Source organism: Genypterus blacodes, unplaced genomic scaffold (assembly GCF_046128005.1).
Source record: "Genypterus blacodes isolate CSIRO-AG114 ecotype Tasmania unplaced genomic scaffold, CSIRO-AGI_Gbla_v1 ptg000017l_1, whole genome shotgun sequence".
NCBI lineage: Eukaryota > Metazoa > Chordata > Actinopteri > Ophidiiformes > Ophidiidae > Genypterus > Genypterus blacodes.
The window spans coordinates 1,022,176-1,159,183 of record NW_027466831.1 but is presented as its reverse complement, the minus strand read 5'-3'; the positions used below and the strand labels follow the sequence as shown (position 1 = coordinate 1,159,183).

Sequence of the window (137,008 nt, the reverse complement as noted above, 5' to 3'; positions counted from 1 at the left end):
AGAGGTGGACCCTTAGCCCTCCAGCCACCCGAGCTAAAGCTCTCTGAAGGAGCAAAGCCCGACTGCCTGGTCCCTGAAATCTCTTTGCACAGAGCTGGAGGGAAATTATTTGGAGCAGAGCAGAGAGTTATTTGCTCAATTACATCAAGGGAAATGGCGATGAGTCACATTATATTCAGTATACTGTTTTATCTAAACGCTGCAGTCAACAAAGGATTCATTTGTTGATTTGTCCTCATTAGAGTAACACATACCAGTGACATGCACAGATCTGTTCACATTCATAACAACTAAATGCAATATATAACCTTAATTGTATTTACTGTTTTGACCAGGATATGGATTGGATAATGATTGATTGATAATGTTTATGGATTGAATGATGATGAAAATTAACAAAATTGGAGATTTACTGTAAGTGGTTTTACCTCAAAAAAAGGTGCTCAACTTTGTCCACTTTTGTGTAAATAATGTTTAAAACGTTTTGCGCAATCGAGCTGAAACCAGGTTAAAGATATTAATGGACAACATTTTATAACTTAACTTCACTTAAGTATTAATCTTAAACTAACAAGGAACTACAACTATTGTGTAAATGTATGCAGCACTTGTAATAAGAATTCATTTCAGTGTCGTGCTATCAAACCCAAACTGGAGACGAAAGAAAACCCTTTGATATATCCGATGATATCTATAATTCACGAGGGATAATACGAGGCCAGCGCACAAACCTTTCATGGTGAACCGCAGTGGATAAAATGAGACCACACAAAAAAACGTCCCACATCGGGATTTCAACTACAAGCACTATCACTGCCACGACACACTGCCACCACCCTTTGAGAAAATCTCTCTCTACATGCAAGAATCGTTCATTTGTGAGGTTGAAAAGGTGACGCGGCTGGACTCGTTCACCTCTAACACCATGTATCAGGCCGCGTATAAGTCCAACGTATACCTCGCATCTAACGAGAAATCCAAAACCCTAGGAAAAAACTCCACCACATCCAACAGCAGAACTGCGACGGGTTACCACACACACCAGTCGACCACAGCTATTTTCTCATTCCTTTTTCTGTTTATGTTGAAGCTCACATAGCTAAAATTGTGTCAGTCGGAAACATTGCCCATAACAAATTTTTCTATCCTCTTGGCTTGAGTGCGATTAACCCACTGTAGTGTTATTGCGATCACTAATTTGACATGATTCAAATGGTCAGTGAAAACCCCCCAAATAAAACACATTCTGATTTTATTATTTTAGGTGATGTGGAAACATTAATCCACTTTGGACGAGTCAGCAGCGAGAAAATCAGGATTGGTCTGTATCTCGCAGCCTGCAGGATATGACTGATGAAGAAAAACATGCCTCACGCTGCCATGATTCCTCCAGCAGATGATTGCAGACCACATTTCCGTGTTGCACCAGCCTCCCTGTGACAGTTTTAATCCAGTCGCATGCGCTGAAGTCTACAGCTCCACATTTTATTCACCGCAAGCTTCATAAAGCAGCGGGGACCTTTTTGTGATCCAAACCCAGCGAAAATGATGAAAGCAGCCAGGACACACACGCTCGTATATACGTACACGCACCAGCACATAAACACACACGTGCACACACACCACCTGGACACACTTTCACCACATCAGCTCCTTCATGATTATCTTTTCCACTGCGGCAAACCAACACACAGGCGCTATCCCACTAACAGATAAATGGACGCACACACGCACAGATATCTCACACACACAATTGACGTACGCGCGCACACGCTGTATAAACAGAGTATATGACACACACCCGATCAGGGGTTACACCAATGGGCTGTGACTTGGGGAGGAAAGGCTCCATACGTGGGTGCAGGGTATATGAATGGAACAATCGCTGGTGTGCTGGCAGGGGAGACACAGTCACATCTCATTAGCCTGACGGAATACCCAAAAGCTTCTGACAGGGTCCTGGCTGTGATCAGCGTGGCCCAGGGTGATGGGAACATACCTGCGGCTGCCTTGTGTACTCTGTGGGCACGTGGTGGAGACGAGCACACGGAGCAGCCTGGGCCTGGCAAGCGCGGGAGCTAAGGTTGTGGGTGTCCCCACCAACTGCTGCCTCGCCATACAAGCGTCCTCAGCAATAACCTAAACTCACACACACTTTTTCGCCTTTTTCTCTACTTTCTCACCCACCCACACACACACTCACATTACACAGACAGGAGGGGGGGGAACAGCGGGCGACTCTATACACGTCCGTGCCGTGATGAGCTCAGCGTGAAGTTTGAATACAAACCAATTTGAATGTTGAATTGTTATTATTTCAAGTTTATTAGAATGATTTTATGGGTTGAATCCAGGGTTTTTAGTCTTTAATCTTAGGAGACTAGGTTGGTTCTGAATTATTATAGTTTTAAATTCTCATATATATCACTTCAGTACAAGTAAAAGTCTTATTTGATGGGAGTACAATGTGCTTAAGTTTCAAAATAAATGTACTGACAGTGAAGAACTTTGGCAGTTTAGTTGTACTGCTGGGGTCAAAACCTGTTTAGGGATTTGTGTGCTTTGATAGACAAAACAGGAAGAACATGAAGGAAAGACACAAGGAAGTAAAGGATGAATAAGGAACTAAAGACAGACAGGGGAGAAATAAGGACAAGTGGAAGTAAAGAAGAAAACAAAGAAGAAAAGAAAGAAGAGGGCAGATATGATGAATGAAGAAAGGACAGAACTGAGGAACAACTGAAAGAGGGTAAGTAAGTCAGACTGGAAAGGAGGAAATAAAGATGATTTTAATCAACAAATCAATTAGTAGAGTAAAATCGTGGATAATAACTGGTAACACTCAAGTTAAATGCTAGTGTTTGTACCTGAGTAAAGTTCTGGCCTTTTTTTGTGTTCAATTTGGAATATAGCCACAGCATCTGTCTGCTTTAGACCACACACACATTTCTGTAGTGCTGTTGTGCTGAAAAGATCAGAATCCTGCAGTACAAAGACAGATAGATGTGCTAAGAATGAGCCTCCAGTCTGCGCTGCCTCCTCTCCGTCCCCTCCTGCTCTCTCGGAGGGGTCTTTGGTCCAACATGTGTTTTTCATAAGGGTCTTTGCGTCTGGTCTTGCATAAATGTTTAGCAGCGCTCCTTCTGGGAACTGGGACCTGTCTTTACAGTGGAGGCTAATCAGCTGTAAATTCTGTTTTAAAAAGGAAAAGGAAGGCATGGAAGGAGTTAATCTCCAAGGACTGCTGCACTCTCTCTCCTTCCATTTATTCCCTCTCTCTCTCTATCTATCTCTCTCATACACAGACACACGCAAGCAGACAGCACAAACGCTATCTCTCTTTCCACATAGAAACAGGGGATGATGACCAAAAGAAAAGAGAGAAGAAAGCAAGAGGGTTTGACAAATGATCTAATAAACGAGTAGGGAGATTACAGGCTGGGTGCCCGCTGGGAGAGGAAGTGGGGCAGTAAATATTTTTTAAAGGATGTCAATAAATTTTGCAGTGTTGAGTTGAGAGAAGCGTCTGGGGACGGAGCCAAGGCAGATAGGGGGCTCCTGGACTGGGGCGGCTCATCTGGAGGAGCTGGTGGTTAATTACCTTCATTTATCTCAGAGTCACTTCACAGCCAAAAGGTTGTCAGAAAGAAGCAGAAAATGACAACAGGAGTTCCGGGAATAAAGCTTTGAATCATTACTTGATAATATGAACAAACGTATCGCATACGTGGCTGAAAATGGAAAATGGCTGAGTCAGCTCTTTCATAAACGTGCATTTGCGTATCAAGTAGCCACAGAGTGTATGTGTGTGTGTGTGTGTGTGTGTGTGTGTGTGTGTGTGTGTGTGTGTGTGTGTGAAGGCGCCTGCCTCTTGCCCTATAGAACATGAAACAGAGAAACAGCAGTGAGGAGGAATTTCTTTTGTTAAGTTGGAGACGTGACTCCAGCATATTGATATTTTCAATTTTCTGTAGCTCACCTTCCTCACATTACAACAGCAGCCGGTATAAAGATGAGGCCCGACTGTCCGGCTTGTTACAGCTGTAAGTGTCAGTAAAGATGTAGGTATATTTATTGTAATGTAGGTCTAATGAAGGTCTATTAAATCATCTATATTCAATTGCAGGTTTATACTTCCGCTTCCAGTCAGAACACTAGTGAAACTGTGGCGGATGGACAGAATAAAGGTGGAGAACTTGGCATCATGGTCCCGTTACTTTCATGGATCAGATCATGTAGTTCTGCTTACAAACATCAGCGTCAGTGTTGGACTAGACTAGAGAATGTTACTGGCTTTGGGAATAACCTCTTGGAAGAACCATGTAGAGAAAGAGAGAGAGAGAGAGAGAGAGAGAGAGAGAGAGAGAGAGAGAGAGAGAGAGAGAGAGAGAATGTGTCTCCTTCATTTTACACACAGGTAACAGTCAGTGTCTTTGCTTTACCTGGTGAGGGAGTCATGATGCAGCCTTACCTGTTGGCTGTCAGAGCCGTGTAAAGGTCATCAGCTCCAGTCTCACTTTCCCACACCTTTCAGTCACGTTTGTTACTTAGCAGCTTCATTAAAGCTGATTTAAGGGTTCACCTGTGTGCCCAGTGGCAACTGCTGCCCCCGGGGCGGCGCTTCCGTGTGATTGATGGGTTGATGAGATAATGACGGACAGCCACAGGTCTTACCTGCGGTTGCGTGTTTTAGCCCTCCAACACTGATTTCGCAAATTACGCTGATGAGGCATCTCCTCTAAAAGCCTGTAGAGAAGAAGAACGTGCAATGAAACTGCAATAAAATCACTCCTGTGCTCGACTTACTGTGTGCTGATATTTCTAACTTTTGACGATGGTGCCACAGCTGTCAGGTTTCTTATCTTTGGCTGATCTGCTCGGCTCCATATTGGCATATGGAAGCTGTCCTGACATATACACTATGTAATAGCTGTATTGGCTCAACACTTAATGAAAATTAAAGATCAAAACAATAATTTCAAAAGGTTCTCTGGTGTGTGGAGACATTGTGAAACGTCGTGAAATGTGTCGAAATAAAGCAAAAGGACTAAAGTAATGCATCTGGGTGGAAAATGAAACATCTGGGTGGAAAATTAAACAATGAGTGTTGAACCTACTGGGGCCGATTTATGTTATTAACCACTATGGGAAATTGGGATTTCTCCGACCTCCCAGTAATCAGACATAATAATGAAAACTTGGATTAAAATTCAAACTATGCTCTCTAATTTTTGTGCATTTCACAAAAGATCATCATTTGTGGTTGTACTGTATGAATAGAGCTCTACTTTGTGATAGTTATGATGGATGGTGTGAATGCCCATAGCCATAGATTATACGGACATATGGATATGTTATTTCATTTCTTTTTATCAATTATCTCTCTCTCTCTCTCTCTCCCCCCTCTCTCTCTCTCTCTCTCTCTCACGCTCACGCTCTCGCAAACACACATACACACACACATACACACACACACACACACACACATACACACACACACACACACACACACTGAGGAGCCTGAGGATACGGGTGAGGTGCCAGGTTATTGATACTTTTAACACCTTCCTCCTGACCACTGGACCAGATCGTCAGAGTTTCTGTTTGGTAAGCAGAGAAAACATCCTCCAGTCTCTCCGGGTGTCCACTCCCCAGCTGGTTTTCCGTCCTGTGGGGTAATGTTACACACTAATCCTCTGTCGGTGCGTCGCTGCTGCCAAGGTGGTGACCAAAGCCTCAGCAGCCCAGAGTCTGTCAAACACAGCACAGATAACACAACTAACAACCCACCAGCCTCTCAAATGCCATTAAGTCACATTAGAATTCACAAATGAACAGCTGTTTTAAATAAGTCAACAATCATTTGGATGATGACACTGACCATTGAAACATTGTGCTGGCATGAAGAGAAAGTATAGGATGAATCAGTGTTTACTTTATGAGTAATCATGAAAGGCATGAGTTTTTTTTGTGTTTTTTTTAAGATAATCTGTTAATATAATCATCATTGTGCTTAATTGTAGGTATGTGTTTCTTTAATCATTTCCCAATGACGAATATAGTCAATTGAAAACACTGAGCAATACTCTGAAGAATTGTGCCTTTTGGAGTCCAATTATTGTTCGTGGGACTAAATATTGTTGGTACCATGGTTGAGCCGCTGAAGGTCTGACGGGGCAAATCGGGTGAGAGTGGGTGCTGAACTAGTTCAAAGCCACAGTCAGCCTTAGCAGCCATGGTGACGAATGATGCATGTGCAGGTGTATTGTTGCATTGTTTGTCTTCATGCATACCTCACAGAGCCTTGGATACCTGTGAACCTCCCAAATCAGTGATCAAATCAGAGTTCAAATGAATGCAGCGTATGTGCAAAAACACCTGATATTACAGAATGACTTCACCAAATCTATTACTCTTCCTCGCTTTCATATGTGGCTCAGGCGTGGAAGGTATGAATCAAAACAAATGACTGTTTCTGCCTTGAATAGTTAAATTCTGCGCAAAAAAAGTGCACACTGGGCTCAAGGAATGAAATTGAAATGTATCTGTAATGTTAAATCGATTATTTAAAAAACATGTCCTCCTCTTGTTCTCTCAGAGTCTAAAGGATTCCTAACATTTTATTCCAGTAAGTTATAAGACTATGATGCAGCTGCTAATGACATCAGGGATCATGGGAGATATTCAGACTTTTCATCTATCCGGCCAGGTTATTCAGCAGCACTTGTAAAGTAGAATCTGGCTGCCCTTAAGACAGCGCGGGCTGATAAACACCACACTTAATCTGGATCAATCATTCTTCCATCCCTCATGGACTTATAGGTTTAAGTTTGCCTAACTGTGCTGAAGACCAGGGTTCAACCCCCCCCCCCCAGCCCATGTATGCGGCTGCCCTTGAAGCAGAAGCAGCAGCAACCAAACAGGCATCACTTCCAATCACCATCACCACCTCCCCAGTCCTCAGAGAACAAGCAGCCCAACTCCATGTCTCCAGTTTCACCCCTGAAACTCCGCAAAGCTCCACCACCCATCCCTCCATCCAGACCGACAATCTCCTGCAGGAAAGTTTGTCTTCTCACCCCAACTATGATTGAAATCGGGACATCGGGATGATATCATGTTTTTTCGAGAGACATTATCTTTTTTTGATGGGCAATTGACTTTGGGGTGGGGGTTGATTCGGGGTTGGGGGGGAGAGTATGTGCTTGCCAGTAAGAGCTCCGGGGCCTCCTGCCCCTGTTCTGCTGTGATGCCTGTGTGCTGAGTTTGGCTTGGCTTGAGTCTCTGCACTTGATGGTTTATTCATATTCAGCGGTGCGGGACGCTGTGCCATGAGGTTCCTCTCACACTCAATACGTCTGCGAAGAAGTGACAGAAAAGAGGTCTGAGTTCCAGTTATGCTCCGTGGGCTTTTGAAACGTTTTGCTGTCCTCTTATGATTGGAACGATGATTATTCTCAAAGTTCGCCAAACACCACAGATTTGCACTATTTCTCTTTAGCGCTATAAATGATTCATAGGCAGCAAGAAATGTCACTTCTACTCCATTTTATTGTATTTAATTGTAGTTTGTTTAGTTTGCTTTCTTGTGATGGTTTCACTACTAATGCATGGATACCTCTGCCAAGGAGGGTATGTTTTCATATATGTTGGTTGGTTGGTTTGTCTTTTTGTTTGTTTGCTTGTAAGTGGGATTACTGAAAAAGTTAATTTGGTTAGTTAGTTAGTTAGTTAGTTAGTTAGTTAGCTAGCTAGTTAGCTAGCTAGCTAGTTAGCTAGTTAGTTAGTTAGGGTTAGGGTGAGGGTTAGGGTTAGGGTTGGGGTTAGGGTTAGGGGGATCCAGGATTTCTTATTCACTTTCATTCACATTGCGAGGTGTGTGGGTGTTTTTACACATAAAACGATCCACTAGGTTTGATGTGGATATAGGTATATCCGGATCTGGATCGGATGGACTAGGATATACCCACAGACTTGTTGGTCCTTGGTGGAGGTCCACTGAATATTCTCCTTGTTACACTTCAAGAATACTACAACAATACAACTAAAAATACTAGTACACTACTGAAAAAGGGAGAATGACAGAAAACTTAATGTACGGCTTCATCTATAACCGCTGTTGTTGTATGATGCCTTTATTCTTCTGCAGTCGTCTGTTTAAGCCTAGTTGAGTTTCTATTCTTCTCATCAGCATCAACCCCACTCATTCCTGTGGCTTTGTTCTGCTCCTGAGAGACTGGAAAAAGAATTGTTGACAAATAGAACCCATGTCCCTTTTTTACATCAAAGCCCATTGGACCAACACGGTCTGGGATTTGGAGGAAAAATGTATGCTTTGTATATATTCCAGCCTCCCACGTCGTCATCAACCGTACCCGCAGATGGATACGAGAAACGTATGCACACACGCACAGCACAGAGGTGCTGCTGCTAAAATGTCCCAACGTCCACTTTGTCATTATGTCTGTGGCTCGTGTTCATCAATTAACAAGCCACTGGCTATTCGAAAACAAACAACATCAACTTCCCCCCCCCCCAAAAAAGCCCAGTCAAAACAAGCAGCAGAGCTTGGCTTGTCCACACTGCCCCTCTTAATCAAAGCCAGATGTCTCCTCAAAAACCATTCCTCTCTTTTCCTCGCTGCACCCCTTTCTCCAATCTCTCCCTTCTCCCCCCCACCCACCCTCCATTCCCTTTCCTGTCTGTCTGAGAGCGTGTAGACGGCTGGTCCTCGGCAGTCGGGATTTGGCACCCTCGCAGGCCCTCTTGTCTGTCTTTCTCTCCCTTTTCTTCACTCCCAGCTGTCTGTCTGTCTGTCTGTCTGTCTGTCTGTCTGTCTGTCTGTCTCTCTCTCTCTCTCTCTCTCTCTCTCTCTCTCTCTCTCTCTCTCTCTCTCTCTCTCTCTCTCCCTGTGTGTTTCTTTCTGTCTCGCTCACCTAGAATCAACTTCTGGTCAAGGAGGCATGGACCCACGATGACCTTGCGCAGCGCTCACAATCATTCATGGTGAGAAATTAGACCCACATGGCCGACGCTCAGTGCCTGTCGGAGAATAACTTCCTTCTGAAGAGCTTCCCCATTGGATTGGATGGCCTTTTTTGAAATGCTTGCCACAGCCTGCCTGTCTCCCTAAGAGCTGTAGACTCCTTGGTGTTTACTTTAGCACAGGCCATGTCCCTTCAGTCACAGCTCTTTGAAGAGAGCAATCTTGCGGCTGTCGACACACCATTCTCAGCTTGTTGGAGCCGGAGCCAGGCAGAGACTAAACGCTAATTTACTTTTCCACCTCAGTGCCGAGAGAAAACACCCTTTTGCCGAAGATGCTAAACAATACAGGCAGGCCTTTTCTACTAAGCTGCTCTTTGGCGGAGGAGGAGGAGGAGGAGGAGGTGGGGGAAGTGGATATCTAGAGCTTGTCTGCCTACTGCTGGCTATCTCATTCAGCCTCTTTAATCTGAGAAGCAAATAGCCCCCAGTGTTGTCCTTACGGCTCAGGCACAACCCCGGACAGCTCAATGGGTCCTTGGAGAGCAGCGGCTGAAGCATAACTCGCCGTGTTTGAAGTTGGCTTTGTGATTGGCAGTAATTTACTGGCTCCTAACCCACTTTGTACTTTCGCATTACATTGAACGGTGTAAGAATTTAAAATGTGCTGAAATATAATCTGAACCGTGAAATAGGGACAGTTTAATGAAAGTCCTCTTCCTGCCAAGTGCACACAAGACAGAAGCTTGTTTCCAGTCTCAGTTTCTTGTTTTCTGTCGTGCTGTCAAAGCTGTGGTGACTTTTACTTTCTACTTTTGTGTTTAACCTTGGAATGTGTAGTTATTCACGTGTGTACTGTGTCATGGCGTGTTTGCTTATATCCTCTAATGGTGAGGAACAGAGAGCATCCTGTGGATGAACATGGAGGAAGATGATGTCACACACACCTGAAGGAAGGTTAGATAGATTTGAAGTCTCAGTATAATTGGTTGTGCTGTTGTGGCTGTTCATGACTCAGCAAATTAATTTGATACATAATTGCCTTATTTTACATTTGTGGATCATTCAATATCTGATGCCCACTGGTCACATAAGATGATAAAATAAAGAAATATAAATTAATTAATCAGATAAAACACAAGATGCTTCTGCACTACAACTGTCACATTTTCAATATCCTCATTCTTCTGTGTAAAACCAGAGTTGTTTTGAGTATTTTAATCCTTTCCAACAGCATCACCTGATTTATTGTTTGCATGTATGAATCAACATGTGAAGGTTCTGGTTCTGGTTCATTCTGTTTCCTCAGTCGTGGCTCTGGTCAGACAGGCTGAGGGCGTCGTGCCTGACTTGCTGAGAGTGGAGGGCTCTTCAGTGGCACTGAGGCGATGGAGGAAGGGGCTGCAGATTCTTGAAGGGGACACTTGTGGGAAGGAAAAGGGTCTCATTGCGAGAGATCAGCTTGTGTAAACATTCAGGTTAATGAAGCTCAGTGGGCCTAATCCTCAGCCCTCTTTCTCACTCTCCCTGGCCCGGCCTCATAGCCCTTCACCCCTCCCCGAGACACACACATACACACACACACACACACGCCCACACCCAACAGCCTCTACCCCCTGTCTTCCACCATAATCCCTTGCAGGAGCGGGTACTGTCAATCAAAAAGACCCCAAGGGAGGAAGTTGGGGGATGACGTGTATGTGAATGTATGTAATGGGCTATATGTGTGTTTGTTTGCATACAGTACACTCTTGTGTGTCCATTTGTATTCGCAAAGGCATAACTTCGGGTACGCAAAAATATGCGGATGGGTTTGTGTGTGTGTGTGTGTATGTGTGTGTGTGTGTGTGTGTGTGTGAGTCGTGTGGGGGGTTTCCAGCGAGAGAGCATCACTGCATCAAACCATATGAGTGAAGAAGGTGGAAACTGGGGGTCCAGACCTGGACTTCGGGGTAATCAGCAACACATGAATCGTACGAGGAAGAGGAAGAGGGGATGAAGGAGAGGAGAGAAGAAGGGGAGGAGGGAAAAGCAGTTTTCCATTCTAAGCTCTCCAAACACTGACATCACACAGTGTGGTGAGGCTATCAGACCAAATTCACTGGGCTTGAAGATCTGATTTTATACCCTGAAACAACACTTTATGATCATAATGTATTGGGTCGAGAGAGAAACATAATGTATGTGGTGCTAAGGTGTATTGATTTCTATTCTACAGTTGCTCCTTAATGTGAAAATCACATCTAGGTTACAAGTGAAAGGTTTGGAAAGAGAGCAAACTGAAGAGGGGCAGGGATGTAGTGAGACAACACCCAGCCAGACCCCAACAAAGCAAATTACCCACAGTGAAGAAAAGCATGTGTTTATGAACATTTCTATGTTTGCTCATGTTCCTATTCATTTTACTCTGACGCCACCAGAAAATATCCGGGATTTGTTTTTCAGTTGGAACTTAAAAGTGTCACATTTGGAGATGTAAAATAAAATAAAACAATCCCAGGGAATACAATACGGAGGTTTGCACCACACTGTCCTCATTGGTTGCCATGGTCACGAAGATGGGATTGTTGTAGTTCAAGCAGGTGTGAGTGCGCTGAATCCAAAGTAATTCCCCACATTGAAGCCTGTTTTCTGTCATGGATCTACTGTCGTCGGCGCCCTGAGGAAGAGTAAACAGCTTTAACTAAGTAAGACCTTCTCCACTGGACACCCCTGGGTGCTTACAAACCAGCTGGCTAGTGGCCACTACACCATGAAAGAGACACGTGAGAACAACTCAAGTGTGTGTGTGTGTGTGCGTGTGTGTGTGTGTGTGTGTGTTGGGGTGGAGGCTGGTTCACATGCACCTGCAATGTGTATATGGATGCTACGCTTACTTCCGTCGTCATAACAACAATAGCGTCACAGCCCAAAGGACGGAGCTGCAACTGGCCTCTCAACACATCAGAAGAGCTTTGTGCACAAACCGACAGACCAAAGAATTTACTCCACCTGTCAAATGTAATATTCAACTGATATGTAATGACTAAAATCCCCCAAATTGTGTCCCTGGCAGGTGAAAACCCTTGTATTTCAATTTCTAATGAAGTTTTTCTTCTTTATTTCAAAATCTCAAAATTTGGCAGCACAGGGGTTTTCCAGAGGCCAAAAGATAGAATTTCATAATCTTAATCCTACACTTTACATGTTATTGCTCCAAACCTTTCTACTTAAGTCGATTTTTTTTATTGTAGGAGTATTTCTGCCATGGTGTACATCTTACACCACTGCAGATCAGGCTTTTGGAGACGATACAGTAGGTAGTGCAGAGGGGCTGAGGGGGCACAGGGGTCATCAGTGCCATGACGAATGACTGCAGGATTACTTAACTGACCATATCTGCTCTTTGGTCTCTCTCCTGTTTCTCACACTTCTCCTTTTTCTGTCGTCCTCGCCGTCTCCCTCCCGTCCCCCCCGTTTGTTTCAGAGCACCAAAGGTCCGGCTGATGTTTTATGATGGCATACTTATTGTGATAATGATGATTTATGTCCTAATAGTCGTCTCTCTCTGGTTTATTTCTGCTCCCCTGGTCCCCATAAATCACCGCGAATCGAGCCGAGCTTGGCTCCGTGCCACTCGTGCCACAGTAGACACGTCTCAGGGGACACGCCGTGGCCAAGAGACACAGGGACATAAAAGACAAATCAAATGATACCTGAATATTATTACCGTCCAGTCATTTCCTTTTACATTAAACTCCCTGACAATGACTGATGAGCCTGAGAGTTTTTAGGCGCTGCGCCGTTCTCATAAAAAAAGAACCAATGAAGAAGAAATCTGCAACTTATTTATTGCCTTTGCTGTGACAGAAGTTGGTGGAGAGATTCTTTGGCGGGGGGGGGGGGGATATAAACTTTGTTAACGCCACACAGACCAGTGTGACTGAGCTGTTAGAGGGCTTCTGTCAGAGGGCTGCTCACTAGGGCCAGATGGCAGAGAGAGAGAGAGAGAGAGAGAGAGAGAGGGAGGGAGGTATGACAGAAATGATAGAAAGAGTGAGGGTGGAAAACGACCGGATGAAAAACTGGGTGGTTTGGGGGTTCCCCTGGCATTCTGAATTAAGGAACAGGAACACAAACATGCACATACCCCCAAACCCTCCCTCCTTCCCCAACACACACACACACACACACACACACACACACACACACACACACACACACACGCACACGCACACGCACACACACACACACACACACACACACACACACACACACACAGCACACACAAATGTCGAAGCATTCATTCCACACTCCAAGTCCAGCTGCTGGATCCGATCCAACATTAACACAGTACAGCCGTAGCCACGTGTGGCACCATAGAGTCAAGCCGAGTCCTCCTGCCAACTTTCTTCTTCTGTGGTAAAGCTGGTGTGTGGCACCATAGAATCAAGCCAGCGTGTCACACTGTCCCTGCCAACTCCCTCCCTGCTCCTTGTGGCGGCGAGGCAGCCTGGTGTGGTGACAGGGGCGGCCCGGGATGCAGGAGGGCCTCTCACTTCACTGAATTATCTCATCAGGATCCTTTTATTAGGAACTCAGCGAGCTTATTATTTTTATTATTAACGGCCTGTGTTTTCATCCTCAGGATGCCAGGCTTCAGTGCACACAGCTGTTTCTCCTCAACTGCCGTGTTTTCTTAACTTAAGAGGTGCTTTTGCAAAATGCCGGTCAGATATTTTTCCTCAGCATCATGCCCCCCCACTCCCCCTCCTGTCCATGCCTATCTTCTCAGTGGTCTGAATCTCTTTTTTTCCCTCCTCCTTCGGCAGGATTAGGCCAAGTTTAACAACCATGTCTCCAGGCTGGAATGACAGGCTGGTAAAATTGTGTTGACTACAACCAGCCAGATAATCATTAAAGCATGAAATAATAAATCCATGGTTGCCGGGTTTGCCCAGAGAGAAAAGCATATCAATGTGTGTGAAACATTCAAACTGACAGTGAGACAGGATACCAGGCTTCTCGGCGGTGAATTAGCTCAGGCTTTTGTTGCTGAACTCTTTTCTTCTTCTTCTTCCTTTTTCCTTGCGTTGTGGTGATCAGCATGGGCAAAAAGGTTAAATACATTAATGGTCACCAGCAATAAATTATTTAAAATACATAGAGGAGCTCCTGGATGCTTAAACCCTACTGGGAAAATTTGTGGCAGTATATTTTTGTCTCTCCTTCCTCACAACCACGCTGTCTTTTAGGAGAGGGTCATGAAGTGTGGAGACATCGGGCAGATAGCTAATAACCCTGCAGTAGGAGGCTGATCAATAGCTCAGCTCAGGTTTCTAGCTACATCACAGAGAGAAAGTGTGTTGGCGGCGGCAGCAGCAGCTGTTTAGAGCTGCAGCACTTCACATGAAGTGCTAAGCTCACAAAGAGCGGATCAGCATTCTTCACTGAGGGTTACAGTGTGGCCACTTTGTTTATGTGTAAGTAAGATGACAGTTTGAGTCAAGGGTTACACTTTCTTTGTCTTTTTTGTGGAAGCTTGGTGCAGTTTAAGAGATGTCAGTTGTTTGCGTATTTTTAGCCCAATTACAACAAGGCTCCACAGATCTGCTCCGACTGCTTTCTTTTCATTCTTCAACAGCTCTTGTTGACAGAATAAAGGGCCATCATCACTCTTTTAACATGGTAGACTTTATAGAGCTGCTTTGGTTTGGAGCAACATTTAAGGCCCCCATTGTCAATTTCTTGGCAGCTCCCTTTGAGGCAAACTTGTACCAAAACATGTCATTATCACAGACCTCTGAGAGGCATTTATGATGTTACCACGAATGTCGGGAGTGATTTTGCTAAAAGAGACAGCATAGTGGGTATGAATAAACTTATATTCAAACAAGTAACATTCTATTCAAAACACAAAAACCCATTGTCAATATTTGGTTTCAACAGTTCAGAATGCAGTTTAGCCCAAACTTGGATCTGATGTTTAAGAATATAGACAAAATATTCAGAGAGAACACATGTGACCAAATGTGAAAATGCTTTCTGATGCCGTTTGTTTCACACTGACCCTTTATAGAACATTTTCTATAAAGTTGTTTTCCAACAATATCGGTTTGCAGCGACTAAAACATGACCGAGGTTATGCAGCTTTGGCTGGGCGCCGATTGTAGTTAGGGTTAAATGAAAACTGACACCTCGATATCATCACCTCCCGTTCTTAAACTTTATATTGTAGAAAATGCAGCAGAGAATCTATTTAGTTGTAAATTAGATATCATTTGTAAAGCACAGTATCTGAGGCAAACTTGTAACATTTCCCACAAATTCAATCCGTACAGTGGAGCTGATTCTCTGCCTCTCCATTCAGGAGCAGAAAACATGATTCACGCATCGAGACAGCCAGTCATCCCCACAGCAGTCAGACCATTTTTATGGATCCCAAAAGTCCTATTATCACAATCCTCCAGCCTGAATAAGCGTATATTTATTCTCCCCATAGCCTGGCTGTTTGGCCCGGCCAGCCAGGTTTAATATCAGCTGTTCCACTCGGCCTTTATCACTCCCAAATGTTCCGACTTGTCAAAATCACCGTGTGGTTGTTTTGATGGAGGAAGGATTTCTCTGGCAGCTCCGCCTGGGGAGGGAATGGATCAGGACTTTCTGTAGCCAGAACTAAAAAATCGCAAGGGTAAACCATGGGATGAAAAGCATTTCTAGACCTAGGGGGGATGAAAGAAAGGAAGATAAGAGAAGACAGATTGGAACGGGACAATTCTACTGACAGATTGAACAAATAAGCTATTGGTAACACGGTTTGTCCCATGCATATGAGTGAAGCGTGTGCTATAAGCCGAACAAGATGCAGCTGTCTAAACTCCACTATTTCAAACTCATCATATTCAGCTCTACCTGACCTTCCACTAAACTGCAGCAGCTTTAACTAGTGGCACAGTCACTCACCACAGCTTAATGGTAAAACTGCGACTGGTAAAACCACTCAGCATCCATCAGCTGTGGTCCCACGACGATTATCTTGCCTCCATCCCGGCCACTCATCAATAAAGTGATTATCTTAATAGAAAGGACGATGCCTGTTAAAAGCTTCTTTACTTGTCAGATAATTAAATCAACCAATAGGGAAACTGTTCCTGATCAGATATTTGAATTATTGATAAGTTAGTGGAATCTTGGGAGGGACTATAGGCATTGTTAATAATTGATAAAGTCCATCTGGGGTTGGAGTTTGTGTGTGTGTTGTGCGTGTGTGTGTGTGTGTGTGTGTGTGTGTGTGTGTGTGTGTGTGTGTGCAATATGAATTTAATCAATCCATCATTTATCCACATAAACAGCAATGAATTTTACGACGAGCCGCTGTCTGACTTTAAATTCCCTTTCATCCAGTTTGTACGCTGAGTTAATAAACCCAAGCTTTGTGTCCTTCGCTACCCAGCCTGAGTAATAACAGGGTAATGCAGTAAGTCAAACAATCTTGTTCTAATTAGGTGTGGTTGTGAGCAGCGTTCCAGCGCCTGTCTACCGCTCGCAGACATGGCCGTAAACACGCCGGAGCTCGGCACTCGAAGGATTGGCAGCACGAGCCAGAGAGAGGGAAAAGAGGGAAAATGGGGGAAAGGGAAAGAAGGAAAAGAGAGAAGATGGGTGGAGGCAGAGAGAGGAGAAGGACGACGCAGTCCTTTACGCTGAGTAGGCTCTTGTTTTCTGATCCAAGGCTTCCATATGAGTGTGGACATCATGGATCACAGATGTGGAGGAGGAGGAGGAGGAGGAGGAGGAGTAGGAGTAGGAGGAGGGTCTGAAGGTTGAGCGGTGGCACACACTCGCCTCTCTTCATCACCAGCAGGAAACATCACTCAGCTGGGATGCTGACGGACAACTCACACACTCACTTGTTTCCTCGCAAATGCAAAACTTCCCCACATGCCAAAAAAAATACAGGTAATGCTTGAAATAGATGTTTGAGTTTAGTGCTCATGGGCACAACGGGAGGGAGTTTATCGGTATACAGGAAGGTGTCTGATTTAAATGGAAGTCTTTAGATGGTATAGTGAATAAGAATATTTGATGACATAGTAAGATTATGGGTCTGTCGGTGAGGAAAAGAAGAGAGTTTTGTCCACTTCCCCTCCTCCTTCACTAGTTTGGGACGACATTTAATGTGGCAAACTTCACACACAAACACACAAACAAAGGGGAGGATATAGGTCGGATTGGATCAAGCCAGTGTGACCATCTTGTACTGATAAGTCTTCTCCTGGAGGAAAGCCTGTCATGATCTGCAGGTGGTGTAACAGAAGGACCTGACAGCCAGTTTCTGCAAATGGAGATCAATTATGGCCACCGAACGTCACATCATCTGTGCTGCTTTACTGACTGCGGTGGTTTTTGGTTTCCATGCGGGCTGCCGAACGCCAAAGTGATGTACTGGCCTGTGACTTTGATGTGACAAGATGAGAAATTAGCTTCAACCAGTGGATGGTTTAAAATCACAAAACATTTGTTATTAGGTTACATCATCACATTTAAGTGCTTTTAGGATGTCTGCTTGTGGAAAATAAAGACATCTAAGTTTTCCCACTGAAAACCAATATAGTCAACACAAGAATGAATTATTCAGATTTTCCAAAGAGAAGAAAAACAAAAAGACCATTTTGGGATGTCAGCTGATGAGACCACCTGTTCCATTTGATGGCATAACATTAAAACAGCAGGTCTAAGTGGATAAACAACGGGATCCTATACATTCCCAGAAGGCTGCGGCTTTCCAGATGTTCCAAATATTCATCAAACACGGATGATAGCAACAAAGATGATCGCTGCATGACCCCAGACACACATCCTCACTAGGTACCTGTGCATACATGCAGATGAGGCCACAGCAGACGAGGCAACGTGAGACACGCTCCACTTCCGCTTTAACATTCCCATGACTTCACTGCGATCTCAAATTGTGTTCCATGTGTGCCAAATGTGGACGCAGCCACAAATTCATCACTGCCACACACGTCTGGCTGTGCTATACGCTGCCAGAAAGCTTAGAACTTGTTTTTTGAGGAGCATTTGAAACGATTTTCCACCATGTCTTTTTTAACAAAGACAAACTTTGTGCCTTTGTGGGCTCAACTTTTTTTCCTCTGTAGCTTAAACTTCTAGTGTTGTTTTTTGGGGGTTTTTGTTGTGGATTTTTGATGTGTTGTTGATGGCTGTGTGTGTGTGTGTGTGTGTGTGTGTGTGTCCCTTGCATTTCCCCCTCAGCTTCTTGTGGGAGGAGTTTTCACACACTTTGCACTGACAAGACAATGTGCAACAAGGTGAGGCCACAGTGTAAATCCACCGCCCGGAGCCACCGAGCTGATGGGAGAGGAAATGAACACATTGCTCCTTTTTTCACACCTTTACCTTTACCCCCACCTGCCCCCCTCTCTCTCTATCTCTCTCTCTCTCTCATTCACCTCAGGCATCGAGCCGCTAATCCCCAAAGGTCACCTGTGGCCTCTTGCTCTCCTCTCTCTCGCTCTCTTCCTCTCTCTCTCTGTCTCGTCCCTCATTTCTTTTTCTCTCCCACAATAAAGGGAAAGAGAGAACAAGCCTTGGGGAGTTTCAATCCCGATCACCCTCTGGGCAGGAGACTCACCGAGTCAAACAAGCGTCTCCTCTGTCTCCTCACAGTTTTACTCCCACATTGACTTCTCTGACTCATTCATAATGATGAAGAGGTGGAAGGTAACATTTGTATTTGTGAGAAGTTGAAGTCATCCATCTGCAAGTTAATTCCTATTTCCTGATCTACCTCAAAAGAATCCAAATACATGATCCATGTGCTAAGACAAGCAATATTTCTTTCCAGCACAAAACGATAGACATGATGACAAGAAGTAAAAGTAACGTGACAGAAACACAAGCTGCTGTTACATCTAATATTCCGCAGAAAGAAGGTTTTCATGCATTCCTAAGCTTTTAAGTATATCTACTCACAACACAAATGTGCAACTTCATCTGCTTGCTTCCTGTTCAGCTATCACATTACACTTTCCCTTTCAAATCATTGATCTGCAGCAATCAATTTAATGGCCTTGTGTAAGCTTTGGGTGGGAGGAAAGGTCAAAGGCCAAGGGTAGGTCACCCTCTGCTATTTCATTTAGTCGATCAATGTAAACGCCGACTAAGCAGACTTGTAAACTAACAATGGCAATTTGTCCAGTTTGGGTTCTCTATCAATAATCAATTTTAAAAAGTGTTCCCCATAATGCATATTGATCAATTATCAGTCATTGCTTCAAGAGTATTGTATGTATTATATCATGGATGTAATTATAGTTCTATCTTGTATATGTGCCACATGAGCTTGTTTGCTTGTCTTTGCCTGTGTTAGATATCTGTGTGCCAGACTGTGGCCTCTCTGCCTCAGACTGGGTGTGTCTCTTGTTAAAAAATGTCTTTTCCCCCCTATTGTTGGCAGGCAGTATAATAAAATTAACTTTATGTGGCTCCAATAATAGATTTGAAAATAAATTCAATAAATGACCCTTACTTTTTAATTCTGAGTTGCAAAATTGCCTTTGGGAAAATAGAACCGCAAGATAGCATCAATGAAAGAGCCTTTAGAAATGTTTCCCAAGAAATACACAGCAAACTCCAGGGTGTGTCTCACATGTGTGTGTGTTAGTATTGTTTTTGACACAGCGCTGCCTTATGGGGCCCATTTACTGCCCTTTGACCTCAGTACAGTGACCTAGTAAAGTAATGAAGCCAGTAGCTGCCCCACAGCACCTCAGTGATTTCAGTCTCATTCTGAGGCTCAAATCTGTTTCCGATTGTAAGGCAGCAGGGCTTCTGTAACTCAGGAAGCCATGAAAAGGATTTAAGATTGTTCCCCTTTATACAAACAAGACACCCTAATTCCTTCTGCTCAAATCCCCCGAGCACTTTTTCTCTCTCCTTTCCTCCTTCTCCACCATTTCTCTTTCAGCCCGCATGTGTTTTGTTGTCTTTTGTCTTTGTTTGGTGAAGATGTAATAAAAAGCAGGACGTAGGGAGAGAACTAAGTCCAGATTGCCAAGAGCTGCTTCCTTCTCAGACGAGTCTCCAGTGATGAGGACCAGAGTCTCGCCAAGAGCAGGTGAACACCAGGAGGACTCTGTATTGTCTACTCTGTGTCTCCTAAATTGTCTAGCACCTCAACCTCTTTTCACTTTGCACATCTTTCTTTCTTTCTTTCTTTCTTTCTTTCTTTCTTTCTTTCTTTCTTTCTTTCTTTCTTTCTCCATATCTCCTTACTCTTCATCACCTCATTTCCTTTTGGCTGCCAGATCTCTTGCTTGCTCCTTCCGACATGAAGGTAGACATCCAGCAGACGTGCACACACAGGTTGTGTAATGAGCTCTGCTTCCTTCAGCCTTCCAGCCATGGGAAGGCAGCACAGTATAGGTACAGATGACATCATTGAGTACCTGCACAGGTCAAGACGCAGACACACAAACCAATAAAATGTTTACTTCTATGGTCAAAAGGTCAAATGAAACCTGGTTGGCATCCACAATTCAGTCAAAACAGAACATGAGTTGTGTTTTTGCATTTGGGAAGAAAGTCTGACACTCTCTTCATGTGCTGTTTTTCGTTAAAGCATTCTTGTTTGCTGTTTATGAAGCCAGGGAATCCCCTCCTTTGATTACTGGTTCTGTTGTGTTGCCACAACAGTGATGTCAGGCTTTCAGTTGGTGAAGTTTTAACAATGGCTGTTGTTTTTTTCACAAGCAAATATATGATTGCACTTGGCAGATCTTGAAATTGCATGATGGTACAATGATAAACATGCTGTCAGATAAAGAAATAAAGCCTCATGTCACAAACTGCCACAGGGGGTGGATTTAAGTTATTATTCGATGCATATTTGTGGAAATCTAATCTTTGTGAGGTACATATTTCAAGACATTAAAAAGACAGGAAGCATGCACGAAAGGCAATCCTCCACATCATCCTATATTTATTGCCACGGGGGCACAGGAATCTTCCTTTGCCTTCATTACAACAGTAATTCTTCTGGTGCGTGACTGTCTTGGGGGGCATGCAACATGACAAATAAAGCATCTTATCCTAATGAGATCCTAATCTCTCTATTGTAATTTTACCTGCTGTTTCCAGTAATTAGTTAACTTTATAATGTTTGATTTAGCTACATTGAGATTATCTTTGCCTAAGTATGTTGCAACATACACAACAGAATGAACTTTGAACACTGTAGCAATCAAAACAGATCATACAGTCATCAATACACTGCATATGCCCATTTATTTAATTGTACACCTGCACATTTTTGCATTTATCCGATCATCCAGTCATGTGGCATAATGTATCAGATATAACAGTATAAGATCATGCAGATACAGAAATGGAAGGGAATGCACAACTTGAATAGACGCTATTCTTATTTATTTATGTATTTATTTGGCTCCTGTATACCATGAATTAAATCTTAGTATACTGAATGGAAATGAATAACATGATCCTTCATTACCTCCCAGAGGGACATTATCGGGGTCAGCGAACAAGGAGCTCTCAGTGAGTCAGTGCTTTGCTCAAGGAAATTTCAAAAGGGCAGACGCTTGGCACCATAAATCTGGAACCCCAGACGGTGTCTCTGATCACTGCAACAGGTGGGAAAACATCCCTGAACGAGGACATCACATTTGGATGAAATAAGCAGCGTAAATTGGAATTTGTTGAATTGGAATTTCACACTTTGGCTGTTTTAGTGAGTGTAAATCTAAAACCCATCAGCTTTTCTCATTGAAAGCTGTTGAGGTGTAATGGCCTTCAGGCTCTTGCTTCCTTTCTCCTCTTCCTGACATAAACCATTACCTGAAGGAAAACCACTCAGAGGTGTATCATCACCGTGCAGCCATGTTGATCCCCGAGTCACCACCAACAACTCCTAAAAAATCTGGCAAAAACCATACATTGTCAAAGAAAACAATGGGCCGTGTTGTTGTGAAACTATTTCACACCATTTCTCAAGTCACATGGCGAGAACAGAAACACAATACTTGACACGCCTACTGACACGCCTTGTCTTTGTGAGAGACAGAGAGACGGCGAGAGAGGGGGAGGTTAAAAAATCCCTACGCTTTCATGCACAGATCTTAAAGTTCGATGCATTCTATTGCATCGTGGGAACCTGTAAAGCTATGTGTGAACAGATCTTCCTCACCTCTGGGCCTGTGCGCAGGAAATGGAAGAGTTGAAAATGTGTGTGTGCGTGCATGTGTTTGTAAGGAGCAAAAGGGTTGAGGAATTCTCTCAGGAGATCATCCATCATATGAGAGAAGGAGGTTTCTTTTGCGTGATTTGCATTCATGAGGGAATTATTAATCTCAACAAGTGAGAGCAAGTGTCAATCATCTGAGGTTGCCACTTGAGAAAAGCTGCAGTTCAGTTTACTAAAGAGAGAAATGAGGCTTGTCAGCGACCTGCACTGTTTGTACTGAAAACACTGAGATAATAACATGAAATTATGTTTTTTGTATCAATTAACATACAATTTGATAAAAGATGCAACATTAGGTACGATAAGAAAGGTATGAGAGATAAAATGAGCTACTGTATGTAACAAAACACATTGTGATATTCAATGTGATACAAGATGATACAATAAGATATGATAAGTTGTTACAATGTGATCAGATAAGATCCTGTAAGATACCACATGATACCGTACAATACGATTTGAAACACACTGATACCACAAGGGGAAATTTAAGTTGCACAGCAGCAGGGAATTAATAAATACCAATAATTCAATATTAGCTACTGAGATGAAGTGACCAAGAAATTAAGAAAGTTTTACGAGACAAGAAAAAGTCAGAATTAAAAGCAGCATTTACAAACTGCGCCTTGCATTGTGTGTCACTGATACCAACTCTGACATGTTATTGTGTGAAACTGCTGATGGTGTGTTGACTCACATGCCATGTAATACACAGGGCAGAAATGTAAGCTATTTTCACACCAGCTGTCACAGCTACTGTTTGTTCATGTGCATGGGAAAACATACAAGGTGACACGAATCCCTGCCCCGAGGATGTTCAATTCAACAGCCCCGCGAAGACTCTCCTGTAAATGGTTTAACGATGCGTCACCGGTGAGGAGAGTATCAGAACACACACTTTCTCACGGAGGAGCTTGGTTTACACACTGGATAAACAAGGTTAATTGTGTAAGAGTGTGTTGGGGATGTTAATACTTTGTGAATTCCATGTTGATGATGATGATCGGTGTCATTGAGGCCACTGAGGTCGTGTCCTCTGTTACTATTGGAATTTTGGGATTGCACATATCGGATAGTCATCATTCTATAGTTGAAAGTCAAACATTGCTGGAGTTTTGAAGGGCTGGAGTGCAAGTTTTAGTTGAAATGGACAAAAATCATATTCCACCAATTTGATGAGTAAATAAAAAATAAACGTGTTTTTTGTGGTGTCTTTTCAATATTTTAAATTTAATTTGTATTTAATGTACTTATTTATTCATGGAGGGATTAGCTGAGGCCCAGAGGGACTGACACAAGCAATACTAGTTAGGTTCCTACCTTATTTCACTCTGTACTATTATTATCATTAAATGTCTCTAACCACAGTTGAAATCCAAGTTGTTTCCTGAATCCTGTATGTATAAACCTTTAGTAAAATCTAAGGAGTTCACTACATCGCCATATCTAAACCTCTGTCATCATTTTATACAGAACATCAGAGCGCTGGTGCAGCTTCTGTAGACTGAGGTTTCATCCTGATGTGGAACCAACTCTGTGGCTTACAGCCTGAAACATCTGTTGTAATTTCTGTCAAATTGAACTTTTATTACCTGGTCATTAAAGCTGCAGCAATGGCAAAACCAGATGGGTTCTTGCTGACCTTACAACTGCTTCTTTTTTATGGTGTTGGTGAAAATTGAACCAAAGGAAACCGTGAGCTTTATAAAATTAAGGCAATCATTCCCACATTCCTGAGACATGGAGGGGGGGCACGGAGGGGGGTGAGGAGGGGTGCAGAGCAGCATGTGTGTGTGTGTGTGTGTGTGTGTGTGTGTGTGTGTGTGTGTGTATCAGATGTCATAATGTACATTTAATTTCTAGTATTCAGAAATGTATTTGAATGGAAGGTTCTACATTATCAATTTACTGTACAGTGAACACTGATAAGGTTGGAATGGGTGCTGTTGGTTCTTCTTTCATAAAGCTGGAAATGTTAAATTGCCTTTTTCAATGTAATTTCAGATGTTGAGTATTCTAGTCAATGGAACTACATATTGTTTTATCAGCTATACGTCTGCAATATATTACATTTGGAAAACAACCTTCCCTGCTCCGCACATGCTTGTGTGTTTCTTGGGGGCCTCCTGCCTGTATGGTTAGAGGCCAGGGTCACTTAAATAACACACAGAGCATATAAGCACGGTGGGTGAGCGCAGTCTCATCAGGAGGGAGAGCTGCTCCATCACTGGTCCCAGTGGGGAAGATTGGAAGGATGGTTGGTGTATTTATTAGAGACAGAGAGAGGGAAAGGAGCATGGGTGACATTTTGTGCCTATATATGCTTTTATTTTATTTTATTTTATTTTATTTTATTTTATTTTATTTTATTTTATTTTATTTTATTTTATTTTATTTTATTTTATTTTATTTTATTTTATTTTATTTTATTTTATTTTATTTTATTCATTTACTAGTATTTTTTTTAAGTAGTATAATAGCTCAACTGCAGTATTGAGGGAAATGACAGGTGAAATACAAAGTAAAGCTGACTAGTGTGTTTGGGTTTTGGATAAGCCATGACTTTTACGTGATTTCTGTGCTGGATTTAAAGGAAAGGGTGTCTGACTTTGAAGGGAAGTGTTGAGTGGCGGTGATGCTACAGGGCAGATAGGGTGTGTCCGCCTGGGCAATCAAACGTCTGGATTGCTGGAGAGGGGGGCATCTAAACACAGATGTGGTGGTTAAAGGGACCTTGCTTCCTTTCACATGGCGTTAAGCCCTGCAAAGTATAAGATTACATTCATCTCGCTTCATGTTTATATTCCGTCTCCCTTCCTTTTCCAAGTTCTGGCAATATCCCTCCGCATGGGAATAATAATGCTTACGCGACACTCAAATCAATCTTTCACACAACAACAAAAAACAATACAAACTAGCAACTACTTAAAGGAATTAAAGGAAATGTCACACTCAAATCAAAATAATTGAATGTTGCTTAACCTACTGACTCTTTCTTCTGGCTAATCTTTTCCTTTTTTTTCTGTGGACTAATACATTAGACATGGAATTAGTCTGAAGAGAGCGGGATGGTCGACATTTTATATATTGATGGCTTCGCTTATCTCAACAATAAGGGCAACCTGGAAAATGTTACCCTACTTTAAAAGTCGAAAAGAGTTTGTTGATTGTTAAATAGGGCAGATCTCGTTGATTAGAATCAAGAAAATGACACCTGATTCTCAGAAACTGTTCCACTGTTGATTTGAGTGAGTCCCATGAGGCTTGAGTCAGCGTTCAAATACAACCCATTCTTCCAAATTGTTAAAAAATCACAACTGCATCCTTTACACTGAAATCCAAAACACTTCCGCAACACCAGTGACCGAATTTGTCCCGTACGGGAGGACAGGAGGGCTGTTTGATGACACACTGTGACAGCACGGGTGTCAGCGCCAGCCTGAGACAGACTGCCAGCTGAGGCCATCAGAGGAAGACAAAGACAATGGCAGCTTTTATTTCTTCACCACACATTCCAGTGGAAGAAAGGAGCAGCCTGCTGTTTGAACCAGAGGCAGACTAGTTCATCGTGTCTGGGTCGCGGTACTTCCCAGAGCTATTGTCATTTTCTGCTTAAACTGCTGCAGTGTCATAGTGGAGGATTTTTCCAATGAACCTGCCTGTTCTCTTCTATTGTTTTCCTGAATCAACACCATGTGACCAAATTTCTCTCCCATTATATCATAACTATCGCAGCACGGGCAAGGCAAAGCACTCTGCTGTGTTACACACGTAGTTGGTTTTTGTATTGATCAATAACATTATGACTTGTGACATCCCTGGTTATCATCAGTCATCACGCCATTCAAACCGAGTTCATGAGTTCACAGTTGCAACACATGTGAAACAATGCCCTAATTATTAATAGCAGCTCAGCAGCTTCGTCCTCTGCTGTAATTGAACAATGAAACGCCTTTAAACTATTTATCAAAAACAACTTTGGGCAATGTAGCTGCATATCTGGGTGTTGTGTGCTGTGTGTTGTGTTTTCCTTCGTCTGCCTTCCTGACACCCGCATGTACATACAAACTGCATAATGCTGTGAAATAACTTCCAGCAGGTTTATCCCTCCATTAAATCTTGAAATTAGTTTTTTGTTTCTGGTAAAAAATAATAACTGGTAAATGACGATGCTGAGATGATGTTATACCAATGTCATATGGCCCTCATCCAATAGAGAAGCTACTGTACAGAGTTTAATTGCAGGATATGTATCAACCATCAGATCTGATCTCCTACAAATCACATTCATGTCACTATTTGCATCAATAAATATGTCTTCATTTAATAATATGTATTGTGGATAAGAGAATTAGAGGTGTTTCATTGTTAAATCTCAATTTTACACACCAGCTACTTGCACCCATAAAATGTGACAAATGTAAATGATTCATCGATGTTAGATGTTAATCACATAAACCCATGGCTTTCTCACTTTTATTGATAAGTAATTAAGAGCAGACTGCGGTCTCTATCTGACATTCTTCTTTTTTTGTCTTTTCTATCTTATCTTACAGAGCACGTGTTGTCATCTCCTGTGTGACAGCCATATTTCCCTTGAGCGTGTATTTTCTTTTATTTTGAAAGGTCAGCGGTGCCACGTAGATGTCAAGCAGGAATCAGTGTCTCCCAGGTGTCCCTGTGTATCCATGTCTGTGGTGTGGGAGCTGGTGTCAGGGTGAGCATCCTGTTAGCCCTGCAAAGAAGAACCTGTTTCCTCCTCACCCCGTGACACACACTTACTCAAGTTACAGAACACAGAGACAATGGCACAAGTTCGGCACGTAGGCAGATTGACACGCACAAACACTTGCAGGCAGCACAAGAGTGTTGAGACACCTGCATCGCCTCCCTGTATATAATATTGAGCTGAAACGTTACTATACGGCTGGCAAATATTGACATTCAGCCCTATAGCAGGTGTTTCTCAATTGTTAGAGCTACGCGTCCACGTGACCTGTTTAGATAACCTTTGACATTTGTGAAAAACAGGTGACGTGCCCCAGGCTTTATGTTGAAATGACAATGATGAATATGACTTAGAACCTTCTATACTATACTGTATCTATAGATCACCAACGTTCTGCTTGCTGGATGACCAAACTGAATGAACTGATGTGTGGAAACAAGGATATAAAGTTTTACCGGACTGTAAACGTACAAGGTGTTACATCTGCTGGACAGATATGAGACTCTGTAAAACTGCCCAGATGTTTGAGAGGAGATATGGGGATTCTATGAGGTCTCCATGGGTCATTATAATACTTAGGAATTAAGTTTTGGAGGGATATGTTGGTGATTTCGTATTTTTAATTTCAATAAGCCAAGTTCATTTTGGTTTCTTATTGTATTTTTATTCCCAATTCAATTAAATGGTTTTGTGTCTGGCTGTGACTTTCTGATGTAGTGAAATGAAAATGACACCACAATATTACAAATTATAAGCCAGGGCTGTTAAAGGGGAATGGAATGTACACACACACACACACACACACACACTCACTCACTCACACACGCGCGCACGCACGCACGCAAACACTCAACAGGAACAATAATAAACAGCCCTGATAAAACAATCAGTAGCCTGCAGTTATTTATCACTAAGTATTAAATCCTTCTATCTATCTGTAGTACACACACACCCTCACACCCACACACCCACACACACTGATTCAGCACCTTCAGAGGCACTCGGGGGTTTGTGGCTCGTTTAGTAAACAAACGAGTTTAAGAGCCTCGAACAAACAAAGATTTGAAGGCAGATAGCGAGATGAAGAGGAGGCATCGCGCACACACACACGCACGCACACACGCATGCACTTACACGGTCCAGCTGCGCGCACACCCTCAGCAGGAGGAAGAGGAGGAGGAGGAGGAGGAGGAGGAGGAGGAGGAGGAGGAGGAGGAGGAGGAACCAGAACTCTTCAGTCATTTACTTAACATCACTTCCCTACCACCGGGAAAGCAAACACGCTCTTGAACGCAACAGAGGGACGAGGACGAACTGTCTGTCTACGTCTCGCGCGCGTGTGTGTGCATGTTTATATATGTGTGTGTGAGAGAGAGTGTGCGTGTGGGTGTGTGTGTGTGCGCGTCTGCAGAAATCTGTCCTCTTGTCAGCAGCCCGGAGCTCCGTCTGTGCTCGGCGCCTCCTCAGTGGTCGGTGTAGCCGAGCGACACGCGTGTGTTCCGGGCACTTGTGCGGAGTTACTCCCCGGCATGGAGACACAGAGTTCGCACTCATAACCGGATTTCTCGCCAGTGTCTCCAGTATGAATAATGGTGAGTGTCAAAAGTCTTCGTTATCTTGTGTTTTATACTAATAATGTGGATCGTATGAGCGGTTCATGACCTGCCGGCGCTCCGACCTCCTTCAACTCTTTTCTGGGTTAAAATCGGCCAATAAAACTGCACTGATTTGCAAATGAACGCAGTTTGTTTTGTATTGTCAGTGTTCGGTTGTGTCTCTTTTCAGTGTGTCGTCTTAATGTTTTAGATGACGAATGTAATATATAACGTAAAGTAGACACAACGCATTCTATATTAACATTAATTCCTACATAACTATTGTTAACTCGTGTAAACTAGGTTTTATATTGGAATTAACCAGATTTTTTACTTTGAATTATTTATATTTGAGAAAGCTATCATATTTAATTATAACACTGTAATCCAGACTGGATAAATTACAACAAAACGTTATTCAATATAGAAAAAAATAGCAAAATGCGTTATTGTGTAAATTAAAATAACCTGTACTTAATTGCAGTCGTAATTGTACTGTTTTAATGTAGTTAAAATATGATCTCATCACTATGTCACACGTTTTTGACAACGTTTAGTTCAACTTGCGTGCTTTTCTTTTCCCAAGAGCAACAACAAATCAGTTTTTGCGTGTATGAGTGAGTCCTTCATCTGTGGAGGCAAAGTGTGTGTGAGTGTGTGTATGTGAGTGTGTGAGAGAAAGGCACCTTTGCAATTCCGAGCCTCTCTTATAAGATTGAGCCCCTTTGTTTTTCTTGGTGCTGGCTGGATCCGTCCAGCTCTTTGGTTTGGCTTAAGTACAGAAGATTACATCCAAATCACTGACACCCGTTTACCAGCCAGGGGAGCCTAATTAACCCAATTAGGGGAACCTTGCTAAGCATTTTTCAAAGGCTGGTATTCATATTTTTCAAGGACCCCTTCATGGCTCCAGACTTGAAGCTCACGCACTGTTTTGCCAACCGCTGAAAACACTTTTAAGCATTTTCTGTCATTAAAGCGAAGAGGAAGCAGGTTTGGAAAGTTTAGAAAATAACCTGAATAAATACATTTAAATGGCCCGTCAACAACATATTCTTGTTATTCTTATAATCCGGTGAAGTTGTCATCATGTTGTGTAAAACATCTAGTTTCAAAGTGAAATATATCAATACAAATACATAATTAATAATTATTTTTTCAGTTGAATTTAAATGCACTTTACATTAAATGCACATTAGGATCTGCTCATCCATATTGTTTTTATTAGGGCCTATAATCTTAATGTATCTGCCCCGTCCTTGTTGCAGGCCGTAGAAAGCTGAGTCCCAGTGAAATGTGTTTCCTATATACAAGCTCTCAAAATTGTATTAAATAAACTAGATGTATATCTGTCCATGTCAATGTCAATGGTGTCAGATAAGCCTGCAGGGGAAAAAGCCTCTTTCTTATTGGAGAAAGTCACTGTCTCACATTCTGCTCTGTGACAGGTTGTAAATCTTACTAAATCTCCTCCATACCTGTATTTGAACCACCACAAATAACATCCATGGGTCTGAGGGGGGTTGTGAGGTGAGGCCAGGCTGGGACGACATACCCAAGGTGTGCGCTCGGGGGTATGTTTGATTTAACACTGCGGTTCGTCTCTTAATAACATTAGGCCCCATTTCTGGACTGGGCTCTGCCTGGCTGGCCCCGGGACCGTCGCTCCCTCTCCTCAGCCTGGACGGTTCCTATTACCAGCTCTAATAAATTGTGAATAAGCGGCAGCCCAAAAAGTCCCGGGCTGTGGAGAATTCCCCATCCTGTAGCGCAAGGCACCCCCTCTTAAGAAAACACAAATTAATTCCAAACCCCTCTGTAGCCAAAAGTTTGTGGAATGATAAATATTTTCATAGGAAGCTCTGCTCTTCCTGACTTTATCTGCACCAATTTTATTATATTTCTTCACTGACTCTTGATGTCCCTCAGCCTTGGCCCATCTCTCTCTCTCTCTCTCTCTCTCTCTCTCTCTCTCTCTCTCTCTCTCTCTCTCTCTCTCTCTCTCTCTCTCTCTCTCTCTCTCTCGCTCCCCCTCTGTCTTTCTCTCTCTCTCGCTGGGAGTCAAACAGCAGAGGTGACTTGAACAATAGGCCCGCAGCGCCAAAACGCAAACACCCACCTTTTCTCCCCTGGCTTGAATAAAATACAGTAAAACGTGAAATGCCAGTATAAATCTAGCATCAGCAGTTACTTCAGTATGCAGTAAATAATGAAGCAGCACTCTACAGACGTACTTGACTTACTTATTTGAAGTATAGCTGAAAAAACCCCCTAACATATTTGAGTTTTTCTGAGAAGAGTGGAGTGTGTTCGGTCAAGGAACGACCTGTTCTGAACCGTACACAACTTCAGAAACCACAGTCATTAAAACAGCCTGATAGCTGCAGCTGTCAGAGCAAACCCAAACCCCCAGAGGCACTCAAGGCATTCGACTGAAAAAAGTTCTTTAAAGGTCTCGCAACAGCGGAAGATACTCAAAGCTAAAAATCGCACATTTTGCCGTTTCACCTTCTAAGATCTTATGATTTCATGAAAAATGGTGAATGGGGAGATGTTGTTGTAACTGTTGCTTGGTGTTAATGGCTCCGTCTGCTTAAAGAGTGAGAGGCCTGAGAAGAACCATGGCCCCCGTCCCCACCCTCAAATATCCCCTTTTCCCACCTCCCTTTTAATTCCTCTAAACCCCAGAGAGCACCCGGGGAGGCACAGTAGTGATCTAGCTCTACGGAAGTGTGTGCGTGCGTGCGTGTGTGTGTGCGTGTGTGTGTTAAAACCCAGGCTGTCAGCAGACGACAGCTGGCTATCTCTGCTTTTATCTCGTCTTAAAAAAGAGTGAAGCCACACACATTGCAGCACCCTACAGTGGCCATGATTCGTTTTCGTTCTCAAATAATAATCGTTTGGTTACTTTCCACAGAAAAAAGTTTAAGTCTGGGTTTTTTTAGGTGTCAGAATTTTTCGACAGTATCACGTTTCCTCATTGCCTCAGATGTGTTTCCTTAATATTTCCATCTTTTCCTGCCAATTCAATTTCATAGCATCTCATCTGATTTACCCCACATTCTTATCTTTTCGAAAACTCATTACACACTCCTGACTGTCTGTCTGCTATCTCAGCCTCCCTGTATGCTTAGATACACACACACACACACACACAAACCACACACACGCACAGTTGATCTATAAGTAAAGACCTCAGTCCAATTAGCGTGTGTTTCAGCTACTGGTGAGTTCTGTGAGGCCAGCTGTTTGCAACTACGGCCGCCATTCGCTGTCAACTGCTCAGGAGGCTGCTCAGGAGGCTGATCGCCGGCGAACCTGTTTGTCCTAATTACTAATAAAGGAGCGAGATCCGGTGTGTGTGTACATTTGCGTATGAGAAAGAGAGTTCATTTCAGAAGGCATGCATGGTGCAGTCATGCATGCGTCTGTTTTAAGTGTGTGTGTGTGTATGTGTGTGTGTGTGTGTGTGTGTGTGTGTGTGTGTGTGTGTGTGTATGTGTGTGTGTGTGTGTGTGTGTGTGTGTGTGTGTGTGTGTGTGTGTGCGCGCATAGTCACCCTCCTATCGCTGCACCAGATGTTTTTACCTGGGAGCCAGACCACCATCTGACTGGGGTCAGCCCAGTCCTACAACCCCACACCCGCTCCTCCAGGCTGCTGGGAGGTCTGCCAGCTGTCCCTTTCTTTGACCCACGTCCCGGGGCAGTAGTTCTGTGGGAGGCGAGGGTCCGTGCCTTGGGGTAGGTGGTCTCTCTGCCATACCACGGTTTGGCAAAGTGACTGGGGAAAATAATTAGGCGTGTTATTAAGAGTGTGAGTGCAGAGGCAGTGGCTGTGAAGGAGAGTGAACACACTTCAGAAAGCTATAACAGCTTCTCATTATTAAATAATTTCATTTTCTGCTTGATGTTATATGGATAAGATGGAAAAAAGGCCTTTTTAGGCCAAAAATGTTGGTGAATCATCCAATTAATGAAATGATCGATTGTTTAAGCACAAGAACCAATTATGCAGCTTACAGTGTTTTGCAACAGTTTGAGAAATTAGAAAGGGTGGGAAATAGAGATAGAGCGATAGAGACAGAGGCATTATTGAATAAAGAGGATTTGATTACTGAGGGATGGCGTTGGTGTGTGTGCGTGCGTGCGTGCGGGTGTGTGTGCGTGCGTGCGTGCGTGCGTGTGTGCGTGTGTGTGTGTGTGTGTATGTGGTGGGGTCCATGTGGCATAAAAGCAGTCTTGTTGCTGCGAGTTAGTCAAGTGGAAAGAAAGGCCACCAAGTCTGAAAGGTAAAGTTACAGCGATCAGGCAGCATGAGCAGCTATGAGTCTCTACACATGACTTCTTCTTTAGTCCTTTTGATTCACTTTTATAGACGTCGATCATCACTTGTATTAAACACAACGACAAAACATTGAGTTTAAACCTGCTGAAGGATTCCTTATCGGCTCCTACATCATTCCCGCCCCATGTTAACATGGATCATGCAGTATCTTTATACACATTTGTACTAGATTTTCGTAGTACTTTATCCTTGTGGTTGTTTGTTTTAATTATTTTGTTCTGTTTTGAGTATTGTTGAGATTTACGCAGTTATGTCATTGGCTTCATCAGCTGTACTTGCATAGTTTGTAAACTGGTTACTCAAGTTACTTAACTTTGGTTTGTCTATGTTGTCAACCACCATTAATCACGTAGTGTTAGGAATTATGAGAAGGAGGGGAGATTGCCTCCTGATTATGAGAAACCTGCTTAGCATGCCTATTAAAATCTTTATTTTATAATCTATCCATGGCAGCAAACAGAAGCTGTGATGGAGAAACATCTCACTAATGCCTTAATGCCTTTTTTAAGTCTTTCTTGTGTCAGAAAATGTCCAACTTGCACTTTGGTGGCAACAAAAAACATCACAGATCATATCAACGTTTTTTCACAGAACTAAAGTAAACTTCACAGTACTTCCTCCTTCAAACAGTGAAGGGGTAAACGAGCAAGCGCCTTTTTTAATCAAATGGGCGTCTCCGTCTATGGGTGGATTGAAAGTGATACAGTGAAGGTGTTGATTAATCGCAATAGGGACAGTTGTCAGGTATCAAGCGCAGCACAAACAGGATGTGGCTGGTAGGATTTGTAGATGTAACAAAAACAGCATAAATCAGCTGACTGGCGTTTGATATATGTTATATACTATGTCGTCCTGCATCATGCTTAAATTCATATCGCATGGACACACGGGTCTACATACACTAGACACACACACACACGCACACACATACAATTGGAATGTGTTTCCCTCTTAATGAATTCTCTGGTTGCTGAGGTCGTGGTGGGTTGGGATTATCAGTGCTCAACATCTGTTAGGAGACCACCGGCACGCCTGACACACCATCTATGCACAAGCTCTGTTTATCGTTTAGGAGTTATTTCATCTTTCTTATTCAATACTTTCCACTTTACAAATGAATCCTTGAAGAGTGGAAACGTTCCACATTCATTTCCTGCATTCTTTAAAGGCGCAGTTTAAACATTTAACGGTCTGATTGGTGACTTATCTTGTGATGGTAATTTGCAATAGCGTTGCTCTAATTATAGACATGGGGTTTTATAAGCACACAAACACTCAGTGGCCACTTAAGGTAGAACTGTAGAATCTAAATCACTCAACTCTAACACTAATCCCTACGCCAACAGCCCGAGTGATAATCTGTTTTGTTTGGCATTGTATCAGAGAGGGGATGATCAAAGTCGCTCTGTATGCAAATAGGCATAGCCAAAATATGAAACAAATGCAGTATACTGTATATCTATCATGCAGTATATATAGTAATACCCAAATGGCTATATGCGGTGGCTCTTGTGCTGTATGTCACATTCTGCCATTCTGCCCTATTTAATTGTCCAGCTGTGTCCCAAAGGTGGTCAAAGATCACAGTGTTTGGCAGATGGCACCCGTTTCTACCATGAAGCCGCTCATAGTGACACACACACACAATGCACACACACAGACGCACACACAAGCGCACACACACACGCATGCACGCACACACACACACACACACACACTCATATACTAAGCCCTTGTTCTGAGTCCTTTCTTTGGGAGTTTGAGAACGGTTCTGTGTGCACCCATGAATCAACTCCCATCCTCCCCCCCCTGCCCCCCAGGCCCCAGGCAGCCTGTCCACTTCGAGGGCTCCAGGTGGGGTCCCATATGGCACCATTACAGACCCACAAGTCGCCCCTGTCGAGATCAGCCAATGATTGAGAAGTGAAATGTTTAAATGACAGATTGGATCTTTAGAAGGTCACTGCAGTGTGTACCCAGACTCCTCTTACACATTGTGGCGTGACTCAAACGCTCACACAGCACAGATATTGACACAGATGCGGACATTTGTACAAAGGCACCTGCGTTAAAAACACACCATTTATTTATTCTGAGTAACGTTACGGAGTCAGGAGGAAATGCAGCAGAACGGTTTCTGCCAACTCCCACATTGTACACCAAGCTTTTGTGTGATGTATCAATCACTCAGTAACTCAATCGAAATCTGTTATTATGCAAATGATTCCTACGTTACTTAAATGAACTATGGCCCCACTTTGAGCTTAATGAAATAGAAAAAAGATGCTTTGCAGTTCTGTTTGTTCACGTATTATTATTTCAAAACAGGATTTTTAATGACTTAATTATTTTTTATTCTATGTGAACCATGGAAACATCCTACATCAAACTACCATTTTATTGAAGACTTCTTCAGATTCTCTATTTCGCGTAGCTTCTTTTTCTTTTGACTGTTTGAATTTGTAGAAACACCAGGAATGTGGAAAAAGCCAAATATGACAAAAATGTTTTAAGGCTGAGCCGAGGAGGAAAGCTGCAGTATCTATGACAAGAAGATAAGGTCGAATGGAAACCAATTTTTTTAATATGTAAATAAAAACCTTGTGGGTGTGCATATGACTCATGTAGAAATCATGGCATGTAACCACAAATTCCCTGTTTGAATCTGCCGAGGGAGCCTTGTTGCCTGTCACCCCCGATGTCATCTTTTCCTCACTTCAAATCTACACAAACCCAGTGTATTCCTTTAACTATATCAAATGACATTTTCAACTTAAAACACAATACACCATCCAGTGATGCAATCCATCAGCACAAAGAGGAGAATTTGATATCCGTGAAAGGAGCAGTGGGTTAACGGAACCCTGGGACGCAGGTGAAGCTGGTGGGACTGGCCTTGTGGCCCCGTGGCCTCCTGTGGCCCCTTGTGGCCCCGCTGGGTTTGTTTTAGCTTCAGTTTCAGCCCTCAGCCGTCCACATCTCTGCTGAGCTCTGCTCATCTTCCCTCCGGTGTCCTGCAGTTCCCATGGCCTTGTGCGGCCTCCTCCCGGGCCTCACCCTGAACTAGGAAGTTCCTTTACTATCACACACAGTGTTTGTGTTTGTGTGTGTGTATGTGTGGAGGACTATTGCAGGGAGGCAGCTGAAGTCAAGAGGACTCTGAACAGGCATGCCATTTACTTTTGATCCCTGGGAAGTAGGCATGGCAACGTACTATCTCACTTTCTAGCCTTATTTTTCCGTAGAATCATCATAGCTGGCGTGTGATGAAGGTCAGATGAGACCTTCAGTTGGGTCTAAGGCTTTTTTGTGGTGGAACATTATACAGGAAAGCAACAATGTAGCTGTGATCATGAATGATGATGATATATTGAGTATCAGCATTTACAGCTCTGTATTCAATAAGGACAAACCTTAACAGAAATGACTCCAGTTTTGCCCTTCATCATGTACATTACACACACCTATAACACAACATTACATCACACAAGGATTCTTTCCCTCTGCTATGCTGACTGTCAAAGCTGTTGTTAATGAAAAGGAGGAGATGCCGACAAGATACTGTAAAAGGTTTCAGGTTTTGTGATGAACAGACAGATTGTCATTTCATCTTCCGTTTCTCAGACAGCTTTTTCTCCCCCCCTCACCTTCATCTTTTTGCTGCCGTAAACCCTGCAGGCTTCATTATTCATGACACTCGTCTATCTCTGCCGTTGTGTTGTCAGTGAGGTCAGAGGTCGAGCAGTTCACCGCAGCTTTGCCAGCTTGGAATTGGCCAGAGGGAGAGGGAGAGAGAGAGAGAGATTACCAGAACGAGAGTGACAGAAAGAGAGAGGTAGAGTGAGAGAACGGAGAGATTTCTTTCATCATTTCAATGCTTGAGTAACCCCTGTTCCTCCACAAAGTCTAGGTCTTTGTTTTTTACTCTGATTATGGTTTTACTCTGATCTAATTATGGTGTTTACATGTATTCCCCTAATCTGAGTCTTCTGACAGGGGACATTTTTCACCTGCAGTACAAGTTGCTCCAAACCTCAAATGCTTGTTTATAATAGTTGTCTATCAATCTGCTGTCAACCAGACTTTATTTGTCCATTTTCCCTCTATAGACTAAATTCATGTGAGATGGAGCTTTTTACTTCCAGCCAATGAATCTCCCTCTTCACTCTTCCTCCTTTCAAATTCTTCATCCTCACCATTTGGTGAAATTCCTGAACTGAACATCGTGTAACCTTGAGACAGTGTTACCCATTAGGTTCCTACTAACTGCCATTTACCTCTAATGGACATACATAAATGATATACCTCGTTCATTTCTGTCTCGCTCTTTCTTCATCTCCTGAACTGTGCGCGCATCCTGCCGCAACAGGACCCAAGGCAAGTTGCCGTCTGTCAATCACCTGCATACCTGTGTCCTGATGGTGTATGTTTGCTATTGTTTCCACAGAGGAGCTGACGGTTTGAGAGGAACCTGACTAACAGCAGTGTGACAGGATAAAAAAAGATAAAGCTCTCTCTACAAACGCAGGTAAGAATGGAGAGCAACAAAAAAAAGGAGGCAGTAAAGTGCTGCACATGCAAAGAGGATGCGTGCTAAACCGGAGGGCTTCATGCAATCAGCCTGTCCGTCTGTCAACACACACATTATGATGTGTAGCTCATCGGAGCATCACAGTTAAACTGATCACCATGACTGTGTGTTTTGCGTGTAGCGTTGTGATGATATCTTAATGATGGATGTAACACTCATTTGGTTGCTCAATTATCACTTTGGTACAGAACAGTTATTCAGGGTTGCATGAATGAGTAAACAGCCCTTCACCCTCCTGTTAATTTCAATGTATTTGAGTCTGTAGTGTGTTGATGTTTGGGTATAAAAACAAGTATTTATTCTACTTTACAACAGTAATTCATTGAAATAATCTTTGCTAACTGCTAAGTTATGATGTTTGCACTTTCTCACCTCTGAACTGGTTTTGCCGATCATTTATATTCATGCCTGTTCTTGCTTTACAGGGCTTCGATTTCAAGTCTCGATTTCAAACTCATCTAACCAACTGCTGGTGAGTTCACGGCCGGTGTCACGGTTATAGTCACATGAATAGAAGCTCAACTTAACTGAAATCACAGGTACTGCAACATCTTTTAGTATAAAACCATGTCATATGTAATGTTTTCACAGTTTTGACGTTTAATCTTACGTTACTCTGATTTTTTTTCATTTTGGGAAAACCAAAGTTTCATTGTTTTTGTTGTTTTGTGGAAAATAGTTGTAAAAATCCAAAGCAGCTTCTGATTTGACCAGTTTGTGCGGCTCAGCAGGGATCCCTGTTTTACATTTATTATGGAATTTAAATGGGAACGACAGCTTGTACAAACAGCATCTGTTTAAACAAAACACTGAGCAGACTTATTTTGATATTCCATTAAAATGTGGAACTTTGCTTAAAATGATTCACAGTTAACTTTGCACTGAGCATTTTGAGCAGATTTTAAGATGCTGAAAATGTGGATTTATAGCTCAATCATATTATCCATAAATTATTCAGATTCATAATACTTTTCATTATTTAACTGGGTGGTTTTGAATATTTCAGGAATGATATTGGTCCATGACTGTAAACAGGTCAAAACAAGCTCCAGTTCAACAAGTGTTTTTCAGTTAAACCCATGACGTCACCGTGTCTTGGCGGTTTGCCATTGCACCGTTCAGACTAGGAAACAACACAGTGTTCTCCAATGTTTTACAGAAAGCACAAACCACACATTATTGATTTGTGCAAGGAAAAAGAACTGAAGATTTCTTATCCTTTGTCCGTACAGAGCAGCTGACGGGGAGACGTGCCATGGCTGCGTACGGACAGACTCAGTACAGCCCTGCCCTCCAGCCTGCAGGACCATACACACCCTACACTCACCACACACAGGGCTACAGCATGTCATCATACAGTAAGTACACACACACACACGCACACAAACACACACACACACGTGTACATTAGAGTGTGATGTGACGGCCCTTGTCTTAAACCCTTATAACCCTTTTATGTGAGAACTAATGCTGCATTCAGGCGCTCGTCAGAAGGCGCTCCTGGAAGTGAAAGCATTGGGGTATACAAGGTTTGCAATCCTCAAGTTAAAAATGTGATTAATTACCACATTTCCCATTCTGCCTGAACGCATCATATTGATTTATGCTCTTATCTGTTTTCTCCTGATGTAGCCTTTAATCCACTGAGCCAATATAAACCAGTCTAATATCAACACCATCAAACTCACAAAAGCTTTCAACTTTTCTACTTTACAATTAATGTAACGTTGGACTCCTCATTAGCGAACGGCTAACCAGCGTGCTTGCTATTAGCATGGTGGATATTTTGAACTCAATTAGACTTTAAACCCTCAACTTTCATCCCGCAGCCATAGAAACTACTTCAGGACAATGTTTTTCACGTGACCCTGTCAAACTTGACTCCCTTTGTATCAAAATAAAGTGAAATGTACACTTTACAAACCCCTCGCTGCTCTGTTCCTTCACCATTCTCTGTTAGACATTAAGACAGAGGACGGCCTGAGTCACTCTCCAGGACAGACGGGGTTACTGGGCTACACCAACTTCAGCAGCACTCCACCCAGTCAGGCCCTCTACAGCTACTCCACACACGGTCAGTCCCAAACAACACGCGTGGACACACACCTGGACACACACCGTCTTCATCCAACTTTGAGGCTCTTACATCCTCATACCACCCTCAACTCCTTCACTCTTCTCTTGTCTTCTCTTCTCTTCTCTTCTCTTCTCTTCTCTTCTCTTCTCTTCTCTTCTCTTCTCTTCTCTTCTCTTCTCTTCTCTTCTCTTCTCTTCTCTTCTCTTCTCTTCTCTTCTCTTCTCTCCTCTCCTCTCCTCTCCTCTCCCCCACACCTGTTCTCCATTAGCTGCGGTCTGCACTCCTGGCGTCAAAAGTCTCCCCACCCCTCCTCTTTCCTGGGGGTCAGGCCCCCTTTCTCCACTCAGACCAACAACACAGCGTGCAGGCAATCTCGTCTGTCTTTGAGGGCGGGCGAGAGAGAGAGAGAGCAGTGAGAAAGCGGGAGAACAACAAAGGCAAGGTAGAAGAGAAGTTGAGAGACTGGAAGGAAGAAAGAAAACATAGAAAGAGAGAGAGAGAGAGATAGGCAAAAAACAAACGCTCAAATGAAGATGTGGTATGCTCGTGAGTGTTTGCAGCTTTCTGCCCACGCATGGATCTGTGTGTGTGTGTGTGTGTGTGTGTGTGTGTGTGTGTGCGTGTGTGTGTGTGTATCTCCTCACATTCCTCAGTCGTCCGGCGCCCAAAGCATGAATCGCTCAGTGCGACTTTATAGCTTTTAGAGCGCCATGAAATTGACCTTATGTGTGTGTGGGGCGAGAGGTTAAGGTGTGTTTTACGGAGGGGTGAGGAGGTTTAATATTGAGGGCGGGGTGTGTGTGTATGGGGGGGGGGGGGGGGCAGCCCTCCTCTGGCCCTCCTCTGGCTCAACCCCCAGCTGTATAGATGAGCCAGAGGAGAGTGTGTTTTCCAGATATATGACCTCATAGCAGACGTCATATCTGAGAAATGTTGTTTATGTTTTATCATTACTGCAGAGGGAGAGAATGACTTGAATGTTATTGGTGAAACAGAGTTTGGCTATAAAAACAATATGGTCAAAATCAGGATATTAGCTAGTCTAGTCCTGTATATTCCAAGAGAAATAAAAAAGGAAGACAAGAAAAGAAGAAAGAGAGAATATAGACCTGAGCAGAATAGACGGAGAGAGAAGAAGCTAATGCAAGGAGATGGTCCTCAGACTATGAATAAAGATGGAGAAGTTTCTTTGGACTTACTTTGCCCAGGGGGGAGGTATCAGAGGGAGGAAGAGTTATGACTGTTGCTCACCTTTGGGGCAGAGCAAGAGGACACGAGGACAGAAAGAGCCTGAATCACAGCCATGAATGTTCTACTACATTCCAAACCCTCAGTGATTGTGCTGCTAAACCATAGAGGAGTTTCTACCATCGGGAAAGTTTGGGGCCTGACAGACACTTTTCCCAAACAAAATGCATTTGTTTGAATTTTTCGACGCATCAATCATTAACTGCCAACTTCAAACGCATAATAAACTGCCACAGTAACCAAATGTTTGTCAGATTTCTGAATTTTTTCCATTTCATCCATTGTACTGTACACAAACGTGCAGACACGCACCGCAGAAACGCCACTGAAACACGTTCAAGCCGCTGCATGTACAACTGAAACCAAATGGGGACGATGGGAGACTTGGTGGTGTTTACGTGAGAGACCTCCTGTATTTGAGATGGATTTGCTTTGAAGACGGTTGTGTTGTCCTGGGAGCCTTCACTGCGGTTCCTCCACTGAGTCATTATTCTCCTGTTTGACATTCACTGTGGAATGGATTGAATAGAGTGATAGATGAGTAAGAAGGAGGGAAAAATGGAGACAGAGAGTCACAGAGAGAAGAGACTGTTTGGAGATGAAGCTGTCGTGTGTTTGACAGTTCAGGTCAGGATACGTCGATCACAGGGGATTATGATTAAGTAGCAAAATACTAAAATGACACGACTAATGGACCAATATCTCCATATTTTTTCAACCAGAATAAGGATTTAATTTCAGTGGATCCAATTTTTCTAAATTACTGTTATTTTAAAAGCCGAGTCTTTGAGAAATTGTAACTGCTTTTATCCGTTTTGGTGATCACTGTTATTGATATTCTTTCATTAATCAGTTTGGAGGTTAAACATGAGCCGCCGCGCTCTTTACCGCGCTCCATCTCTCCAACCAGCTCAGTGTGAATCCCTCCATAACATCATGAGATATCCAGATGAAAAGATGTGTAGAGAATCATTAGTTTGAGGTGACACATATAAATTACAACAGCAATAATTGAACAGCCAGATAAACAAGGTGGATGGTCTCTGCCTGGAGGAGAACATTCCTGCATTGGCTTGATTAAACTGAACAGATTCCCACAGCAGCAACAGCAGCAGAAGCCGCAGACTTTCCCACCTGTATTGTTGTCTCAGACATAAATCACTCGCTCACACACTCTCAGCTCCTGCAGCACTCACACGTCACACAGGAAGGAGTTTACTCTTCGCTGAGCTGATATCTGATGTTCCCTTTTTCCCCGTGCAAAGTTGTGTTTGACATATTCATTTCAACTGCCACCTTGGTATTGTTTTCCAGGTGGTGGTATTTCATCTGGGATTTTTCAAGGCACCAATGCAATCTCGAGTTCAACCCCATTCAGCCCGACCCAACAGGTTAGTATCCAGCTTTCACTGCCAAGACCTGGACTGAACACAGCTCATACATTAGGCATGATTTGCATAATATCACCCGTAGTTGATACCGATATAACTTGTATTCCTCCATAATGAGTTCTACTTTTGTGTGCTTGTTTAATGAATGTAGGAATTTTTAATGTTTAAATATGTTTAGAGAGTTTATGTCTTTTTTTTTTAATGTCTATATTTTGTTGCAATGTGTTTTCAGGACTTCTCACCGTACTCCAGCTACAGTCAGCCACAGTACTCTCCATATTATAACCCGCATCACTACAACAACCCCTACCTAACCAATAGCAACATCAGTCCGGCAGCCATTACAGCTCCGTTAGCCTATCAGCACCCAGAACACCCCGTCATGTTGCCCAATCACAGCCCAGAGTCACATACAGGTAAGCCACCGTCAGCCACCGATGATTTGGGTGTAGAAATGGATTCTTCCATTGTTCCAACCATGATCTCTCCCTCTCTCTCCCTCCCTCTCTCTCTCTCTCTCTCTCTCACTCTCTCTCTTTCTCTCCAGGAGAGTACCACCCACCGCCAAGCCCCCCCACCCCAGGCAAAGAAGAGGGGGTCCCCGCACGGAGGGGGTCGGACGGGAAGTTGAGGGGGAGGAAGAGAGTCAGTGACCCTGCTCCACCTCTGGACTCTGATATAGAGGTACATGCAAACACTCATTCACACTCACACACTCATACACACACACACACACACACATACTTTTATGAGGCTAACATTGCGTATGTGTTGTTTCACTGCAGCGTGTGTTTATTTGGGATCTGGATGAAACCATCATCATCTTCCACTCGCTCCTCACGGGAACCTTCTCCTCGCGTTTTGGCAAGGTAACGGGGATGTCACTCCTCCCTTTATTGTTTGCTGAGGTAACGGTACATACGTGCCGCATCCTTTCATGAGTCATAGCGCAGCACACCTGGGCACAAAACCCTCACAACAAACCAACAGTACCCCTCCAATCACCCTTGGGTGCAGTGATAGGGTGCTTATTTGACTAACAGTGGAAGGTTTGGTCCCTGACCTGACCGTTGGGTGTCATCCATGAGCTTTTTTCACACGCTGGCTGTTATGCCTCTCTGCCCTCTTGTTTCTTTTCATAAAGCACCGGGGTTGTTTAGCTACCCCGCCGCCCCGCCGTGTGACTGACAGCCAAGACGACCTTTACACAACGGACAGGCGGCTGATAAGGGAAGGACATCGGGGTGGTTCTTGTTTTTGGCTGAGCTCTGTGTTGTGAATTCTCACGGTCCTCCGGTGGTTTGACACGAGGGTCCGACACATGGGAGTTTGTGAGCTTTAAGGCAGCGCAGTGCCGATTGGTTCAGGGGCCACGCAGGTTGTTGTTTCTTTTTCTTTCTCTTCTGCAGGGCAGGGGTGAAGAGAGGAAGAAAGAGAGAGAGAGGGAGGGAGAGAGAGATAGAGGGAGAGAGTGGATGTGTTGAAATGTGACTGATGTGCCAGAAATTCCTGATTCCTCCCACCACCCAAAACACCCCGCTGCTGGAACCAGGGAGCTCAGGCAGACAGACTCTGACTTCAAAACTCCAAACACGCAGCAGAGGGAATGCAATGAGTGACAGCGGAAAAACAGATTAACAATCCAGAGCGTCAAGATGTCTTACAAGCTAGCAATACTTGTTTTCCCCCCCCCTCATCCTTCACAAACTTGCAAACTGACTGGTCTTGGTGTAGCATCCATTACTCTGATCGCAGCTACAAAACGTTTTTTTTTTCTGGCAGGAATATCTGGCGTAGCTCGCGTTTAAAATCAGCTTCATCTTTGTTTTCCTTTCTTTCGCGTCCCGCTCTCTGTCGGGGCTTCAGCGGCCCTAAGGTTTCCTATTAGGGCCTGTCTATTAAACTCTTATCGTAAACAAATGTTTGGAGCTAAACGTAAAGGCAAGTCTGGCCCCGGCGCTCGGGGGAAGACTAATGGCTGCGTTGAAGGACATTTGTTTTCAGCAGCACGGCGAGCCAGAGGTGAACACGGATCCACATGAGGAGCTGATTCCGCTCTGTAACAGCTCTCCCATTGTCTCATCTGTCATGCAGCACCCTGCTCTGTGTGTGAGGTGTGTGAGTTCTCTTTCCCGGCTTTATCTTTCACACCAAACACCCCCCCGTGGACGAGTCGGGGTGGGAATTGAATGGGGCTCGGGTGTTTTATTTTTCCCTCTTCTTCCCCCCCTTCCTTAAAGTGGGATTCAGAGGGATTATCAGAATTTATTCGGCCTCGGTGCGTCTGTATAGAACCGACTCTTGTCTTGTGATTACAATGTGATTACACGTAATTATTTCAATTATAAGACAAGGGGAACATCGCAGGTTTGGAACGCCTCCTCTTAAGCCTTTAGCATTCCCCTCCTCCTCCTCCGTCTCCCATTCATCTCTCCTTCTCCTTAGCCAGTGTTCCTCCATCCTCCCGCCCTCTTCCTTCCTTCCCTCTGAACTCTTTCTGCCCTCCATCCTCCGTTCCCCCACATTATGCAATTATCATCATTTACCTCACTTGTGTCATCAAGCCCCTTCCTGCCGTTTTGAGCAGGTTTACTGTCAGCGCTAATCTAACATTCACCTTTGGCTGACACCTTCTCTTCTGCTGTCCCGCTGCCAAAGGAGGAAGAGCGTTGCCATCAAACCAACACACAATGCGCACACACACACACACACACACACACCTGCTTTGGCTTTCAGAATAACAATACACCCACATTGTCGGTCTGTGTGCCCAGGAATTATGATTGATGTATTTTTGTGTCTCCCGTTGATGATTTATGCTTTGCTCATTAAGAAACATGAATTTGGTTATCAACTGTGTAATTTGGCACCTGCGTATTTGTTTTGGGTTTTCAGTGAGTAAGAGAAGAGAATACGGTGTGAAAGATAAATGGAAAGTGCAAATTATCAGAGGTATCGCTGCAGTAATCCAGGGAATCCAAGCGAGTCTCAGGTGTCATATTGTTGCCAGGGAGGGATTGGTGTGGATTTAATGTCAGAAGGTGCTTTTAACATTCTTTGATTCAATTTAATGAGCTGCAAACGCAAAAGTCAGCCAAACAGACAAGATAAGGTACAATAAGAGTGATTGGCAGATTAATGACCACACTTGCCTCTCCCTGTGGCCTGTTTGTGTCAATCTGCTGGATGAGTGTGCAGAAGCGAGACAGACAGGCAGACGCATTGACAAGTCGAGACAAAGAACATGAATTATGACATTCAATAATCAGATTAAACTCGTCATTATTTAAATACCAACCCTCTCACGGCAGCTTTCGTACACAGGTTACACTGTAATTAAGGGATGTGGTGCTACTGAAAGTGACAGAGTGCTGTTAAGCTTTAGTATTAACACTGAGAGTGACTGTGAGTGTCAGTGTGTGAAGTGCAACAGACAACTGACCTGTAGATCAAGAGATTAAAACATGAAAATTCATTTTGATGAGGTATAGATAATCTTACTTTTGTGTCTCTCTCTACATGTCAGAGGAGGAGATATAGTGACAGTGAAGTGTGTCCTAAAGCAAGGCATTAATTCTCCTTTGTGTGTGTGTGTGTCTGTGTGTCGTAGGACTCTTCTAAAGCCGTGTCTCTGGGTTTGTGGATGGAGGAGATGATCTTCAACCTGGCCGACTCCAGACTCTTCTTCAACGACCTGGAGGTGAGACTTGGTGGAGAAATGTTGTAAGACAAATTAGAAAAAACTGCAGATTTTAAAATATATTTTCTTGACTTTTATCCCTTTTTTTGAATCCTTATCCTCTTCCTCACATTATGCCACACAGGTTGGTTTGTAGGTTTATTATTATTATTAATATCAGGATTATAAGATTGACTATTATCTTTGTATCTTTAATAGATACAAAGAATATGCTTCACTTCCTCACTTATTACAAACATCTCAGTACGCCCTTTCTCTGATTTTTTAAACATTTTTTGCAAGATTCCGAAGACTTTCTGGAGTTTTCTTTCCAGGAAGGTGGAAAATGGCAGTAAAGAGAACATATCCAGTATTAAACGCTGGCTTACAATTCATCAGAACAAACTTCCTGGCAACAGCGTCACATTTTTCTGACTGTTTTTCTGACTGGCACAAAGCACAGTGGCCCCCATTGTAGAACACCCCCCCCCCCCCACACACACACACACACACACTGCATGTTTCCTGCATTCTTACTACAAAATTTTCCAAACAATTTGTCTTCCTTGGGCGATGATACAGCAGAAATTTCAAAAGGAAGAGGTTGCGAACTGCTGGCGCGTCGTCGGCGCTCTTACCTAACCTGTTGCTAACATGGATGAATACAACCTCTCAGAGACAAGAAAAACCCCTAAGCAGTCACTACAATGCAGTTTTACTACCTGCCAGTGACTGAACAATGCACATGTTTTCCATCCAGCATTCCTCTGTCTTGTTCTTGCCGAAAACGAAAAAGATTAGACAGCGATTGAGAGAGAGAGAGAGAGAGAGAGAGAGAGAGAGAGAGGGAGGGACAGAGTACAAGTACACTTTGTGCTGTAATTATAGGTGTGTGTCTGAGTATCTGGTGGGGGGAATTAGTCAGGAGGGAGGAGGAACAGCGCAGAGGAGGGAAAGGGGCCAACAAAGCCATTTACAAACCAGCTTTTATCCCCCTGTGTTGTTGTCAGGGCTCAGAAAGACTCCAAAGCAGTCGACCGCAGCAGGCTGACAACTCGTGTTAAGTCCCGAGCTACAATTATCTTGTCTTTGCCATCAGCTGCTACGAGTGTTATCATTGCTGTCATTACTGTAATACTACCAGAAGATCCCATAATTGTAATTGGCGGGCATGACCGGCAGATTCATCTCAGTCAGAGTTTCCAGTGGAATTTTTTTCCCTGTATTACAAAACACTAATATAAGCAGATTACAGCGGGGGGCGACATAAAGTTAGATTAATTAAGATCTCAGCGCTCTTGAGTCGGCGGCCGACCGGAGCTGTAGTTACGGCCGTGCAGGGGCGGATGGCACCTGAGTGGGAGGTGAGTTGCAGCCGGTGGGAGTTGAGTTATGTGTGGAAGCAGAGATGGTGATGAGGTAGCGTCTCCGTCTGTCTCAAGACCGGCTGAAAGTTGATAGGAGAGCCTGTCTGTCCCGGGCCGCTGCCGTGACAAGTACAGGAGTTATACCACGATCTAGTGTGTGTGTGTGTGTGTGTGTGTGTGTGTGTGTGTGTGTGTGTGTGTGCGTGTGCGTGTGCGTATGTGTGTGCATGATAGCGTCTTGGGAGTTCATTGGAGACTCATTTGCTGGTGGAAATGCATTCAAACCCTTCACTGAAATAAAACGACTATGGCAAATTTTTAAATCTGAGCATTTCGTAACAACAGCGTACAAAGTGTGTATCTACAACTTAATAGATTGTCAGGCTTTCAGTCGGTGGAAAGAAACAGTGAAAGGAGGACGAGCGGGACTGAGGAAGGAAAGTAGAAGAGACTGAATGAATGAAATGAGAATTTGTGGAAGGGGAGAGTGGAGGAATAAATGAAGGGAGAGAAATGAAAAAGGAAATCAGGATGGAAAGTGTGTGTGTGTTCCATGTCGTGTGTTCCAAGTCGTGTCCAATCAGCAAAGCTAAAATCACAGTATTTCCCTCTTTGATGTGATGGTTTAAAAGTAGAAAGAATGACCCAAAAATGATACACACCAATATGAACATTAGCTCTGTCAGAGGAAGTGATGTCACCGATGCTGTTTGTTTCCGCGTTTGACCCTGCGAGCTGTTTGTTAAAGTGCTGAAGGTGTTCTGACTGCAGCCACATGTGAAGCTGCTGTGGGGTTTGAGTCCCTCGCGGTTTTGTCCCCACTTGCATTAACATCTAGTAGAAAGCAATAACATGCACGTCAAAAGACAAAGGGCCTTTCTTCAAAAAACGTTGGACGCACTCAAAGAAATACGCAGAGACGAGTATGCCACTTTAATTTACTATGTGGTTATATAGCGCTGCCTCACCACGCTGGCTGTGCCGTGCATCCGTGGCGCCTCGCTGTCCCGTGTCCCAACTCTTATTTCCTCCTCCCTAGTCTTCATGCAAGCTTTGTTTTATATCCGTAGCTGCGATCGCTCCCGCAGGCTCCCAGTGAAGACCAGGACCTGCCCGTACACGGCTCAGGCTCTGTAATGGATCTCCGCACGCTGCTTGATATATCCGCTCTCCTTTATTTCCCAGGAATGTGACCAGGTGCATATTGATGACGTGGCGTCGGATGACAACGGACAGGACCTTAGGTAAAGCCCCCACCCGACACACACACACACACACTCACACACACACACACACACACACACACACACACACACACACACACACACACTCTTTTTACTATACTCTGGAAGCTCTGCAGGCCTCGTGAACCAGACTTGCCCTCAAGTTTTAGAGCACAGCAGGATAAAGCGGAAAGATGAGACTGAGGAGAAGTGTGTGTGTGCATGTGTGTATGTGTGTATGCGTGTGTGTGCGTGTGTGTTATGTTCCCAACACACGTAGCCGTCTCATATGTCACAGCATTATGCAACGCCTTCATTTCTAATCAAAATAGGTCTTTGTCATCCTCTGTGTCTCCTTCAGTCCAGACATTTTATTGCATAAAGTTGAAGGTCTTTTTCCGAGCTATTTGACAAAAAGCCAAATCGTACCAAAGCACTTTATTTTATTGCCCTTTACTTTGGCCTTTCTCGCCCACAAAGAGGTTTGTATGAATTTATGCTAGCCACTGTGAATGGATAAATGTATTTCATGGCTTTTTTTTTATACTGACAAAACTACATTCACAGCTTAGAGTCGGCAGCTACAATTTTCAGTTCCAGAGCGTTTCTTCTTCTTCTTCTTCTTCTTCTTCCTCTTCTTCTTCCTGGGATTTTTGTGGTTGCACTGGCTCACATCCCGAACTTTGACGAATGGTTGAAGCATTTCGTGCTCTGAAATGTTTGCCTGAATCCATTCCCCCTTCACAGTTTGAAGTAAATGAAGGAGAAATACATGCGCGCGTCTCCTTTTCTCCTATAAATTGCAGAGTTTCACTTCTGCCTCGCACCTCTGAAGCAACGATGACAGCCGAGCCGCTTTGAAGTTCTACGAACCATTGTGATTTATATCCTCAATCTTTCCTTTTTATTTGGATCCCGCAGCACTTACAACTTTGGGACGGACGGCTTCCAGAGCCCAGCGGGGGCCGGCTCGCTGTGCCTGGGGTCAGGGGTCCACGGGGGAGTGGACTGGATGAGGAAGCTGGCGTTCCGATACCGCAGAGTAAAGGAGATCTACAACACTTACAAGAATAACATTGGCAGTAAGTTCACATTGAACAATACTGGAACACACAAACTCGATGATTACAACACACAGCAGTTAGCTAGTAGCTACTGACAGAGAACTAAAAACAACACACTGGTCCACTAACACAACATTTAGTTCCATGTCTGAACTTCTATACTGTATCGGTCTTGTTTTACAGGAACTACTACTACTACTTCTGTGTTCATTAATAATCATTTAGGACGTACTTCTTTTGTTACTTTGTAGATTGATGTTTCACTCTGAAAAGGAGAACATATACAATGTGACTGTCATGTAAAACTCTGTTAACTTAATGATGACATACACCGTTGCTTATTTGAAGAGGATGTAATTCTTCAAGAACAAGTGAATCCACAATGTTGGCTAGAGTGGAATGTCTCTCTAATCTTGTGTTGTTGAATTTATTGGATCGAGAGACATTTTTCATTCCTCACTCCGAGTGCTTTTATTTGTTCTACTTGCCTGCTGCTTTTCAATAAGTCAAAGTTGGAACGCAGGTCGTTTATTTTTCCATTTCTTTCGTCCTTCTGGTTTCGTTTTTTTTGCTTGTGTCACAACAAACAGTGTATTTGGTATTATCAAAGCTCCGTCAGATCATCAGCCAAAGCTCTGTTAGGCATAAAAACATGATGAGCAGATGATAACAAACACCTGTTCTCCCCTCAATACTCCATAAAAGTGTTGTTCATTTTTGACATATTTGTGACATATATCTGGTTTGTTTGTGCATTAGAGGACGGTGAGTCATAGCTTGTTGTCCGGGCAGCCCAATCTGAGTGCGGCTGCGCTGGCACAGCCTAGGCGCTGCTGATTACAGCTGGCCGCTCTAACTCGGCTTGAAACCATGTGTTTGCGGTTTGGCTGGAGGATGTTGTGTGAGAATCGTCCATCCAGAGACTGCAGACAGTCTTGCTGTCAAAACACAGCTTTGCAACGTCTCAGCGAATGAGTACATTTATGCTTAGAAACAATAAGGGTTGGGGTCATCTCCTTGTTGTTGCAAAGACCATGTCCATCAAACTTGTGCGTCTTCCCGGTGGGCAGGTTTGCTGGGCAGCCCAAAGCGAGACGAGTGGCTCCAGCTGAGGAGAGAGATGGAGGTTCTGACGGATCTGTGGCTGACTCAGGCGCTCAAAGCTCTGGCTCTGATTAACTCAAGGTCAGTTCGCACCATTATCACCTACAGGTCAAATCACAGAAGCTATAACATTTGCTTGTATTTTACATCTACTGCTGTTTTGTCCTTGAGTACTTGATGGTCTTGTTAAGAAAGGTGTGTGTGTTTCTGTTCCGATCCAGGCCAAACTGTGTGAACGTGTTGGTGACCACCACCCAGCTCATCCCGGCCCTGTCCAAGGTGTTACTGTACGGCCTGGGCTCAGCCTTCCCCATAGAGAACATCTACAGCGCCACCAAGACAGGTGAGAGAGAGGGTGAGAGAGAGAGAAAGAGAGAGAGAGAGAGAGAGAGAGAGAGAGAGAGAGAGAGAGAAGCCAAAAATTACAACTGCGAACAATTTATTCCATTAATGATTCTTCTCCAAGTATTCAAAACGACATCCAATCTCTCATTTGACACATGATACGTTTCAGCGGTTCTGTACCACATCTGAGCAAATCTAACCAAAACAATCACAGAAAAAGCTCATGCTTGTGCGTGTGTGTGTGTGTGTGTGTGTGTGTGTGTGTGTGTGTGTGTGTGTGTGTGTGTGAGAGCTGAAAATGAGAAATGCATTTGGCTATTTTCAACTAAAACTAAAATCTCATCCTCAGTTTAAGGAGAAGAATAATGAAACTTATTTGTAAATCATTTGCAACAATCGCATCTCACAAACCACCAGGGAATGATTGGAGTACCAATAGCAGTACACACACGAACCACTGATTCAATTTGATTCAATTTAATGAGTATAACAGGTCTGAAAATGTCAAATCAAACGTTATCCTCCAACAACAGCTAAGTGTGTGGATCTCATATTCTCAGCTTTGAACATCTCACAAGTTCAGTTTAGGTGGCTTTCAAACCTTGACTAGATGTTTGACTAGATGTGCTCCCTTATGTAGAAAACATGTAACTCAAGGTGTCCCCCCTCTTTCATCTCACTCTGGAAGGCAAAGAGAGCTGCTTCGAGCGAGTGTCCCAGCGGTTTGGCCGGCGGGCGGTGTATGTGGTGATAGGAGACGGAGCAGAGGAAGAGACCGTGGCCAAGAAGGTAAAACTCAATCTGTTTTCCTTTGACGATTCCGACCGGTGAAAAATGGACCTCGACTAATCAGTTAAACTCCCCGACACACTCAGTTTTTACGCCGCTTCTGTGTCTGATGCAGGCTGATACAGTCGATTTTAGAGCAATCTCCGCGTGGAAGTGGTGGGGTTTACTGGAAGATGCAGCCTACAGACAGAAATCTGAGGCTTTATGCTGGTTGGCAGTGTTTGTGCATTATGCTTTCCTACGTTATAGGCCGTCATGTTATGTGTGTATTTTGTTGCATATTACAATCATCCTCCAAACCACATCGACTGTTACACATCTGCTCCGCATAAGCAAAGTTAGCCCGAGTATGACTGGCCTCAGATTGTATGTGTTTTATTTGTGTTTTCTTTTTTCAGAAGAACATGCCGTTCTGGAGGGTTTCCTGTCGCGCTGATCTGGAGGCTCTGAGCCATGCACTGGAGCTGGATTACCTCTAGAGGGGGCCGGCCGTGACACGCTGCTCCTCCAAGTCAATTATGAAAACCTCCTGAACTCCTGCGTGGAGCCGGCAGGGTGAAGTTGCTCCTGGAGACCCGTCCAGAGTCAGTATTGCTATTTGAAAAGGTTTTCCACAGGGTATGTGATCCCTAATCAGCACTCAGGGGGACAAATTCACACCAAAGCCAAAGGAACTGAGAGGATTACAAAGTAAAGCTGCGGTTTGACACATAAACACAAAGCCAAAACGTGAGTACTGGACCAAAGTAAAGCAAAATAAAGGGCCAAAGTTCTGTGGGGGAACTCCAGGGAACTCTTTAAGTTCTGTTGATACTTTCTTTAAAAAAATCATGTTTCTTTACAACAAATGACACAAATTCAAACGTACTAAATGAGAGCTGTCCCACTTTGACACACAGCAGAGTGTTGCACTGACTGCAAAATCTTACAGCCCGAGGAATGAACACATCGCCTGTGTGTATGAAAAGCTCAGACTGTTGTTAGATTGTTTGTTATTTTGTTCTGCTGTGTCTTTCTTTGTCACTTGGCGAGATACCAAACGATTACATTTTCCAGCGACCAATACTGTTTCTTAACACAATTTCAGATAAAAAAGCCTAAAGTTATGAAGTTATTTGAAGTAGATCTTCACTACTATTTTAGAATTGCGTTACTCATATTTACGCTAGGTAAATGTCAAATAAAATAGTTAGAGGCTATTGAAATAGTCTGATTGTATTTTACCGTACAAATGTGAGCTATTTATTAAATTGGTTGAGTTCTACAACAGAATTAGGCATATTACAGTTTGGGAGAGCTTAGTATAAATATACAATACAAAGACCAAAAACACGCTCTTGTAAAAAATCTTTTGAAAATGCTGTATCATACGCCGGTGCTTGAATCCTTCCCTTTGATTCTGGGTTGTACATGTTGTTGTGTTTTAATTCTCCTTTTTTCTGTCATGGTTAATTTCCTAATAACCTGTTTTTTTTGTAATATAGATGAACTGGTATGGTTGCGCATGTGCCTATTAAACTGCCTGTCAGCTTAGCTATGATCTGTATATAATGCTTTATTGTTGATTTGTATTGACAGACAGTTCAAATAGATTAATAAAAATAAATTAATTGCATCGTGGGTAAAGGTGAATCTAGTTTCATTTTATTTCATGTATTTTCCACGACTAGAAAAGTCTGTAAAATCTGTAAAAGTACAGAGGCGGACAAAGGGTTTTCAAAAGGAAATGTCTCCCCCTGCAGGATGGAAAGAGCAGTGCACTAGCAGGGATTAATTTTATTCAGTACATTGAAATACATTCAGTTTTTCAACAATTCAGCAGTTCTATAATATTTCTACAAAGCAACAAACTCAATAATAATATTCCTTAACAAATCATTTAATTCAATTATTTGGATGTTTATGATATTTGTATCAAAAGTAGAAAATGGATGTTCAGGTAGCAATGTTGATTTTTTTTTTCTGGCTCAAACATAAATATTAAGAAAAATATAAATATATATAAAAGAAAAATATTTTACACGTCTTTTTGTCTAAAATGATGTTTCAGAGGTGAGACAATACCAACAGGTGACAAAAGCTGAACCAAAGCAGCTGGAAGTAAACGTGACATGTGAGATCTAAGCACGCATGACTGAGACCATCCTGAAGCCTCTGATGGAGGAGTTGATGTGCGTGAGGGTCAAACTGGCCTGCAGCATCCTGGCTCCCACCATCGTGGGGATGAAGGTGATGCGCTGCTCTACTTTGTCTCCAGGCGCAAGCTGGAGCATCCTGCAGGGAAGAGAGAACCAGAAGGTGATCAGTTTACCTGCAACAGTCTTGTCACATCATATTTCCATGTTTGTCCAACCACCATTATGGAATCATGCAACAAGTGATGGATATTTTCAGCCCAGAAACACTCACAAGCTGCTCCGTCACATTTTTTAGCATACACACCCTCACAAACACACACTGCACTGTGAATGAACTGTGACACACCTGTATGGAGGCATTTTACCATTTTGAAAACAGATAAGCAAAGAGTCTACAAGTACTGACAACACGCACATGAAGTATAAAGACAAACACTCTCACCTGAAATGGACTTTGCCCCGGATCAGCCCGGCTCCGGCCACCGTCAGTAACCCACTCACAGGGTGAGAGAACACGTTGGTGAAGGTCACCGATGAGGTCTGCTCCTTGTGAATCTCCACTGAGTCTTCATCTTCGATCTAAAGGAGAAACCGGTGTGAGTGAAAGTTGACTTTACCCTTAAATCCCCCTCAAATACCTATTAAAGGTGATCTGACGCTCTGTTGCTGTACCTGTATGGTGAGCTGTGGACTGAGGATATTGAACTCCTCCGAGGTGAGGAACTGCTCGTGACTGGCCTGATCTTCCAGGACCACCGCCAGGTTGACCAGGTCGTCTCCCACCACATCCTCATACTGGGTTTGGAGGATCTTGTGGTGCAGCACCTTGGCTGGAAAAAGGAAGAGAGAAAGAGAGGGATTCAGTCATAACTCATAACTCATAATTAAATCATTTAGAAGTAAATTGTGAAGGTTAATGCCTGTGATTGAATGAAAAGCTAATGACCTTCTCTTGGTGCCAGTTGAATGATGCCCTGGTTTTCCCAGAAGGTCTCTGAGGGACTGTTGTTGTATTCTTTGGCCTGAGCATTGAGATTAATCTTCATCACTTTGGCCACTGGCTGCCTGTTGATGACTTTCACCGTGAAGCCGATGGGCGGCCCGGCGATGGGAGCTTTATCCAGGGTCAGAAAGACCAAGACCCCCTTGGACGAGCCTGCAGGACGAACGGGAGGGACGGTTAGAGGACAAGATGACACGCAGGCTTAAACAGACGAAGGTCAGATGAAGAGGATAAGCGATCTTACCTCTGCTTGATGTGGAATCATCTGAGGCTGTGGAGCTTCTTGATGATATTGACGGATTCGGACCTGGATTGTAGAAAGAAACAGAAAATTGTGGTGAGCAGATGGAGTCTTTACTTCTCTGTAAAGCTCCAGAATGATGTGAATTTGTTCTCCTTTGTTGGTTCCTACTTCTGATTTTTTTGTAGTCCCCTGTGATGTTCTGGAGTCTGGGGAAGCCGACAGCTTTGGTGCAGATGAGGCAGCCGACTCTCTCCGTGTCTTTGCTGTAGCTGAGCATCTGACCGTCCTTCACTATGACGGAGTGGACGTCGGCGTTCACCTCGGCGTAGACGAAGGGAACGTCGAACTTCAGGTCGATGCGTTGATCCCTGATGGCTTTAACAGATGCTGGGCCGCAGCAGAACACTCCTGAGGAAGAGGAAGGTGGGAGAAAAGACATGGCAAATGTTACATGTCATAGCAAATGCAGATCAGAATCTGTCCTTCTCAGACGTCAGGACTGATCATTGTCACACACCTCTGCTCCTCTCCTGGGGTGTGGGGTCCGAAACCTGCCAGCCGCCCATTCCCGATCCCAGATCCTGTCGATTCATCCAGCACTCCACCCAAACATGGAAGTTCCTGTTGAGGAGAGAAGTAGATTTCATTAAGGAGTGGCATTTATCTTGTATTCCCACACCAAAACAAAGATGAGGTCATAATCCAGAGCTGCATTAATCCCCAAACACATCACATCATCATGAGTATTCCTGTGTACACACATATAATGCGTAAGCACTGACCAGATGGAGTCTTTACTCAGACTCAGCTTCTTCCCTGTTTCGCTGTAGTACTCCTCAATCACCAGGTTGCCGTTGGTGTCGTGAGCGGAGTTGAAGTTTGTGACGACGCGGCAAGGAATGCCAAGGACTCTCAAGACTGAGGGACAGAATCAAAGACACACAGACGTGTAAATGCAATGACCAATACCTGAGACATGGAGACATAAGCTCAACCTGCACAAAGAGGACATGAGTCATCGGGGTCCAGTCACCTGTGCACATGACGGCTGCAAACACCCAGCACTGTCCGTACTTGACTGGGCGGAAGTGAGACTGGGCCCACTGAGTCAGGATGTCCCCGCTGCCCGTCCACTTGGAGGGATGGACGCCGTCTTTGAAGTCTCCTGTCCAGTTTCCCTTCAGCACGCCGCGGTCGTCTTCGCAATTGATCTGCACAGAAAAGAACACGTGACGTTTGATCTGCTTCTCTTCCCTCTCACAGGTAGAAATTGGGCCTCAGCCATGCAGAGAACAAATTAAACTGACAGTCCCCATTAAAATAATTGCAGAGTGTCAGGGTTTATATATTACTATTAGTGTGTGTGTGTGTGTGCGTGTTTTGTTTCTTCACGTTCTAAGAAATGCAACAATCAAATGCAGGTCACTGCCTGTGTTACGAGGCAACACACACCCAGCTAGAAGGTAACTTAAGTTTATTTACTCATGTATCATTGGAAGAATATAAAGTACGATGAAGTAATAATATACTTTTCTTTCTTACTTATCCTGCTTATCTGCCTATATAAGCAGTACATCTTAACACGGTAACACTCACCATGGCAGACACGACCCGGCTGATGTAGACGGGGTTGTTTCTCTTCAGGTAGTCTCCTCTTTTGCTCCTGATGTGCTGTGGGCTGACCTGCAGCAGGTTCAGACACGCCTCCAGAACTCCAGGCTCAAACTTTACACACACACACACACACACACACACGCAGAACAAATATAGAATTTATCCACATCTCCCTTGCAAATCGGTTGTACGCCACCAACATGTACTGTTCTGTATGCACACCTGATCAAAGGACCAAGGTCTTGACACCAGGTTCTTTGCCGTCCCCATGAAGAGCAGCCCTGAGTCATTCAGGACGTATTCTTCTCTCTGGTCTTCAAAAGGAATATACACTGCATCCTCTGCAACACACACACACACACACATCACCTCATTAATAAACAGCACTGCAGATATTTGCTCTGACACAAGCTGGATCTACTATTTCAAAGGGTCGGCTCGTTCATTCCCACTCACCGGGACACCAGGGGTTGCACAGCAGGATGAATGTGCCACAGGCGTAGATCTTCTTGCCACTCTGAGTGAGAACGCGCAGCTTGAACTTGTAGGAGCCCACAGGTGCCGAGGCAGGAGAGCAGATGAATACGGAGGGATTGTTGGAGTTCAGGTCTTCTGGGTTGAAATAGGCTCTCCACTGGCAGGAGGGAGCTTTCTCAGATGTGGTGACCGGGATGGTTACATACAGGCGGCCTGAGAGGGGGAGAGGGGGAGGAGAGATGAAGGTTTAGATGTTTGTACTTCAAAATACGATAAATAGGATGAGAACGTCAACATCTGGGATTCTTCTTCTTCTTCTCTACCTAACAAGATTCTGATCATCACAGAGTCGGTGTCGGTGTTGAGCGGCCGGCCCGTCAGCTGCAGACTGACCCTGAACGCAGCTCCTCGCCGCACCACCAGGACTTTGGAGCTGCTGAAGCCCTCCGTCCTGTGTTTGTCATGGTTGTCCAATAGTTCCACGTTGACATTTTGGATGCGGAAACCTGCAAAAAGGAGAAACAAACTGGTCAGAGGGCACTGGTTTGAATTTTACACCAGAAAGAATAATAATAGAGAGAGAAAGCATAAGAATAAGACAACAGGTGTACATTTCTCACCTTCCATTGGTGTGTGTGTGTCTTTGCAGAGCTGTGTGACTCCACTCTTAAGTGTCTGGATTTATACTGAACGCTGGTCCCGCCTTCCTGGAGCAGCGAGGAAGTAAACTGGTTCGAGAATGGTAGCTAATGGCCTGAGGTGATGTTTACGACATTGAAGAAAACATGCAGCAGAACGTAAGTCGCCGCTCCCCAGAAACCAGTTTAGAATGACACGCTGCCATGCATGTAACAGGGCCTCTGCTGTCATACCTGACGTGAGTAATCAGACTCACCCAGTCCATCCACGTTTATTAGAGTGGATCAAAATGTGCAGTATGTTCTCATCCCTGTAGGACATTGCAACACAAGTGCGTCAGAAATACAATAAAAGGTGATTGTATATCGTCATCGGAAATGATCAATTAATATCTTTCATTGTATTTGATCGCCCATTTTACTTTATGTATGATGTCATTGGATGGATTTATGTCAGTTTCTGTACAGCCTGAAAAATATACAAATAACAAGAAAATTCATAAATTCTTTTGAAATTTTTCATATCATAATAACGATAATTAACAAAATAATAAAAATAAAATAATAAAACGTCACCTGGATTAAAAGGCAGCCTGTAAATGCACAAGATGCAAATTGAAAAAAATATCAGTATTAATCTCGTTCATCAATTCATTGGACAAGAAAGTCTTCAGTTCCAGAATTGATCAGAACATTTAAAATCGAGAATTTAAATTTTATAATTTGCATGCTTAACACACTTTCCAAACTCCTCCAGAATCAAGCCCGAAAGTCAAACACAACTAGTATTCTTAGAATACCTGGTAAGGATTATAGTGCATGTTAGTCACACACCGCACCTCAGCAGCTCCTGCATGTCTGAATTATTCAAAACACTGAGACAAAGTTCAAATGTTTAAATCCAGCGAGAGTCAAGTGTGTGACAAACTCCTCATGGGGCGAAAGAAAAACAAGTTTGTAACAATTAAACTGACATGTTCAGACAGCGAGCACGTTCACTCTGGGAGCACACCCGCTCTGACCTGTCACACAGTTTAACCTCTGCCACGCAGGGGTTTGCGTGGGAGTTAGATGTTACGCACAAACCGTATTGGTAAGACGAGGCCCAGCCCTGTGTGGCATTCAGGTGCTGGGATTGGCCCGGGGTTCTGCCCAACAAAGTCTGTGGTATTAGGAAGTGGGCGTCAGTGGGATACAAAACTGTTTCATTGTGCAGCTCATGTGTGGAGCTGCAGAGCATTGCCAAATGACTGGCATGTAGGGAATACTGGGCGGGGGGAATATTTGGAGCATGAATATGAAGATCCATCCATCCAAGCTGTCATGTCTGAATGTCTGATGTGTGACGTGTCTGCAGATACAGTATGGGAATCACATTGAATAACCTCAGGAGACTATTTTTAGACCAATATAAGGATTTACATGTTTACAGCACATTGAGCTTCATAAATATTAAGACACTGGCGTCCTTTAGGAGCAATACTGTGAGTTACAGTTACAGTTCATTTGTTGATTTACTTGTTGATCGAGCCTTACCCTGTCGACCTTTGCCCTGTCAAACTTCGCCTCACCAGTCCAGCTTCAGGTGTTATGCAGCTGAAGTAACAAGGTCAGAGTTGAGAAAGAGACAATAAAGCTGTTATCATTGATATTCCATCATCACAAGATCCTGTTTTGATAAGGCAAAGTGTCATGAAGCATAACACTCTATACAACACGATCACATCTAAATACAACATAATGAATAGAAACTGTATTCGCTTTAGAGAAATGTCGGATTGGAGACAAATGCAAGAATAACAAGGTTGACTTTAAGTTTCATTCATTTCATTTAATAATTCCAAACTGTACATGTGTGGCACATAGAGTAAATCATATCAAAACACAAATATGAGTGAGGAATGTGCAAAACACATTTTAGGTAGTCATCATTCTAAACAAAGACGCAGTCAAGAGTTTGTTTAGATTGCATCATTGTTGAAACCAATTAGATTTTTTCAAACCCAAATCAATCCATTCAACGTGACTTTGAGCGTCTCAGTGTAACCGAAAGTGCAAACATTAGCAGCAAAAAAAAGAAAAGAAGACAACAAAAGACACGTATATTGCTCTTCAAAGCTGCTTTTGCCTCATTTGATGTCATCTTACTTTGCTAGCTTAAATTCACAATCTTTATGCTTGCAATAATTTAGAGAAGGGACCGTTTAATAACATCTGTAATTTATAAAATTATAAAAAATACTATTAGTTTATTCTTGCTTGGCGTTTCATTTTGGAGCCGCAGCTCTGGGTTTATTAAAAATGAGGAAGTCGGAGACGTCATGCCAGACGTTGCTGTCGTGGTAGAGGTAGTTCATGGACGACTGCAGTGAGGGCTGCAGTGTGTGTGGGTGATACTCAAACAGCCACAGCACCACACCCCACACCAGGGTGGCAAAGAGAGGGAAAGGGCTGTGGTTAGGCTGCGGGATCAAGCCTTTCTCCACCGCCAGTCGAGACAGAGCGAACAGGATCCTGGACAGCAAGTACATGTTGATCTAGAAGAGAGTGGAGATCACATCAAAGAAGAGCTGACGATGCTCATCTCAGATCAGCAGAGCAAACGTGCCATCAGCGGATTCGGGGGCCCCGTCACATCCCATCGTACCTGGCTATTGATGTTGTTGTTATCCCCAAACACCAACCATCCACCAACGCAGGCAGCCAGGAAGGAGTGAGACTGCAGACTCTTCCCCTGGATCCTCTCCTGCACCGCTTGCAGAGCTTTGTACGTGAACACAAAACACGCCAGGTTTCTGGAATGCGTAAAGGTGGCTTTCAGGATGACTCTCAGTTTGTCCCTTAAGCTAAAGAGGAGCAGAGGAGACACTTTGTTCAGACTTGGCAGGTGTGGTGGTGGTGAGTAATCAAATGACAAATCAGTGAAGAATTATTACTACCTGCCACTTCTGAATAGGAACGTCATCACGAGAGCATGAGGGGCTCTGACTTTGGCGCCATACCTGGAAAATACATGCATGAGATGAGGCGACACAAATATGTCATACAACTGCAACTCTATGTCTATATCGATCATTATTTTTATTAATATTTGTTCAGAGTATCTCAGTCAAAGTCAAAAATGAAATGCAAGGAAAAGGTTCCAGCTTATACATGAGCATTTAAACAACATAAGGGTGGGTTGCAATTGCATAAATTCGGTAAAAAAAAATATGTAGAACAAGATAAACCATAAGGACACAACTTAGAAAGGAAAGCAAAGTTGTGATATTCATATTCCTAAGTTAGCTGTGTTAGCATTAGCACTAAGTCGGGGTCAGAGGACGAACCGCTGGATGCAAAACACCTGTATTTGCATCAATCTACGTTAAAAAAAGTTAAAAGTTTACTTCGCTTCGGACTTACACGGCGCCATTCCTGAATCCTTTGAGCACAGCCAGAGCCGCTCTGTACTTCTCCTGCTGCAGCAGGTGGTTGACGGTGTAAAGGAGAGTTTGTAATAAGTCAGATGCTGCCATGTTTACCCCCAGAGCAACCCGGACACAAATACATGCTGCACCAACGAGGACGGGTGTCACAGCCAAACAGCGCCGAACGGAAGCAAGTCAGGTAAAGCGATTAATATCCCGCTGCTAATTTCATTATGCCTATGTTATATTTAATACTCTTTATACTTATTGAATATATTTCTGTTTGAGGTTCAATGTAAAGTAAACGTGTGTTTGTTGAGATTATTAATATAGGGGAGAAAGCACCGATATCAACATCTCGTATTGATTCATTTATGTGGGCGCCATTGATGTATCATTACAAATATAGATATTTTTGCGGAGACAATTTAGAAATCGTAAAGGATAGTGAAATACCTAAATTAAATCTAAAAGCGATTTAAAATGTAACATATGCAAAACACTATAAATAAGTATTGCACTTCACAAGTGACCTGGAGGAGCCCATACTTTTATTGTGTCTCTCAAACAACTCCACTGTTACATGAACCTGTCCTAATAATAAATAATATTCAACTATTAACTTCCATTTATCAAAAACATTAGAGCCCCAAAAGAAAACAAATGCAGTGATTACACCATCAACATGATTTACAATGCAATCACTAAAACTGCAAGTATTACTACTTTGCATATTTCTATACATTGAATTCTCCCACCATCGGGGAGCACAGCATTATTTAAAAATAAAACAGTGAACTGGTTAATCAGCAAATTTCAGAGTGTCAATGCATCATCACTGTAATTAATGATTTAACTATAAAAATGTAATAAAGCCCTGCAACAATCTCCTTCCACAATGACACAGTTTCTGTTTGTGTCTGTGTGTAGAACGACTGCCAGTAAGAGACAAATATGACTTAATCAGAATATTGTCCTATTCTGGAAATAGGTTTGTATGTTGCGTCATGTTGCTGCTGTTAGTGGTACAAATCCATTTCTGTATCCATTACTGTATAGTGTCTGTTCCCTGTGACCTGAGCTGAGAGGTGCTGACCACAGTCGAGCTCCCTTTGGAATGATGAGTGTTTCCAACATCTTTTGTCAGTTATTGGATAAAAGAACTGTTTGTTGTTGAGCAAATGTGATGTTAGAAAGAGTATTCAAACTGTATTCTAAGTGCTATTTGAGTCACGGAATTCCTATCATACTAGTTCAGTTTAGAACCCCTGTGGATTCTTCCCTAAGATTTAACAAACACTTAAAGCAGAAATTTTAATTCTGAATTTTAAAACAAAAATCTGGGATACACAGTGAAAATATATACCATGTGAATTTACAACACATATACACATACTACAGAGCCTGATGATTGACTACAGACAAGCCTTTCAAATCAACCCAAATGTTCTGGCTGATCATGTTAACAGGATACAGAGATCATGAAGTTATAACCATGTATGAATGTGGATTACAGTGTATAAATCTGGGGGGAATTTAACACGTAAAAAGAATCATTGAATAATTTAGTTCCATGGTAAGTTTCTTAGCTTTGTTTGTTGGGGTTGGGGGGGTGTCACTGTACAAATCTGGACAATTCATGCCCTATAAAACTAGGGCCACTTGCTACTAACCAATTTTCAACATTAACACTCAACCTATGCCTGCACCTCATCGGGCTAAAAACAGCCTGGGGGAATCACAAGTACTGAGATATTGAAACATATTTCTACTTTGTCAGTATATTTACATAAGGTGTATTAGTTCCTTAACACAGATCTAAGGTAACGCTTACTTCTAAACATCTACCGCAGAAGTAGCTACCATTCAGTGGGATTAGGTGGGATTCATTTTTCAAGAGAGACATTAATCGTTTCTATTATACAGAATAACCAGAATCTCCCACTTCATCAGTAACATTTCTTACACATTAGGAAAACACTTTAAACACTGAACTTTACTGTGAGGAAGTAGGAGTTGATTTATGCTGATCCCACATTGAGCACAGACTCGTCTGTGAGGAGGTCTGTCAAATCAAAACTATGAATAGAACCGTTCTCACTGGATGTCCCCATTTTCTTATGGGGATGTAAATGAATAATAAACATTTAAACATACCAAATCCCTATCAAAAATGATTAATCAAACCTCTGTTTGGCTATATTGTTGGCAAAAAATTATCTAAAAAACTATTGCACGTAAAAATACAGCCTCTCTTAACAACAATCACAACTGTCTTACTGTTCATGTGCAAACTAGTTTTAACTTATTATAAAGTTAAGAAATCAATGTCAAAGGACTTAAAATTATCACTGCAATTAACATCATATTATCAACATTACTACGAAACTGCCCTGTGAGCTTCTGCACACTTGTCAGTTCAGTTAACTTAAAAATAATAATAATAATAAAATGAAAATACAGCTTTGGGTCACACAGACTCAGAACCGTATGTGCCGTTCAGATATGAAGATTTGCATGAATCATAATGCACAAAAAGGTTATTTGTGTCACACAACTTAAATTTTTTAGTGCATAGGCCAGATGAGGTGGCTCTTAAGAACTTACTGAAGTACTACTGCAAACACACAGGAGGACGTGTAGAAAATATGCACTTGTGCAATGTACAGTGAGTGCACACATGATTCGGAGATAAATGCCTCCACCTCCTGTTTTGAAGTCGAACTGTGCTGTGTGTGTGTGTGTGTGTGTGTGTGTGTGTGTGTGTGTGTGTGTGTGTGTGTGTGTGTGTGTGTGTGTGTGGCCGGATGGAGGAGGGTGGGGCTGATCATACGGTTGAGAGGTGAAACTTGGGGTGACTAAGATTCATTTGTGGGTGAAATAAACACCTGCATATAATTTATCCGTCCATTCACCAGTTAATTAAGCTCTGGGATGTAAGGAACATCTGACGCAAAGTACTCTCGTCTGGAGGTCAAAAGACAGACAAGTGGTAGCTGCAAACATGGATATGGCTCCTCCAAACCCACTGTGCCCGTTTCCCCTCCTGTCACTTGTGCCCATGTGGTGTTACTCCTGTCCAAAGCCCTCCGTCTCTTCTATGGCAAACATGAGCTTCTCCTTCAGCTGCTCATAGCTCTTATAAGGAGGGAGGTCCAGACGATTAAAGCTACATTGGACAAATGAGGCAGAAAATAACATTGTTCATGAGTAATAATCACACACAGGTGTGTTGCATTCCTTAAAACAAATCAAGCATTAACCCATTATACTAGACATTTGATTACAAACTCATTTGGATGCAATGACGAAATCAGAATAAAATGACGAAATCGGAATAAAATGAAGAAAACAAACTTCCGATGACTCACTGAAGACCAGCATAAAAGAAGGATTAAAGACTAAGTGAATCATTGATGACTAACAGGGATTGGTGATGAACATTTAATCCTGGATCAGATCAGAAATACCTCTGAAACCTTCAGCAGAATCAAATGAAAATAAAAAACTAGTCTTACCATGTGTGACTTCGTGGAAGCCAATTCTCTTTGCCCACTTTCTCAATGCAGAACTTTTGGGGTCCATTGCTCCCTATATTAATGATTAAAGTAGAAAGAAATCAACAAAACAATTGTGTGTGCATCTGTGTAATTGTGTGTATGCGTTAGCTGTTTTACATACCCAAGAGGTCAGCGAAGCCCCCCACAGGAAGCCGACAGGTTCCAGTGACAAACTGCAGCAGTCTCATCCTCTTCTCATTGTCCATTTCCTTCACAAACTGTCAAAGGAGCCATCCTTGTTAATAGCAAATATGAAACCCAGTGTTCAAAATGATCCTTTAAGAGTTTCCACAAATAGCCACCTGCCAGAACCAGACAATCTGCTTGCTGCTGCGGGCATAATGCCTGTAGATGGCGTTCCTCTGCCAGTCCACCAAATCGATCTCCTGCATCCCACACAGCATCACCTGCAGGCAGCCAGGACAAGTGTCTGCCTACAGCTGAACCTTTTCAATGCTTTCAGGTCATTATTTATAAAGGTGTTATCCTTTGCTTCTTTGCTGTATTACGGCATAGTTATGGTAAAGCCATGCTGTGCAAATAGGCATTTCATTTTTCACTGAATACCTTTGGCTTTCTATGAAGAATAACAGTTTTGACTCATGTACCTCTAATTCCTTAGCATCAAAGTATTGAAGGTATTGCTGGGGTAGAACTTCATTGAAGCCCTCAAAGAATGCCTGAGTCTGCTCCTCCACACCTCTGGACAGCCTCCACTCTGCCACTAACCTGGATAGACAGTTTAATGTGCATGATGTTGATGTGATGAGACGTGACACAAAAATTAGGACAAGCATTGTCGGTGGAGACGATGTGAACCAATGAGGAAGCAGTACCTGATGTATTCTTCCTTGTTTTCTTCAGTTACTTGAACGTTCCCTCCATCTGGTTTCAGCTCATGGGTGGTGACCTCACCAAGGATCTCCTTGTCTACTGAGAAGAACATCTCCAGGCCGCACTCCTCTATGTTATTATCCCTGCAGGTGACAATCATTAATAACTCAAAGTGCAACAAATGTCAAAATAGACACACAAAGAAAAATAAAACTGTCAAAAGAGTCAACATGTTTATCGATCTTTCAAGACATGATCATTCAAAAATCCAGCCCATCCTTCACATTACACAAGAACTCCCTATCATTAACAAATCATGTTTACAGCCATCATTTAGTGATGGATTACTCATTTTATAATATACCTGTACACCAAATTACACATTAAGCCCTGTGTCCCAAAACCTACTTGATCCAGATGAGCGAATTGTAAAATTCTGGATCTATGGACTCCAGGTCTTTGAGAGCCAGGGGTTTGTTCAGAATACGCTTGTAGAAAGGCAGGGAGAAGCCTGTGTCGATGAATTTACCATGAAACAAGGCCTAGAGAGGAAAACACAAGATATCAGTCTGAAGAGTAATGGAATAGCAGATCAGGTTTGTACAGTTGCTGCACCATCATCATCATCATCATCAGGTTGTAACAGCATCAAAAGCAACAGCAACAGTAGGGCAAACCTATTTCTCACAGCTGAAATCAAATGTCGATGTGAAAGCGAGTAATACATGACAAATACTACAAGTACCATAGCAATGAAGCGTCCAATGAACTTGAAGTATTTGAGGTGGTCTGGGTTGATGTAGGAAGCAGGGTTGATCTGCAGACAGTAGTTGTCCTTGCCAGCGTACTCAAACAGACAGTACATGGGGTTCAGAACCTCATGAGAAAGCAAGAAGAACCATTCCCTGAAGGTATAGGCACAGAAAAACAATTCAGAAAAATAAAGACAAAGTGTTTGATGTACTGGTTCAACAACGCGGCTTGCAGACTGAACGAGGAATGCGATAAGAATTTAGAAGACGTGATTACAACAGAATTAGTTAAGATTATGGGTGGTGTCAATACAGATACAGTTACACAGAAGGTAACACACCTTAACGGTCATAAAGGAGGAAGCCTAAATGAATTTCGGTTGATATTACCTGGCCACTCCTCCATAGTCCAAACCCTCCTCTCCTGGGAAAATGATCCACAGCCTCCGTCTCAGATCTTGGGGGTGGAAGCTCATGATCTTTAAATGCAGATGAAGAGACAAAACACATGAACAAATATAGTGTTGTCAAAACCAACCTGTTGCACACATGTTAACTGAATAAAAGACAATGTATTCATTTGATTACAGGGTAACCAACCTGTTGGAAGGAATCCTCAAACAGGGTTTTGCGGGAGACTGTAATCTTAATGTGCTGAGGCATCGACAATTGCTGAGGAAAGACATAACGTGATGAAATGCTTGACGATTACACAACAGAGGCACAGAGGCAAGTAGGAGAGAGTCATAATTCAAAATGATTCATTAGGCAAACCCAAAATCTAGGTCTAAGCCATCTAATATATTTATAGGGAGGACAATTTATTCACCCATGTTTTGAGAAATACATTGCCGATCATAACAAAGCAGTTTGTCACTTGGGGTAGCGTGTGAATGCTGTGCTGAGATGTTCAGATGAAACATACCTGACACCAGAACCTGAAGTATTGAACTTTGGCTTTGAAGTCCCTGACGTAAGTTATCTGTGGTCCGTTCTCACTGTGGAAAGGACCAGAACAACATTTTCCACAAGAACATTCAATGAACATACTGCATGCATGAATGTCCTCTATCCTTAAACACACCCATGATTTAAAAAGTGAACACATCTTATGCTTCCACTGTCTTTTGTAACACTGAGCGTGAGAGTTGACTAAGACAAATCCATGTAAATCAGTTCACGCAAACTTACAGTGAGGATTTGCCTGTGCGAGGGTCAATGTAGGTCGTAGTTCTCCTGTTGTGGTCCACAAAATAGGGAATGCCATCCACAGTGAATCTCATCTCCCAGCCCTCAGGCAAGGGCTTGTCATTCAAGAGCCTGAACAAGACACAAGGGAATACACAGTACTCAAGTACAGTACCTCCTACAGGAAATGATCCAAAGTACAGCTTCACTTGCCCTCTGTATGACAAATGTTTATATACATGCTTATGGGGAAAGATGCAGATGTTGTAGATGTAGAACATGTACAAAGACAGACACAGGCAAACCCCTCACCCCTGAGTCCTGGGATCCTCCCACTGCGTTGCCCGAGTTGGGTGATGAACAAAATAAACTCTGCCATTTGTGTCTGTTCTCTTTTCTGAAAAAAAAACACATGCAGATAATATTATACATACATCTTTACTAATGCCACAACTAAGTTCATAAAAACGAGAATTGTATTTCATTCAACATAATATTAGATGTTAACTATCAAACTCTGAGTGATGCTCACCCCAACCGTGTGGCAGAGGTCCCAATGGGTCAAACTCTTTATTGGCTGTGGCTGCAAGCTGATCTTGGAGCTGCAAAAGAAAAGGAAAAGGGCCACATGTTGATAAAAGCTTTGAGCAACACTGACACTGTCTCCTATCTGCTGGAGTGTGGAACTGTGGTATACGTTGACAATCAAGAAAGTGAAACAGTATGTTTAAACAGTGTTGTGCAGTAAACAGTGAGTGCACTCACTCCATAAATGAACCTCTGGTTAAACTGCTGCATGGCCCCCTGCAGTTGGCTACGTTGGTTTTGCCACTCCTCATAGTTTCGCACCGACTCCTGCGTAGGCCGCTGCCACGTGGTGGTACGGGTCATGTGATCAACAAAGTACACCCTGCCCATAGGATCTACCCTGCGCTCCCAGCTAGAACGATGGACAAATAAAAAGTAGTAAGTGCTGAGGTGACCAAGTGATCAAAACTTGCAGTGTCCAGCAGACCTGGGCTGGAGTAGAACTATGGTAATATTCACAGTATAATAGATGACATAATGTGCTTTTGTACCCTGTAGGCAGAGACTCAGGTCTGTCCCAGGTTGTTCTTTTCTCAATGTGATCCACAAAGTAAAGGCGTCCGTTCTGGTCCACTCTTTGCTCCCACCTAAGACAAAACAAGTGAGCAAAGAAAAGGAAACAGAGTTTAGAGGCCAAAGTACAAATTACTAACAACAAAGTGAACTAGTACAGCTTCAGTAAATGTTCATCTGTGCCATTTACCCCGGTGGCATGGGACCAGTGTTCATGGGTGTAACTCTGGCTGGGGCCGGAGCTACAGGGGCAGCTGCTGGAGGTTTGGGGCCATTGGCTGTGTGTGGAGGAGGAGGACCTCCTCCTGCTGCTCCTGCTGCTCCTGCTGCTCCTGCTGCTGCTGCTGCTGCTGCTGCTGCTGCTGCTGCTGTTGCCGCTCCTGCCGCTCCTGCATTCGACTCATCCTGTGGATCTGAACAGCCACTGGCAGATGCCTGAGAGGAGCCATCTGAAGGTGGGTCTTCACTCAGCTCACTGGGAGAGGAACTGCTGGAAGAACCTGGAGAGAGAGAGAAAGACAGAGGAGAGAAAAGCAGAGGAGGAACGCATTCAATTAAATACTTTAACTGACATTGCAATGGTCTACCTAAAACAAAGGAAGTACACGTAACTGATGTGCATGAAAGAGTTGTAGTAGCTGTAGTAGTAGTGTATTGGATTAAATTATGTTTAAATGTGTTTCCAATGTTATGCTTATAAGCTTCGCCAAGTAGGAATGACATCAGGCCTGTTGTAAACTGAATTGTAGAGATGAACCAAATGAAATGATAACTCGACTATGAAGACTTTAGATCCATGTTTCTTCGATGCTTTAATGCGGTGCCTGGTGTATTCGTCTGTGCTCGTCTTACTCGGTGAGGCTGCTGGTCTGTGTGGCGTGTGAGGAGGAGGAGGAGGGCGGGCCGGTCTAGCAGGACGCGAGGCTGTGGAGCCGCCTGGAGAGTCGGAAGGAGAACCCGAGCCATTGACAACGTGACCATTAGGTACAATGACCCACTCCTCTGAATCACTGGAGGGAGACGTGTCTCTGCTTGACCTATGGATCAAAATGACAATACTTAAACCTACATTACACTTGGTCAACAGTCATAATTCAATATTGTATTGTGTGACAAAATTGAGATTTCCTAGCTGGTAGTTCTTGTGCCTAAATGAATGATAAATTACATTTTACCAAAGTCTTTCTCAGCATAAGATCGACACAGTATTTGGGTCATTCCTGAGAAGTTTACATTTAGCTATAGGGACCAAATATAGTATACAGCACACAAACATACACAAAAAAAATCCAATTTAAAACCTTAAATTTAGAAAGGTGTACTAGACCTGTTGCCAGTGTCTGCATTTTGTCTTGGTTTTCCATTTAGGAAAGCAGCTAGAAAGACAGAAGAAAAATCAGCAGGAATCATTTACATTAATTAATTTGGGATTGTAGCCAGCCTGTAGGGAGATGATGGTGAAAAATTGCCAAAGTAGCCATGCTATGTAGGGATAAGGGCCAATATTCTCTCCGATTCTAACATTTCACTGTCTTTATCACATACAATTAAATAATGTCTCCGTAAATCATTTTGTTTCTGCGTGTGTGTGTGTTTATGTGTGAGTGTGAGTGTGGTTTCTCACCTTGTTCTTGCTCTGCAGAGGAGAGGGTTTCTAAGTCCACCTGCATGCCATCCAGACAAACTGACAAATCACCTACAACATCCCGGGGGTCTCTATCAGAGCACAGCTGCAGTGTGTGCACCACCTCACACACTGGAACATGGAGAGAATCATATTGTTCAGTAGACAAAACAGGTTGCTTCCTGTCAACATACCTCACAGGTTATCTTAACACACACAAACGCAGATGTTCACAGCAGGACTCTGAGCACATAAATTGAAGTTTGGCTGAATCCAGGTGAAATTACTCCTGCACTTCAAAAGTACCAGACTAGGGTGTGAGTTGAACTGCTCCGAGACATTCATTCATTGTTCTGCACCCGAGTGCGATTGCTGCTTTCTCACCTCTCCAAACAGGAAGCACCAAAGACGTAAACCCAACGGTGCGAATCAAACAGACTAAAGACTGCAGCGCCCTTAAAATTCAAGGCAGGGTTCGGACAATAAATTCAGGCCCAATTCAAGCTCCAACGCACACACACATCCAGACTGAAACAGATGCCATGGCTGCCACAGAGGCTGAAAGTGATACCAGATCCCTCCTCTTCTCTAATTGATGGCGGACCCACAGGGAGATAGCAACACATTGTTCTTTCAGGCTGAGGATAGCTGGAGCCCATTGGCTCAAAGTTTAATCACAAAGTACTCTCCAGTCTCTTTCACATGAAGTACATTTCCTTACAGCTGGACTCAGGTCTATAATATGTGCTCTGTGTTTAACCCTTTTATGATCTTAGTCTTGTTCACTGTAGGAAAATGATTGCAGGCAGCTGTCATAAAGAATGTGAAGAAAAAGTCACATGATGACCACATGCTGACCGGTAGTATTGCTGCCATGATCAGATCCTGAACAAGAAAGATGTATATATCATATCCTATCTGGGCCTGGGTAAAAGTGACTGGAAACTTATACTAGGATCCAATACACTTTACGCTTTGACATTTAGAGAAACAAACTTAAAAACAAGATGAGCTCATTGGATAAATAGAGGAGGGTGAACTCACATTTCAAGTCATTGGCCTTAAGGATCTCGCTGATCTCCAGAATGGCCATTCCCAACAAGAGGTCCGACTTCAGAGTCTGGTGACTCCAAACACGAAAGATCACCTTGCTGACCGGAGTCACAATTCTGTAAGAAATAAACACATTTTCACGATATGAGTCAATAGAACACGTGATGAAGTAGGAAAGAAAAGAACTAGGGCAGAGAAGATTTAAGCACATTCAAAACATGATCATTCATGACTGAGTAAAACAGGAAGACGATTCAGAGTCTATGCCTTGATGGCTTACGATGCAGTTAGATTAGTTGCTCTGTTTACATGCAGGTATACATACAGTATGTGTGTGTAAGAGGGGGAATAACTAATGTATCCATCATTGATTAGCATATATATCATTTGTTTAAGCCGATTCCATTCCTATGACAAACATAACACAAGTACTGCACTTACACTGTGACAGCTTGCTTCCATTTTGGGCTGTGTGTGTTGCTGCACTTCTCAGTCCTCTTTGATTGCCCATCCACAGCTACCTCAACATACGGACTGGGACCAAACCAGTTCTTTTTATTTTCCTTCAGCTTGGCCGACAGCACTAGGAATGAGAAAAAAGCGACACCGATGTTAATTACAGACCAGCAGTTTTACTGAGAATTCAGCACAGATGCTTGCTAAGTCAATCAGCAGGTTTAAGTGTCCTCCAGTAAACTGGTTATTCCCCACTTTGGCAATCACTCAGTTTCACAAATGTCATTTCAACAAGAAACCTGGTTTGAATAACTGAATTAACAGACTACAGGAAAAACGCTAGACCGATGTAGATTTCTGATGGAGTAGCTCGGTTACATGTCCATGTAAACCCTTAACCAGGCTTTAGGAGTGCACATGTCCGTGGCAAACACTGTGGCTAAGGCAAGTTATGTCACCAACGACAGGGAGGAAAGGTAGAATGGAGGGCTTGGAGGGGAGCTTGAGTCCTTCGCTCCCTGCCTCCATTCTACCATCTCCCACAGAAGGGAACTTTACACAAGTAAACACCTTATGTTGATCCAAAATAAAGAATACAACATTCTCATGTGTGTAGACTGAAAGGCTGGTGGTATAAATGGTAAATGAGGTGTAAGTGTAACAGTTCTAAGCACATTATCTGTCTACCACAATTATTGTCCATTTTTGATAATTGAACTGACATACAATATATGATAATGCTGACTTACCCGTTACTTGCAATTGGGCCTTCATGGTTAAGCCATTACCTGCTTCGTATGACTTCACCGAGAGGACCTGCAACACCTGGAACCAATGACATCAGACGTAAACACACAGACACACTATGCAGGTAACCTACTTAAGAATGACTAGGCTATAAGGTTGCTTCAGTCAGTGGAAAATACACTTAAGACTTCTACTGTTTATGGTCAGCACACATTATCAGAGGATAGGCAAATTCAACATTGTAATATAAGTCAGTATGTGACATCTTATCTTTCTTTCACTTGTACAATCAGAGAGCATGTGTGTGTTTGTCATTTGTTTGTGTGGAGTTGAAACGAGCATCATTCCTACAATCACCTACACACCTGCTAAAAACAATAGTTCAGGGGAGTGCTTTTCCTTTCATTTACATACATTTTGCAGTTTCATTTTCTATTTCAGTTACCAAATTAAAGTAGTGGGAGACATGAATGGAACCACCCTTGTAAACACATTACTTTGAGACCAATAACATAAGAAATTAGCTGTATTGGTATTTAGTAGTTATTTAGTTTTTGTTTATTTGCATTACCAAATTGGTGACTGATTTATTGAATTTCCCCAAGGGTATGAATAAAGTATCTATCTATCCATGGGCAACATGAATGGTACCACCCTAGCACGCTCAACGATGCCATTATGAGTTATGTCACAGTTGACATGACAACCAACCGAGCAACGCATAATCATGACATCATGAATGGAGCGAAAAACCATTCAAATTCCAAAAACATTTGCACCATGCTGAAGAAAGCGCGATGTAAAGCGAGAGAAGCAACAGATCGGCGAGCAGTGATCTTTTACAGAAAGTTCTGGTAAGAATTTGAGTCCTGTTTGATATTTTAAGAATCATATTGAGCTATTTTACTTATTAAAAGGTTACTTAAACTCTTAACATCGCTCCTTGATATGAATTGAAGACCTGACTTAACACCAGGATAAACCACTTTACGTCTAACATACAACTTTTAATCAACTCAGGTCTGTCATTTTGCAATCCTCGGTCTATTGTCATTCTGTGCACTCGTTACATTGTCTACTGTCTTGACTTAACTAAAGCTATATTAAGACACAAACATCTTAACTTAGCCTGAGCCGAGCCTGGGGCGAAGGTTTACGTAACACACGGACCTGGTTAATATGTGACAAAAGTGACAGGGGAGGCCGACAATATTCACATCACTGACAACTGTAATTCACACGGAACCAGAAGGCTGAGGAGTCTCTGGAACGTGCAGAGTCAGGGAGAGCGCGCGGCTTACTAAAACTGCTCAGACTCAGCTGCTGGTTAGCTTGAGCTGCCAGGTTAGCAAGAGAGTTGGGAAGCTAGAAGTGTGTTGTTGACAGCAAAAACATCAATGTTTCACTAAAATCTTTTCCAAATTTACGCTCACAAGTTTTAATAAATTATGTTTTGGTCAATTATTAACAGACACTGAAAAGTTCCGTCACCTGGACCAACTTTGTTCAGCGACGTGCTACGCACCAGCTGCTCAGCTTTAGCTAGCCATGTTTGTAAAGCTAACATCACACAGGTCACAATTTCGATTTGATCATTCTGACCACAATAAAGCATCTAATGTTGTTATTGACTACGTTCACTCGTTCATACCTGAGGGAGGTAGACGACTGACCGCCACACAGGCTAAAGTCTCAGCTCAGTCGGGGTTGTTGACAGGTTGCTGCCAGCTTCAGGTCCGCTAGCCACAAGACGAACACATCACTTCCTCCATTGGTTTTCACAATAAAGGCTCTATCTCTAGTCTGAAACATTGGTAAACCAGTATTTACATAATACATTGAATAACAATAACGATAAAACATTTGTGTTAACGCAGTAAAATATGCTATACACGACTATTTCCAACGTAAAATTCAACTCAATTACAATCTAACTTTGAAATATTTTTGTCTTCCTCTTCCGGTATGCGCCATGTTGAACACACCTACTTTGCTAGCCTCGTCCCGTGACTGCAGCTAATGCTAGTAATCAGCTGATAGCAGCATTTCGGCGTGTAACACACATGTTAATCTCCTAAATGAATTTTGCGAAATAACTGCAATATTTCCCCCAAAAACAAAATGTTGTCTCGTTTACTGAAGGAGCATCAAGCGAAGCAAAACGAACGGAAGGAGCTCCAAGGTGGGTGAAGTTGCTGTTGCTGCTAAATGCTAAAAACAAAGCTGAGGGTGACAAGAGTATGACGAAGCTACAGATTTGTTACAACTTCTTAACATTATATCATCACGATATGGATACTGTATGTGTTGTTGTTCTCCCTGCACAGAGAGACGCAGACGTGACGCTATAGCAGCAGCCACCTGCCTGACTGAAGCCCTGGTAGATCACCTCAATGTTGGGTAGCTACCGTTTTTATGGTGTTAGTATTAAGAAATCAGTCTAATCAATAAGAGGTGGATACTTTAACCATTGCTGCTCCTCCTTTATGACACATGCTAAGATTAAATGAAGATTTGCACGAGGTAGAATATTGATATGTAGTGGAAAAGCAAACCCAAATGCAAATCCTTCCCTCACAGGTTATAAATGACATCAGGCTGTTTTCTTTCATTAACAATACAATGCCACCTCTCATAGTTGTTTTCTGCTTTAACTCAGAGTCGCACAAGCGTACGTCAACCAGCGTAAGCTCGACCATGAGGTGAAGACTCTCCAAGTGCAGGCCAGCCAGTTTTCCAAACAGACTGCCCAGTGGATTAGTATGGTGGAGGGCTTCAATCAGGCCCTAAAGGTAGGAAACATCCACTAAAGGAGCCTGGAAATGAGCAATTATGCTTTTTATTTAAAGAAAAAACCCCAAGGTATTTAATATGTAATAAATTAAAATGAATTTGCTAACATATTAAATATCAGGGGTTTTCTTTGGAGGGGAACCCCATGTGTACAATTAGCAAAAATGATTCTGTAGTAATTAGCGGTGGCAGGGATGGAAAATGAGCCGCTCAAGACCTCTGAGAAGGAGCAGCTCTCTATGGATCTGCAGAAATGGGAGAAAAGTGGCCCTCAGTTTAGGTGTGAGTCACATAAATATTAAGCATGCCACAGTGGAACAAGGCATACAGGTCAGGGAACTAGAGCAGGTTACAGAGATGGAGAAGGAGGTAACAAAGCAGCAGATTGAGTCTCTGCAGAAAGAAAACAAGCTTAAGGTCCTGCTGCAGAATCTTGTATGTAAAGAAACTGAATAATTTAGAGGGGATTTTCAGAAAGAGAGCCAATGTCCAATTGGTTGTTCTCTCCTACCGATTGGTGACAAAGAGCATTACACTACTTTTATTGTGTATCATCCACTCTTTGAACTATGTTGTGCCCACTTTGCACACTTTCAAAATAGCAGTAACAACAACAACAGTACTGATGCATTTAAGTCAAAACTTCAAACAGTTTTATCAGATTTATTTCTTATATAGTCTCTGACGTAAAGTTACCTGGATCTGTGTGAGTTGACTTTCTGCTCCGTCTAACTAACTGCATGGAATTACTGCCACCAAGCTTACGTCGTCTCGCGAGCCAGTCAATCATTGAGTAAAGAGTGACTCAACATTTTTAAAGCATGACCATTGCACTTACATGTGGCAAAAGCAGTTAATTGCCACATTGTTATAAAGTGTGGCGGTTGTACATTAACGTTTCTGCTTCTTTCTGTCGCTTCCAACCTGAAGCTGTCCACAATTGTAATCTTTCAAATCATTCCTTTGTTCTCTTTTCAATAGGAAATTGGGGATGTGGAGAACTGGGCTCGCAGTATTGAAATGGACATGAGGACCATTGCCACAGCTCTGGAGTATGTACACAAGGGTCCGCTTCAGTCAGCCTCCTCATAAGCCTCATGGGAAGAGACATTTGACTGACTGGAAGGTTTACAGCTGAACGTGACTCCGGCGGAATGAACCAGAATCTAACCAAAATCTGCTCCTGTCGCCCTTTACAAGCAGATATGCTGGATGTCATTGTCAACACTGACTCTGTACGTGTCTCTGACTGGGCTCATACTGATGCCCACTAAGTTAAAGGACAATGCAAATCCGTTGCAGCTAACTCTTCATGACTATAAATGAAGGTCGTAACTTAAGGTCATCTTCTTCCTCCTTCAGCAGCAATTGGATCCACCGAACCACACAGCAGAACATTCAGTTTGTGATAGTGTATTATGTAACAAAGGTCCACAATCTATATCACAGTGATGATGAACTTTTACCACCAACAAAAGGAACAGTTGGAAATAGATATTTACCTACTAAATTACAGACTGGTATTTGTTAAAACATTGCATGTAATATAGCTCCTTGCAATAGGTTGAAGGTGCTACAGACACATTTTTACATATCTCTCTTCTTTAACTTATTTTGAAATTGACATTAGATATTTTCACCCCCTTATACCTGAATTATATATGTTATGGATGTTTGTGGCCATATGTGCTCCATATACTGTATCTATCAAACAACTTTCTTCTACTTTCATCTTCTTACCCATTGGTGATGGAGCTTTGTTTTTATTAAAGTTGTACAATTGCAGTGCTGTTCTTTTCAAACTTGAAAAACAATTTTACAACAAGTCACAACTATTTTTTATAACCTTAATTGCTGAACTGACACAATCTTGAAGCGCTTCACAGCAGCTGTTATGTGAAAATGAATCAAAACTGAGGACAAGGATGAAAACCTAGTTTGGATAGAAATACTAAACCACAAGAGGACAATGTGGGATTGGAGTCTATTGAGGCTGACTTACAGTGTGGCTTTGCAGAAGGAAAATGTCAAACTTAATTTTTATAATTTAAATGAGTTAGGCGGCAGTGAAAGAGTTTGCTGCCTGAAATCTGAATTTAAAAAAAAAAGCGATGGCAACTTCGTCTTCCTAATATCAAGTTTTGTTTTTGGTTGATGGCTCTTAAACGTGTACTCGCATAAAAATAAGTACAGCTTTGCAAGATAAATTCTAATAAACTGCTTAATTCAGTAGTAGTGGGTGAATACTTGCATGGATAAAGTGAGTTTACAATCCATGGATAGCATGACGCAGTGAAAGAAAATTATATCACAAGGCACGTGGCCGCTAAGTTGATCCACTTCACAGTTTGGTAACTGTAGACTTCACCAGGTCACCCGTAGGAGGAGGCCAATGTCAAATAGTAGTTGGTAACAAACTTTTTGCACAATTTGCATGTTCCACCATACGTCACTTTGGCATATTTCGACTGTTGTGCTGTAAACAGGTGTTATAAACACCTGTGGCCTACAAATAATGTATGTCATATTATTTTTTTTAAAACATTGTCCCCCAGTGTGTGTTGTTGTAGTAAACATCAAACTATAATATATTTTGATAACTGAATGATTTTAAAACTGATCCCCTCAAAATGTGCATCAAAAAGTCTGATGGTCCATTTCACAAATTATATTTTATAAGCCTGATTTATAAGTTTCAAGCTGATGAAGGAGGTCAAAGAACTGAATGGACCAAAGAGCTTATGCACATGTTTTTACAGCACCCGAGGCTTTAACATGGGGGATTATTTTCACTTTGATTTTACATTCTTAAAACCTAAAGTCATGTGACAACTTTTAAACACCCATATTCCTACAAATAGTCAAGGAATATTTATATGTTCTGGCAACATTTTCCTGTAATTTAAATATTAGTGTAATATTTCTTGACTAGTTGGCTTTGAAGACTATTTGAAGATGCTACAATCTGAATGTGGATACTGACTGTCTCTGCTAGCGGTGTGTGTGCAGATTGTACATCCACTGTGCAGTCTGTCACTGCCACCACCTTTTTTTTCAGAACACAATCTCACAGACTTATACAAACCAAATGTTACACATTGGGGATTACCAATTGCAGGCCTGTCTTAAGGGATCAACCTCAGGGATAAAACCTCTCCCTGACCAGTCCCTGAGTTTCGGCACTCCAGTAGTTACGAAGGGAAAGTGAAGAAGGGAGACATCCACCAAAAGGTAGGTTCATTGAGTTTTAAAAAGAAATTGAAAAACTATGGCAAAACTATTAAATAGACATAGATATCAGTAAAATAGTATTGATATTTTTAAGGGGGATGACAGATTCAAGGCATCTGAATATTGTAGATCTGGGTCACACTTGTTCACAGCTTAATACTTGGTCATAATGGTCACAGGCTCATTTTATTATTAATAAATTTATGTGTAAGATGAAAACATTTGACATGATATATTATGTATTTGCATATTTTTATCTGATCCAAAAAGCACAATCGTTTTGTATGATGTGTGATCAGGTAAATGTGTCACTACATATTTACTTATTAAATAACAGAAATTGCCAAAAAATAACTGTGTAACCCTTGAAAGTTACCTTTATACTTCTGTGTCTCTAGGACTAATTACTTTTCAGTCTTGAGCAGCTTAAGCAGCTCTGTCACAGGTATTAAAGCTATGCGTCATAACAATGCTCCCCTCACAAATGCCTTTCTTTTTTTTCCCTAAGAGTATTAGCCAAAGAATTCTCATGTGCCTGAAGCAATTCTACAGTACAAAGAGCACTTACACTAAGGCTCCGAATGAAGTGTTATGGCTTAAAAACTCAGCAGACCCCATAGCTATTTATAAAGCTCAGCAATCACAATGCTAAAGTGCAACACTATACATTTTTACAATAATTTAACAATATTATGAAATGGAGAACAGATTGGTTAGCTATGTATCTAATTTCTTTGCTGTTCCAGAAAATCAGCTTCGGGCAATCAACATCTAGTAACGCATTTGTTTGTTCATTTGTTTGTTTCTTCGCTTGTTTGTTTGTTTAGTATTCATTTCATTGTTTAGGGAACCAAAAACCTGTGGCTAATTCTGAAAGCAATATGGATACGCAGTTTCTCTATGACCTTCTAGGGTAAGAATAATTATTCCTAAAGTTTGGATAGTAATTTTTTTTTGCATTTTTGAATATGCAAAGTCAATGATACACACTTTTCCTTCCATATGTCCTAAATCCTCCACCACTACCTCTTATAGGGACAATGCATGGTTGTACATCACTGCTACCGTTGTGGTATTGTGGGCACTGGTGTGGCTGTACAGAGACAGCCTGGAGATTGAGAACATCACGGACAAATATGTCTTTGTGAGCGGCTGTGACAGTGGGTTTGGGAACCTGCTGTGTAGGAAGCTGGACCGTAAAGGCTTCCATGTGCTGGCCGGATGCCTCACAGAAAAGGGAGCTGATGATCTGAAGAGGTCGGCCGGACCGTATCTGAAAACTATCCTGCTGGATGTGACCAGTCAGGACAGCATTGAAAGAGCCATGGAGTGGGCCAAGAAAGAGGTTGGAGATAATGGTGCGTATAACAATTGCATAATTTCAGATGGTATGAAAACGAAATACAATTTTGACATAATCTGTTCTTGTGTTTCCTTTTTAGGACTTTGGGGTATTGTAAACAATGCAGGACGTTCATTGCCCATGGGTCCTACAGAGTGGATGAAAGTAGAGGATTTCCACAGCACGCTCAAAGTCAACATGAACGGTGTGATTGGCATGACGATGACTTTCCTGCCACTCATCAAGAAAGCTCGTGGCCGCATAGTGAACGTAGCCTCGGTGCTGGGTAGGGTGGCTGCAAATGGAGGTGGATATTGCATCTCCAAGTTTGCAGTGGAGTCCTTCTCTGACTGTCTAAGGTAAAAATCTGACACTGTCTCTTCAACATGACATAAGAGGGTACTTCATAAACCTGTACTGCACAGGCTCAAATATGCAATATTACAAGAAAAGTAGCTTTTTCTCCTGTTGAGTGTTTGGAATTGGTTGTCTTCAGGAGGGATATCAACTACTTTGGAATCAATGTGTGTATCATTGAGCCTGGGTTTTTCAAGACTGCCGTGACCAGCCTGGACCCACTTGAGAAGGAGCTGCAGCGCTTGTGGGACCAGCTCACCCCTGAGGTACAAGCCAGCTATGGAGACAAATACCTGGACAAGTGTAAGTACTGTTATTACCTATACCTATATCTACCTAACTCTAACCCTAGCCGTGACCCACATATTTGGCAGAAATGATCAGCGATTGCAATCACAGCGCATTTTCTCTCTCATAAGAATTCTTCTATCTTCAAATCTTTTTCTCACTGTCCCTCTGATTCAAAAGGAACTATGTCAAATTAAGGATGTCAGATGCAGCACAAACATCTTCAATAAGCACCAGTTTTTTAATTAAACAAATGCATGAATGCACCAAAAAGTAATAGTATAATATCTGTTTGTTGAATCCCTATATTTCAGACATCAAGGTCCAGCGTTTGATCATGAATGCCGTGTGTGACTCCGACCTCACCAAGGTGACAAACTGTATGGAGCAGGCGCTGACCTCCGTCTACCCACGTACCCGTTACAGTGCCGGCTGGGATGCCAAGTTTATTTGGATCCCCCTCTCTTACATGCCTTCCTGTGTTGTTGATATTGGCCTAAAGCTGGTGCTGCCACGGCCCTCAAAGAGTGTGTAACTAATATGCCTGGCTTGAGCCTTTTTCAGTTTTCCGGTGTTATTTGGATACAGTAAGGTGGCTGATGTAAAAGATGACGGCATTTGCCTTTTAAAATGCCTGTATTCCTTATCTACATTTGTCACGCACTAATAATCTGCCATGTAAGCCTAAATATTCCATAAAGGAAGAAAACAACCACACTGTATATTTTGATGAATGGTGTCTGCTAACACTATACAGTGCCTTTAGATATTGCAAATTGTCACACAAATGTATTTATGTTCCCTGGCGTGGACCAATCAGAGGCAAAATAAACATGGTTTGGAATATCAAGGAAAGCTTTATCTCGGAATTGATCATTGATCAGTTTACTGTTGGACGTAAATAAAAGAATGCAAACTTTTTGGCAGTGAAAGTTGATACTTTGTGTTATAATTATACTAAGTACTTGGGTAACAGGGCGGTCACTGTGTGTGTGGTTTCGACCAATGACCTTTCCTGGTTGTTCTTTGCCTTTCCCCCAGTGAACACAGATCTGAATATACAAGAATAGCTACTTCTTTTGTCCTTGTGATTCACTACGCAATGACAATCAGTTTCCAGCACCGGTATTAATTAGGAGATTAAACCTGATGATCCAGACATTACATTTGAATGGTGAAAACTGATCTGCCTTGAAATGTCACCAGGTGGCACTAAACATTCACATAAGGTGGTGAAGAAACAATTATATGCATTATGTACATTATAGGGTGATGAAGGCATGTTGAAGTCACTATTTGAGATTCCTCCTGGCATTGATTTGTTAAATGATGTGAAGAATAACTCAATGGTTTTCAAAGACTATTTTTCATATTAAACTGTTTAATCTTTTTAAGACATTTGTGTTATATTGTGCCCAAGATATTGCACTTGTGTAGGTGCTAGTGTCCATAATAATAACACCACAGGGAGCGTGTGTGCATGTGGCCTCTGGGTTACACAACAGGCCAATTGGGCTTTCTCAGCTATATATATCACAAAGAGTTGGTAACATGAGTGAAGTTATGTTGTGCGTCAATCATAACAAATACTGTACTTTGATCCCACAACATGATTGATAATATTGATTAATCTGACAATAAAATGTGGAGTTTTCCAAAAGTGATTGATAACAGCAGTTCTCCTTTCAGACTTTGTTCTCCTGAAATAAACGTCTGACACGTGATTGGCTACTATACCTGTCAGTCCCCTGTCAGGCAAGGTGATCTGCTTGTGATTTATTTAACTGAGTGCTGCCTTCAAGTGCTTCTTGTAAACATTCAACTTCTATTAAATTGCATTTCAAAACAAAATACTGTGTTTTTATTCTACTATATCTATTAGCTTGATACTTTGAACTGATCATCAACTAAAAATACAAAGATCTCTATGTCTTTTCATTATTGATGTAGCATGTGTACTTCAGTCCTTTTTCTGCCACTTATTGTATTACTTTTACGTTTACTTTTTTTAAAACTTTACTTTACATGACTTTGAATGCAGCGGGGTTAATTGTGATGAAGGTCACTTTTGAGATCATTGTCATTTTCTATGCGTTTCACTGACCAAACAGGACAGTTCATTATTGAATGGACAAAATTCCTGAGAACCCCTGAAGGCAACAATATTTCAGCTCGTCACTTGAAAGCGTCATTTGACTCGCTATTACAGCTATACACCAAACAGCTAAAAACAAATAAACAACAGCCAGAGTCAGCTTCATTGCCAATGACATCTTCATCACCATAGTCATCTTCATCTACATCCACCATCGCTAGGATCAGGTGTCCAGAGGGGTCGGGACGGATTTGCGTGTAGCCATGCTGTGTTTGAGGGCGGCAAACTCCGTGCAGCTTCTGCTCAGAGATGCTGCCAAGAAAGTTGTAAACATCCACATAGCTACGCGATGCCGGAGCACCGAACCCCCGAACACGCACCAGCGGAGACCCACCTCCCACATGGACAACTTCCATCTGAAGATGTAAGTGCTTCTGCCTCAAATACAGCTGTTTACCTTCTCAATTTACCATTAATGTAGTACCTGTATTAAACATGCACACATGACGAAGGATAAGACAAAAATACAATCACGTTGACTTACTTCAGAACTTTGAAATAGCTTCATCGCAGTTAAAAACACTCATGTTGGGTTGGCAATGATTACAGCATTTATCAGCCATAAACATGACAAGCAGCACTTTGACAAAAGCAACATGAGATAATGAACATGTGTAGTCAAGGAGAGCAGGAGGGCACAACACGTTGCATATATTGGATTGTTTTCTTTATTCTAAACTTTACTTGTTGATAATTCCGTGTTATTGAACAACTTTGTTAAGTTTATATTTAAATATAATTTTGTAAAGTTAAAGTAGCACATGTTTGTTCTTCATCTGTCCCCCTCATTTCACTAGGAATGTGTTCTCAAAATCCCCAAGCTCTGGAGTTGAAGACATGCTGTTCTACACCATCACAGAGGGGAACACACAAGTCCCCATCTCATACTTTATATCGGTAAGATTCTATCTCTCTATTTCACTATCTCTCAATCCATCCATCCGTCCATCCGTCCATCCATCCATCTATCCATCCATCCATCCATCCTTGTCATCTGCTTGCAGACCCTGAAGAAAAGGGGCCTTCACCCGTCTGACCCTCGTCTCAAGGACTGCATGGAGAAGCTTCAAAAGGCTGTCAGTGATTCAGTCAGTGAGGTGATGATGGACAGGGACCTTTTCCGCAGGTGAGTTAGCAGATGGTGTTAGAAAGGACTCAATTATTAATCATCCAGAAACCAGAAGGTTTAAACAGATTTACCGACATTGTCAGTTCAGTTTCCCCTTTAACCAGGTGTTGGCATTAGACTGGACTATTTTCACTCTTATTCTGTGTCATCATCTGAAGACATAACAAGGACCATGCAGTTATTAACCATTTTAGACTATTTTTATACATAGACACAGAAAAACAGACACATGAGAAATGGGCAAAAAAGGAAACTAAAGCAACAGAGAGAAAACACAGCCAGTTATGATGACATCAATATTTATCTGGTAGTTTAAATGACATCACTGCTGTTATGCTGAAGGTGGAGCAGAATGCACAAGAATATATCAACAACCGGGTTGTGTGTGTGAAATATTTGCTTATATTTATGAGTCTGATATTGTTGATTGTTGATTAACTCTGTGTTGTGTCGTCCTGTCCTCAGAGTTGTCGGTGGGAATGTTGTTCTGCTGATCCAGGCCTTCAGAAAGAAGTTTATCATTCCTGAATTTGACATTTTCACAGAAAAAATCAATGAAATCTATAACATGGTGCAGAAACAAACAGATGGAAGGGTAAGAGTTTTAGTTGTTTACCCTTTGATACAGAAAATGCATTCCATAATGCAGATGTATTGTAAAGATCTGAGTGGAAATGACACAATATGTTCACATATTGTGATATACACTTTCTCCTTCCTTACTCCCCTTTTCCCTTATCTGCCATTTGTAGGTTGCAGACTGCATTCCTCAGCTGGCCAAGTTCAGTCCAGACCTGTGGGGTGTGTCTCTGTGTACGGTGGATGGCCAGAGGTCAGATAAACATGTTTGTGCTGCATGTTCAGTATGATTTATTAAAGTAGTAAAGTAAACTACTGTGTCATTGGCAGAGACTGTTTTATTCTTCTTTATTATTTCATTGATAAAAAGTGTAAATTCCACAGTGTACTTGGTGATGATTTCTCTGCTCCCATTAAGAGCGCCAAATTACCAGAGCAAGGCACTTAAATGAAAATTGGATTATTTTTTTAATATTTTTATTGGGAGTAGAAACATTATTTCCCAGAATGTGCAGGTTGGTTCTTGTCTTCTAGGCACTCAGTCGGGGACACCAAGCAGCCGTTCTGCCTGCAGTCCTGTGTGAAGCCCCTGCAGTACGCCATCGCCGTCCATGGGGCGGGAACAGAGAATGTTCACCGCTATGTGGGCAAGGAGCCCAGTGGATTCAAGTTCAACATGCTGTCACTCGACGACAATGGTGAGTAAGGCTCCACGGTGGGCCATTGTGTTGGACATACTCACATTATCCGCCAATCTGTGCAGTTGCGAGGAAGTGACGGTCTACATATTTATGAGCAGATATGTAGTTCTGCAAACAAGCCAAGCCAGAGATACAAAGATACAAACAAGCCAGAGAAGTGACAACAAAGAAAATATCTTCACATTTGCTCAGCACCCCGGTTTTAAAATCACTTCAGTGACTCAGTGAATCAGTTTTTAGATTGATTAGTATAGCTTATATTGTTTTTTAAATCTGTTCAGAGACAAATTATTCCGGTCCCTTGATGACCTCTTGGCTTGTGCGACTAATCAAACGAGTCGAGTTTGCTGTGCTATTTTGTGATTTTAATTGGCCATATATTGTCTTGTCATTCATAGACAATGAGCCATTGAATTGATTGAGCGATTGATTGAAGTGCCCGAGCACTCCTTTCACAAAGCTGCTATTCATAACAGGGTGCCCTTGTCTGCTTTGTGCGTAATCTCACCGTCCGATCGCTCTTCCTTTCTTCCAGATCAACCCCACAATCCCATGGTGAATGCTGGAGCCATAGTGATCAGCTCTCTCATCGAGGTAAAGCACATCCGTCTACATCATGGCCGGGGTTATTGTAGTTCAGTCCAGCACTCAAACACTCACTTAGTACACAAGTAGGTTGTTTTTCTATGAAGATGTATGTATATGTTTATATATTTCCTCACTGTGATGCTTTATGAACCTGAGCTCTGTGCTTTGAAATGACTTCTTGACTTTCTGTGTATTGCTTCATTATTGCTTCATGTATTGCTTCATCTATTAATAGGATACTGACTGATGTAATGGTTTACATTGTGTAATTAGCAGAACAATGGCCCTATTAAGTGCACACGAATATGGGATTTGCATGAAGCCGGTGATCACTCATTTTTCTTTTTTTCCATTTCCACCAGCCCGGTTCAAATAAGGCAGAGAAGTTTGACTATGTAAGTAAGTTGCCCTAGATTTCCTTTACTGTGAAGTCCCTGAATGTGAAACTATTGCATGCCAGGGCACCGAAATGCTGCAGAACACAAGAGTTTGTCTTTTGTTCTCTCAGTTTGTGAAGTTTGTGAAGAGGATGGCAGGCCAGGAGTATGTGGGGTTCAGCAATGCCACGTGAGTGCGCTGTAAAACACTTAATGAATCCTTTTGTCTTTTTATGTGTTTTCCTTTGGCGCGTTACAGTTGGAGGAATTATAATGATAGCACATTTGCCCGTTTACTGCCTTATTGCATTATTGATGTTTCCGTATTGACCCCTTGTGTGACTCTGTCTCAGGTTCCAGTCAGAAAAAGAAACGGGTGACAGAAATTTTGCCATTGGATACTATATGAAAGAGAAGAAGGTCAGTTAGAGACGGTGTCAGGACTGAAAGAGACACAAACCTTTATGTTTTCTGTTGTAATCGCCTTGATTTCAAGCTTATTCGGCTTTTTTAGGTCAATAGCTTGTAAAACTCAAAGAAAAGGCTTGACCGGTGTTTGTGTTTTTCATCCGAGTCGTCATTAATATAATAATATCACACTGGGTTCTTCAGTATCCAGAGGGTTGGTGGTTTAATTTCCGGCTCCTCATATAGGCATCTAATGAAAGCCATCAAAATCATGTTAAGCAGCAGACTTTCATTCATGTATGCAGATATTTGTGCGGTGCTATGAATGAGTGGGTGTCATGTTCTGGTCATATGTCATTCACCAGTGTTTCCCAGACGGAGTAGATATGATCGATGCCCTCGACTTCTACTTCCAGGTAAACTGCTTCTCAGAGTACACATACATCAGCAGTCACTGTTGTATTGCCTCTTCTTCGATCAATTGCCATCGTTTCAATCACAAACCGACTCTCCCTCCCAGCTCTGCTCCATCGAGGTGACCTGTCAATCGGGAAGCGTCATGGCTGCCACTCTTGCCAACGGAGGGATCTGTCCAATCACAGGCGAGCATGTGCTGAGCCCTGAGGCAGTGCGGAACACCTTGAGCCTCATGCATTCCTGTGGCATGTATGACTTCTCTGGCCAAATGGCTTTTCATGTCAGTAACACAACTGTGCCATAATCTGTGTTTACTAGACGAGTCCTTCAATAAGATTTCTTCACATCCTGCCTCTTTTTCTCATTCTCAAGGTTGGTCTACCTGCCAAATCCGGCATATCTGGAGCTGTGCTGCTGGTGATCCCCAACGTTATGGGGGTTATGTGTTGGTCTCCACCACTGGACAGGGTTGGAAACAGTGTTCGAGGAATATACTTCTGTCAGGTAGGCTAAAGAAACAGCATCTGCTGAAGGACAAGATGCCCGCTTGCTCCAATGACTGATAGGCGGTTTGTGATTGATGAGCCACATAAGTTATTTTCAGTTGAAACCAATCATCCCGTCTTCAGTCATCATTCAACCATCAAAATGCAATACATCCGTTACACTTAGTACATACTTTGTCATCCAGGAGCTCGTGTCACAGTTCAACTTCCACAACTACGACAACTTGAGGCACTTTGTAAAGAAGCAGGATCCTCGCAGGCAGGGTGATGACGACAGGGTGAGTTTGATGAGTTAGTTTACTCAGATCCCATTGTGTTAAATGCGTATTTCTTCCTTTGAGTTTGTTTGCTTTCTGGTGTTTTGCAGAACAAGTCTGTTTTCAGCTTGATGTTCGCTGCCTACAGTGGGGATGTGTCGGCCATGAGAAGGTACATTACCAGCAAAAGAGATTAATGCAGGGCTGAATATTTAAAAAACTTAATGACTGATATTGTAGAATGACTTTATAAATGTAATGTTATAGAAAGCATACTACCATAGTGTTTTTCTTACTGGTGTATAAATATCTAATAATCACTCCATTGACTCTCATATTTACACAAATATCTGAGTTTGAAGCCTATTGTTTGACTTTTTCCCAATCCTCCAGGTTTGCACTGTCGTCAATGGACATGGGACAGAAAGACTACGACTCACGAACAGCTTTACACATTGCTGCAGCAGAGGGTGAGAACCACATGCTCATCTTACAATCTGATAATTACATTTCAGTTCAACCTGTCAATCTGTCCCTTAGTGTTGTGTATGCAAATGACTTGGAACGTCCCAGAACTTCAAATCTTTCAATTATCCCAATATGCGGTCTCGCCAATACATTAGAGTCTTTATCCATGAGTGACACTGAAAAATACTTCCACTTGTTAAATAGTTTGTCATGATGCTCACAGCTGTAATTAGCACTAGGTTGGTTTCCACTCCATTTGTTTTCATGATTAACTGGAGACGCACAGTGCCCCTGGCTCACATTATACAAAGCCACTAATGAATTAATCCCGTATGGTGGTTTATTTGTCTTCTTTAGGTCTCTGCACAGATTTAATGCTCCACTCCAGTGACCTCGGCAATAACAGTTTTTTCAGAAAGGCCTTGTAAGCAGGTCATTTATTTGCAAGATCTAAATCAGAGTAACAACTGTTTTCTCTCAAGACAAAGCTCTGTGCTTCTGAATCGTATTATAGATTGGAGAGAATAATCATACATTTGTTTATTTTTACATCATTTCTACTTTTGGTAAGTTATTGTAGCTTTAGTTTGCATATAGCAAAGACAAAATTGTACAGAGAGTTCCGTTTTTGAACTGGAGTTTGAGTTTATTTTAAAAGATGCTGGCTGTGTTGACGTGTTTTTGAATAATAATAATTAAAAGGCTAACCACCATTCATTTGTTGTTCATTCTCAGGTCATATAGATGTGGTAAAGTTCCTCACTGAAACCTGCAAAGTGGATCCATTTGTAGAAGACAGGTTTGATCAGTTTCATCTGTTTCTGTAATTTCCAGTGTCATTCTTTGTTATTGTTTTTGTAATTGTGTTCTTATTTTTACTCTATCATTTAAAAAAACTGTATTTGTGGAGAACTGGATGTTTTCCAGCACTGAAAATGATCACGCTTAAAGACAGGAATACAAAAATAGATTAACCCCAAGGTGTGAATAAATGAATCCATTATAAATCCATAATTAAAAAGCTATGACCACTGTGTCTCCTGTGTGATCCAGCCCGTTTGCGTGACTTCTCTCTCACAGTATTTCTGTCATTCACGTGTGCAGGTGGGGGAACCTGGCTGTTGACGATGCCATGCAGTTTGGTCATGATGAACTGGTAAAGATTCTACAGGAGTATCAGGAGATCTGCAAGCAGCAGGAACCAGAGGACATGGACGCTGAAGCCCCAAAGCTGGACTCCATCGAGGGCATGGTGTGATCTCTTTAAATCCACTGACGATGCACAAATGTGTAAAAACATTGCGGTTCATTGGTAATAAATGAGCTTAATGTGCCTTATTAAAGCTTGAATTTACCATTTGAATGTAATTAATGTGCAAAAGCTGAATATATTACATTTTAATTGTAATCTCCCTATAAATGGATTTCCTCAGAGTAATTTATTACAATAAATATTTTGAAATTGAAAACACCGTCTGTTTTCCATATTTTATTCATCTGCCACATATAGTTTCATTTCTTTTTATTTTATTAGGACAGTCAGCACTTCAGTTTTATGAAATATTCAGCAGCAACCAATAAATCAAATGAAAGTTGGGCTGCGTGATGGAGAGGCAGCAGCAGCAGCCTGGTGAACAACACTGCTGACAGACGTTGAATTCATCAGTACAGATTATCTCTTACAACGTCGCATGCGTGTGTGTGTGTGTGTGTGTGTGTGTCAGATATGAAGTATATATATAGTCTATTAAAACAGTTATTTTCAATTCACTCTCACTTTGTAAATCTGAGCTCAGTGTTGTGAACCTCTTTCTGCCCTCCGCATAGGAGGACTGCACTTCTGCTTTCACCACAAGATGGCACTGTGCAGCCTTCAAACACATTTCTTTCACGACAACTAATGAACACAGCACCTCAGATTCCCATAGGAAAAAACACTTTTTAGCAGAACAGAACATTATTATGCAACACTTGATGGATTCTCTGCACAGTCCTCCGCTGTAGCAGGTCGGTAGTTAAACAACAGGCTGTTGCCAGCTTATAAGCACTAATGGAGAGTGGAGTGGCGGCCTCCCTCGCACATGGTTTGGCACTTGTACTAGTCTAGATTCTTATCACAATCTTCCAACCGGCAAAGCTGAGGAAAGGTGTGTTGTGAGGAATATGAAACAGATTGTGAGGAATATGGCTCAGAATTGAGACGTGTATAAATTTAGATGTTTGCATTGGAGGATATATCAACGGTATCTTCATAGTCTACCATGTATTAATGCGGATTCTGCTCTACACATCAGAAATCTCTAACTAGTACGAGTCGGGGCCACATTTCCGTTTGTGTGCAGTGTTCTGCCTGAAAGGAAACATTGAGGGTGATGCACTTTCCTTTAGCTGGCCACCAGGGACCGTCTGGGACCCACCGTCTGAAATAAATGGCAAGTCTTTATCAAGTAAGAGCAGACAGGTGGGCGTTTGTGCTGACAGTTTAAAGTTTTGATGAACACAGTAAAGTAGAAAAATTAGACCCTCGCGATCTGTTCAGCAAAGGATTCATATGCGAGGCTGGGGTTGGGAACAGAAGGCAGACATTTCTCATTATGGGAACTTTGAATAGCATAAAATGTGCAGGTGGGAGCAATAACATTAGTGATGTCACAGTTGGTTTGAGAGGGGTCTTCACTAGGATATTGGTGTGAAGGGTTTCGAATGACATTAACATTAAAATGACTCTTACAATGTCAAAGTGTGGCACTCTGAGGGGGGATATTTTCTGACAATATTAAGAAGAGTTTATATTCACAGCAGCTCACCCATGACAGTGTGATAAATTCAGAGATGGAACATTTTGCTCAAATGAATGTAATTAATCAAGCAGAACAAATTGTAAAAATACAAGAAGGCTGTTTCTCATTATAACAGGAACATAACCTTCTCTGAAAGAAATTACACCTAAGCTGACCTTTCATTTAGCTCCTGCAGCACAGAAAGTTTCACATCATTCATTTTGTGCTGATGAGCTCGCGTTATAATTAGAACGTTTATGTCATGATGATCATTTGATATCTCGGTGATGTTGTGTTGAAGATGATTAAATATTTGAAGTTGCAAGCGTTGTGAGGATTTACATAACGTTTGGGAATGGGCAGAACTACACCAAAATTGTGTGCAATTTATGAGATTTTACATTTCGGTAATCAGTGTTGTGTTGAAAGATATTTGGATTTTGCAATGATTTCTACCTCACTACTCACAATATTTTTGTATCAATAAATTTGCCATTTCCCCAAAACTGGAAGACAAACAGACACTGTTCAACAATTTATATGCATATCTCTGACACCTCACACTGCTTGACACTTTTTTGGATATGTTTGCCAGTAGTTGCCACCATATTTGAACCACAAATAGATGAACTGGGACTGGGAGACTGGAGAATAATCGGTCTTGATAGAGGGTAATGTATTCCTTTTACTTGCCAAGACATTAGGCTGTGACTGATTGTGGATCTACCTTTGTGCCAAGGACTATGCGTGTGCTGACAAACACCAAATGGTGGGGTGGACTCGTTGCGTTTTATGGCAGTAAGCCGCAGAGTTTCCATCTTCTGCTTCTCCGACACGTTCTGCTCTGCTCTGAATCTGCCGTGTTCAACCAGGAAATGAGCAATGGATGTCTGCTGCTGAACTTACTGAAAGAGGTGAGCAGACTGAACAGGTCTTCAGTAGGTGTTGCTTGTGTGTGTGTGTGTGTGTGTGTGTGTGTGTGTGTGTGTGTGTGTGTGTGTGTCAGTGCTGACGGGAAACACTGCCTCTCTTCATCTTTTCGTACTTCATATTGTGCAGGTGCAGGGTTTTATGCGGTAACAGTGGTAACTGACTCCTTCCGAACCACAGATGTTTTCCATCCCACGTTTATCTGCCTCACTTAAGCATCAAATCTTTCCACATGTATGTCCTCCAGGTGTCCTCTCACAGCCTGATAGAGGGACTGGCATGCCCTCTGTGACCCTGAACGAGAACAAATAGTGGAGATACAGACTGGAAAGACCTTCATCAAATACACTGTGATAGTGAGAATGTGCTGCTGTGTGACTTCAGTATTCAGAGAGAATGCTGGAAGTATCAATACCTTTGTGTGTATTGATACATCTGTATACATATATATAACTTAAGTGCAGCCCAGTATTGATTCTCTAAATGTAAATATTCTTTATTTTCTAATCTCTAAAATAAAGTCTTTGAACTAGATTTTAACTTTTCCATCAATATCAGTACTGTGTTATTTAAGGTTTTCTCATTTAGTTCAGCTCACTGCTAATTTACCTGTTTTCAAGCCTACTTCAATCACCAGTGGTTCCGCCATTAGCATGAAATGCTCATGCTATCTCCACTGCTTCAGAACTGTTTTAATGACCTCTATGTGTGTGGGCGCAAAACCATTTTCATGATCAGGCCAGACAAAGTCCACTCTTGTTAAACCCCTGAGAAATAATTAAAGCAGATATCTGAAAAGATCATCTGCAGTCTGTTTTGCAGAGACACCCAATTTGCAATTTACCGACTATTTCAACAAATTCTGCTTTTATAAAGGTTGAGGTCACCACCAACACACAAAACGAATTGGCAAACACATGCTGAACACTTTATTTCTTATAGACAAGCTTTCATAAAAGCTATGCAAAGAATCCAGGACAGGTTTTCTTGTCTCCATGGAGATGGTTGTTCTTCTCAACCCATGATCTGGCAAAGCAAGGACAAATGAGTCATTATGCAGTTATTCATGACACATTCAAACCACTGAAGACATGTTTTTTTAATGGATTTAAGATGAACTATTGTTTATATAAGCAACTGCATGCAGACTTATTTATTCAGAACATATAACTCAGATAATACTTGAACTAATACTAAAGTTTGAAAGTTTTTCTTCTCTGGTAGTGTGTGAGCGATAGTGTGTAGTACTGACGCTGTTCATCCAGCTGATGTAAGCAGAGGAACGGGTGAAGACGGTAGGTTTCCTGTAGGCGTTGCAGCCAGAGGAAGACACAAAGCTGGTCACACCGTGGACAACCCACTGCCCATTGACGCTGCAGTTCAGGGGGCCGCCGGAGTCACCCTGGATTCAGATGCAGCACACATGAAACACAGGTTAAAAACTTCATGATATCTTTATTTCTGAGTCAAATACTTGATGTTCCATGCAGTTAGCTTCCAGGAAACGTTTGTCCCATTCATCTTCAGATAGGTTAATTCAGAGTATGAGTTTATGTTTAATCATCGGTTTTACTTTAGCTCCTCGGCTTCAAATCTCTGTGTAATGTTGCAGTAGGAGGTTCTTTCCATTGTTTCCATTCCATTGTAGAAATATAATTGAGTACCAATTTCTTCTATATAAATTTAATCACATAAACAATTATTTATCTCCCAATCCCTAGTTTTATTATTATAATCATTATTGTTGTTGCTATTATTATTGTTAACAAACAGTAAAAACTTTATCTCCTCACCTGGCATCCAGAGTCACTGCCACCACCTCCACAGACCATGGTGTCCTTCACAGTGCCGCCCCACCATGAGGAGCTGGAGCAGGTCCTGTGGTCAACAACGGGCAGGTAGGCCTGCTTTAGCTGGGATGACAGCTGACCTCCAGCTGGGGACGAGAGGACAAATATATCTTACAACAGGGATAAAGCCTGGGATGGTAAGAGAGAGTGTGTACTCTGCTGCAGAATCCCCCAACCTGTCACTGAAGTTAACCAAATCACTTGAACACATTGATCAATGAATACAAAAAATATGAAAGTTTGTCTGGCTTCACCTGAGCATTCAGAATCATTTCATTTCAGATCATTTCATGTGTTAATATTTAACTTAATATATTTAATTCCTCTCAAGTCTAATCAATAAATAACACCCCCATTATTTCAGTTAGTTAAATAGTTATATTAATAATATTATGGGTAAAACAAATTAATAAACCCTTGTTTTAAGTGTTTGGGAAATTAATCAAATACTCTTTCCCAGCTCTAGGCAGTGCCAGCTGAGAAATGAGCTGAATAACTTTTGTGAGACTTAAGTGCATCCAGTGCTTTATGAAAGTATTTTCTTCAATAATAAATTGTAACTCATATGAAAACAAATCACAACACTTTCCTTAATTCCATTGTTATGTAAATACTGAATCAGTGGCTTTTAGTGTCTAAATGTGTGGTATAATGGTAAACTCACTCTGGGTGCGTCCCCATCCAGTGATGTAGCAGGGGTTGTTGTGGGGCAGAACCTGACCAGAGGGTGGCAGAGCGCCCAGCTGGACCTTGGTGTTGAGAGAAGCCTCGGAGGACAGACGCAGAAGAGCAATGTCGTATCTAAAGTGAGGAGCCACAGATCAAATATCAGGCAACCAAAAATAATTACTGCACTGACAAGGACCTATATCAAGCCATCACTCTGTCATGGTCTGTGTGTGAGATTCTATGTATAGTAGTGTGTGATATCTATGTATGGAGAAGTGACCAGTGACCACTCACCCTCCAGCAACGCTGTTGGAGTTCCACCTGGGGTGGATGTGGACACGGCTGACACTCATGTACTGCTCGTTGCCCTCCTGGCTGTAGATGTTGTGATCTCCCAGAACCACACGCCAAGTCCTGGTCCTGTTGGCAAAACAAAGCAGAACATTTCACTGTATTATTTATGCTTATACTGCCTGCCTGACATTTGCTGACAGCAATTGGGACTCATGATGAGCTGAGGCTCATTTTATAGATGAATGTAAATTTCTTTTTTAATTAGATTGCGTAACAGTGCAGAAAAACAACATCTTGGGAGCGTACCCTTGTTTTGCTGCGTGTCTGAACTCATTTTGTGTTGCATCATCATCTTACATTTATATTCCGAATCTACAGATACAATGTTTGTTCGCACCTGTCCACACAGTGAGCAGCAGTCATGACCCATCCTCTCCTGATCAGGGTTCCGCCACAGGTGTGATAGAAGGTGCTGCCAGATTTATACTGAAGAGAGATCTAACGGGAGGGAGAGAGAGAGAGTTAAACAGAGCACAAAAAAAAGTGGAACAGATAGCAAACAAACTATAATATTAATATTAGAATATTAAAAAGACATTAAATGACAATAAGATACAGAAAATGGCATGTGACCTCAGAATCTATCAAAATCAAACTTTGAAATAACTCTTAAATGTTTCAGTTTATTTATTATTAAACAGTTTCTGTGCCTTTTATATATGTCCTTACAATGTGTTATTGTGCCTCAATCATCAGTCAATGTATACTGTCACAATGTAAACGAAGAGCTCAGGGAGTGTAGCATGTGCTCAGCAGCTAATATAGATCCTAATTAACAAAGTCAACAAACAAGGTACGTTTACCTGCCAGGGCCAGGAGTTTGGTCTGGCCACTTCGCCTCCCACCACTCGCTCTTCACTGAGGTCTTCAGCTTCCTCCTCCAAGTACCTGGGCTGTGGCTCCAGATCAGCCAGCACTGAGCGAATTACAATCCAGCATTACAATCAGAAATTAAACATAGAGGCGTGTGAGGATCATGTGCCTAAAAGAAGAGGAATGACAGACTGAAGTTCTTACCCAGGGCCGCCAAAGAGCTCAACAAAAGAAACCTGAGCATGTCTGCAGTCTGCCAAATCTTTCTGTACCACAGACCACCACCCGCGTCACTTATATACTGTGAATACCACCAACATGTGTTAGTGTGTGTGAGAATTGTTCAGTTCCAGCAGATGCCCACCTGTGCCTGTCTCACAGTTATCTAACAGTGTTTGGGGATGGAGGATTGACTCAGCACATGAATCCATTTTCCACTTGTCTTGGTTACATTCACTTTTCACTGTAATAGATAATGTAACAGTGTGCAGATTGTGCTTCATTTTTATCATATATCATATTGCATTCTCGTCAAATCATAATGATATTTATAGCAATTTACAGTATTCATTAATTAGGAATGGGAGGCTATACAGGAATGTCATCATACCCAGGAACACAATTGTAAGAAGTGACTTAGAAAATAAAAGTGGATTTTGTAGCATTGCAGACACATTTCAGAGTTGAATAATCTTGCAGCATAGAAACTCACAATCTTGTTAAAAGCTGCTAAACCATCTCAGCATGAGTTTGTCACTAGACTGCTACAGCTGGACGCACAGCTGAGCAGAAGAAAGCAGAAATAATGAGAATGTGTAGAGTGGAGGTAACAGGATTGTGGTGTTTGTATGTCCTTATGTGCTCCACATTACAAATTGTTTGTTCATACAGTCTACGATCAGGAAAACACTGGCACATGTTTGAGGCCATTCACTTCACACATATACTTACCTAGACATGATTTCTAACCTTTTTCCCCCAATCCTCCTCTCACTGCTGGTTTTCATTCTTTCCCCGTTGGTAGAAAAGCAGTCAGCAGGTTCTTGAAGCTTGAAGAAGACTCCTGACTTACACCACAAGCAAGTTTTCAGAGTCTCATCATTGAGCATTGATTGAAAGTTAGAATGAATCTGTGCTTCAAAGGGATTCAGCTGTAATTCATAGTAAAGCAAATCAAGGATCAAGGAGCTAAAAGATGGAACAACACTGTTATGGCCCTTAAACAGCCTTGAAACAACATTTACAGTCCTGTGCTGCAGTACGCACGCCTTTGATAAGGATTCATAAGACTTCAAGGATGTGAAATCACTGTGTGTGTATCTCAGTGTACAATCATCACAAATGTGATTTGTTTCAGGCCATAGAAGCTACGTTTGTTTTTCAGTTTTGAAGTTGTGGAACTGACTTACTTCACAGCCAGATGACTGCCTGTGTTCCTCTCTGCAGCCACAAATTGACGTGATGTGAATAAAATCAATAGTGCAAATAAAATCATCAAAATACTGAGCTCAGTTATTTGTTCTTTGGTCTTGCACTATGTAATATTCCTGGCACACAGACAGCTTGGATAGGAACATCTAATAGTATTCAAAATAAGCAAAAACAAACATATAATTAAGTAAACACGCACACATTTCCAATATACATATCCACTGTTGAAACATCATAGTAAAACTTCCATTGCACAAGATAAACCAAAAGTAAAGCAAGTATATTTAACCTTTCCAGTTATAAACATAACCGTCTGCTTCTTCTGAGTCATTCTGATAGTACGACAGCTACGACATGTGTGTGGTTCCCACTACAGGCAGACTTTTATCATACGTATATCTGTCCTGAAATGTTGCAGAACTCTTTACTGCCTGTCTGAAATATCAAACAGAGCAGCAGATCAGCATGACTGGCAACAGAAAGCTGAAATAATGAGAGCACAAATTGGATGTCAGAATTCATCCAAACAATTGAAATACGTAAAATTGTACTTCTCAGAGCAAGTTATTATGCCATCTGTATGTCTGAATAGTTTGTCGATTTGTTCTTTTTCGGTCACACTGTTTGCTCACTGAGAGCTGATACCATTCCCACGCTGCAGTGGGCAGGGGAACGTGATATTCAGATTAGAGAAGAGAGGGAGTAGGGAAAAAAGCTAAATGATGTAGTAAAAAGAGATGGAAAATAGGAAATATGGTCATCAAAAATAAACTGTGATCTGATTTTAAACTTGTTTATTGGTGAAAGCCAATTAAAATGCAGACGGAGAACAAGGTGGATTCAGAGATGTTCCAAGGGATCCATTTCAAGAACTGCCCATTACCTGTAAGAATCAAGAAGGTTTTAACGTCAAGTGATTGACTTTGGCCCATTTGTGAGTTTATTGCTTTCTCTTTTTTATGGCAAGCTGAACCACTGACCGTGTTCATCCATTCGATGTAGGCAGAGACTCGGGTGAAGACTGTGGGCTTCTGTGGAGCGTTGCATCCCATACCAGACACAAAACTGGCAATACCGTGGACATAGTATTTGCCGTTAACAATGCAGCTGAGGGGGCCACCAAAGTCACCCTGGGGTGAAACAAGGGAGTCTTTCACAAGTACAGACAGATGCATAATAGCCACAACAAGGTCCTGTCCTACACTTGTCTCCATTTGTGCAAGCGACTAGACAGAGCTCCCCCATGCATCCTCAATGTGGTTTGAACAAAGTCCACTGCAAGCTTTAATTATTTGCCAAATTGATGTGACCAATCAGAGCTGACAAATACAAGCATGGAAATGAAAATATTCAGGTAGAATTGCAAATGAATTGCAGAAAATGGTGGTGGGTGGGTATTAAGTTCAAATAGGTAATGAATGGGTTGTCTTGTTTGTTGTTGGTCCACATTAAATGTTTGGACACCATCAGGAACAAAGCTTCACTAGGTAGTGTTGGTTTGTGTCGATAATATAATTATACTTGCAAGGTGCAAGGTTTAATATAAATTAGATATGAGCTTTCCAAAAGTTACCCATCGTTTTTGTCTATATTTCTTTCCTATCTTAAACTCACATTGCATGCTGACTGAGCCCCACCTCCAGCACAGATCATTGTGGTTTTGATGGTGCTGCCCCACCAGCCAGAGCTGGTGCAGGTCTGGTGGTCCACAATGGGCAGCAAAGCCTGCTGAAGCCTGTTGGACATGCTGCCACCAGCTGAAACATGGAACAACAATGGACACATGAGGAAATACAATGATGGGGGCGGCAGTAGTTCCGACCATAAAGCTTGGGAAGCAGAGGGCCGCCTGTTCGAGTCCTGTATGGACTAAGAAAGTGGACTGGCAGGTGGAGAGTTGCCAGTTTGCCGAGGTGCCGAGCAAGGCACCAAACCCCCAAAAACTGCTCCAGGTGCACCATCATTGCTGACCCCTCTGTAAAGCGTGTGTGTGTGTAAGAGGGGCACGCAAGACAAATTTGTGTTTGCATGTTGACGTGTTTGCATGTGATTTGACCCAATAAAGTTTCTTCTTCATTTTACTGTAATACTGGTGTATTTCTCATACACCTTTACTCTCTTTATTGCTCATGTTTCAATTCATGTATCTTGATTAAAAAGATACAAGATTATTAAAGAGAGAAAATACTGAGGGTACACACAAAACACACTCAGTGCTTCTCATTGAGATTCAAGAGCGTAAACTCACTGGAGGTGCGTCCGTATCCAGTGACGTAACACGGGTTGTTGTGGGGCAGAATCTCGCCAAAGGGAGGCAGAGCAGCCAGTTTGACGTAGGAGGTCAGACTTACGCTTGGATCAAGCTTCAGCAGGGCAATGTCATTACTAAAGGTCAAAGAATGAGACGTATTTAATTCTGCAGTTGTAAATCTGGCCGGCCCACAACAGAAACGTGTCCACTACCAGACATCAAGATATATAATGGTCCAATCTATTTCAGAGAGAAAAAGTCATAATTGGTGGACTCTGCCTTGGTGGAGGTATGCACAGTTGATGCATAAAGCAGCTATATTATCTATGCAAGTACATATATATGGTGGTGGTTATAAAACATTTTCAAATTAAATAAGACACGATTCATTGAAATGGTATTCTAAATTATTCTGTGTAATCATATAGACCCACCCAGAGGAGATGCTGTTCTGGTTCCACTCAGGATGGATGTAAATGTTGCTGACAGCCCTGTATTGTTCTGTGTAATGGTTGTTGTGCAGGATGAGGTCACCAAGCACAACACGCATGGAGCCGGAACTGTTTCAGGTTAGATCATTTGTTTTCACAGTGACAGATAATAAAAGAGGTAAGAGTGGATGAAAAGATAGAGAACTCAAATGAAAAGTTTGTGCACATAACCTTGTTGAAATAAGGACAAAAGAGACAGTTGTGTGTGTTACCTGTACACACAGTGAGCTGCAGTCATGACCCATTCTCTCCTGATCAGAGTGCCTCCACAGAAATGGGGGAAGGAGTTGTCAGAGAGAAACTGAAGAGACACCTGGAGCAGAATTCACAAAACACTTGGATCGCAATGTTCTCAAAAGTTTCCACTGAAGAAAGAAGGTTAAAGCTTTCCTCCTAACTTTCACACAAACAGAATTACAGAAAAGATGAACTTTAAGAACGCTGCACACTTGGATTGAATTGGTGTTTACAGAAGCGTAACCACTCAGGATGAGAAGTGATCGAAAACGAACGGATGGACGGATCATTGCGGGTTTCTTTTCTTATTAAGCCTTGACTACAATCCATTAGCACAATAATCAATAATTTTCCAGAGACTGCCACAGATGTGCTGATTCAGCTGGTTGTAAATTATGCATCCGTTGCACTTGGACTTTATTGTCGTATTGGATTATGAATGCACTGTATTAAACTGTGTTCAACAACATTTGGCCTCTGCTACCTCATATCCAAGGAATATGTAATGAAGGTTTTTACTTTATTCTTCCTTTGGACGTTTCAGACCCCAATGATACAAATACCACCATTTTGATATCAAAACCAACTTCGAGGATGAAACAAATTTCCTGATTCCAATTTACAAATTCCAAGTATTTATCCATTTATGCAAAGTCTGTGTGGAAATATGATACCTGCCAAGGCCAGGAGACGTGGCTAGGTGCTGCTTCACCTCCCACTACTCTCCCCGCAGCACCTCTCTCCTCCAAGAACGTGGGTTGGACCTCTAACTCAGCCAGCACTGAGGCGCAGAGGAGACTCATAAAAACACCATTTAGACACAGGTTCCTACGTATGGTCTCTACTATATATTGTAACTACTTATAAATGAGAGTTTTCAGGGAGAGAAAGAAGCAGTAGAACCATGAAATGTGCAGTCCAGTTGTGTAGTTTCTCACCTGTGGCTTTGAACACGGTGAGCAGAAGATATAAGAGCATGTCTGCAGCCTCTCAATGTTTCATCCAATGAAATAAACACTCCTGTTCGTCTTTTAAAGCCTGAGCTGACCTTCATTTCATCCGGATTGTTCACTTAACCTGGCAGTAGCAACATCGACACCTGGAGCTTTTCTCGCACTTTATCACAGTTTATGATAGGATGTGGAGGATATGGTATTGCCACCATATATTGGATTTATAACAGCAGTGTAAGAATCTCCATCACTATCTCACTGAGTTATTCATTTGAAGAACAGCATGTTGTTGTTGTATGTGATGTGTTTATGTGTGTCTCTTTAGACATTGTTGCATGTACCTATGTAACATGTGCTATGACATCTGTAAGTCTGCGTGCATAAATTCTCTAATGAGAAATAAAACATCACTTTTCAAAATTCATTCTTAATCATTTTTATTTTTGTAAAAACCGATCAGACAAGACATGAACGAATAGATGGAAACATGACTGTATGCTGTCTCAGTCTCTGCTTCAGGGATCCAGCCTCCATTTAGTTCATGATCTGGAAAAAGAGCAAATAATGATTATACATCATAGTTTACCTTAACCAATTTGTACTATAGCACATAATTATGCCATAGATATTTATTACAAACGGATTATCACTTATACTTACAGAGTTCATCCAGTCATTGTAGGCGGAGACGCGGGTGAAGATGGTGGGCTTCTTGGGAGCGTTGCATCCATAACCAGACACGAAGCTGGCGATACCATGGACGTAGTATTTTCCATTAACCTGGCAGTTCAGGGGGCCGCCGGAGTCTCCCTGCATGGAAAGAGTTTTTCATCATTAGGTTATCTCTTCTGTCTGGGTATCATTGTACAACTAATAAAAGTACTGGGTATAAGATGTGGTTTAGTTTCCATTAGTCAATGCAGAACCTTCCAGATTAGATTTTTCTTTGGGAGGAGACTCACATTGCATCCAGCCTCAGGACCGCCTCCACCACACACCATGCTGGTTTTCACAGTGCTGCCCCACCAGTCAGGTCTGGAGCATGTCCTGTGGTCAACCACAGGCAGGTAGGCCTGCTTCAGCTGTGCGGACAGGCTACCGCCGGCTACAGAGAGGAGGAGAGAACCAGAATTCAGAGAGGACAGAAGACACACAGTGTATATACATGGAAAACAGAGAGGGATTGTGTCATCAACACACTAGACGTGCGGCCCCATCCGGTGATGTAGCAGAGGTTGTTGTGGGGCAGGACCTGGCCAGAGGGAGGCAGGGAGCCCAGCTGGACGTAGGAGTTCAGGGTGGCCTCAGAGGTCAAGCGCAGCAGGGCAATGTCGTATCTAAAGTGCAGATTCACAGCTCAAACCACAGATAACTCATGTGCGGTATGTAGAGGTCAAAGGAGGACATTTTATCTGTGGGGTTAGACCACAGCGGCCCAAACACATTCCTGTTAGAGCCTGTCTGACACTGGAGCTTTGAGGATGATACCAATATTTGAGAGTTAGAAGAAACTATATCTGCAAACTATTTTACAATATTTTAAATGATCTTTACATAAAAACACAACACAAACAACCATTTTTGATAATACATTATTAACCAGCCATACTCTTTGCTGGAAATGGGATTCTTCTAGTTAAGGCTGTGGTCTGTGGTCTTACATATGTGCTGCTGTTTTCACATTTCTGCATAAATGAATAAAGTCAAAGAGCAGCCTCACCCAGCAGCCACACTGTTGGAATTCCATCTGGAGTGGATGTAAACACGGCTGACAGTCATGATCTGCTCTCTGCCACTGTTGCTGTTGAGGTCATGCTCACCAAGAACCACGCGCCAGGTCCTGGTTCTGGATCGTGTCAAAGAAGGAGGACTCTGTGTTATGATGTGACTCAGAAATGATGATTCATTCAGATGACACAGGTTGATGTAAAAGATGTAAAAAAAATAAATAAATAATAATAATAATAATGATAATGTAATAAAAGACACCATTACGTGACGTCTCCCTTTTAATGTTTGGTTTTCTTTCTTTCACTTTCTAATCAAACAGCTGAGCTCTCTTGGTAGGTGACAGTTACTGATGTGGCTGTGAAAAATCCCCTGGTTTCAGAGTAATCACAACTGTACACAGCATACTGGATTTATGTTTCCTCTCATGGTAAGGTTGCTTACCTGTCCACACAGTGAGCAGCAGTCATGACCCATCCTCTCTTGATCAGGGTTCCTCCACAGGTGTGATGGTACCTGGAGCCAGACTTGTACTGAAGAGAGATCTGAGGCGGGGGAATGAAAATGCAATCCATATCCCCTGACTCAGTAAGTAGGAATGAAACAATGCATATAAATACATGTATGTATTTTTATATGACCTGCCAGGGCCAGGAGTTGGGGCTGGCCACCTCGCCTCCCACCACCCTCTCAACAGTGTCCTCCATGTACCTGGGCTGGGGCTCCAGCTCAGCCAGCACTGCAAAGAGGGTGCACAACGTAAAGAGCTACACATTGTAAAGCAATTGTAAATGCTTCATGGTACAGTTTACGTATGGTTTCCTTTTATTTGTGTTGCATATACAGAAAGAGAAAGAAGAAAGGAAAGCAGAGAGTGAGCATTAGCATTGCAGACTATCAATAGCTATGACAAGCCCAACAATGTGTGATTGAGTGGCTGGATGATATGAGAGCGACTGACTGGTGAATAACTGAAACAGATCAATAATAAATGCTGTACATCTCGATGTGTGCTGTCATGTCTTACCCAAGGCTGCAAGTGTTGTCAAAATGAGAATCCTGAGCATGTCTGCTGTGTGTCCGGACGTTTCATGGAGGGAAACACACTTCTCTCCTGCTTTTATACTTTAACTCGGCCTTGAGGTGTGTGTGGCCTGAGTTGTCCCAGTGGAAAAAGGCTAGGTAAGCACCTGCGGTGTGTCTCACACAGTGTTATCACAGAACTCACAGTTACCACACAGCTCCTCAGCCATGGCAAATGAAGAGAGACAGGTAGACCGACAAACTTATCATATGAGTCACAGCAATTCAAAGGATTAATGGGTAAGGGTTTGTGTTTTGTTATGATTATGTCCACCACATCTATTTTGTGCAAATCTCTCAGGAGCAAACATTTCCAGGGCTACACCCTGGGGCAATGATGTGTAATGCTGCCTGTGGGCTATCTGATATGAAGACAAATACGGGAGATCAAGATGCTTTAAAGAAAGACACAGAACAATCTTTTTGTTGTTCTACAGAAGGAAACTTTAAAGGTAATGGTGTGATGTATCATCCTGCAAGTTACATGTATAACTCATGTGTCCTTTGAACCCAGAATGAATTCTGAAGAAATATGGAGGAAACACACCTTTGGTGACTCTGGCTTGAAGTGTTTTACTGAACAGGATGGAAGTAAAGAAACAGAAAACAATGGGACAGTAAAAGTACAAGATAAAAATGATACATTCAGATTTTTGTGTGCTGTCATTTGAGTGGTTAATGAACTTTACTATTCCACCAAATAATGCAATAGTGCAATATTTAGGATCTAAGTGCAATCTAAGTCTAGATTGTACAGTGAAATGTTAAGATGTTTGATTACTTTTCATTTTACATACAGAGTAAGTTTATGATTTTGTATGTGGCAGAGTTGCAGTCATGAAGACTGAAGACTTGATTCCACAGCGAGAAACAAACAGGACAATAGCAGCCCACCACTAGATGGGGGTAAAGCATTACAAACATGGAGAAAGTCTCCAAAACATGTTCATGTGACATGGTCAGTTGTGTTTATATCGTTTGAACATTTTTTTTAATAATAATGTATCCACATAGCCATAATATAATGCATTTTTCTACAGTTTGCATGCATAGGCGACGTGTATTTGCAATGATGCACTTTGAATGTAATATATTATGCCATCACTTGCTCTTTATATGTGTTGGATGTGTTCATCGAAATTGTTGTTCTGTCCTGTAAGACGCGTATGTGTCTCTGCTCTGCTTGTTAAAGTAGCTGAAATCACAAACAACAAACACAAACAACATTAAAGCCACTGAGACCCCTAAGAGTCAAATAAGTAGATTTACTAGATTAGATAGAACAAAGGGGATGTAAACATTTTTCTATGGACTTTGTGCATTTATAAAGACAGATTGCGCAGAGTTCGAGTAAACGAGTCAAAGGATAGTTTGGTGGTTTGGGTCATATTTTGCATTTGAAGAGTCCACAAACACTGTTATTTTTTTAAAGGTAATAAAATGGAACATTTGTGCCGTGTGTCATCATGTTTTCACCTGTCCAGTAAGGGGATTTAACGTTAACATATCGCGTCGGGGATGAAACGTGGGAACCGTGCCTTGACCTGGACAGTGGAGACCGGGTCAGCGGAGACCGGGTCAGCAGAGACCGGGTCAGCAGAGACCGGGTCAGCAGAGACCTAGTCATTTATCAAAACATCTCGACATGAATAGGACCGAAAAGCTTCTGCCCGTTGCTTCCCTCTGCGGAAACGACGATGAGCATAATTCCGCCGTCTCCGCTGTGTTGATTAAAAATCCGGTCAGGTGACTTACATATGTGGACTAAACCAAGCGCAGCACATTCACACAGAAACGTAAGCCTTGTCCATATATAAAGGTATGTATAGAGTATATATAAATGCAGCGCTGCAGCGTGTGAATAATTTTATTGTAGTTTCTTTAATGGTTTGTCAACAAAGACATTACATTTATAAAGAAACAAAACGAGCGATGGTTTAACCCGAATCAATAAATTCACCCGGAAGTTCACCCGGAAGTCTTCCACAACGAGATGACAGCAACAGGTAGGAACCAAACTTTACTCTCGCTACTTGGTGTGTCTGCTGTTGGCTTATTTAAATGTAACTGGCTGGATGTTTAACGCTGTTTGTCATATGCCAAGACCCCTGTGTCTTCACTTCTCAATGCTGCCTGTTTGCCTTCTCGTTCAAACTTTAATCCTGCTATGTAGTTGTGTCCATGTTGGAGTATGCTCCTGTTTACAAAATGGCGGTTTGGGTCCATTTCTATTTATTTGCGCACAAATGTTATTTCAAACTCCAGTCTGTGGTGAACTATTTGCAAAGGAAAGCCAATCGACAAATTCTACAGGACAAATTTCACTGCAATTGGCAAGATTTTACTTGGAACTTCGAGGAGTAAACTTCTACGGCTCACATGGGAAGAGGGCGAGCGGCAGAGTCCAGGTAAAGCTTCCAAATTCCGGTGGCTTAATGGTAAAGCGTCCATTTCCCCTGATGGGAGTACCAGGTTCAAATCTTAGTACACTGGGAGTACACTGGTTTTTACTACAATGTCTTGCAAACTTTCTGGCCTTCTACTCTTTCATAGGCTGTGCAGGTTTAATGAAAGGATACAACTGGGGACGTGTAGAAGTCCCAAACTATTTGTGTATATCTTCCTAGATGTGGGTTATCTGGGCCTCGAAGGCTGCCTGAGTTCCAATGAGAACGATTAATTTACCCACATCTGATTCACAACACCACTTTGATAGAAATAGGTTTTCAATTTCACAAATGCATTTTAAACACAAACCTTCCCTTCCTTTCATTTATTTGTGGAACGCTCTATTTGTATTCATACATCACCTGGATTCAATTTTGAAATAATTCTACCGCCGACTAAAACCACTCCACAAACGTCTCCAGCCCATTAGGCAAGACGAGCGTCAACTGCTCCGACCAATCCCAGCACGCTCCAGCATGAGGAGGTATAAAAGGCTTCTTCTCTAGCTAGTTTCAGGTAAGGCTGGAGAACTATATGTGCTTGAATAACTTAAACTGAAAATGTATTAGTTTCATCGTGTCACAAGGAGAAAAAGACTTTTCTTCATGTCCTTGCCATGGTAGAGAAATGTGATTGTGTGCGCGTGCAACAAATCAAAGACAAGGACACATTGGGAGAACTGGGTAAAAGGAAGTTTCTCCTGCACTTTATTAAGCCTACTTTTACTATGAACAGCAGTCGTGTTGCTGACTAACTCCCTGTTAAGTCTCGCTGTCTAAATGTGTTCCATATTTTTTTTTTTTTCATTTTCTTTCCAGGCCATTTACGAGTTGGTTAATGTCCATGCTGTGATACTTCTTCTCACAATAACTTTCTGGACAATGGAATGGCCTCTGGTGTGACTGTCTTTTATTAAACATCCTTAATTAGACCAAAAGTCATTAAAATTGTCTGGATTTAGGATTATTACCTTATCAGCCTATTAATGAGATAGTCGAGCTGGTAATTGAGCCGATCCCCTGACGCACGGAGGCAAGGTCCTAACGCTGCCAGACGTCCTGAGCAATGTTGGTGTCAACATCCCAGCCAAACTCCTTGGTGTTCCCCTCTGCCACTGTAAGGCCTGAATCAAACGCAGAGATAAAGAGGGAAGTGCTCTGGATGTGTTAATTAAAGATGTTTGTTCCTGATAGAGCTCCCCCCCTCACGCCCCCACCCCGTTAATAAGCACTTGATTTGGTTCCCATGAAGATGACTCGCACTCACACAGGAAATTGAGTTGAAAGAAAAAAAGAAAGAGCTAATGGGTTGCACTGATTGTGATGGAGTCGGCTCTTCATCATAGAGGTTCATCCTACCGCAACCATTGATGACATCGGTGTGACACAGTATGAAACGGAGCTGAAACATGAACCGCTGCTGAATGTGCTAAGTTGCTTCAGTATGAGATGCATGCGTTACATTCTTTCTACACCAACGGGTCAGTAACGAAAACATAAGGTCACATAACATTATCCATTTTAAAGTGACAATACACCATTTTCAGCTGAAATGTCTTTACCACAACCATATCCACATCCAAGTTTGTTATTTCTTGGGGAATTTGTAGTCTTGAATTCTCCTCGTCTCTCTCACAGTAAGAAACAGACTCTGATGGACACATATACTCCGAGGAGCTACAAATATCAACCTATCAATAAATGAATCGGCAGATAAATCAATTGGCAAAACTAGTGATACAGAAAACCCTGATAGATGATGCACAAGGCAAATGGCTATTTGCAAGTATGTTCTCATATGTGACAGCACTGCTTTACAGCTCTGTTGAAACTGCATGTCTTATGTTTGCCATTCATCCTGACCCTTGACTTCTATGTTCCTAACAAACATCACATTTTTGTGGTCATTGCCTCAGTATGTGGCCCCTCTTCTGTTTGCACAATCACCCCAACAGACTGAAAAACAACTGAATTTTCCTGAGAAAGTTCTCCTTTCTCTCTGACTCTCTGCCTCACTTCGAAAAAAGTAAAACAACAATAATAAATACACAACCTTCTCTTTTTTTCTCTGTCTCTCTCTCTCTCTTTTTCTTGATCCTTATCTGATCACCTCATTCCAAAATCAACTGATGTCTTTCCTGGTGCCAGACTGTATAACTGCCTGTATTGCTACTTCACCTGTCTTTAGCTTGTTGACATGCCATTTGTGAGGATTTGTATGGCGACATAATTGCACACCAGGCATTACATCACAAACAGTATTTAGGATTAAAAGTGTATTAGTGTTTTTTTTCTGTCCTTGTGTTTGGAGACATCAATGCTGCCATGCGTCCAGCTGGGTGACAGCAGTGAAACTGATCCACTGAGGCTGTTTGCAACCTTTTAATTGCAATTATATCACAGTGAAAACAATCGATACATCCTCGCGCTGTTCCTTCTCTCTCTGGTTTCCAGCTCACTCTCACTTTCATGTTTTCTTCCTTGTTGCATCTCCCTCTCCCTCTCCTCTCCAGCCTCTCTCTCCCTCTCCTCCCCAGCCTCCCTCTCTCTATATATATATCTGGGGGGGAAAGCGATGGGTTGATATGGTTTATGGGGGCAGGGACGGCGTGATGCAGCAGCAGTAACATGCTGCCCACTGCAGGGTGGAGAAAGATGATCTGCTGTGGCTACCAGCGCCTGATTGATCCTGTGGAGTGTTATTCATCCATCTCTGTCCTCCAGTCGCTGCTGCTGCTTTCACCTCTTGCTGCTTGCTGCTTTCCTCTCCCCAAGCCTCGGCCCCCTCTGCCCCGGGTCTCAGCTGTGGCCTACCGGGGGCTCTCAGAATAGCAGTGAGAGAATCCACAGGAGCCTAAAGTTCCCCTTACTGAATGATAGAAAGAAGAAGGAAATGTGATTAAAACTGACCTTGTTACAGAGTGTGTCACGCAGTGTATTCATTAAAGCACTATTAGAATACAGCACAAAATGTTATCAGACCAGATACACACAACCTCTAATTAAGCAATGCAAAAACAATTATAATGTAGAAATAGATATAAAAGCTATAGTAGACAAGCAGTATGTATGGTGATATTAGGTTTGCATCGTGAAATCTAATTAAAACAACACACAGAGACACAGCGAGACACCTTGTGCAGCTGTTTTGCTAAGCATGCTTTTATTGCCCTACACATTTATACTTGTCATTAGCTGTTAACATAATTATTCCCACAGGGAAATGGGAGAAAATAACTATATGTCAATTAGCACATTTCAACACAGAACGTCAGTCAGTGTGAGTAAGTGGGTTGTGATAACTCGTTGTTTTGCAGACAAACGTGTCACTGCATAAATTCCTCTGCGCTGTCTTGCCATTAATATGATTTTCGCATAATAATGATGCTTGAAAGGTAACAGAATATAAGTCAGATATGTCATCACTGAAGAAGAAAAGGGGACGTTGTGCTGATGGAAATTTAAGTTGAACAATTCTGTCCTTAGGCAAAGCTCGCTTTTCACAACTTATTGTACATTCTGTCCATCAGATTTTCCCACTGACATTTGGCACAACGACTGAGAATCCAAGCTTAAATATTCTCCCATCTTTGTAACATTACCTCCATACATGACTACAGCATATGTAATGAGAGGCAGGTAAACAGGGGTTAATGGAACTCTGTCATTTAGTTTAATAAACGGAAATGATGTATTGTATGTACACACAATCAAAAGACAAATTGTAGTCGTGGGTGGTTACAATTCTTTCATGTACAGGTGGTATAACAAATAGTATTTCATTATTTTTAATCCTTTTGATAGATCTTTACATTATAACTTGGATTTATGTAGTGTATTAAAGCTGCGACCTCACGTCCCGCCTGTAGGTCTGATTATACAGAGTGGTGTGTTATTGAACTTTTTCCCGGTCAGTCAATACCATGAGCCAAAAGAAAATCGATCGTCTTTACACGTGACCTTGTTAAGGTTGTTACTGGTCTTCATCTTCTGTTTTCTTGACTGAAACAACCAGAGATTCAGTCCCGTTTCGCTGAAAATGGATGCTGTCTTTTATGTTTCTGGATTTCATTCGGTCCCTCAGCACTAAGTGTATGAGTTAAAGCTATTGATTGGGCCCCAGGTACCCAGCCAGCCAGCCAACTGATTGGTATATCATACAAAGGGAATTTCACAATGTCTATATGAGGAAAATCCCCTGCGATTGTCTTCTCAGGACAAACAGGAGGTTTAGTGATGGTTTGGCTGCAAAAAATGCTCCTCAAACGTGTGAAACTATTTCAATAATGGCATAAAAGGACTTTGGAATCAAACTTTGAAGCATCCCCTATGGTGGAAGAAGTAAAAGTAGTGATATCAGAATGTAAAAAAGTAATGTATACAAAGTGAGAATCTTGTATCTATAATTTGACCTTTGTGTTCCATTAGTGTGTTCTGTTGGAAACGGATCCAGGTAGCTGGGATGCTATTTGCTTGGATTAGACCTACGGCTTGTGTAGATTGAACTTTGCACTATAAGGTCGTATTCATTCATCCAGCCACACTTATCTTAGCTCTAGCACAGGAGGAGCAGATTTAACAGAATGTTAGTGCAGAGTGGATTTGGCCAGAAATGGTGTGTCCTATTATTCAGCTGAGCAGTTTCATGACAGCACAACCTGCTGGGTCCAGTGATAGGTGAAGACATCATTAAGCATCATACCACCATGAAAAAGTAGTCGATTCTGTGCATCCAAGGTGGAAATATCAGAGGTAACAGGAGGAAATTGGATTGTTAAAGGTGTTATGTGGATAGATACCGACGACACATAGGACTCAAAAAGTTAAGTCAAATCCTGTTGGTGTGTATAGTACAAGATCAAACACAATGTGACTCACAGACTTTCCCCATCTCAAAGCGCTCAAAGAATACAAAGACATCTCGTCATCTTTAGCACAATGGGAAAATTGCAGAAACCACTGGCGTGGCAATGCAAAGCTAGATCCACCCCTGCACGGCTGACTGGGGGTGACACAGGCGCTGGAGGTGGAATTAATTCTAAACATGGCTTAGAGTCAGTCCATCAGTTCTTTTATATACAAATCGAGTGGGCGGAGCAGGTCAGATGATGAAAAATTGGCCGTGTCTCACTCTATATTTGCTGAATGATTTTGTGTTTTCTGCCTTGGAACATAATGCCCAAGAAAAAGAAAACTAATTAACTTGTGTGAGCTCATTTTTAAACTTGTCAACGTACATCTCCACTCCTCTCAACTAGAGACTGAGTGCGTTGTTTTCTTTGGAGTATTGTGGTGAACAAAAACACAAACACAACCAGAGCAGAAAGGAAACATAGGTAAATCAGTAGCCCAGGTCCCATTGTATTGTGTGACGGTTCCTCCTTGTCTTTTTGGTTTGCTATAAGAGCACTACGAACATGACAAAAAGCCGTGCATGGATAACAAGTTCAATCCACTACGGTTAATTAAACCACCAAATAGAGCCTGCAAGAATAGACCTGAAAAGTGGATCTCAGGCGGAGCATCAGGGAGGAAACGATCAGCTTGAATCATTGCTACCAAACGGTGAATCAGCCAAACAAGTGTAGAAAGAGAAAAGGTCTATTTTGATACGCTGAGCCTAACAGGAAGGAACAGGTACATGGAGAGAAGCTCAATATTGCTGAACTCCCTCGATATCCCTTCTTTTTGCCTTCCAAGTCTTGAAATGACAACTGTGGCTACTCTGCTGTGACCACTACAGAAGTGAATACTGTCAAAGCGCTTTAGTGTTACTTACAGCGACACGGTTTCCTTTTAAATTTCTTTTGAAATTGTTTCACAGTTCTATACTGTCAACTAGCAGAACAAAGAGGTGATGGCTGGTTGTGCAACCTGCAACCTTACGATGCCTTTGTAAGACATCTGTGTACACATCTGTCATGATTGTCAGCACTATTAAGAACGGTGCAATTCAAATACATTTCTAATATTATTATTATTATTACAAGCCCTGAGTTGTCAAAGTCCTTGCTTTTGAACACTGAGCACCGTGTTTCTCTGCTGCTTTCATTCAGTGCCAGCTCATGGACAAACTGCAAATCTTCTGTCTCAGCGTAGTGCTGCACTTTGCCACACAGAGCTTTTCCTTGTTGCACTCGTATTGTGTTCACCTCTCTAATGTGAATTTGTTTCTGTCTGTGCCAAAGCCCCTGGAGCTCTGCTTTCTTCCACAACTCTTTTTCCTTTTAAGTTTGTTCTTGACCTCCTGAAGTTCTCTCTGCAGGGTGTCAGTCTGTTGGCTCATGGCCTTTGCTGCAGTGCACATTTTATCCGAGACCCTGCTGCTCATCTTTAAAGTCACAGAGCTTCATGTTAAGACTGAGCGTGTTGTCGTAGCAATTTCTGCATCAGCCACCACTGGACAAATACATCATCCATCCCAGAGCAGTACTGCTCTAGGGTGCAAGATGCTTGGAGATGTATCTTCAGCTGATGGATTTCATGCTGCAGTGCATCTGTTTGCAGTCTTTTGGTGGCGTCTGCCCTGTTGCTCATTTTTAAGTCTGCTATTTGCTGGAGCAGCGTCTTCTCCTCCAGCTCCTAGTGCTACCAATTTCTCCGTTGCTCCCTTTTCTCATAGGTCCTCACTTTATTTATATTCATTCTCAACAACAGATTTCTTTACTTCTCAGTCTGCGCAGCTTTTACATTCATTGATGTCTCCTTGTAGATGATGATCTACTCTGGATGTGCTATGAATAGGTGGATAATTCCAAATAATAAAGCATTAAAATCATCAGATCTATAATGTCAGAGATGCAAAGTTCCATCCATTTTTGCTTTGCTTGTCCAGGTCTCAGAGGTAACATGATGCTAAGTAGCCCAGCTATCCCTCTCCAGAGCCACACTCTCCAGTTCCCACTGGGGTATCCCATTATCAATTATTGATTATTACACGCTTCTGCAAGTTCAGTCAATTCACCACCATCTCCTCCTGTCTAGTAGACTTTATAAAATGTCAAAACTGCACAGTGTTGAAAACATTTTTTGAGTGTCTGCTGAATGTAAAATCTGAATCGGCAGAATAAGTGCTGACTACAGTCATTAAATAAACGTAAAGCTTGAGAGATCGTGGAATAAAAGAATAATGGAGTGTCAAGAGGAGTGTGTCCTTCTGTTGGAGAACTGTAGATTCTTAAAGCCGAATAAATGGAAAGTACAAAGTAAATAAAGTACTTGAGTCGATGTAGATAGTTACTTACCACCATCAGTAATCCTACATCCTTCAATGGGACCGATACAATGTAAATGGCAATTCATTTATTCTTAATTATCTCTGATCTAAAAACTAATTCTGTCCATATCACACTGTAAGCTACTGTCATGGGCCCTTTTGGTTGAACACATGCAGTATCTTATACATGCAGGTGTACAATGGGATTTACTTTTGCTTTCCTCTCAAGTGCAGAAAAAGGACACACAGGAAGAGCAGAGAATCGGCAGCAGAGAGAGACAGATAGTGTAACAGACAAAGGGAGTGAGAGAGCCAAAGAGAGAGCGAATGTGAAGGCTGTGTGCGAATATTGAATTAGCTGTGAACCAAAAGAAGTCATTCGGATTAAATCCTTCTGAAGGCCAGTGTGAAGATTTATGATCAGCGTTCCCGGCTCATAGCAAAGCAAGAGACGAGGCAGAGTCATAAGGGGTCACAACAAGGAGAGAATATCAGCCAGGTTGGATAAGTGTGTGGTCACATCCCCATATTGATTAGTGATAGGTGATGTTGAAGATCATGTCTGCACTTTTGTTAATAAGCGGTAACAGAGCCTCAGATGTTTGTTTATATTAGAAGGAGAGGGGATTTTATGGGCTCTTTGGGAAGGAATCGATGAATTATGACTTGAATTGTGGTATTCCAAGTTTAGCTTCTGACATTTATGCTTAAGATTTTCAAATAAATCTGACAAGCTACTAACTTGCGTTTTTGGGTTAATTATTTAAGCATTTGTAAATTTCTTCTCACACGTTATTTTAGATCCTAGTTAAATTCTAACAAATTCCTTTTTCTTTTAAAGATCTGATGCATGTTCAGCTCACGGGTGAAATTCATTACACTGGAAATATTTGACTCGCGTGTTACTTGAATATTGCTGTTGACCTTGGACAGACCTGAAGCTGTAAGTGTGGGGATGATGGCTCTAGAACCTTTCCTCCAGGGGCAGAGAATTAATCTTACAGAAGAGGGACCTGATGCTGTATTGAACTGGAGACACAGATGGATAACCCATGTTCAAACACAATCAAGTACTCCAAGAGGGGCAGAAATAGCAGTGGTGAGATGATAGTACCTGCTCCTCCACAAATTGCATTCCAGCACCTCCTTCACGTGCGCCAGACAGACATTGCGACCAAATCTCCAGATAATGGCCACTGCACCTAATGTCTAATACAGGCTGAAACACTGATGCATGTCAAAACTGGGACTCGGATCGAGAAAGGCTATTGGCTGCCTGCCTGAATAGTTATCTCTCCATCACTCAGTGTGTGAAGGAGCTCAGCCGGCAATTCCCTCAAGGGCCTGACCTGGCAATTCCCTACGTGAAAAATAGATGCAAACTGCAGAGCATTATGTTGGCATGATTTGCACTCGGAACACCTAGTGTGAAAATAATGACATGTTACAGGCTCGGTGATGTGTTCCCATTGACCAACAATCATGTCACTTTGAGAAAGAATGGTGTTTGCTTTTGTCTAATTGCAGCCTGTACACCGGATGTGTCAAGGAGTTGTTGCACAATCAAGAGCATCAAGGCTTTCTCTTGATGCGTTCCCCTGTGATCAATAAAGGTGTCTGTGACGGATAATGATCATTGCACGCTAGGCTAGTATGTATTTATCTGGGTTGGAACATGGAGATCAACTTATTAGATCAAACGGCCATCTGCCCACGAAGACCTTGTCTGCCACCTTCTGATGATATCATCTTCTGGTCCATAGCCAAGGCAACAGATTTTTGGAAGCAGGTGCAAGGTGTGAGTGGGAGAATCCTCCAGGTCAAGAGCCTCATGCTCCCTCTGTGCCCTGTTTGCCGGACAATAATTACACAGACTTGTCAATGGAGCCCTGGAGTGTATTCATCGTTCTTGCCAGCTTCGCGTTCGAGGTTGGCACAACAAATATATAGCTTTTGGCTAAAGGAAAAGCTCATTTGCCTGGAGTGAGCTGTAAGAAAATGAGGACATAGGAGAGAGGAGAGGAGGGGAGAGAAGAGAAGAGGAGAGGGCAAAGTCATTCTCTGTGTGTGCTGTTCACAGCTACAGCGTTATCCAAATGAAATATTATAGGTGACTGGACCTCACACACTGTTACTTTATTAGTTTATAATTTATTGAACTGTACTGAGACCTAGCCCTGTTTATGTGCAGCATGCAATAATCCTCAGAATATCCCCATCAGTAATTAGACACTATTTATTTTATCACTTAGTTATTTACATTATGATAACAAGTCATAACATAAAAGTGCAACTTTTATGAGCAATAAAATAATAGAAAATTATAATGTTCCTGTGGGTGCAACTAACTTCTTATGTACCTCTTCTGTGTGTGTGCCAAATATCTTTTTAGGGTTTTTAAGCTTTTCTCTAATTCTTTCTTTTTCTCAAAAGTGATTAAAGCTAAAAGCCTCACTTAACTTTAAGAAAGACCTCATATGTCACATTCATTACCAGTGGGCAATTTCTTTGAGCATATTTGGAAGTAAGTTCTGTGTAAGTTAAAGTTTTTATGGTCATCTTATCTCTGTGGAAACATAGTGAGTCTACACATCGCTATGGTTACTTTATGTGTATTTTACCCAGAGTGTTCCTCTCCCACACGTTCCCCGTGCTTCTTAATAGTTTGTCCGCAGGTTACAGATGCCAAAATTCACCATCGCTTTAACCCAAAAAGTAATAATTTGAATATTTAAATCATTTAGAGGTGACAACTACGCACTTCTGTTATATAAGACTGTTGTATACAAAGTTGTTTCCTATATTCTGCCCTCTAATGTATGAGACTAAACTGAACTCAATATTAGAAACATCTTTCAGCACAGTGCTGTCGTATATAATAGCGCCATTATCCGGCCATAACAACTACCACTGAGTTCAATGGACACCTTACAATGTCAATAAAATGTGAACGCTCTCAGCTTTCCAAAGGTAGGATTGTAGCAAGGTTGTTATATTGGATCATACAGGTGTGTCTAATAAAGTGGTCACTGAGTGTATCCTCATAAGAACAGAAGTCTAAACACTGCTGAACCAAAGCCCAGGCTACACCAAAAGATTAGTTTGTCAGAGAAACCTGTCATCCATTTTCTTCAGCATAATGTAAATGGACAGAAGTACCCTCTCAGTAAGCTACGCTCCTGCATCACTGTGTCAGCCACGATGAAAGGTAATCTCTAGGTAGAGGTACATCCTGGCCCCTCTTATCAAAATGTACCTCAGTAAGTTCACATCTAATATCAATCACATTCTGCACGTTTCAGCCTCAGTACATCTGGCCAGATTCAACATCACGTCACTGGAACAGAGCACGGAGCTTGTTTGCAGCACTGATGATCGATGAAAGATGTGGCTTAATAGAAGACTGTCAAATTGTCACTGTCAATACTATGGCAAATAGCAATTATAGACACATTATGAACAATTTCATGGGTGAGCTCTCCTCGCCTCTTGGCAATATGGTTTCTATGACAGATTTGACAGTGGCAGCCTTGTGACACATCTGCCTCGCTGTTTGTGTTAAGTTTGCTCTCTTACGCCGAAATCTTAAGATGTTCCATTACAGTCCATCACTATTCAGAGGATAAAATAGATTTGTTCATACCTGTGCACCCGTTTGCGTGTCAATGTGTGTGTAAAACTACAGCATGTATGTTACTACTGTAAGTAAGTGTAAGTATGAGTGTATGCATGCATGTGTGTGTGTGTTGAAACATCCATGAGTCTAAGTAGAATGTTTGCTTTCCTCCTCTTTCTCTGAGACTTTCAAAGTACATACAACTATCAATACTTATATGGTTACTGACTGTAATGTCATTGTCAAAATATTGTATCTCCAGGCAATATTATTCAAATTAGTTGTATTATTTCTTAATGGAGTAAAAGAAGTTGAAATAATTGGTGTGGAGGAATGTTCTAGATTCTGTTGTCTCTGTTGCATTATTTGGGTTACTTTACTTTACTCATCCAGTAAATTATGACCTATGGCTAATATTTACTCAATAATTGGATAATTGTGGGGTGAAACTGTGTCAAAACAAAGGTACTGTGATGATATTGCTGTTTTTCCACTGTTGCTAGCACCGGCAGCTAGAGGGACGAGGGGACTTGTGCTCGCAGCAGGGGGTTAATGAGCAATGTGGCTTCATTTCACTCATAACTGTACCATGACACATGACAATATTGTTATTTTTCTCACAACAATGAGTCATATGAGGTACAAAAGTCTGATAAAGGTTGGCGTGACACCGACGTTGGACTCCGTCACCCCGTGTAGCGCCCATGCGGTCCTATCCGAGCCCTCTGTTTGGGGCCAATTCCATTGATCCGGCAGAGCTGCGGCCGCGTTGGAAGGAGGTTTCCTCTGAAAACCTGAGCGAGCCCCGGGGGAGGAAAAGCGTCCCTCTCTCCCCGTATTCACACACCTTCTCATTACGCGGATAAGACCCGGAGGAATCCAAAGAAACCCGGAGAAATTACCGGCGCATTGTGTGGAGGGAGGCAGCTCGGGAGGAGGGGATGGATGCCAGCAGCAGCAGCAGCAGCAGCATCAGCAGCAGCAGCGAGCAGAGGCGCACCGAGGCGCTGATGTGACGGAGCGCAGCCCCAGCGTGTGATGCAGCAGCTGTTTACCCGGGCTGTGGTGGACACCCGAACGGAGGCTTGTGTTGCGTTTACGGACAAGAAATCTACACGTGTCGGGACCGCGGACGCTGAATAAGAGAACCATGCGGGCATCCCACTCGCTTCATTACGCAGAAAGAACCATCCCCCCGCTTTGATCTTACATCCCAGATTTCTTCAGCGAGGTGCTGGTTTCTACAAGATCCGCGGTGCTGTCGCGCTCCAAACCCCCCGGTGATCAACTCGGCGATCGTTAGAGGGAGAAAGTGTGTGTGAGAGGACAGTGTTGGGTGTTTATACATGCGCGCTTCATACCGGCTATTAACTGCGGCACTGTGACCCCAGCTGAGGCGGAACACATGGTACCGCTTCTCCCCAGCTGTGCTCCCTGTTACGCTCTTTCCATGGCTGTTTTCGCCGGCTGTCAGTGACGCAACACCTCACACGGACTGCATGAACCATACACGCGTGGAAGGGCGTGAACTTGCAGAAACAAACCTCCTTCCCCGGTAATTAAGGAGCTCTTTATCTCTAACGCGGTTTATCCACAGTGTGTTTATCCTTCGCCGTTCAACTGCAATCATGGATCTCAAAGCGGACTCGGAGGACCTGGACTACAAGCAGCCGCCCCCCATCGAAGTTTTTGCCAGCAGGTCCACGCTGCACGGATGCTCGCACATGTTCACTTATGAGCGGATGTGTGTGAAGCGCAGCCTGTGGATTTTGTTCTTCCTGGGCTCCGTCGGGGTGCTGGTGCTGGTGTGTGTGGACCGGGTGCAGTTCTACTTCCAGTACCCGCACGTCACCAAGCTGGACGAGGTGGCGGCGCCGCTGATGGTTTTCCCGGCGGTCACCTTCTGCAACCTCAACTCCTTCCGATTCAGCCGGGTGACGCGCAATGACCTGTACCACGCCGGAGAGCTGCTCGCTTTGCTCAACGGAAGGTGTGTGTGTGTGTGTGTATGTGTGTGTGAGTGACAGAGATTGTGTGTGAGTGAGTCCTTGTGCCTTTTGCCTCATCTGTGATTTACATTCCCACTGTCCCATAACACACAGAATCATGATGTTGGAATTGTTCTCCACTTTAAATGGTCACCACGTCATTCTAGTCCATTTTTGATAAGTTGAAGTGCAGAAACGTTGATGTTTTCACACACACTAAATAACGGTTCCACAAACTCCATATTTATTCCAGTCTATTCTGGGATTCGTTAGTGTGTAAGTAAGTGCAGTGTTTGTTATGGAGTAATGGCCAACATGTCTGATTTCCTTTATTTGATAAAGTTTCTCACAAGAGTAGGTTCTTAATCTATCCAGCGTTTAACTCGTCTTTGCACACAGTTTGATCTCAACCTGCGCTGCTGAGATACGGTCTGTGTGAAGAAGCTTTCATAAATCTGAAGCAGTGTTTAAATCAATGTCTCTAGCTGTTACCCTAGTCCAGGTCTGGTGAGTCTAAGGGCTACAGTTTTCTGTTCCAGATCTGGTCTCATGTCTGTGATACACACACACAGAATCAAACAGATAAATCATGGATTTATCACTCTTCACAGATCAGATACAGGTTTTATAGAGCAGAAACACATATCAATCTAGTCTACAGTTGACTTCTTTAAGGACAGTGTTTATGATTTAGATCTGGTCTGCTGTGGTCTGGAACTCGATTGTATCTTTTGCAGTTTACAAATCAAATAAATGTTCCTCAGCTCTAAATCGGTGTCTAAAGAGCCTTTACATGCTCCATGTCAATGTAGTCTGGCTTTGAGCAATCTCAAAGCAGTGAACCTTCATCTAGACCTGTGTCACAATGTGTAGACTTGTATACACGTTTTACACATCTGGTTTAAACTGGCTTTGTACTTTTTTGTACTCATGTTAATCTATTTAAGGTTCAATTAGCTTACATACTGCAGTTTTTGATGTAGAACTGGTTGTTTTTGGGTTTGGACAGGAAAAAATCTGTGAAATTGTTCCAATCCCTGTAAGATTTCCTCCAATCTGGAACAACGTATGACATCATAGGGTCTGGATCTTTAAATTGAGTCTATGTTAGACACGTCTTAAGTAAAGGGGGTTTTGATGTAGACTTGATCTTATGGTGTGTGAATTGAGACAAATCTGTTACTCACCCTTCTGGTCATACAGTATAATAAAGGTTTTACAAGTTGAAATCAGATGTCTGAACATCCGTAGAACCAAGAGTGTTGATGTAGAACAGGTTTGACTAGGCCTAGAGGAAGTACTGTAGTTTTTGATGTAGACTAACTACGACAATCACAAATCTCTTTAGTCTAGACAAGTCTTTAACATGTCAATATACATGGTTTGCTTCTATGTTGGACAAAGTAAGATAATGTTAAGATAATACTATCTTTATCCCGAGGGAAATTGCTGTAGAAAGTGATGTAGAAACACCAAATCTAACATAGTACTCCTAGTATTATTAGTCGTTGTAATCATTGTTGTGCAGTGGTAGTAGTAGTTGTAAGTAGTTAGTTACAGGGAAAGCAGGGCCAAGTAGAGACTCCCAGACAGACACACATTTAGCTGCTAAATAATGATACTGTGCCTCAGGAAAACTCATATGGGAGGATTTGGTTGCTGTCAGTTTAATATTTGATTGTGCGCTCTACACAGTATGTGAGGAGATAACAGCGGAAAGAATGGAAACGCTGATTAAAACAGTCATTCTAATATGGAGGCATCCCAGCGCAATCATTTATCATGAAATTGAATGATTCCTTATTTTTGGAAACCCATTCAAGGATAACACAAGCACTGACTAATACTTCCACTGCTGAAATCCTGGAAAGGGAAACAGCTGTGAGGTGTTACTTGTTTGGCCGTGCAGTTTACGTCGGCAGTATGAGGCACGGCTGAGCTTTGAATCTCTCACGTTGGATTTAGGGTTTTGAAGAATGGAAAAGCGACCGGTGGTTCAGTGTTTTCCCAGCTGAAATCCATCACAAAGCAGCGTTTTAACACCTGTCTCACCTGATTGTTGCTGTTCAGCCTCTGTGGGACGACGTGGCCGCAGCGGCACGCCACACCTTTTTAAAGCTCTCTGTGAAGACGAACTTGGACTGACCTTCGCCTGAGGTAGTTCAGAGAAATATAGTATGGATGAAAGGTGTTTTATGAAAGCGGAGGACAGCGGCTTAGAGTGGATGTGACTGAGCTTATTTAATAATGTAGTGACATGATGCTTGGTGTCAAGATGAAAAACCACACTGGACTGCTGTATGGTATGAGATGGTATAACCCAAAGCAGGAACAAGCATTGTACCCATACAAATGATCTCTCCAAGTATCTTGATGCAGCTCTTGAATCAAAAGAGAACAAGAACAAGAAACTTTGGCCACCAGTTGTGTGGACGGGAGCTGATAACGGATGAGCTGTTTCTTAAATGGTTTATGTTGAATGAAGAGGGGGGGGGGGGGGGGGGGGGGGTGGCTGTGGTGCAACTCTACATCATCATTTGACAACTCGTGTGATGTGAATACCTCAGTAGCTGTTACGTAGAGCAGCGGTGTATTTTAATGACGGCGTCTGGAGAGACACGTGTGTGATTTACGGCTGCCTCCTGTCCCATTGCATTAGTTGATTTCTCTCGTTTCGATCATTTAGTCTTTGCGTAGCCGTAACAAACTCACCGTAGTTGGTTGAAACATTCATCATCAGTTTCAGTCACTCATCCTTTGCTGTGTCGGGTGCATTTACTGTTTGAGTCACACGCAACTTTATTATCATGATAAGTATCCACTCCCACATGCACTCATACAAACCCAGAGTGTGTGCAATTGTGCAAAAGTAAAAGATACACAATGCACAAATGGATGTAAATATCACCTTAACCACATTACTTTGTGTATTTTTAGCATATTGATCCACAGAGCTATGCAGCCTAAGGCTCCGTGAGTGAACCTCTGTGGTTCCCATTAGAATGACACAAATACAATCTCAGTTTTCATACTGAATACCGACGCTCTGTGACCTTTCTATGTGCGTCCATATTACAGGTGATAAACTTACAGGAAAGCAGTAGGTTACATAGCTGGGGACTGTAGGCAGACAGTATAGATTTCATCCAGCGTGCCTATATCCAGTTTGGATGTGTTTCCTTAGGTTAGTGCTGTAAGCTGTGCCGGCAAACCATTTATATGTGAACGTGCCCTTTCACCTCTATGATTCACTATCGAAGGGTTCAGCTATTTTCCTGGAAGCAAGCAGATGAAAATGAGATGCAGAGTACAAAGGAACCAAACAGTGAGCCAGAGCAAGAGAGAAATGAAAGACACGAGAAGTGGCACTTGCTCCAAAGTGACTTTGGAATAAATAGTCTTTAAATGTACGGGGGGACAACAAGCAGAGGCAATTAACATGTGTCCCGTAAGCTGTGTGATGAACAAGGCTTTATCCCCGTGTAATTAGTGCTGTTTGTTAAGCTACAGAATTGTCCCTGTGATTAACACCCACTCCTCTCTCCGCTGATTCTTGCCCCCTCTGTTCCATGTGGATGCGGGGGAGACGTCCCCCGACAAAGACTGCGAAGTTAGCGTGCCCACAACCAGGCAGACACTGTGCAAAATTATGAATTGTGTACTTTGTGTAAACTCACAACACGTGGTTAATTTGCCTGTTTCTGCAAGGGCAAAGCCAGCAGTTTGTATACTCGGCAGGGCTGAGGGCTCTGGCTGAACGTTGGCTCTCCCATACAGCGAAGCTCTAAAAGACTTTAAAAAGACCCTTTAAAAGACTCCTCCTTTCATTGCATGTCAGTCAGTATCCATACTGCACTCACATTCTGTGTTTCAGAAAAAAGTAAATGTGGTGAATGTGTGGTTAATACACGGAGGGGTTTGCTGTAGACTCTGATTGGGTGGAAAGCATTTGGCTGGTGGCTGCGGCGGGTAGGATTAGAGAATGGCGGAGGATAAACATGTCATGTGGATGAGAAATGTGGCCGTGAGAATATATCCACCAGTCTTTAGCTCAGTTAATGCAGCAGACAGTTTCCATCCTTCCAGACTGTCTGAGACACAGAGCCAAGCTGCAACTGGCCTCACTTCAACTGCTCCACTCTAGCAGTTTCTGTAGGAGAAAAAAAAATCAATTACCCTCTTATTGTGTCTTTTTTAGACTGAAGCCACACTTGGTCATGCAGAAGATTGCAAGTAAATTAGTCAATTTTATTTTTTATTATGTTAGGGAGGCAATTATCTGGTAATTAACAAATGAAAGGTCACTTTTGGAAAATGTGACAGTAATGCAGCGCATGCTGTCAGAAGTGTTTGATCAGCGCATGAAAGTCACAGAGGCGAGTCTTTCGCTTACACATTCCTTCAGGCTTAACATGTTTCCTTAGCTTGCATCTATGCTGTGAATTCACATTTGCACAGTTAAATGTGCCACATAAAGGAATGTTTTATAACTGGTCAAGATCAGAGCAAGATCACGAGTTCTAATCAGTGTTTGACAGGTGTTGACGTGTTCAGGAGAGAATAGGGGAGACCCCATCATGCAAACCTTACTATTACAATCAAAGTTGATTTTGCAATTGTGGGTTGAATTGATTTTTGATTATGATTGTTAACCACGGGATTACCACCACAGGACATAAGGAGACAATTTACTGATGGGTTTGGAAAAATCAGGACTGGTCAATCATTGATTATTGGTAATATGTAGTATATTTCTGTAATATTTTGCGTTGCATGTGAGAATACAGTATCAGGTATCATTGGTGACATTTTGGTTTTGTTTGTTCTGTAGTTGCGTTTGTGTGCTTTCCTATCATCTTTGGCATAATAACTGTGTCACAGGTGCGCTGTCATTAAGATGTCATTAACAAACCTGCTAACAAGAAGCAAAGTATTTACTCATTCAAGGACACTGCACAAACAATCCCATCCTTGTTAGTGTGTGAGCTCAATTAGGAGTAATTGGATAATTACCTGAGATTATATCAAGATGTGTTCATTGTTGAGGCCTGAGGTATTAACGGCATCTTAGTGATGTGATGGCACTATGACCTGCCTGAGAGAATGAAGTCATGAATAACCACCTGACCGTATTCTCGCTGTCAAAGCCGTCTCTAAAAAAAATCACTGGTCGCATTTATTTACTCACTGCTCTCCTGAGGTGGCGAAGTGATGCAGATGCTCCTTTATTCCCTTTAGTCTCTGCCTGAAAATTAAAGTGCTTGTGGCCCATAATCCAATTTGGTCTCCACGCCCCCACACAGCGAGTTTGCTGTGATTGCTTTAGGGAGCAGTGGCAGGGCAATATTAAAAATCTACCCATATTACTTGATTGTAAGGCGCTTCAACTAAACTCTCCTGACTCGGGGATCTGAGCACAGAGTCTTAAGTGCTCTCCTGGCAGCTTGGTGTTGCTTATAAGACAAGAGGCTCAGTATACAATTCAATTAAGATCAAAACATACCACAATAAGCTGTGTCTCTCTGTTAGAATGGAGCGTGACAATGTTGTGATGCAGGACTCGTCAGGGTCAAAACACTGAGCTCCTTCCTAAACTTTCACTGAGTAATGTGCTGTCTGATGTCAAATGTACGCCTCCTAAATTTGACGTCTTTGGCAGGTAATTCATTGCAAGAACATTTTAGTCGATAAATGCATCTAGCATTAAACGTTGTGACATAAAAACCCAGTCAAATCTGTTACCTTAATAAAAGTACTTTTTTATATATAGGTGTGTTAATGCTCTGAACTGAGAAAAGTGATGAGTCTTTGTTTGAATGGTGTCAGCTGTGCCGTCACTGAAGCTTAACCGTCTCTCATGAGCTTCTCTCAAACCATGTGATGAATGCAGCGTTGCCAGATCACATATTTGCTGTGCATTTGGTATTACCACCTGCTAAATCCTTCATAATTCATCGTTTGGCAACATTTGCTGGTCGACATTGCCTGTATTGTGTTTGCAGTTTTCTCCTGCAGGTACTGTACTCATCATTACTTCTACAGTCGCTTGCTAAGTACCCAGATTCGTATTATTATCTGAAAAATGAGACAGCTGTTCCGGCCAACGTATTTGTAGTTTCATTGCAATTAAACAGATTTCAGTGAAGTGTCTTTTGATTTTCTGGAGAAAAGTGGAGACACATTTTAAGGACTATGATGAGAGAGTGGCTTATTTACTAAATCGCTGTTTAGAATGGGATTGTATTTGGTGAAGCATCTGTCAAATTCTATCCGTGCGTGTTTGCCTCGGGTGCCACTTCCCACCCGATCTCAGTCTTTGATGTTGAAGCACTGAATGTGATGAAAACATTGCGTGGCATTCATTGCGACTGTGGGTCAGAACAATAGCCTCAATCTCCCCTGCCCGCACTGTTATCACCAACATTCATCATGAGGCATGGTGGGTTCTTGCTACCCTCAATATTATGAGCACACTGGAGGGAAAAAGACTCAAGTCCTCATTTCGTACCTCAGATGGTGAATATTTTATACTCCTCTCTGTTTTTAGCAGGTAAACACGCTGCGTTCCAGCTGCAGTGGAACATATTACATTTGTTTTATTATGTCTGCCGGAGATACAAGATGAATATTAAGGCAGTGTTTCCAAATGAATTAATGTACTAGTTCATATTTTATTCATGGATCAGTCATCAGTCATCATTCCAGTCATTAAGGGACAAAATCTTGTTCAGTGGCACTGCAAAACTTGACCTTGTGGAATTAAAAAATCCATTAGGTTTTACTACCAATTATGCTTTGAAAAAGTGCCCATATCTGTGAGAGATAGCCTCACTGTGCTGTCACACTGTCCACAAAGTCATACTTCCATTTATGGTCGCAGGACAAGGGTAAACCTTTGTCCCTATGTCTGGTTGCTCTGGCTTTGAGACACGTTGTCCATGTTTGCAAACGTAGTATTGATCAGCCAGAGATTCTTTTATTTGACTGTGTCTGCTTGGCTGCTCGTCTCTCACATCTGACACAAAGTCATAATAAGAAACACTTACTGGGCGACTTTGCTCTAATTTGGACGTAATGGCTACTACCTTGTTGCACAGTTAATTTGAGAAATCGTTATGAACTCTTGCATTGTCAAATTCACTGTGATAGTCAGACTCTCGGGCTCTGACAAATTACGCTCATAAGCATCTGTCAGTAGTGTTTAATCTCAGCACTCCATAATTTGGATGCTTCTGCCGCTGATGGCCCATCACTCTGCAGGGGTCACCAGGGGGCCGTTTGTGCTCCAGGTAGGGCCACACTAGTTAATTGAGGTTAATTTGCGTCTGTAAATGACTGCGAGCAGTTGGTGGAGGTTGTTGATGGTTGTCTGGCAGAGCCATGCTATAAATGACTCGGCCATTGTAGTTGAGTGTGAGGGTGTGCGTTAACACACACGATCATCCTGTATTTGCTTTCAGCATCTATTTGCTTTGAAGTGAACACTAAATGTTGGTTGTATGTGTTTTTCCAGAGGCTAAAGTACCCTCTATCTGAATTATAGTCCGGTGAGCACTATTCTGCTTGCTATGTGAAAGCACTCTGCCTCTGCACTTCATTCTCTCTATATGGCAGAGTGATTAACAAGATTGTGGCTAGCATGTCACTGCTGAGCTGCCAGTTGAAGACATGTGGCTTTGGTAATATTGTGAAAGCTTGTTCACTGCAGGTGTGAAAGAGCCTGACATGTACAGTTGTACCTTGCAGAAAATGTTTTATTCCGTGTCGTAGTCAGGAGCTGACGATGATCCCAATTATCCTTTAAAATACGTTGTCCGCCTGCCACGCTTGTTACACATTTTAAATTTGAATTGACATACAGAACTTGTTACTTCTTGTTATAGTCCATGTCTGGGGTTTTTTGCTTTTTATAAGTTGCTTAGAGTTTAAGAATATTAATGTCTGTTAGATAGTGTGAACAGTATTTTCTACTTGAATGTCCTCTATGGTCGTAGTGTTTCAAACAAACTACCTTTCTGTAGCAAATAATGCAGCCTTCTCTTTGTAGTTAAATGAAACCCCTTTTGAAAATGTAGAATATATATTTTCTTCCAATTTGCACTGCTACGGGAAATGAAATGGGGATGTTGAGAAGCCATTTGCTTCCCATGAAAACCCATTACAGTTTGGAGTTGCTGAAGATGGCATTGTAAGCATGAAGCCTCTTTTGTGGCTTTTAAATCGTGTGTGTGTGTGTGTGTGTGTGTGTGTGTGTGTGTGTGTGTGTGTGTGTGTGTGTGTGTGTGTGTGTGTGTGTGTGTGTGTGTGTGTGTGTGTGTGTGTGTGTGTGTGTGTGTGTGTGTGTGTGTGTGTGTGTGTGTGTGTGTGTGTGTGTGAGAGATGCTCGTTATGCATGTCAAACAAGACCACACAAACTAAATCTCAAACCTTCCTGTCCAGGTATGAGATCCGAGACACTCACATGGTGGAGGAGAACGTCCTGCAGATACTGAAGGAGAGGGCCGACTTTGACAGCTACAAGCCCCGCCCCTTTAACATGCGCGAGTTCTACGACCGAACAGGCCACGACATCAAGGACATGCTGCTCTCCTGCTACTACCGAGGCCTGGAGTGCAGCCCCGAAGACTTCCAAGTGGTGAGTCGGCCTGGTGAAAATGTAGTTCTGCCTTGACGAGGGGCAGCTGAACATGTTTGCTCTACAAGGTCACTATTGATATTGTGTCGCGGGAACCTCTATATATGATGTGACCCTCTCTGACTGCACAGAGCTGGTGTTTGCTTTTTGGAAATGACATGGCGGGATATATGAGCAAAGCGCTTGCCAGGAAAAGAAAATGCAGTGAATAGTGTAGACAGAATTTCATCCTCATTCAAATCTTTTGGGCTCCATTACTCACTGTGTCCGCTTACGCTCGCTCAGGACGGGAGCGGGAAATGGTGTGTGAGCTGCGACCGACTCAGGTGCCAAGGGCCAGTGAGTATACGGCTTTCCACTGCATTGTTTAATCATGCGCACGTCTGCTGTTGGGTCCCATATATTGCTCACACCACAATTTACAGCCAAAACAGGAGGGGGTGTGTGGAATGCTGGGGTGCCACTTAAAGGTCATGTGAAAAGTTAGAGTGAAATTAGAGAGACGCAGACACTTGGTCTTTTGCTGAAGTTAAAGCCTATGTTGTAGCATTTTGTTTACGAGATAGAAACACGGAGACATTTTCCTATGTATTATTTCTCAGGTAGTTACAGATATAGAGGTGCTACCTGGTGTCAGCTCTATACGCTTCAAGCTGTCAGAGCACATGAGAACCACCTCAACACAACAGCGCAGATGTGCTTGTAATGAGCCGTGTTGTTTTGTCGCGTTTCTAGCTGAAAACAGAGCTGAAACACCTGTTTATTGAACTTTGGGAGCGCTCACTGCGTAGCTTACACACGCTCACAGAGACCTGTTTTTTCTTTCCGTTAAGGGTAGCATATAAAATAGATTCAGGCACCTGTTGTCGTTATTAAGGGTGTGAAAAAAGATCTGTTCTTTCCCAAATCGCGTTCCTGGAGAAAAATGATAACTGATTCGTCACACAGATGAACAATCAAGACTTTAGTGAAAGAAACATTGCATATTTATAGCTATTCATGCAGTTTGATATTGCACCTTGACCATTTTGTTTGTGGATGTAGTTAGCGGTTAGCCACGTCCAGTTAGCTGCCTAGCTGCATGTGGACTGTAGCTGCTGGCTAACATGGACGAAGATGTACGCAGGGCACATGCATCAACATCTCAGTTGACGCCACCATGACTGGAGCTGTGATGATGAGGCTAATAGACCCCTCACGCTCACTAATGAACACACGCGTTCTGAGCTTGTGTATGGTGGTTTCATCTCCCTCCTCCCCTCTGTTTGTCCTGCCACTCCACTGTTCAGCTAAATGATTGATATTAATCAGTGCTAAAGGAAGTCCTGAGCTTCTCTCTGGTTTGAAATTACATCATCCTTTCTAAGTCCATCAAAGTGCGCCGTCGAGATCATATTTCATATCATATCTCCTGTTATCTATAACAATCCTGCTGTAAGTATATAGGGACAAGATACACACTTCAATGAGAACAAATAAGGCAGACTTCAAATGACGAGCTAACTGCTGCTCCGGGCAACTGCATCGGTTTGATAAATAACAGGCACGTCTCTCGGCAAAGAAAGGGTCTGAATCAAGGCAAGCAAAGCAAATGCAAATCTGTCCCTTGGTCCCTCTCTCACCCTCTATGTCCTTCAGCGGTCCGCTGAGGTAGAATATCTCACGCTTTGAGCAATTTTCTTTTCCCCGTAGCCCGTAAAACCATGTAAGGCAGCGGGTTCCTTCACAGCCCACATGGTGCGAATCCTGTAATGTGCTGATGTGTCCACATTTAGTCAGTTGTGCTTATGGCAGATGGTGCTGCGCTGGGCTCAACTGTATTAGTACAGTAGTGGACCTGGATGGAACAGCTCAGCAGAGAGCACTAATGGGGTGGAAAGAATCTTCACTGCAAAGGAGGGAGAAAAAAAAAAGCAAAGCAGGATGAATACTCCCACCAGCCTCTGCATCCAAACCCCACACCAAGGAAGCAGTAAAACTGTGATTAACACTGTCGGCAGCTTCTGCTTGCTTACTCCCAATCCCACCAGCACATCTCACTAGCACCATTACGGTCATGGATGATAGCCAGGGACAAATGTCCTCGGCTACATATGGCATCCAGGTGTCCATTTGCATCGCATCATTTTATGGGATGTGATAAAGGTGGACAATGAAGTAGGCAAACCTCTGTGACTTAAAATACTACAGTGGGAATCCAGTGTGTAATATTCTAGTTGACTGATGGATGAATGCTACTTCAAAGGTTCCACTGTGGCAGAATTGTTTTGATATTATGCTCCGATCCATGTCCAGGTGTTGAATCCTTCATCAAGCAGTATCAGAAGTACAGCATGTCCTTGTCAGTAGCCAAAGATGCAGCTTTGTCATCACTTATTGGTCACTGGTCCCAGTTCCCAATGGAATGTGGGGGTGGATATCCGATTTGCAGTCTCTACTGCTATAAATGTTACAGATTTCTCTCTCTCTCTCTCTCTCTCTCTCTCTCTCTCTCTCTCTCTCTCTCTCTCTCTCTCTCACTCTCTCTCTTACCCCCCCCCTTGTAAAGACATTTACTAATTGGGATTGCAGAGGGCTCGGTTGAAGACTTTTACCTCAGTGGATAATAAAAACAGGAGGGAAGAAAAATTACACTCAGTTATTAGGAAATGGTGGCCCACAGCTTCTGCTGCGGATGATAACAAAACAGTAAAATGTGATTAAAATACAAAGAACCATAATTACCTTTTATGACTCTGCGTTAAATTAAAGTGACATATATGTAGACATATGGAGGAATCATAAAATGAACCTACAGAGTCGTTTCAGGGAGAGAATTCTTGAGTACATTATCCGTCATATCTGCAACCCCAAGGAACTCTCTGCAGTCTCAACGTAAAAAGGTGATTGATGTCTCAACCTCAAAATTCTTCCATTTTGAGCACTTCAAGACACCCACGTCTGCCTTCAAACACCAGTGAGAACTCTGACAGTCAAATAACTTTGCCTGCCTCTAAAGCGAAACTCAGTGTGAGGTAGCGATGGGGGGTCGGGTCGGGGGCGGCGGCGGGGGTGCACAAAAGAGAAAATAAGGACAAGAAAAGAGGAAGCGAAGACAGCGACTGGGACTGGGGCAACAACAATGTCCTCATGATGAAATTGAACATAATGGTCAAGTGCGGCACAGAGACACAAAACAGCAGCTGTCACAGCGGTAACAGCAGTAAAGGTGCTATCAGTGGACGTGCAGGTTTGTGCTCATTTAACCTCTCGGATACTGCAGAGCTGCTCTCTATCGCCCTTTTACAGCTTCTCTGTTATTTGTCCAAATGCAATGACACAGCAGCTCGACAGCTCTGCTCGTAAAATTCGAGATTCTATCCAAATGCGAAGGAAATGAAAATGTCCTGTATCTGTAAGGTCACAGTTGTCTCAGACAAGATCTCGGAATGCAAGAATCAGCACAAACGTCTGTTCTTTTTTCATTTTTATACTCTCTAATCTTGTACTTTACCTGTAGACAATGTCCTGTTTTCCTCACAATCAGCTTGATTTCTCTTGATGTGACAAGGGTGTAAAGTGTCCAGCCAACTATACCCACCATCCTCACTCTCTTATTGGTTAGAGAACATGTAGCCTTTTCTGACAGTTATCCAGTTACTAGTAATGATGAACTGAGACATTTCATGGCAGATTTCACAACAAAATATTTGTGTTTCTCCATCATGGATCCATTTAGTTCCCCTGTCAGGTCTCTTCCCTGTAATCCCAGCACGCAGATCTCATCTCCACTGCTCCCTTTGTGTTACCCAAACTCTTCTGCAATTACCCTGATCACTTGTATTGAACCACTGGCTCCATTTCAGCTGCTCATCGACCCTCAAACTCCACCCTCTGTGGTACCCAGAAGTGTCACTAATGAGATGTGATCAATAGTGAAAGCTTTGCAGAGACACATGATCACATTTCATAAGTGGCCCCTGCATCAAATGAAGTTCCGAAGGGAATTGTTTTTGAAATATTAATGGCTTTTATAACCAACCATCTATAGACTGTTCTTTGATGTGCTTGCTGACAGGAAAGGTGAGATTCTTTGCTAAATTATCCTTTGAGGTCTTCTGACATTTTACCTTTATTCCAGGTGTAATATATTAAAAACAGAAATGTGATGACTGCTTAAGAAAAGAGTTTCAGATGTACACGCCAGCTTTCGTCTCAAATTCCCAAACATGCTTTTATCTCCTGTTCCTCTTGACCTGTTTTTGACACAATTCACCTTTGTTCCTCCTTCTTTGATGAGTTGTTATTCCGGTCCCATCCATCAGCTCAAAGCCGATGATTCTGCCATTCTTTTTTTGGCTTGGACAATTCCCACAACTCTCCCTCCTGAGGGTAAATCAATCAATTTGCTATTACTGTAGTACTCAAAGACATGGATCAATTAGGTTGTTGCTGAGTAATGGATGCATCCTTAATGAAAAAAAGGTCCGTAAAGAGGCCTGAGAGATAATAAGGACACGTCTTTTGTTGTTGTTTGCTTGTTGATGCATATTCAGTTTGTTTTACTGATCAGGGTACAGATTCATATATGTCGCTAAACTTACTTAAGGGTGGGATTTTAATTACTATCTATACTGTATATCTCAATAAAAAGGACTATAACCATTATCCCACTGCCCCATGTTTATAGTACATAATTAGCTATAACCATCACATTAACTAGCATAGTGGGACTGTTTCTTACTCTCAGCCCAAGATACAAACAATACAGTGGGCAGTTTGACAGAAACCTTCCTCCAGTGTGTACGTGTAGTGTGTGTAGTGTGGGTAGTGTATGTTCCAGCAGGGAGACAGGAAGTATTCTTAGCCCCGGGGACTTTTAAAAACTGCCAAGCAGGTCCCCCACCCCCTACACAGAAATACACAGAGACGCACCTTTAATCCCGTCTCTCTATTGCAGTTTAATTACGTTAGAAAAGAAAGACTGTTTTGACAAAATGGATTTCCGGAATGTAGCAGACACAAAAGATGAAGTAAGGGACGGAGGGAAATTCAGAGCTGGGAGAGATCTGAGCAATCCATTTTATCCATGTAACCCTGTCACTGCCTCTACCCTTACAGAAACGATTTTAATAATGAAGTGTGTGGAGGAGATACACAGTGTTGGGAGGAATTGGCAGGGACAGAGAGAGAGAAAGAGAGAGAGAGAGGAAGAGAGAGAGAGAAAGAGAGCATGAGAAACACAGAGATTTGGAGCAAACTTATCCAATAAACAATCAATTATCAACACTGTGGATGAGATCAGACGCAAGGGATGCTGGGCAGGGATTTGGGAGGTGAGAGGGAGGAAGAGAAGGTGGAGAGGGGCAGGAAACGGTTGTGAAATAAGAACACTGGTATTGCCAATGGGGGATTCTCTGCTTGGCTCAGGGTTAGTGGGACTGGATTGCCAGAGGGGAGAGAAGGAAGGAAGAAAGGCAGAGGGCGGGTACTGAGCCAGGGAGGCCAGCGGCGCACTCGCTGAATGAGAAACAGGGCGCTCTGGGGTCCTGCCTGCATGCACACTGTGTGCAAAGATCTCTGCTCGCTCCACTCCACAGAATAAGCTGTGGCAGAGTCGGGGGCCGGGTTAGATTTGCAGACAGCGTCGGTTGTTATTCATATGGACGCGGCAGGTGGCAGATTGTGTTACAAATCTGGCTTCTGGAGACCAACAATTTGTGAATTGTCGCAGAGATGAAGAATCGCTACTTTAATTAAGATTTATTGCACATTTAGCTATTTCAAGCAGTTAGCAGCTAGATATCTTGAGCCTGGACAGATTTTGTTGACTGACCACTTTTAGATTGCAGCTTTATATCATGCGCCCAGACAACAGCAGGCAACACTTAGCTAGAAGTCAACATTTGTCTGGACTCACTTAGGATGTATATGGCCAATTTAATATGCACACTTTGTCTAAAACTCCTTCAACTTCAACTTAAAGTACTGTAGTAACCGACAGTTGAGCTGAGGGGGCTAACTGGCCTGCAGCTAAGCTAAGCTAAGCTATGTACAAATGTAGACTTGCTTGCTTGTCAAGTCAAGCAGGATTCACTTGATTGAGTTTTAAAAAATCAGCAATGTTGAAAGAAAATTGCAGTACCTTTAATATTGGCCCACCAAATGAGTCGGCTAATGACCACCCAGAATCATATTTGCAGGGCTGAAGTTTTCTTTTATTCGTCTCGTACTGCCATCTTAGTTTAATATGCCTTGGAACAGTCCAGGTTGGTGTGCATTATTAATTCCGGTAGTTCATTAACTACTTTGAATTCAGTGAAGAATAATGACTTCAAAACATGATTAATGGTCTTGGCCTTTAAAAGCTGATCCTGATAAATGCAGAAGCTGACTGACAGCGAGAGTACGCAGCCTTTCCCATAAGGGGGGTGATCAGGCTTTTGTCTCAGCTGTATTATTTGATATATGTGACACTTGACAAGGTGAGTGACGGGGTCAAAAAGATGTTTTTCTTTAATTCACAGAAGACAGAATGTGGATGATGTTGTTTTGCACTCCACACTGTCTGGGGATAGATGGAGTGAAAAAGGCTGTTTTAACATCTCCAGGTCTCCACGGGATGGTCTGTTTTCATCATACCAGCGGTTGTCTTGATTATTCTATCTGTTCCTTGTCTCTTGGGTGCGCTCACATCCAGCTCTTAACTTCCTGTTTATGTTCAGGGCTTTTTTATTCATAGGGTCTCATATGCACACTGTTGTGGTTGTGCTCTTATAACAGATTAGAAAACATTTCCTACACTAAAAGTTTTTTAGATCCTGCATGACAGACATAACGATGTTGCATCTTTTACCTTAACTGTCACCCTTTTATTGATGTAGTCTTGTAAATATTCCTAGGACCTGGGTTGCTATGGCGTTGTGAGATCGGATGTGCATGAAAGACAGGTTGCAGATAGATTGTAATATGTGAGCAGGAAATTCAATACAGAGACACTGCTAGAATAGCATCGCATAGAAAATAATGTTTCATCATCGCTGCTATGACAGCTGATGGACAGCAGCTAAACCAATTAATCAACTCTTCATGCATGCAAAAGATCCTTAAGGCAAGATAAGGTTTGATAAAACAGGTGACATTTTTCAGGAGAGAACACAACAAGTCATTAATTCACAAGTAGCTGTCTAACCTGTAAGATAAAGTAGGAGATGGAGAAGAAGTCATGAATAACACCGGGAACAAAACATCTCTATAATGTTAAAGGGATTTATCTTGCATTATTTTGAAAGCGGTTCATCTGTGGTTTTCCAGCTGTGGGGTTATATAATGATTGGGTACCTGTATTCCCATGCCTTCGGCTGCCCCAGTTAGTCAGCATGTCAGTTCTTGCCTGCATGGCTAAAAGATGTTCCCCATCCCTCACGGATAGAAATAGAGACTTGTCACTCAAGGCTTAAACAACCTCTGCGTGTCCTTGTGATCATCTGTTCACCCACCACAGCCTGAAGGCATCAACCAATCCATCGTTTCCTGAGTTTAGATTCTGTGTTTTGATTTATTTCCCGCACACAGCTTTAACCTTGTACAAATGGGGCACTGGGAATATTACAGTCTCCTTCCTCAGCCAATGGCTAAAGGAAAAATGAGATTCAGAAATTCTTTAGAACACAGACAAAAGCGGGTAATTTCACATTCAAATCGGTTCAAATATGTCGGGATTTTAAAAAAATGCTTTTTCACAGTTTTTCAGAGAATTGTATCAACATGAAAACATCAACACTGCTTCTTGTAATGACAAGCATTGTAGTATGATTTGTACTGTTCTGCATGTTTATACGGGTTTTTCGCTTCGGGTGGATGTTTTTATTCAATCTTTCCCCACACCACCAACCTAGAACAGCACCAAAGCACGAAAGAGTAAACTGAAAGTGTGATGTATGTCAAAAGAAAGACGTATATCTGAAAATGGGTTGTCGTTTGCTCTCCCAACCGTGACATTGGGGTGAATGAATACAGAAATACCGGATAATATGCACTTATGCTTTTTTGTATTTTGGTGTCTAACCATCAGTCATAGCCAATAGAATGGATGTTTAAAATTGAGATAAAACTTAAAACAGTCCTTTAGTCATCACTCATTCTAGTTTTGACGTCACGTGTCAATAGGACCTCATCATCAGGCATTTGCACTGTTTTTGGCAGATTTTATCTTGGTATTCATGTGAGAGCTCAAAATTAAGATTGCACCGACAATTATTCATGTTATTGAACAAAGTCCTTCATACTTGCTGCTTTATTTTTGTGTTATGGGAAAACACCTAACAATAAATGTTGAAATATCAATCGTTGAGGTTTTATAGTTTATTTTTTGTACATTTAATTAGTTGTTGGATTAAGATTATCAATAAAATTAATAAATAAAAAATAGTATAGGTATAGCCATAGTGTACATGTATAAATCAATAAATGCATAACCCATAGTAGTGGTTCAGGGCTCCAGGTGTGCAGTTGCAGAAGGTCACGGCTGTCCAGGTGTTTTTCTGCAAGCAGCGTCTTTTTTTTAACTTTTTCTTTTCTCTTATTAATGCTTGATTTGCCATTGAAGATAAAAAAAGAACTATATGCACATTAGGCTACAAATGTTTCTCTCTCACCATTTTCTTTTTCAGTCCAGCTAACTGTCCTATCTTTTCATGTTTGCAGCCTCTTTATCTCCCTGTTTCCATGCAATGGTTTTTTTTTTGTCGGCAGTCGTGGGGGCGGGTGAGGGAATTTAAAAGCATCAGAAATCATTTGCAGACTGCTGAGTGAACATTTCGCACCAGCCCAGTTCAGTGTGTGTGTGTGTGTGTGTGAAAAGTTCAGGCAGCATATTCATGTACAACTAATTTATGGCTCTATTCTGTGTGTGTGTGTGTGTGTGTGTGTGTGTGTGTGTGTGTGTGTGTGTGTGTGTGTGTGTGTGTGTGTGTGTGTGTGTGTGTGTGTGTGTGTGTGTGTGTGTGTGTGTGTGTGTGTGTGTGTTAATGCACAGCTGCATATGTTTATATTTATGTGTGCAGGGAACAGGTCGTGCTCACTGAAAGCCTCTATTTAAATACCCAGATTCAAGGACGTTTGTTGCAGTGTATGCAATGCTGACCTGCAACTTTGCTGGTTAAACTTCCAAAAAGCAAAGTTTCTGTTCTCTGCATTTCTTTGGCCTGTACGTTATCAACAGAGGTGCCTCTGTTTTGAAAGATTAGCACTTGGAGCTGGGGAGTGTGGCTGCCCCTCCTGCTGTTTCTCCACTCATTGTGTGTGTGTTATGTCGGAGAGGCCTA

At 42.3% G+C, this 137,008-nt stretch overlaps 11 protein-coding genes across 11 annotated transcripts in view; 5 read left to right on the top strand and 6 right to left on the bottom strand.

The window, feature by feature from the left end:
• Positions 1-28,243: 28,243 nt before the first annotated feature.
• On the top strand, positions 28,244-52,678 carry eya2 (EYA transcriptional coactivator and phosphatase 2). Its single transcript, XM_076141171.1, has 16 exons — positions 28,244-28,570; positions 37,366-37,446; positions 37,935-37,981; positions 38,742-38,867; positions 39,470-39,583; positions 42,149-42,225; positions 42,458-42,641; positions 42,773-42,909; positions 43,011-43,094; positions 45,836-45,925; positions 48,457-48,515; positions 49,416-49,576; positions 50,629-50,743; positions 50,884-51,005; positions 51,696-51,796; positions 52,195-52,678. The coding sequence occupies exons 4-16, from the start codon at positions 38,765-38,767 to the stop codon at positions 52,273-52,275; spliced, it is 1,428 nt and encodes a 475-aa protein (XP_075997286.1). The 5' UTR covers positions 28,244-28,570; positions 37,366-37,446; positions 37,935-37,981; positions 38,742-38,764; the 3' UTR covers positions 52,276-52,678.
• An 831-nt stretch (positions 52,679-53,509) lies between these two features.
• tgm5l (transglutaminase 5, like) lies at positions 53,510-58,000 on the bottom strand. Its single transcript, XM_076141170.1, has 14 exons — positions 57,893-58,000; positions 57,596-57,778; positions 57,252-57,485; positions 57,018-57,136; positions 56,778-56,906; positions 56,215-56,392; positions 55,964-56,099; positions 55,699-55,802; positions 55,350-55,589; positions 55,182-55,244; positions 54,881-55,090; positions 54,607-54,764; positions 54,377-54,513; positions 53,510-54,070 (listed from the first exon to the last, which is right to left on the bottom strand). Exons 1-14 carry the CDS (start codon positions 57,897-57,899, stop codon positions 53,917-53,919), a joined length of 2,052 nt encoding a protein of 683 aa, XP_075997285.1. The 5' UTR covers positions 57,900-58,000; the 3' UTR covers positions 53,510-53,916.
• Positions 58,001-59,736: 1,736 nt separating this feature from the next.
• pxmp4 (peroxisomal membrane protein 4) lies at positions 59,737-61,471 on the bottom strand. Its single transcript, XM_076141096.1, has 4 exons — positions 61,316-61,471; positions 60,850-60,912; positions 60,558-60,756; positions 59,737-60,447 (listed from the first exon to the last, which is right to left on the bottom strand). The coding sequence occupies exons 1-4, from the start codon at positions 61,426-61,428 to the stop codon at positions 60,178-60,180; spliced, it is 645 nt and encodes a 214-aa protein (XP_075997211.1). The 5' UTR covers positions 61,429-61,471; the 3' UTR covers positions 59,737-60,177.
• A 381-nt stretch (positions 61,472-61,852) lies between these two features.
• itcha (itchy E3 ubiquitin protein ligase a) lies at positions 61,853-74,385 on the bottom strand. The gene is made up of 24 exons (XM_076141015.1): positions 74,287-74,385; positions 72,638-72,713; positions 71,874-72,015; positions 71,424-71,548; positions 70,380-70,511; positions 70,083-70,131; positions 69,608-69,792; positions 68,946-69,255; positions 68,734-68,829; positions 68,420-68,594; positions 68,187-68,256; positions 67,967-68,051; positions 67,658-67,786; positions 67,392-67,464; positions 67,067-67,138; positions 66,857-66,945; positions 66,460-66,619; positions 66,123-66,256; positions 65,717-65,857; positions 65,489-65,609; positions 65,183-65,287; positions 65,002-65,098; positions 64,839-64,911; positions 61,853-64,489 (listed from the first exon to the last, which is right to left on the bottom strand). Exons 2-24 carry the CDS (start codon positions 72,660-72,662, stop codon positions 64,390-64,392), a joined length of 2,688 nt encoding a protein of 895 aa, XP_075997130.1. The 5' UTR covers positions 72,663-72,713; positions 74,287-74,385; the 3' UTR covers positions 61,853-64,389.
• Positions 74,386-74,610: 225 nt separating this feature from the next.
• Positions 74,611-77,213, top strand: bloc1s1 (biogenesis of lysosomal organelles complex-1, subunit 1). Its single transcript, XM_076141329.1, has 4 exons — positions 74,611-74,817; positions 74,963-75,035; positions 75,295-75,427; positions 76,410-77,213. Exons 1-4 carry the CDS (start codon positions 74,757-74,759, stop codon positions 76,518-76,520), a joined length of 378 nt encoding a protein of 125 aa, XP_075997444.1. The 5' UTR covers positions 74,611-74,756; the 3' UTR covers positions 76,521-77,213.
• A 547-nt stretch (positions 77,214-77,760) lies between these two features.
• On the top strand, positions 77,761-82,429 carry rdh5 (retinol dehydrogenase 5 (11-cis/9-cis)). Its single transcript, XM_076141327.1, has 5 exons — positions 77,761-79,572; positions 79,695-80,017; positions 80,102-80,360; positions 80,498-80,661; positions 80,961-82,429. The coding sequence occupies exons 1-5, from the start codon at positions 79,541-79,543 to the stop codon at positions 81,179-81,181; spliced, it is 999 nt and encodes a 332-aa protein (XP_075997442.1). The 5' UTR covers positions 77,761-79,540; the 3' UTR covers positions 81,182-82,429.
• Positions 82,430-82,869: 440 nt separating this feature from the next.
• On the top strand, positions 82,870-89,581 carry gls2b (glutaminase 2b (liver, mitochondrial)). The gene is made up of 18 exons (XM_076141117.1): positions 82,870-83,165; positions 83,599-83,698; positions 83,806-83,927; positions 84,396-84,525; positions 84,683-84,762; positions 85,044-85,207; positions 85,746-85,804; positions 86,161-86,193; positions 86,307-86,365; positions 86,529-86,595; positions 86,949-86,999; positions 87,104-87,280; positions 87,373-87,504; positions 87,692-87,784; positions 87,874-87,935; positions 88,157-88,233; positions 88,967-89,030; positions 89,336-89,581. Exons 1-18 carry the CDS (start codon positions 83,005-83,007, stop codon positions 89,487-89,489), a joined length of 1,785 nt encoding a protein of 594 aa, XP_075997232.1. The 5' UTR covers positions 82,870-83,004; the 3' UTR covers positions 89,490-89,581.
• A 3,531-nt stretch (positions 89,582-93,112) lies between these two features.
• LOC142991284 (elastase-1-like) lies at positions 93,113-95,871 on the bottom strand. Its single transcript, XM_076141352.1, has 7 exons — positions 95,832-95,871; positions 95,618-95,730; positions 95,152-95,252; positions 94,755-94,880; positions 94,456-94,592; positions 93,735-93,877; positions 93,113-93,343 (listed from the first exon to the last, which is right to left on the bottom strand). Exons 1-7 carry the CDS (start codon positions 95,869-95,871, stop codon positions 93,113-93,115), a joined length of 891 nt encoding a protein of 296 aa, XP_075997467.1.
• A 1,981-nt stretch (positions 95,872-97,852) lies between these two features.
• Positions 97,853-101,015, bottom strand: LOC142991283 (elastase-1-like). The gene is made up of 8 exons (XM_076141351.1): positions 100,976-101,015; positions 100,712-100,818; positions 100,013-100,113; positions 99,744-99,869; positions 99,307-99,443; positions 98,673-98,815; positions 98,032-98,188; positions 97,853-97,941 (listed from the first exon to the last, which is right to left on the bottom strand). Exons 1-8 carry the CDS (start codon positions 101,013-101,015, stop codon positions 97,853-97,855), a joined length of 900 nt encoding a protein of 299 aa, XP_075997466.1.
• A 514-nt stretch (positions 101,016-101,529) lies between these two features.
• On the bottom strand, positions 101,530-103,785 carry LOC142991282 (elastase-1-like). The gene is made up of 8 exons (XM_076141349.1): positions 103,746-103,785; positions 103,360-103,457; positions 103,163-103,263; positions 102,711-102,836; positions 102,191-102,327; positions 101,953-102,095; positions 101,631-101,800; positions 101,530-101,536 (listed from the first exon to the last, which is right to left on the bottom strand). Exons 1-8 carry the CDS (start codon positions 103,783-103,785, stop codon positions 101,530-101,532), a joined length of 822 nt encoding a protein of 273 aa, XP_075997464.1.
• Positions 103,786-118,705: 14,920 nt separating this feature from the next.
• The window catches only part of asic1b (acid-sensing (proton-gated) ion channel 1b), a 113,052-nt gene continuing 94,749 nt past the window's right edge, over positions 118,706-137,008 (top strand). Inside the window, exons 1-2 of the mRNA XM_076140870.1 lie at positions 118,706-119,070; positions 127,508-127,703. Coding sequence (XP_075996985.1) covers positions 118,709-119,070; positions 127,508-127,703 — 558 coding nt within the window. The 5' untranslated portion in view covers positions 118,706-118,708. The remainder of the gene's footprint in view (positions 119,071-127,507; positions 127,704-137,008) is intronic.

What these genes read in the sequence shown, in the direction of transcription:
- eya2 (XM_076141171.1), top strand. Translation starts at nt 38,765, where the DNA reads ATGGCTGCGTACGGACAGACTCAGTACAGCCCTGCCCTCCAGCCTGCA. An exon ending in TTACAAGAATAACATTGGCA is followed by an intron (nt 49,577 to 50,628) that starts GTAAGTTCACAT and finishes CCCGGTGGGCAG; the next exon opens with GTTTGCTGGGCAGCCCAAAG. An exon ending in CTGGCTCTGATTAACTCAAG is followed by an intron (nt 50,744 to 50,883) that starts GTCAGTTCGCAC and finishes GTTCCGATCCAG; the next exon opens with GCCAAACTGTGTGAACGTGT.
- tgm5l (XM_076141170.1), bottom strand. An exon ending in GCCGGGTCGTGTCTGCCATG is followed by an intron (nt 56,393 to 56,777) that starts GTGAGTGTTACC and finishes TTTTCTGTGCAG; the next exon opens with ATCAATTGCGAAGACGACCG. An exon ending in GTCCACAGCTCACCATACAG is followed by an intron (nt 54,514 to 54,606) that starts GTACAGCAACAG and finishes TTTCTCCTTTAG; the next exon opens with ATCGAAGATGAAGACTCAGT.
- pxmp4 (XM_076141096.1), bottom strand. Translation starts at nt 61,428, where the DNA reads ATGGCAGCATCTGACTTATTACAAACTCTCCTTTACACCGTCAACCAC. An exon ending in TTCCTATTCAGAAGTGGCAG is followed by an intron (nt 60,757 to 60,849) that starts GTAGTAATAATT and finishes GCTCCTCTTTAG; the next exon opens with CTTAAGGGACAAACTGAGAG. An exon ending in ACAACAACATCAATAGCCAG is followed by an intron (nt 60,448 to 60,557) that starts GTACGATGGGAT and finishes ACTCTCTTCTAG; the next exon opens with ATCAACATGTACTTGCTGTC.
- itcha (XM_076141015.1), bottom strand. Translation starts at nt 72,662, where the DNA reads ATGAAGGCCCAATTGCAAGTAACGG. An exon ending in CTCTGCAGAGCAAGAACAAG is followed by an intron (nt 70,132 to 70,379) that starts GTGAGAAACCAC and finishes CTGTCTTTCTAG; the next exon opens with CTGCTTTCCTAAATGGAAAA. An exon ending in AATTCGCTCATCTGGATCAA is followed by an intron (nt 65,858 to 66,122) that starts GTAGGTTTTGGG and finishes TGTCACCTGCAG; the next exon opens with GGATAATAACATAGAGGAGT.
- bloc1s1 (XM_076141329.1), top strand. Translation starts at nt 74,757, where the DNA reads ATGTTGTCTCGTTTACTGAAGGAGCATCAAGCGAAGCAAAACGAACGG. An exon ending in CGAACGGAAGGAGCTCCAAG is followed by an intron (nt 74,818 to 74,962) that starts GTGGGTGAAGTT and finishes CTCCCTGCACAG; the next exon opens with AGAGACGCAGACGTGACGCT. An exon ending in GCTTCAATCAGGCCCTAAAG is followed by an intron (nt 75,428 to 76,409) that starts GTAGGAAACATC and finishes TCTTTTCAATAG; the next exon opens with GAAATTGGGGATGTGGAGAA.
- rdh5 (XM_076141327.1), top strand. Translation starts at nt 79,541, where the DNA reads ATGGATACGCAGTTTCTCTATGACCTTCTAGG. An exon ending in TTTCTCTATGACCTTCTAGG is followed by an intron (nt 79,573 to 79,694) that starts GTAAGAATAATT and finishes TACCTCTTATAG; the next exon opens with GGACAATGCATGGTTGTACA. An exon ending in AGACAAATACCTGGACAAGT is followed by an intron (nt 80,662 to 80,960) that starts GTAAGTACTGTT and finishes CCTATATTTCAG; the next exon opens with ACATCAAGGTCCAGCGTTTG.
- gls2b (XM_076141117.1), top strand. Translation starts at nt 83,005, where the DNA reads ATGCTGTGTTTGAGGGCGGCAAACTCCGTGCAGCTTCTGCTCAGAGAT. An exon ending in AGAAACAAACAGATGGAAGG is followed by an intron (nt 84,526 to 84,682) that starts GTAAGAGTTTTA and finishes TGCCATTTGTAG; the next exon opens with GTTGCAGACTGCATTCCTCA. An exon ending in CTGGCCAAATGGCTTTTCAT is followed by an intron (nt 87,281 to 87,372) that starts GTCAGTAACACA and finishes CTCATTCTCAAG; the next exon opens with GTTGGTCTACCTGCCAAATC.
- LOC142991284 (XM_076141352.1), bottom strand. Translation starts at nt 95,871, where the DNA reads ATGCTCAGGTTTCTTTTGTTGAGCTCTTTGGCGGCCCTGG. An exon ending in TGGATGGGGACGCACCCAGA is followed by an intron (nt 93,878 to 94,455) that starts GTGAGTTTACCA and finishes TCTCGTCCCCAG; the next exon opens with CTGGAGGTCAGCTGTCATCC. An exon ending in GCAGTGACTCTGGATGCCAG is followed by an intron (nt 93,344 to 93,734) that starts GTGAGGAGATAA and finishes ATCTGAATCCAG; the next exon opens with GGTGACTCCGGCGGCCCCCT.
- LOC142991283 (XM_076141351.1), bottom strand. Translation starts at nt 101,015, where the DNA reads ATGCTCTTATATCTTCTGCTCACCGTGTTCAAAGCCACAG. An exon ending in CACCGTGTTCAAAGCCACAG is followed by an intron (nt 100,819 to 100,975) that starts GTGAGAAACTAC and finishes TCTGCGCCTCAG; the next exon opens with TGCTGGCTGAGTTAGAGGTC. An exon ending in GCAGCTCACTGTGTGTACAG is followed by an intron (nt 99,870 to 100,012) that starts GTAACACACACA and finishes AACCTGAAACAG; the next exon opens with TTCCGGCTCCATGCGTGTTG.
- LOC142991282 (XM_076141349.1), bottom strand. Translation starts at nt 103,785, where the DNA reads ATGCTCAGGATTCTCATTTTGACAACACTTGCAGCCTTGG. An exon ending in CCAACTCCTGGCCCTGGCAG is followed by an intron (nt 103,264 to 103,359) that starts GTCATATAAAAA and finishes CCCCCGCCTCAG; the next exon opens with ATCTCTCTTCAGTACAAGTC. An exon ending in GTCCTGAGGCTGGATGCAAT is followed by an intron (nt 101,801 to 101,952) that starts GTGAGTCTCCTC and finishes CTTTCCATGCAG; the next exon opens with GGAGACTCCGGCGGCCCCCT.